This window comes from Quercus robur, chromosome 2, assembly GCF_932294415.1.
Source record: "Quercus robur chromosome 2, dhQueRobu3.1, whole genome shotgun sequence".
In the NCBI taxonomy this organism is placed as follows: domain Eukaryota; kingdom Viridiplantae; phylum Streptophyta; class Magnoliopsida; order Fagales; family Fagaceae; genus Quercus; species Quercus robur.
The window spans coordinates 14,206,665-14,314,010 of NC_065535.1; the positions used below are offsets into that span (position 1 = coordinate 14,206,665).

Sequence of the window (107,346 nt, forward strand, 5' to 3'; positions counted from 1 at the left end):
CTCCCTATTTTCCTTATTTTGCCAAACAATGGAAAACATTGTTTTCCACCCTATTTTCCTCTTTATGTTTTCCATCCTCCCTAAATTCACTCCAACCAAACACAGTGTAAGACAAATTTGCCTTAATTTATTCTTCATACTTCTTGAAAATTGGCCTTTTTTCTCCACCCTATTTTCCTCCTTATATTTTCCATCCTCCCTAAATTCACTCTAACCAAACACAGTGTAAGACAAATTTGCCTTAATTTATTCTTCATACTTCTTGAACATTGGCTTTTTTTCTTGTCAGTCCTCTTCAACTTGTCTTTTACAATTTCTCAATCACATCTCATAAGAAATGTATCTCTATTTCAACAACTAAGATTTTTTTTTAAAAATTGTTTTTAAAGACTAATATTATATAAACTTGTTCATTTTTATTATTATTGAGTTAATAAATTTTTATTAATTCTTATATAAACTTATATCTCAATTTATGTGAGAAAAGTTCTACATCTGCTTTTAACATCCAAATTCATTTATGGTCTGTTTGGATGACATGGATTTAGATTTGAATTTGGATTTGGATTTGGAATTGAGGGAGCCCAAATTCAAATTCTTATATAAACTTATATCTGTCTCTCTTGATATATAACTTTTTAGTTGTTAATAACTTTAGAATAATTTTTTAGTTTGTGATTTGAATGTTGTGAAAAAAAAAAAAAAAAAAACACTCATTCATTTGGGTGTCCTTTTTAGTTGATATAAAACATTTTAGTTGTCAATAGCTGGCCATGTATTTTTTAAGTTGGCTATGAATAAAAAATTTTAATCATCATCTTGTCAATTGGATTATTAATATTACCTAATGTATTTAAAATTAAAATATAAAATGATTAAGAAAAATAATAATTAAAAATATATTTTATTGATCTTAAATCTAAATTCAAATCTAAATCCAAATTTACCTATACAAATAATGAAATTTCAAATGATGAATTTCAAATCCTTAATTGTTTAAAAAGACCCAAACAAAGAATTTCAAAATTAAAAAATTTCAAATCAAAATATTTTAAATCAATGGATTTCAAATTCAAATTTAAATTTAAATGTTGCCATTCAAACACATCCTTAACAAAATTGGTAACATCCAAGAATTTTCCATCTCATTACCTCCAAAAAGAAAAATCCGAGAATGTTATTAACGTGCCTTGGCTATCAATAATATTCTGCCTGTACAGACCACAATGATGTGCTTTGGAATGAGAGCAGTCAGAGTATTTTTGTTCCCCCAAGACATCTTCAGATTTGCTCGTTTCCCTATCAGCTCACGTCTTTTAGCAACAGACGCTGTATATGAACAGCCCATCTAATTGTTGTCAGGTATATTTAAAATCAATAAAAGCATGCAGCAGGGCATTTGGTCTAGTGGTATGATTCTCGCTTTGGGTGCGAGAGGTCCCGAGTTCGATTCTCGGAATGCCCCAAATTATGTGATGATTTTTATTTTTGAAATTACACACTTTAGTGGTTATTAATCATTAATTAAATCCTTCTGATATAAACCTTTTTCTCAATCAAGCTCTTGAAGACTTCAATACAATGCTGGTCCAGTTTCACTTTGTTTCCTTGTAATTGAAAGAGTCACATCACAGTTCACACCATCATACTATTCAACAATATAATTAAAACGTCTTATCGTTTTCTTCATAAAAACTTTAATCCTGCACCACCAGTGAGAATTTAGCCTATCTATTATTATATTTGTTGTATGAGAAACGTTTTCTACTGATGGTCCAGGTCTATCCCATCATTTTGACGTTACCTCCAACGTAATGGTAATGCCTGTTTAAGCATGAAACACTATGGCCATCTATATGTGCCAATCAATATGTTTGCGTTGTTGGATCAACTTTGACTGATTGTAATGAACCCATTATCCATCATTTTTTTAAGAAAATCTTTGAATAATTGCTCATAAAGTTACAAACTTACAATTAGTTAATTACTTGAACCTTCTCAGTCCTTTCCTTGATTGAACAGGATACCTCAACGCTAATTATCCATTACATAATTTACATTAGACTTTTAGACACAAAATATAAATAAAAAAAGCCTCAACTACGACAGATTCCAACACGCCAAACTGCTAGAAATTACAACCACAAAAGCCCCAAGCAAAAGGCTAACAGGCAACAGCAACATCTACTATGACAACACCAAAATTACACACCACACCTAAACAACTAGCAACAAGAGCGGTAACACAAACACATCAGAACAGCCTAAACACAAAAATGAATTTAACTACAATCTATGTCTCTTTCCGTGGAAAAAGATTCTTATCCTTTTCTAGTTTCTACTAGGGAAAAAAAAAATTGATGCCTACACATCCTACGCACACATTATTTCTCTAAACTTGTTAAATTTTCCCCTCATTGACTTCCTTGCCAACAAAGCCCCCAAAATACACTTCGCTTATCAATTAAGAAAACAATCCTAACTCAACTCACTAATTAGATTAATAATTCAATGTTCAAACTCATTTTCAGTGAAATCAATGAGTTGGGATCGATTGGTTAGGTTGATGTAGAAATTAAGACTCACAGATCAAACGGTCCAGATTAATATTGAAGATTCCAAACAAAATGAAAGTAGACCCACAGGTGTCATGTAGCAACGATACCAGTAGCACTGTAGCACCGAGTTGTACAATCCAAAACGGTAGATGCTTGAGAATATGCTCTCTATATACCATCCCCATCTTTTAACCAAAAGCCCAATTGGATAAGCCACAGGCCACTGCTTTCGAACCCATTGACGGTTGTATATAAAGTATAAACTCTCACTCATTTAAAACTCCTATCAATGTCGCATTCCCTCTCAAAACCAAACAAACCGCCAACTCCTCCTTAATTAGCTTTTAATCTCTCTCTCTACCTCTAAAACCTTTCAACCATGACTTCTCCATTAAAACTCTCCCCATCTGATCAGGAACACCTTATCGATAAGCTCCAAGTTTTCAAGATCCATGGTCGAGATAAACGTGGCCGTAAGGTCCTTTGCATAATCGGAAAGCTCTTCCCAGGTAATAAGAAACCTCGTCGTCAATTGGGTTCTTTGTCTGAATTAGAATTACTTTTTTTTTTTTTTTAAAGAGTGTGTTTGTATAAGCTGAAAACTGTGTAAAAGTTAGTTATGGAGAGTTCTGATTACAAAACTCGCTCTTTTAAACTCCCCCAAACATCTAAACAAACGGACCCTAGATTAGGTTTCTTGATTGTGTTCCCTTTGTGATTTTATTTCAGCTCGGCTAGTGAGTACTGAGGTCTTGAACAAGTATTTGGAGGAGAAAATTTTCGCTAACTTAAAGGACAAGCCATTCTCAGTGGTGTATGTGAACACGGGTGTACAAAGAAACGAAAACTTTCCTGGAATCTCGACCCTACGATCAATATACGATGCTATTCCGATCACCGTTAGAGATAATCTCGAGGCGGTTTACTTTGTACACCCAGGTCTACAGTCCCGTCTCTTCCTTGCCACTTTTGGTCGTTTCATTTTCACTGGAGGGTAAGAATAAAAGATTCTCTTCTAAAGTCAATAACCCATATGGCCCATTTTTATTCTTTTCATGTCACTGACAAAAATGAAAGAAAAAAAAGCTTCTTACTGCTAAGCTTTTGATTGCTGTGCATTAATAATTATGTTTCCATATCCACGCGTTTTGGTTTTGTTTTTAGTTATTTAATTAAGGGTTGGTGCGGAAAGTACTTAGCTTTAGCTAGCGTGCTGGACGGTTCAATGAATAGTTTTGACCTTGAGTTGTGTGCAAAAACAGGATGTACAGGAAGCTTCAATACGTAAACAGGGTTGAGTTTCTGTGGGACCATGTGAGGAGGAACGAGATTGAGTTTGAGATACCAGAATTTGTGTTTGATCATGATGAAGAGCTGGAGCACCGTCCGATGATGGAGTATGGGTTAGAGGGCGATCATCGTAGAGCCTACGGTACACCCTCGGTGGACTCTGCAGTGTCTATGTATTCCATGAGGTGCATTGCATGAGCATGAATGGTGTTCGTGTTGAACAAGGGTGGGTGTGTTGTGAATAGTGTCCTCTCGTTTTTTCTTTGGGTTTGGTTTGTTTGATTTAGGAGACTTTCGGGGGTTTTTGTCATGTTGTACAAAGAATGCCGTGTAAGTAAAACGAAGGTTGAAAAATCATAGTTTTTTTTTTTTTTTAAATAACACACAAACATATAACAACACGCCAATTTCAGAACTGTCAACTCCAGAACTGCTAGCGGCAGTCAGAGGAAAAAACAAGCTTAATACTGAAAATGACTTTCTTCTTTGGGTTTTAATGAATCAAAGCACAAAAACTTCTTAGCATCTTTAATTGACTATGCAAAAGTAAAATGTTCTCTATAATAGAGAATGAATCCAAAAAACATCACTTCAATGAATTTTCTATATCCAACAATGTTTTTGGCTCATGAATAGTAGCTCATCAAGTCTAATGATCAGTTTAATGGGTTATTGTTCATTCTTCAATTTTTTTTTCTATTATAATAATCAGGTATTGAATAAAAAAATGTTGGAAGATGTGTAGTTGTTAAAAAAAGAATAAATAATGAATGAAGAAATAATATTTAAATGAAATAGAGAATGAGATAAAAAATCTGTTGAAAAGTGTATTTAAAAAAGTGGGTAGATATCGGTAAAAGTTACTGTTCATTCTCCAAACAGTACAAAAATTTGATGAATTTACTGAAGATACTCTTAGTGTGTGTTTGGATAGAACTTATTTTGCTGAAAACTGAAAACTAAAAACACTGTAGCAAAATAATTTTTAAATGTGTGAATAGTGCTGTGGGACCCATTTTTAATGAAAAAATTGATAAAAAATGAAATTTGTGGGTCCGTGAACAGTGCACATGTGCACTGTTCACTGCAGGAAGTTAACACTTAACCGCAATACTCCAAAAACGCGTGAAAATCAAAAAAAAAAAAAAGGAACAAAAACGCAGAGTAGAAAACGCAGCCGTGAATAAGTTGGATCCAAACATGCTATTAGTAAAGACCTAGCATAAGTAGTAGCACTAAATTAATTGTTATCTCAATGAGCAACCTCTCAATTCATATCCCCGGGCACTCTTTAACCACCACCTCAAAAATAAAAGAGAAAAAGAATGGTAGTCAAACAAAAAGATGTAAGAAGAAAAAATATCTAAGCAACCTCTCAACTCTCTCTCTCTCTCTCTCTCTCTCTCTCTCTCTCTCTCTCTCTCTCTCTCTCTCTCCTTTTTGAATGTTTTAAAATTAAGGAGATAAGAAAAGAATATTGATATCTTACTATTCTTTTCCTTTTTTTTAGGATTTTAAAAAAAAATTAAGGCGAGAATGAGAAGGAATGATAAATGAAAATTATATATTTTTCTTTGGTTAAATTTAAATCATTAAACATAATAATAAGAGAGATCATCATCTAATACATATCTAAGTGAAATTCACTTCAAAAATACATTAAAAAAGAAAAAGAAAAAAAAATGATAGACAAAAGTAAAAAATGATAATTATACTATTTTAATAATAATTCAGAAAGTGTTTAAACTATAAGTATATACCATCTTTTAATAATTAAAAAAATTTATGTGCTGTATCAAAAAAAATTATGTGCATACCAAAAGTCATTGGGATAACACTAATTATTATTTCACAATCTGGAATAAGAAATGTTCTACACAATGTTTTTGGTTTTACATTAGATAATTACATTTTACATACGATAGGAAAGAGTATGAATACTGTTCATTGTAAAACAATCATAACCCCAGAGAAAATGTTTAATTCTAGAATCCACAACAATTATTCTTGACTTTTAAGCATTGTTGTCATCGTAATCCCACTAAGTCATTCTTAAATAGAAAATATTATCAATTTAATTGAATAAATTCTTATAAACTGATGTAATGATATATATATATATATATATATATATATATATGCGATTTTTATCACATCAGCAAGATAACAAATAAATTTTATATCTACTTTTTATTTTGTGTATACAAGTTAACAAATTGGTTTGTTAAACTTATGTAATAAAATTTGTTGTAGACATATTGTCATTATTTTTAAACATGTAAAAACAAACAATAATTTTTTTTTTTGGTGAAAAGGATGCTTTCATTAAAAACTAAGAAACAGATACAAATCTATCAAAAGTCACCCATGCATTGTCTAAACTGAGTAATAAGGAAACCTCAATAAGGGGGTCTAAATACACTACAAAATCTTGTGGGAGAAGAGCACCCCTTCTAGCAAGGGCATCCGCGCATTTATTAGCTTCCCGGAAGCAATGTTGGACACGAACCATGGGAATTTGTCAAAGCCCAACCTTGCAGTCACTAAGGAGAGCACCGTAGCTATTGGATTGACCATCATCCTTCTTCAATAGATCCATAAGCAGCTGCGCATCAAGTTCCACAATCAAGTTCCACAATCACAACAGGGAGTTTTAGGGAGATGCAAAGCCTGATACCGTCCCTTAAAGCCCATAATTCAACTGCAACACTAGTGGTGCAGCCAACAACCCTTACATACCCTTTAACCTAAAGACCTTTGTCATCTCCAATTAAGCCTCCTCCATCAGACAGACCTGGGTTGCCGAGAGAAGAGCCATCGGAGTTAAGCTTATGCCAATTTAACGACGGTTTAATCTAGCTAACTTTAATGGAAGTTTTGGCATGGATTTGTTTCCCATTGGACCCGATGAAAGCAAATTTTGTGGCTTTCGCAATAACATCAGTTATTAAATTACATGGTTGCCTTTCATTTCGAAAAATAACACTATTACGCTGAATCCACAAGGACCAAATACCAAAGGAAAAAATAGTTCCCCAGCTAATATTAGATAATGAGGAGACCCAAAAGCAACAACAATTGAGCCGAAGCCAATCCTTCAAGCTAGACCCGTAGAAGAGAGAAGCAGACAAAGGGGGGGCTAGGGAGTTCCAAAAAACTTGGGCTTCTCGGCAATACCTAAGAGCATGAGAAATGGTTTCAATACCATCATTACATAGGGGACACATATCAGGTATATTCAATCCCCTGGTAGAGAGCACTCCACGGACCAGTATGCTTTGGAGGAAGCATTGCCATATAAAACGGTAAAACACTGAATTTTAAGGATGATACTCACCTTCCAAATCCATTCACCATTAAAAGATACAGAGGACCAGCCCTCATCTTCCAAGCAAGCCAATTTGTAAGCTTCTTTAAGGTCAAAATTCCCACTAGAAAAGGAACGCCAAATAATGTGTTTAGCACTTGAAGCCATAAATGAAATAGGAGTAGCTTTAATTTCCTGCATCAGGGAGGGAAAAGGATAAGTTTTGCCAATTCCAACCTAAATAATTAACCACATCCTTCAATAAAAGTCCATCCTCTTCATGATTAAGAGGCCCAACAATTTGGTTTCTAAGAGTGCCCTTATCCATCCTTTTGTCATGCCATAACGACAAATTACTATCCCTTCCGTCAGCCCATTTAGTCCCCTTTTTAAAAACCTTCTCACCCTTTCTGATTGCTAACCATGTGGAAGAGCACGACTTGCTCCTGGTGTTGAGATTAAGAACTCTCCTAGGGGAGCAATATTTCTGAAAAAGGACTCTTGCCCAAATGGAAGTGTTTTCGCATATGCCAATTAAGCTTGGCTAATAAGGCAATATTTTTTTTCCTTTGCTACTTGAATTCCTAAGCCACCTTCTTTCTTCGACCTTGTGATCTTTTTCCAACTAATCAAATGGATCTTTTTCTTGGATTCCGTTGATCCCCATAGGAAATTTCAGCTGGTTTTATCCACGCTGCTAAGAATCTTTGAAGGAAGGGCCACACATTGCATGGCATAGTTAGGAATGGTAGTTGTCACGGCTTAGGTAAGGACCATCCGACCCACAAAGGAGAGGAGGTTTGCTTTCCATCCAGCAAGGTAATTTGCATCTGCTTTATAATGTACCCAAAATCTTGATTTATATTCGAATGTTTGATTGGGAAGCCCAAGTATTTACCAAGAAAAAGGGTAGACCGGAATCCCAATATCTCACACAAATCAGCCCTAGTGTCCACAGCCACATTAGGAGAGAAAAATACTTTGGATTTTTCATGACTCACCTTTTGCCCCGAGAGACTGCAAAAGGTGTCAAGTGCATCCTTAAAAGCCATGTAGTTCTTGCGGCCTGCTTTCACAAATAAGACCAAATTGTCCACAAAAAAGAGATGGGAAAAAGCTAAGCTTCCTTGGGATGCCTTGACTGGATTCCACAAATTAGCACTGCATTTTTCCGATATCCCCAACTTCCATACAAAGAATAAATAGGTAAGGAGAGAGAGGGTCCCCTTGGCAAATACCCCTAGACGGATGAAAAGGTTCAAGAGCTCCTCCATTGAAAAGAATGGATATCGAGGGTGTAGACACACAGCTCATGATAAGAGAAATCAGCTGGGTCAGGAACCTGAAGAGGTTCAGGGTGTCCCTTATGAACCTCCATTCGAGGCGGTCATAAGTTTTTTCATGTTCTATCTTTATTGCCATAAGACCATGCCTTCCTTTTTTCCTAAACATAGTATGAATAATCTCTTGGATGATAATAGCATTATCAATGCCTTTCCTTCCCGAAACAAAAGCAGCTTGCAGCAGAGACACCAAATCAGTGAGCAAAGGCCTGATCCTGGCCACAATGACCTTTGAAACAATCTTATACACAGTGCTGCAAAGGCTAATAGGATGGAAATTGTTGAAGGATTCTAGGTTTTTGCACTTATGAAGGTTTGGTTGAGGTATTCTGGGACCTTGGCAGAGGAAAAGATTTTCTTAATTTATTCTCTAACTGAATCTCCAACCAATAGCCAAAACCTTTGAAAAAATCTCGCATGAAGTCCATCAGGTCCCGGAGCTTTGAAAGCTTTTAAGGCCCAAAAACCGACCTTAATTTCCTCATTAGAAACAGGGCAAGTAATCTTAACAGCATCTTCCTCCCTTATGCAAGCTTGCCAAAAATGAGGATCCTTGGGGGAAAAGGTGGAGTAGCTGTGGCTAGATGAAAATAATTCAATAAAGCCAAGCCTCAAGAAGTCGGCTATATCCCTTTCCCCATGAATCCAGTTCCCAGCTCGGTCTTTTATACATGATATGTGGTTCCTTCTCCTCCGAATAAGGGCTAAAGTGTGAAAAAAAAAAAGTGTTTCTATCCCCCTCAACTAGCCAAGTAATACGTGCTTTCATAGCCCAGAACTCCTCTTCAAGTTTAGATACCTCATTAAGTTCCGCTTTAAGGTCCTTCTTTAAACCAACCAGGAAATCATTTGCATTCCTTGATAGGGCTAGCTGCACACCCTTGAGTCTAGCAATAATTCTTTTCTTTCGGTAAAATAAATTTCTAAAAACATTTTTATTCCATTCTTTCGCTTTCGTCTCAAAATTAGAGATTGCTTATGACAGAACAGTAGGGCTCATCCAAGCATCTCTAACTAAAGCAGGAAAGGTTGAGTGAGACAACCACATTGGTTGAAGAGTAATGCCTTGATTCCTAGCCATACTCAGCAACACAAGGCAATGATCTAAATGAGACCTTTCCAAGTGTCTAACATAAGCTTCAGGGTAACGACCATTCCAGTTAGCATTAACAGAGAACCTATCAATTCTCTCCTAAATGAGTCCAATCAACAGTTTGTTATTGGACCACGTGTAGCGAGGTCCTGAATAGCCAATGTCAATCATCCTACAAGCATCCAAGCACTCTTGAAACCGAAGGGCTTTATTGATGTTAACTGGTCTTCCCCCGAATTTGTCTTCTCCCATAAGCACTTCATTAAAGTCACCAACAATTACCTAAGAAAGGGAATGGAGACCCGAAATAGCTTCCAAATTTTCCTATAGGAGGTGTCTTTCAACATACCTTGGACTAGCATAGATGGCAGACAAAAGCCAGGGATTATTGGAATAGCTTGGAGTGACCACTACATGAATTTCTTGCTCTGTTGAGGATAGTTCAGCTATATCCACTTGAGCAGAGTCTCATAGAAGCCATAACCCCCTAGTCAGACCAATGGTGTTAGCAAAAATAGCCCCATCAAGGGGTAATCTGTCAACAATTCCTTTGGCTCTCTCGCCACTAGTTTTTGTTTCAGAAATAATCATAATAGCAGGGGATTAAGAGCTGACCATACCAGTCACAATACTACGAAAATTGGGGTTAAGAGCACCCCGATAATTCCAAATTAATATATTCATTATAGAATTGATAAAAAGGAATTTAACAACACAAGAGGGAATAAGGATATCACCTCCTTTATCAGGTTGCATTACTTCCATTAAGGCATCCATGCCCCTCATTTGCTCTGCTGGACTGAGAGTATCACTCTCTATTGAGGCATCTATGCCCCCCATCTGCTCTGAGTTTGAATCATCTTCAATCGGCCCCATCTTCCTTGGTCGAAACTTAGGATCTATTTGCCTCAAAGGGTAATTAGAGGTGGCAGAAACAACTTCAAGGTTGAATGATTGAGCACCCTCCTTTACTCCGCTGTCCAAATCCATATATCCCTCCACAACTATAGCTTTGCAAGAATCTCCCATGGAAGAAGAAGAACCTCCTACCTTGAACTCCTTAAAGGTTGTGTTTGAAATTTATGTGGTTCTGAGGAAACTTTGCTTAGTTGTGGCCTCAATAGGAGGGCCGAATGGTTTGGTACCTACCACTTTCCACGTGGGTGTAGGCTTCGAGCTGCCACCCACTAAGCTCAAGGATTCTCGGCTTTACTTTTTCACATTTTGACCATGGGATGCCTTTCTCTCCTTAAACGTTGAATTCACGTAACTGGACTTTTCAATATGATGGGGCTCCACTGAGTTATCTACACAGGGGGCACAATTGTCTAAAAGGTCATTGGGCTTTCACTTTCCCTCACTGTTACTAATCTCTACTTTGTCAAGACCCAATGTGTGGCTGAGAGGGCTACTAGCATTTTGCTTTATAGGATTATGGGCCAAGGATCCCAAATGGGAAGGTCGAGCTTGGTCTTTCAACACCCTTTTAAACTGTTGCCTCTTTCATGTAACAAGGACCCAAGGTCCAAAGCCTTCAGTGTCTTGTGCAGTGCACTCTTTAGTGCCTTGACTTTTGCTCTCTTCGCCATTCCTATCTTCCGCCAGTGAAGTTCTGATCATGTAACGACAGGTCTCAACCTTATGCCCCACCCGTCCATAATCAAAACACAAGGAGCCAATCCCCTCATACTGGATTCGCTGGTCTATCCCTCCAAACTTGAGAAGTCTTACTATAGGCTTATCCAAGCTAACTTGCACACACAACTTTGCAAAACATCCTCTGGATTCCACCACCGTGTGTGTATCGATCCTCAGAATAAGTCCTATGGCCTCTCCTATTTCCCTCAACACCGAATGATCATAATACTCTATAGGTAATTTAGGGAGGCAAATCCATATTGCTACTTGATGATGCACAGAAAATCAGTAGGCTGAATGCTCCGGGCTTCAATGGGCTAATGGTTGCTTGGAAGGCCTGAAAAGAAACAAACACAAGATCAAAGGTGACCGGGGTGAACCGGCCAAGAACCCTCCGATGCTTAAGTTAGTCTTTGTGTTTTGGAAACTCAGGAATTCCCAACTTTTATGTAATAGTGAAAAAACCTCTCTCTTATCTTGCATGGATGAGTCTTTATATAGTAGGCCTTATAGCGGTTACTTGTTTAGTAACCGCCCCAATATTCATGGAGATTCCGAAGATTCAGACTCAACTCCCACAACTGCTATAGCAGTTAGAATAAGAAGTCTTATCTTCTATAACTGCCATAGCGATGAAGAAGATAAAATAGTAACGCGTGGTCTGAATTACAAGCTGGTGTAGACAAATCCATCTTCGGAATTTTTCCTAAGTGTTGGGAGATTGTCTAGGTCACTTCGTGAGCTAGACGACCCTTACGGTCTTGGATGACCTTTCCGGTCCTGGATGACCCTTCTGGTTGTGGACGACCCTTCTGGTCGTGGACGACCCTTCTGGTCTTGGACGACCTCCCTGGTCATGGACGACCTTTCTGGTCTTGGACGACTCTTTTGGTCTTGGACGACCTCTCTGGTCATGGACGACCTCTCTGGTCATGGACGACCCTTATGGTCTTGGACGACCATTCTGGTCTTGGACGACCATTCTGGTCTTGGATGACCCGAACGACCTTCCGGGTCTTGGACGACCCTTCTGGTCTTGGACGACTCTTCTGGTCGTGGACGACCCTTCTGGTCTTGGACGACCTCCCTGGTCATGGACGACCTTTCTGGTCTTGGACGACCCTTGTGGTCTTGGACGACCCTTTTGGTCTTGGACGACCTCTCTGGTCATGGACGACCTCTCTGGTCTTGGACGACCCTTATGGTCTTGGACGACCTTCCGGGTCTTGGATTACCCGAACGACCTTCCGGGTCTTGGACGACCCTTCGGGTCTTGGACGACTCTTCTGGTCGTGGACGACCCTTCTGGTCTTGGACGACCTCCCTGGTCATGGACGACCTTTCTGGTCTTGGACGACCCTTGTGGTCTTGGACGACCATTTTGGTCTTAGACGACCTCTCTGGTCATGGACGACCTCTCTGGTCTTGGACGACCCTTATGGTCTTGGACGACCTTCCGGGTCTTGGACGACCCTTCTGGTCTTGGACGACCCTTCTGGTCTTGGACGACCTCCCTGGTCATGGACGACCTTTCTGGTCTTGGACGACCTTTCTGGTCTTGGACGACCCTTGTGGTCTTGGACGACCCTTTTGGTCTTGGACGACCAGAGGGACGACCTCTTTGGTCATGGACGACCTCTCTGGTCTTGGACGATCCTTATGGTCTTGGACGACCCTTATGGTCTTGGACAACCCTTCTGGTCTTAGACAACCCTTCTGGTCTTGGACGACTCTATGGACGAATTGGAGATGGTCCGATTTTTAGTTCACCATCAGTTGCCCCCTTTGTCCATGAGTTGTCTAAGTCACTGTAGCAAAATTCTTGTTCATTGTTCATTTTTGGCATGTGTCGATGTTTCATTAGTCAATTGGCATGCCACGTGGTGTCATTGTTGTTGTCGATTTTTGACACCTTAGATTGTGCTACATGTTATGATCTCATTGGTCAACGTATTATGTCGATTCGTTTACTGAGGAGATTGCCACATGTCAGCTTCTGGTTGGTCCACATCAACCCATTGACTTGGTGCCTATAAATTGGTACAATCTCTCTCTTGCCCTCTCATTTTTCTGATATTTTCCTCTGCCATCTTGTCCTGGAGCCTTGTCTAGTCATCCTTGTCCTTAGACTTTCGTTAGGTACTTCTTCTTTTTCTTCATCCTTAGGTTTGCCTTAGAAAATTCTGTATTTTTCCTATCATGTCTTCATCTAGTGGTAGTACTGTGAGAGCGATAGACGAGTATTAGGATGAGTCCAATGGAAGTAGCGGTAGCACCAAGAGTAGTAGTAGTAGCTTTAGTTCCCAAGACGAGCATTATTCGTCCGGGGCTCTTGGAGTTCCTTTGGAGGTCTTCCAGGAAGAGATGAGGCGGAGGGTAACTTCCAGTTCTAGAGCTAGCTCGTCAAAGAGGGCTGAATCATCCAAGACTCCTTCTTAAGACGAGTAGGAGAATGTCATCTATAGTTGATTAGGGGTCGTAGTTCTTCTAATAGGTTACGGAAGACGAAATTTTTCTTCGTCTTTGGAAATTGGGCTGGGGACCCAATTGATGTAAATAGAACTCTGTTCCCTCCTTTTACCAGTGCTTTAGGTCGTCTTCATCCTAAGGGTATGTTTTCTTTGAAGTTACTTCATCTTTTCATTTGCTCTTTCCCTCATCTAAAAATTCTTCTCGTCCATGCAGTTGTTACTCGTCCACACTTAGACGACTATAGAAAAAGCTCGCAGTTATCTTGATAGGTCCTTCCATAATTTGGCAACGCTTCGTCGTCTTGAGCCCACTAAGGAGAATATCATTCACGAGGAGACCACTCATCGAAGTAAGAGTCGTCTTTCAAAATTTTTTATTTTTATTTTTTTAGTCGTCCAATTCTTCATGCTTTCTCCAGTATAGGACTAGTCACCATGAAGGAGAACAAGGGTAAGAATGTTGCCAATGGGATTGAGGAGGAAGTCCAAGTTCTCTAGGACAAACTAGTTCCTTTGGTCGTCTAGAGCCCCACCATCCAACCTCATGCTTGGAAGAGGAAGGGTATCTCCATTGATGTGGACCTTAGAAACCTTACTAGTTGTCGACATCTGAAGAAGGTCAGAACTAACAAGCCCCCTTCTATTACCCCCTCGTACAAGGCCCCCAAATCCAAAGATGCAATGGCATACCTGGACGGACTGGCTGTGAACTTGGTCTCTTCTGAAGTTCCTCCTTCAGCCATCCAGACTGAAGCTCTTCATCCTTTTGTTGGTAGACCTCCTCGCAAGACTCATCCTTCAACTCTTGTTGAGGCTCCTCCTATCTTGGTGTTGGACGAAGGCCATGCATTTTCTTTGTTGATTTTTTTTTTTAGGAGAATTTTTAACTCTTCCTCGTCCATTCCTATGTCAGGCAATGGAAAAGTTTTATGCTACGTCCTAGCAGGCTAGGGAGTTGAGTGACGATGTTAAGGTTCTGGCAAAAAAGAACGAGTTGGAGGACGAGCTTCGTCTGAAAAAGGGAGAGAGGATCAGGCTTGGCGAGGAGCTTACTTGTCTTCTGGAAGTAGAGAAGGAGCTGGGGAATCAAGTTGAGGAGCTTAAGGAGACTCATGTTGGTCACCATAAAGGAAAATGCCGAGTTATCCTCGTCCTTAGAGAAAGCAATGGACGAAGCAATCGAAGCCTTCAAAATGTCTGACGAGTTCACTAGGCGTCTGGACGAGCAATATGCTGCTGGCTACGAGGACTTTCACTTCGATGCTAAGGAAGCCTATCCTAAGATGGACTTTAATGTCTTCAAGGTTCCAATTTCTGCTGAGAGTTCTTTGCTTCAGACGAGCTCTGAGGATGTAAATATCATGGACGATGCCTCTACTGAGCCTTCCAAGGATGATCCAAAGTCTGGGGATGCTCTCAGTGGTTTATCAAAGTAATCTTCAATTTAACTTTGTTTTTATATATTGTTCATGGTGCCCTTTTTTCTTTTTTTTTTTTCTTTTTTTGGGGGGGCTTATTTTAAGTTTTATCTAATTACAGTCTTCTCGTCCAAATGTATGGATGTATGATAACAGATACAACTGCCTTTATTGGCATGTACAATTTAAGGGTTTTTGGATGATGGTCGTCTACTCTTTTTATGTTTTATGAATGAATATTTACTTCCATTTTCATTCTTCATTTGGTGTTGAATATGTTATATGCTTTATGTATGAACGAATTTTCCCTTGTTTACATCGTCCATGTTATTTCTATGGTTTTTAGTGTGGTCCATCCACTTATAAGACATTTTATCTCCTCTCAACTATATGAACGAATTTCCTTTGTTTACATCGTCCATGTCGTTTTTTATGGTTTTCAAGTGTGGTCCGTCCACTCATGAAGGCATTTAGCTCGTCCATGTTAGAATAATTTTTTATGTTCAACACTTTTACCATTCTTTAAATTTTACAAGTATAACTTGTCTATGAATGGTATTTCTTTCGCTAGCTTTATTCGTCCATAGATTTGACTTATAGCTTGCATTATCCCTCATCCATAGGCTGGACGGTCCTTTACTCGTCTTTGGGCAAGATGTTGCCAGCATTTACTCGTCCAAAGATTGGACTGTTTAGCTGGTCAAATTCATCCATGGATTTTGAATATTTTTACGTGCATATTTTTCCTCGTCCATTGGTTAGACAAATATACCTTAGGTTTTACCTCGTCCATTAATTAGACGAATATACCTTAGGTTTATTTTTCTTTGCTTTATCCTTATTTTAAGGAAAGCTTGTAGACGTTACATCCCTGCGTCCAGAGATTTTACTCGTCTTGGGCTTTTAGCCTTCTTGTGGATTAGTTTGAATGAAAACAACATGAAATTTAGGAATTCACAACATTGTATACATTGGGAATCCAAACTGTATATATACAATATAAACATCGTCCACAAGCATGGCACATGCTTAGAAGCTAGTGCCTTTAGGGAATTAAAAATACTTATGTACAAATAGACTGTACAAATAGACTAAGTCCATGACTTCGTCCATCACAATTTCGTCCATAGACAGCGTAGAAGTTGGAAACTAATGCACTTTTTAGGGAATTAAAATATTAAAAACATATAGTACTAGCAATAAACATAAATAAAAATGAGGGAAGTAACACATAACTCCAACTTCGTTCACTGATACTATCTTCTTCGATGTTCAACATTCCAAGGGTGCTCTAGCTTTTGTCCGTCTAGGGCTTCCAAGTAGTATGATCCTTGTCTTTTGCAATTGACAACCTTGTAGGGTCTGTCCCAGTTAGGCCCTAGTTTTCCATGAGCCGGGTTTTTGGTTGCCAAAGAGAAGAAAATCAGTAGGCTGAATGCTCCGGGCTTCAATGGGCTAATGGTTGCTTGGAAGGCCTGAAAAGAAACAAACACAAGATCAAAGGTGACCGGGGTGAACCGGCCAAGAACCCTCCGATGCTTAAGTTAGTCTTTGTGTTTTGGAAACTCAGGAATTCCCAACTTTTATGTAATAGTGAAAAAACCTCTCTCTTATCTTGCATGGATGAGTCTTTATATAGTAGGCCTTATAGCGGTTATTTGTTTAGTAACCGCCCCAATATTCATGGAGATTCCGAAGATTCAGACTCAACTCCCACAACTGCTATAGCAGTTAGAATAAGAAGTCTTATCTTCTATAACTGCCATAGCGATGAAGAAGATAAAATAGTAACGCGTGGTCTGAATTACAAGCTGGTGTAGACAAATCCATCTTCGGAATTTTTCCTAAGTGTTGGGAGATCGTCTAGGTCACTTCGTGAGCTAGACGACCCTTATGGTCTTGGATGACCTTTCCGGTCCTGGATGACCCTTCTGGTTGTGGACGACCCTTCTGGTCGTGGACGACCCTTCTGGTCTTGGACGACCTCCCTGGTCATGGACGACCTTTCTGGTCTTGGACGACCCTTTTGGTCTTGGACGACCTCTCTGGTCATGGACGACCTCTCTGGTCATGGACGACCCTTATGGTCTTGGACGACCATTCTGGTCTTGGACGACCATTCTGGTCTTGGATGACCTTCCGGGTCTTGGATGACCCGAACGACCTTCCGGGTCTTGGACGACCCTTCTGGTCTTGGACAACTCTTCTGGTCGTGGACGACCCTTCTGGTCTTGGACGACTCTTCTGGTCGTGGACGACCCTTCTGGTCTTGGACGACCTCCCTGGTCATGGACGACCTTTCTGGTCTTGGACGACCCTTGTGGTCTTGGACGACCCTTTTGGTCTTGGACGACCTCTCTGGTCATGGACGACCTCTCTGGTCTTGGACGACCCTTATGGTCTTGGACGACCTTCCGGGTCTTGGATGACCCGAACGACCTTCCGGGTCTTGGACGACCCTTCGGGTCTTGGACGACTCTTCTGGTCGTGGACGACCCTTCTGGTCTTGGACGACCTCCCTGGTCATGGACGACCTTTCTGGTCTTGGACGACCCTTGTGGTCTTGGACGACCCTTTTGGTCTTGGACGACCTCTCTGGTCATGGACGACCTCTCTGGTCTTGGACGACCCTTATGGTCTTGGACGACCTTCCGGGTCTTGGACGACCCTTCTGGTCTTGGACGACCCTTCTGGTCTTGGACGACCTCCCTGGTCATGGACGACCTCTCTGGTCTTGGACGACCTTTCTGGTCTTGGACGACCCTTGTGGTCTTGGACGACCCTTTTGGTCTTGGACGACCAGAGGGACGACCTCTTTGGTCATGGACGACCTCTCTGGTCTTGGACGACCCTTATGGTCTTGGACGACCCTTATGGTCTTGGACAACCCTTCTGGTCTTAGACAACCCTTCTGGTCTTGGACGACTCTATGGACGAATTGGAGATGGTCCGATTTTTAGTTCACCATCAGTTGCCCCCTTTGTCCATGAGTTGTCTAAGTCACTGTAGCAAAATTCTTGTTCATTGTTCATTTTTGGCATGTGTCGATGTTTCATTAGTCAATTGGCATGCCACGTGGTGTCATTGTTGTTGTCGATTTTTGACACCTTAGATTGTGCTACATGTTATGATCTCATTGGTTAACGTATTATGTCGATTCGTTTACTGAGGAGATTGCCACATGTCAGCTTCTGGTTGGTCCACATCAACCCATTGACTTGGTGCCTATAAATTGGTACAATCTCTCTCTTGCCCTCTCATTTCTCTGATATTTTCCTCTGCCAACTGATGATTCCTTGGTTATCAGTGGGTTGATAAGACTTGAACGTTGATCTTCGGGCTATCTCCTGTAATACCAAAGACACAGAATCAGAGGGGACCGGTGTCGACCGGCCAAAAATCCTCCGATGATCAAGTTAGTTATTTGGAACTCTCTGTAACGAAGAAGTGTTCTCTTAAAAGTAAGAAAGTGTCTGAATACCTTTTTCCTTCATCGAAGAAGCCTTATATAGTGTGTGGAACGGTTATCTATTTGGTAACCGTTCCCAGTGTCGGGGAGTCCGGAGAATTGGGAGTAACCGTTGTGGAAGTTACTTAGGTCGGATAGGCCGATGAACTCGTCCATCCATAATGAAGATGGACGAGACCTTCATGAGGAGCTCGTCCACGTTTAGTCCATCCATAATGAAGATGGACGAGACCTCCAGGATGATCTCGTCCACTTTTAGTGAAAGACGGACGAGATCATCTTGGAAGGCTTGTCGTTCATAAATGACGAGTAGATCTTGAGGTATTAAGCTCGTCCATATACGGACGAGGGTCGCTGGTACAGTTGCAATTTTCTCCGCCTATTGTTGCTTCTTTCGTTGGACGAGACATATGGACGAGTTATGGACTTGGGGATTTTGTGACACCATCAGTTGCCCCCTCGTCCATGTGAGTCGTCCAAAAGGTTGAACGTTCTTGGACACAATTGGTTAACAATTACTGTACCACGTGTCCTTTTCTTATTAGAGACTGATTCCGTCGATTTATTTTTCCGAGGTAGATGCCACGTGTTGCTCCTGTATTGGTTGGGTCGTTTCGATTACCCAGGTCAGCATCCTATAAATAGTGGAATGCCTCCCTTGACCCTCCTCATTCCAGAAATTTTCTTCCTTGACATCCATCGTCTAGAGCCTCGTCTAGGAGTTCTCTGCGTCTAGAGTCTTCTTCCGTCTAGAGCCAGGTACTCTTCTTTTTCTCGTCTTTAGGTTTAAGTTTCTTGTTAGGGATGTCTGTTGCTTCCTCGTCTACAGATAGCCTTAATAAGGTTATAGACGAGTATTGTGATGATACTAGTGATAGGTCTAGCTCTAGCAGTGCTAGTGATGAGAGTGGAGGAAGCACGGACGAGAACTACTCTTCTGGGGCCCCTGGGCTCCCTATTGAAGTCGTCCAAGAACAGCTTAGGAGAGCTTCTGGCTCTCAAGCTGGTTCTCCGTCCAATCCTACGGACGAGGTAGAGACCGTCTTCAGTTGCGCTGTAGGTGTCCATTCTAAGACGGACGAACAAAGGTTAGGTAACCTTAGGTCCTGGTATCAAATCCCAGACGAGTTTAACCCTAGGCTACCCGTCCGTGGAGAGTGGTGTTGTGAGCCCCGTTTTGGAATAGGCGTCTATGAATCTTACTTCTTAGGTGGCCTTAGGTTTCCTTTAAATGCCTTTGCTAGGGAGTTACTAGTCAAATTAGGTCTAGGTGTTTGTCAATTCAATCCCAACGCATGGAGATTAATTATCTCCATGCAAATTTTGTGGAGGGAAGTTTTTGGTAGGGACCGTCCTCTTTCAGTGGACGAGTTCCTTTATTGTTATAAACCTTCTGCCATAAGTCAGTCTGAAGGTTTTTACCAATTTACTGCTAGAGGGAATGATTGTAGGTTGATCAAGTCCCTAGCTTCGTCTGATAGGAAGTGGAAGACGAAGTTTATTTTTATTTCAGGCTTCTGGGCAGGGAACCCTGTGGACGTTGGCAGGGATCCCTTTCCTCCTTACACTGGGGACCTGGGGAACCTTCGTCCAGAAGGTACGTCCCTTCCCCTCGTCTACTTTTATTCTTCTATTTAGTACATTTACAATTTCTAACCTTTGTTTGTTCATTGTTTTGCAGCTGCCAAACGTCCGTCCTTGAGTAAATTTCACCGTGACCGCGTCCACAGGGCCCGTCTACACGCAGACAGGAGCTTCCATTCCCTTGTCACGCTTAGACGTCTGGCCAAGTGGGGTTTAGGTCCCGAGCCTTTAGACGAAGCTATAGCCCACGAAGTCACTGTGCGAAAAAGTAAGTTTTTAACTTAACCTTCCTTTCTTTTTCTTTTTTATGTCTACATTCCTCATTTGTTCATCTCGTCCTAGGAATGTCAACAATGAAAGAGAACCGAGGAAAAGAGATCGCAGGAGAGGGGAAACGTCCTGAGGGTCAAGCCCAGGATCGTCCAACGGCTGGGGACAAAAGAAAGTTCTTGCCTAAGAACATTGACCTGGAAGGGCTCCCCAGTCGAAGAGATAAAAGGGTTAAACAAGGCTCGTCCAAGGTGGTCAAGTCCAAACCACCCTCGTCTCAGCCTGCCGTCCAAATAGTTGATGTGGACTCGTCCACTCCAGTTGAGTCCACCCCGTCCAAGACTCCTCCCAGAACTCCTGTGGCCAGATCTACCATGCCTGGCTCGTCCCAGCCTTCTATGAATATTATTGCAAATGAAGACCTGGCTTGGGAACGGTTCCAGATAGCCGTCAAGGACGAGGATATAAACATGTGCTATAACATGGGCTTGAAGGAATTTGAGCATTCAGGCGTCCATGACCTTTTCAAGGTATGCCAGTATCCCTCGTCCTTGTTTAGTTATTAAATTTTCCTCATTTAATCATTCTATGTTGTTCTCTGTTCACAGGCCATGTCGAAGTTTATAGCAGCGTCTAGACAGGCAACGGAGCTGGACAAGACGAGAGTCTTGTTGGAGACGAGGATTCAGGAGGTGAACGCTGACTGTAAGAAATGGGCTGGGTTTGCTGAAAAAGCTAAGGACGAGGTCACAGAGCGTAACAAGTTGATTGAGGAGCTAAGGACGGATGCATTGGAGAAAGAGACGCGCATTGATCACTTACAACAGATGAACAATGAGTTGAATGCTCGTCTTTCCAAGGCAAGAGAGGACGCTGTGGCTGAGTTCAAGTCGTCCAAAGAGTATACAGACACTTTGGATCGTAATTATGCAGCTGGTTTTGAAGATTTCAGAATGGACGCTGTAGAAAACTTTCCTGAAGTTGACTTCAGCACAATCAAGCTTAACCTTGCTGCTGCCACAAGCTCTCTCCTCCAGACTGGCTCTGATGACGTCAACGTGGAAGACGACGCCAGTACTCAGCCTCCTCAGGACGAGCCTGCTGTTAATGCTCCCCCTTCTTAGGACGAGACTTTAGCCTTTGTAACTTTGCTTTTTCCTTTTTTTTTTTTTTTTTTTTTGTAACTTTTGTGTTTGGTCCTTTGTTTTTGGACCTTATTTATGTAACAATACATTTTACTCGTCCATGGTTTTAGGACGAGTTTGTTAAGTATACTATTTCTGCTTTTCAAACTAATCAAGGGTTTTTGGACGTAGGATGTCCACCCTTTGAATGAAGTTTTATTTTCTTTGCATGGATAAATGATTTCATTTTCTTTGCATGGACGAGTGATTTCATTTTCTTTGCATGGACGGATGTTGCTAAGCTATTTTACTCCTAGCTCGTCCATGTCGAGAATACATATTTTTCATGGTCTGACTCGTCTTAGCAGGTAGTATTTTTAATTAGCTTGATTCGTCTTACGACTTGCAAACTAATTTTTACATACCATCTACCTATTTTGCCAACTTTTTGTCTCGTCCAGAATTTGGATTGTTTTAGTTGGCTTTACCTCGTCCATGAGTTGGACGAGTATGGATGTGGTTTCTTTTATTCAAGAAAATGTAGACGTTACATCTCTGCGTCCAGAGATTTTGTTCGTCTTGGAGAATTCACACAACATTTTGTACATAACATAAATATTGCTTACAGACAAGGCACATACACACTGATGCCTTTTTATTTAATAAATACATACTTCATGACTTCGTCCATAACCACAACACAACTATAAAAAGTAAATCATAGTTTCAAATTTCACACACAAACAATACCAAACATAGTAGTATCAAACAGCATCACTTATAGTAGTACGCTAGTAGACAGATAAGACCCAGTCTCGTCCATAGGTTCATTCTTACTGGTAGTACCTCCTCAGGTGCTCCACATTCCAAGGATGTTCCAACTTTCTCCCGTCCAGGGCCTCCAGGTAGTAGGATTCTTGCCTTTTACAGTTAATTACTCTATAGGGTCCTTCCCAGTTTGGGCCCAACTTCCCATGTGCTGGGTTCTTGGTTGACAAAGAGACCTTTCTCAGGACGAGATCTCCTATATTGAAACGCCTAGGCTTCACCATCGCATCATACTGCCTAGCCATGAGGTTCTTATACTTTGCTGCCCTGTATTCTGCGTTTGCCCTTACCTCGTCTATTAGATCGAGGTTCAGACGAAGCTGGTCCTCATTATCCTTGTCTTGATACATCATCACCCTGTGATTAGCCATATGCACTTCTGCAGGTATGACTGCATCGCTTCCATAGGCTAACTTGAAAGGGGTCTCCCCTGTAGGGGTCCTCACAGTGGTCCTGTATGCCCATAAAACTCCTGGTAATTCATCTGGCCATATTCCCTTTGCCCCCTCAAGCCGAGTCTTGATAATTTTCAACAAGGATCGGTTTGCTACTTCAGCTTGGCCGTTGGCTTGGGGGTGTGCAGGTGAGGAGTAATGGTTCTGAATTCCAAAGTGTAAGCAAAAGTCCTTGTAGAGTGCATTGTCAAATTGCCGTCCGTTGTCAGACACCAATACCTTCGGCACTCCAAATCTGCAGACAATGTTCTTCCACACGAAGTTCTTAACATTCTGTTGTGTGATATTTGCCAACGGTTCTGCCTCCACCCATTTGGTGAAGTAATCGATGCCCACAACTAAAAACTTCATCTGCCTTACTCCCAAAGGGAAGGGACCCAAGATATCCAATCCCCATTGTGCGAAGGGCCACGGTGCTACCATTGGGGTGAGGTATTCCGACGGTTGCCTGGGGACATTGCTAAATCGCTGGCATTGGTCGCAGACTTTAACATATGCTTTTGCATCAGCTTGCATGTTCGGCCAGTAATATCCTGCACGGACGATCTTGTGGACAAGTGATCTGGCTCCTGAGTGATTGCCACAGGCCCCTTCGTGAACTTCTCTCAGCACGTAGTTCGCTTCGTCCGGAGCTAGGCACCTAAGGTAAGGTTGAGAGAAACCTCTCTTGTATAGCACTTCATTCATAAGGACGTATCTAGCTGATCTCACCCTCACCTTTCTGGCTTCGTCCTTTTCTTCCGGTAGTCGTCCATCTTTCAAATATGATATAATGGGAGTCATCCAATCTTCTTTGTTATCTACCTGCTGTACTTCTTGGGCATCTATACTTGGCATATACTGAACTTCATCTGACTTCTCTAATGATTCATCTGCTGAGGCCTCTTTTGCTATAGTATCAGCTTCCACGTTCTCCTCCCTGGGGATTTGAACGAAGTCAGCTTTTTCAAACCTTTTCACAAGGCACATCACCCTACCAAGGTATTTCTTCATTCGTCCTTCCTTCGCTTCATACATCCCATTCACTTGCCCCATGATCAGTTGGGAATCTCCCATGACACGTATGGACTTGGCTTCCACGGACTTCGCCAATTCTAGCCCTTTGAGGAGGGCTTCATATTCGACTTCATTGTTTGTCGCTTGGTATTGTAGACGGACTTTATGTTTCAGCTTGTCTCCCTCTGGGGACTGCAGGACCACACCAATTCCTCCTTCATGCCGTGTAGACGAACCATCCACGTGGACGATCCATCTCTTGCTGTCCTCTGCCTCATTATGACTTGGGGTAAACTCTGCAATAAAATCTGCTAGGGCTTGAGCTTTTATGGCATGCCTTGGTTGATATCTGATATCGAACTCACTTAGCTCCACAGCCCACTGGATTAATCGTCCTGCAGCATCCAGTCTATTCATTGCCTTTTTGAGAGGATGATCTGTCATAACATTAATGACATGTGCTTGGAAATAATGCCTCAGCTTCCTTGAAGCTGTGATTAGTGCGAAGGCCAACTTCTCCATTTGTGGATATCGTCCTTCCGCTCCTTTCAATGCCTTGCTTGTATAATACACAGGTCTTTGTACTTTATCTTCCTCTCTTATCAATGCTGAGCTCACTGCATGTGGGGTTACCGCTAGGTACAAATATAGTTCCTCTCCTTCCACTGATGGACTCAGCAGCGGTGCCATGGTAAGGTATACCTTCAAATCTTCGAAAGCTCTCTGACAGTCGTCGGTCCATTCGAATGCTTTTTTGAGAACCTTAAAAAATGGCAAACATTTGTCAGTAGCTTTAGAGATGGATGACATGTTGCTGTTGGTAGCCTTCCACAATGGAGTTAGTTCGAATGTATTCATCCATAAGCTTTATGATCAGGAACCACAAACCATGGCTGAACTCGTCCATTCAGCCCAAAACTTCATGAATGCAGAGGGTGCAATCATTGCCAAGAAGAGGAAGAGAGCAGAGCGAATGGAAGCTGATCTCCCATGCCATCCTGACCAAGGCTCTCGTCCAAAGAAGGCCCGGATGGGAGAGAAGAAAAACAACAAGAAGGCAGGTTTGTCTTCAAGAAGGAGTCAGCACTACACACTCTTGAATGTTCCACTTGATCAAGTGCTTATGCAAATCAAGGATTACCCATCCTTGAAGTGGCTAGAGAAGATGAAGGGAGATCCTAATAAGCACAATAAGAACAAGTATTGCCGCTTCCACAGGGACCACGGGCATGACACAGACGAGTGCTATGTCTTAAAGTAGTAGATAGAGAATCTTATCAGGCATGGAAAGTTGAGGAATTTTCTTGGACGAGATCATAAAGACGAGAAGTTGAAAGGAAAGGTAGAAGAACCATCACGGCCCTCACTTGGAGAAATAAGAGTTATTGTAGGAGGAACTTCAACAGGGCAATCTTCCAAGTCAAGAAAGACATACCTGAAGGTGGTGCAGAATGTCCAACTCTCTGGACGACCACCAAGGACGAGGGGGGCAGACGAGTAGAATGAAGAGCAACTTTGTCTTAACCTCGATCTAATAGACGAGGTAAGGATGGATGTAGAGCAGAGGACAACAAGATATAAAAATCTTATGGCTAGACAATATGATGCAATGGTGAAACCTAGGTGTTTCAACATTAAGGACCTCGTCCTTAAAAGGGGAAAATCAGTAGGCTGAATGCTCCGGGCTTCAATGGGCTAATGGTTGCTTGGAAGGCCTGAAAAGAAACAAACACAAGATCAAAGGTGACCGGGGTGAACCGGCCAAGAACCCTCCGATGCTTAAGTTAGTCTTTGTGTTTTGGAAACTCAGGAATTCCCAACTTTTATGTAATAGTGAAAAAACCTCTCTCTTATCTTGCATGGATGAGTCTTTATATAGTAGGCCTTATAGCGGTTACTTGTTTAGTAACCGCCCCAATATTCATGGAGATTCCGAAGATTCAGGCTCAACTCCCACAACTGCTATAGCAGTTAGAATAAGAAGTCTTATCTTCTATAACTGCCATAGCGATGAAGAAGATAAAATAGTAACGCGTGGTCTGAATTACAAGCTGGTGTAGACAAATCCATCTTCGGAATTTTTCCTAAGTGTTGGGAGATCGTCTAGGTCACTTCGTGAGCTAGACGACCCTTATGGTCTTGGATGACCTTTCCGGTCCTGGATGACCCTTCTGGTTGTGGACGACCCTTCTGGTCGTGGACGACCCTTCTGGTCTTGGACGACGTCCCTGGTCATGGACGACCTTTCTGGTCTTGGACGACCCTTTTGGTCTTGGACGACCTCTCTGGTCATGGACGACCTCTCTGGTCATGGACGACCCTTATGGTCTTGGACGACCATTCTGGTCTTGGACGACCATTCTGGTCTTGGATGACCTTCCGGGTCTTGGATGACCCGAACGACCTTCCGGGTCTTGGACGACCCTTCTGGTCTTGGACGACTCTTCTGGTCGTGGACGACCCTTCTGGTCTTGGACGACCTCCCTGGTCATGGACGACCTTTCTGGTCTTGGACGACCCTTGTGGTCTTGGACGACCCTTTTGGTCTTGGACGACCTCTCTGGTCATGGACGACCTCTCTGGTCTTGGACGACCCTTATGGTCTTGGACGACCATTCTGGTCTTGGACGACCTTCCGGGTCTTGGATGACCCGAACGACCTTCCGGGTCTTGGACGACCCTTCGGGTCTTGGACGACTCTTCTGGTCGTGGACGACCCTTCTGGTCTTGGACGACCTCCCTGGTCATGGACGACCTTTCTGGTCTTGGACGACCCTTGTGGTCTTGGACGACCTCTCTGGTCATGGACGACCTCTCTGGTCTTGGACGACCCTTATGGTCTTGGACGACCTTCCGGGTCTTGGACGACCCTTCTGGTCTTGGACGACCCTTCTGGTCTTGGACGACCTCCCTAGTCATGGATGACCTTTCTGGTCTTGGAAGACCTTTCTGGTCTTGGACGACCCTTGTGGTCTTGGACGACCCTTTTGGTCTTGGACGACCAGAGGGACGACCTCTTTGGTCATGGACGACCTCTCTGGTCTTGGACGACCCTTATGGTCTTGGACAACCCTTCTGGTCTTAGACAACCCTTCTGGTCTTGGACGACTCTATGGACGAATTGGAGATGGTCCGATTTTTAGTTCACCATCACTACTAATGATAGGTTGGCCGATGAAGGCCTGAAATTCGGTTCCCAACTTCTGATAGACAAATAGTGTCCTCCAACAAACCAAGGTCCTTCTCTAAGGACTTTGGTATGATCTTCTTGCATTGAGAACTTAATAAGAAAAAATTCTTGTCCTAATCCAATGCAATCCATCCTCCCCGTAGGTTTCCACAACCCCATAACACGTGAACGAAGGTAGTTATACCCTACCATTTTACCAAATACCTTTACTATCAGCACATTCACCCATTGAGATCTTATTCTAGCTTTGGTGGTTTTGGATAACTTCACCGCTAGTTCACCTGATGGGAGCTCAAAGAACTCATCATCCGACTCCACTTCAATCTCCATGTTAACTTCAAAAGCAAAAGCCTTCTCAAAAGCTCCCAGTATCTCTCCAATAAGCTTTTCTTTATACGAGCCACTCCCACCTTGGTCAGGATAGGGAGGGTTTTCATGGCTCTGCCTCAACCAATGACTTTCTTTGACTTTTTTGTTGCTCTGCTGGAGCTCCTCATCTTCCTCCCTTGACCGAATAGCGCTCTCACTCATGTCTCTAGAGTCAACCAACGTATTGTACAATCAATAATTTTAACTCTTAAAGTTTCCAATTTTTAAATTCAAAGTTAGGTGTTCATAGTGTAAGTTTCTCAAAAACCCAACCAAATTGCACCTAGGAAGGGCAATCGACAATTCACATTAGGGTTTGTTTTATTGTGCTTAGTGCAGTGCGACTTGGTCGATGCAAGTAAAAGACAACAAGAACGACGACAAACTAACTGAAAGAGAAAGAGAGAGATTGAAGGAGATAAAGTATCACAAATGACATTTTTTGCTTTGTACATTTTTCATTATTTGATTACCAAAATAACATCATTTTGCATAGGTTTGTTTTATGTCTCATAATATTTTTCAATCCCACATGTATGGGCCGGTCACACACGTTAAAAGGCTAGTCTCTTAAGATACTCTCTCCAAATCATGAGTTTGGTTTATTGTTTGGGTCAACATTTAGTGTTCGTTTGGTAAAGATTATTTTTACCAATTTATTTTACTATTTAGCTTATTTTTGCTACTATTCATAAGTCTCATTGCACTTTTTGGTACTATTTATAAGTCTCATTATACTATTTCAGTTAACTTTTACCTTAATCTGCAGTACTTTCAATAAAAAAAAAAATTTCAGTTTTAGCAAAATAAGCATATCTCAAACGGACACTTAATTGGAGAGATGAGGAGGTTAATCCAAGTGAAAGGTACAAGCTTGCTTTTTTGAGCTAATCTTTGAGCCATGAACTTTATGCCACTACCACCTCATACTAATTCTGAGAGAGGGAGAGAGAGAGAGATTTAAAAATTACGTCATTTTAAAAGGTGTTAATATACAACTTTTTAACAGGAGTGGATAGAAGAATTAGATTGGCAACAAACTTGATGAACTTTAAGGACAAAAATGACAATCAATTTAAAAAGAAGTAACTTTGGATTTTAACCATTTTTTTAATACTCACATCTATATAATGATTTATGCGGGAGAAAATGGAAATACAAAAGTTGCAATTAGCTATGATTTACCACATTGATCAACATTGATTAGGTTTGAATCTAGGAAAGGAACTTTGATGTGCTTCAAGAAGCTCATCAAGCAGTTGATATTTTTCATGCATAACTTCTAAGTGTTCCAAAAAAGACCCCTATTCATGGGTTTTGACAACCATTTTGTTCAAATAAAAAAAAGAGCATGATTATTATCTTATTATTGACTAGGTAATGAATTAGGTTTAGGTTTAGATAATCACCAGTATAAATATGCAAGACAAAGAATGCCATATCACCTACTAAGTAGAAATAGGTCACCTACTTGGTTGAACCTCCGCAATATAATGATATTAGTTCCCAAATTGATGCCAACCGATACCCATGATCTAAGCATGAGAAACTAGTAGAGAAATGAACCAATTAGGATATGAGATCAATAACAATGGTTACAACTTGCCATTAATAATCGGTTCTCCATCAGTAATTGCCTAAAACAATCTTCAAAAAGGAGAATACTCAAAAAAGAAGGTACATACTAAATCCATTCTTCTTGTCTAAAACAACGTAGACCTGATTGCTAATTTAAGCATCGAAACACTAATAATCAACATCACACTAATGTCCTCTAGTTGATTTTTTTTTTGGTAGTTGTTGAGGTCTAAAATTTTATTAGTATTGAAACTCAAAGCTAATGGGCCCTCAAAGATAAGAAAGGCCCAATCCGTGAGCTAAGGCCCATTTAAAATGGGTAAAAGGAAGCCCAAGTTCATGAATGGGTAAGTCCTAGGCCTTAGAGAAGGAAGAAAAAGCAAAGGAAGCTTGGCCCAGCCTTTGTAAGAAGAGCTCCCAGGGAACCCAGAAAAAGACTGGATGAGGATACCTTGGAGTTGCCAAAACCAGGGAAGGGATCCTTGAGAAGTGCAGGAAAGAATCAACGAGGAGTTGGACAGCTCAAGGAAGCATACTCATGAACACAAGGAACGAAAAAAGACATATCTCATCAGCCGCCTACAACTCAGAAGAAAATCTTTGGAAACAGATGATGACTTAGGAACTACCACCTGATGAAGGGAAGCCTGATACCTCAGGAAAAGCAAGAAGGTGAATCATGAAAGAAGGTGGCTAAGGATCTTTCAACTTGACAGGGAGGAATCTACCTATTTGAAGAAAAAAGATAAAGGATGAAGTAGCTAAAAGGGGGTTCTGAAAAGTCTCTCTAGAAGCCTTGGAAAAAGAAATTAAAAGTTAGCCCCATCAAGACCCCCAAAAAAGGAAGGTCGGCTGGGGACTTTTTGGAGGGAAACCTCAAAAGAAGAATATAATGAGAAAATGAGGAAAGGACCAGCCACAAATGTTGCTGACACAACATTAGTTCTGGTACCTAGGTCAGCAAATGGAGGGAATCAATAGCATATCAAAAAACCCTAGAAATGTACTATAAAAGGAGGATCAAGCCATCAACAAAATTCATTCAGCAACAATTAATTAGACCAAAAAGAGCATTAGAGGGACTCAGTAAACCTCAGAGAAATAGAGAAAGAGAAAGATATTGTTAGAGATCTTATGATAAGTGCTTAAGAATACACTTGGATTTAAGGGGATTCAAACCTAACAAGTCTTGGAAGCCTACAAAGAGCTATCCAAATCTGTGACTTTTGAACTTATTTGAACTTCATGGCATATCCCAGCGAGAAATATGGTCCAATGTACTAAAAACTCAATATAATGAAGTATCACTTTATTTTCTAAGGATCCCTGACGTCATTTACTTACATTTTTTTATAATTCTTTACTAGTCTTCAGCCATTTATTTTAAAATATGTATATGTATATGTATGAATGTATATATGTTGTAGGGCCTATGTTTTTTGTGCAAAAATTGGTTTGTAATCAGCCCAATATAGCTGCGGTGAATCAAGCCCAGTCCACCAACCAACAAATATAAAATCCTTTGGAGGCCCAGGATCCTCGTTACCAATTGGGCCTAGGTACTGTCCAAAAAAAAGGGAACCCACAGTATAATCGTGCAACCAACAATTTCATCAACCTGGTGTCCCTCGCTCTCTCGAAGTAAAACTTTGGTGACAACGTTTTTTTAATTGATTTGGCCATCTAATGCATCAAAGATTTGAGTGAAAGTTCAAAGGGTTTTAAATTCAGGATTATGGAGTATATATCAATTGTATTTTCAAAATTTTAAACCTAAAACATGTTATTAGACCAACAAGAATCTGTCATTTTTATTTGGCAATAAGCAGATGTTCTTGAATTCCTGTCGTGGAGTAAACCTATTTTGAGTAAGCTAAACTTAAGAAGTCAATCAAGGTAAACAAAAAAAAGGGTCAAGATCAAATCTTCAGCTTGTGCAACTCTTGGAACCTTTGAAGTGTGAATAAACTCTAAGATGGGAGTCTAAAAATCAGGGTTTGTTATTTCTTGCAGTATCTAGAGCCTTATTCTACAATGACAACTGCAGTACATTCTTTTCTCTTGGACTTGCACAAGAATGCTTTTGTGGGTGACCATATTTTAGGTATGTTCAGCTTGAAAAAATGGTAATACAGTATAATCCAAGTGACTGGTACTGTGGCAATGGCCAATATGGTTTATGCCTGATATTTGCTGGCTAATTGCATGTGTAGTAAATAATGTGTCTGTCACCTTTATTTTTAAAATTATTTATATAATATGAAACATTAGATATCAATTATTGAAATCCAAATACCCACCACAAGATTACTTTGTTGAAGGGGGAGGTAGCGGGTGAGGATTGAGGAATATTACCTTATAAATTTGTGCAAGTGAATGAAATATCAATACCATGATGTCTATTTTCTTCTGTTCAAAATATGCTCCGACCTCCCCTCCCTACACTTGGAAGTTGAAACTCTGGTGACTTTCTAATTGTTCAATTGACCAGACCCAATTAAGCCATCACAAACATTATGTTCATTTATACATCATTACTTATATGTATCGTTTTTAATCCAATTTTCAGAATATGCCAATTTTATATTATGAGGGTTATCAGGCAAGCCCTCCATATTTGCATCACGATGTCCAGATCTCTTTGCCTCATTCACCGAGTAAAAGAGACATATATTATCATCCTCATATATCATAGCCAAAAACCCAAGTTTCGCATCAAAGCACACTTTGACTATTATATCCCTTCTACAGTAAAATTTCCAGATATTGTCATAAGGTAACCTGTGCAAAGACCTTATGATTACTAGGATTCTCATCTGAATTAAACAACTAACCAACCCGTAGAAATCCAATTTCGCATCAAAGCACACTTTTATTATATTGTTTTACAGAAAAATTTTCAGATATAGTCATAAGTTAATCTGTAGAAAGACCTTATGATCTCTAGGATTCCCATCTGAATTAAATATCTAAACCATCATGTAGAAATCCAACAGACAAAGTCACTTCAGGTAAATGTAATTACTAAAAGCATGCTAAAATAATCAATTGAATTCAAAGCAATTTTACAAGCAACATATATGTACATATAAAAGAAAGAAAGGACTAAAGGATTAGGACCCCCAGAAGTGAATAATTTACATCAACCCAAGGCTTCAGGCTCCAATATTTAGCATGGATTGGGTGAAACCCAAAGAGGAGGCCAATGTAACTGAGAATGTGAATTTGGGTGATAACATGGTAAAGCTTCAATACTTCCATCCCATAATTTAAAGATCCCTATATCATAATCTCGAAAAGCACCATCATAATTCGATTCACAGTAATCATCCGTGTAATAGATACAATTCCCTAAACATCCCCGGAAATCCGAAGCCGACAACGACAACGATGAATTCTCTCCAACGAACAACATTCGATCACCTAAGTCCCAAACCCTCTCCCACATCGGCGGTCCTCCGCTAAAATCCATTCTAAAAACCTCAAACTGCACCGTTTTGTAGAACACAGTGGGACTGTTGTAAGGGTCACCGTCTTCGTATCCAAGATCCAAGTACCGTGTAACCAACAACAAATCGTCCCCAGATTTCACCAAGTATTGCATATCGCCCCCGAATATTCTCGGGGTTTCGAATCTTTCGATAATCGAAACGCTCGGCGAGTTCTCACGGTGTACATCGCACACAGCAACACCACCGTTCTTGTCCACCGCGTAGAATAGGTCGTTATCGTATATCACATCCTCGCAGAAAAACCTTGCGTCGTGTATGAAAGTCCAAGCTTGATCACCATTCTTACAGAAAACTAAATCGCCGGTTTGATTGAGAATCGCCAGCGCAACGAAGTTGGTACTTAGAGCGGGACTCGAGGAGAGGACGAGTTTTTTGATGAAAGAGTCGCGCATTTCTTTCAAACTACGGCGGTAGATGTTTCCAGACGAGGATCGGAGGGCGTATTCCTTGCCGATTTCGGAGTAGTTGAAGGTGACAACGTTGGGGAAAGTGAAGAGAGGAGGCAAATTGAGCTTGGCTCGAGTGAGAGGGTTAAGGAGAAGGATTGTGGGGGTTTCGTCGAGGATTAAGAGCCAGCCGTGTGAAGAACCACATCGGCGTTTAAGGTGGGAAGCAGCTTCGGGGAGGTTGAGGAGGTGGATTTTGTGGTCGGAGAGGTCGAGGAAAGGTCGGTGGGATTGAGATTGGGATTGTTGAGAGAGTGGGAGCATTAGCCATGGGAGTTGAGGAGGGAGGTGGTGAGGGATCTTTGGGACAGAGATTCGCCACGTATGACATACGGCTTGGAATCGGAGGTAGTCGGTGTAAATTGTGAGATTCTTGGATATTGTTTCCAGGATGTCTCGAGGGAGTTGGGTCCAGTCAACCGCCATTTCTATTTCCCTGGAATTCATGTTTTTCCAGGAATTCCGATTCTCAGAGAGTCAATGCCCCGTAACAATTGATACTGACCTCAAAGAGGCCCGGTATTGCATACCAACAATTAATAGGGAAAACACTAAAGTTTTCTAACCAATGATTCATCGCCACATCATCATAAAATAAGTGTCAATGACTCCATGCCCTTCACAAATGCCAATGTATGGGCCTTTCCCTCTCAATTGGGTGCCTAATCCTATCATTTTTCAATGCCCCGTGATAATTGATAATCTGATACTGACCTCGAAAAGGCCCATACTTCAGTTAGCGGTGAGTATTGCATTATTGCATACCAACAATTAATTGAGAAAATGCTAATGTTTTCTAACCAATGTTTGATCGCCACTTCATCATAAAAATAAGTGTCATTGACTCTATGCCCTTCACAAATGTTTATTTAACTTTTTCTTTTTCTTTTTTTTCTTTTTTTTTTTCTTTTTCTGAATAACCTCATTTTATTGCAAAGAAGGCCCAAACCAACCAGCTTGGGCCCCAACCCATCTCATTCCAAAGCTTGAGCTACAATAGTAGGAGGGCAAGAGAGGGGAATAGGCCCAGATTTATGCCAGAAGGCAGCCCGAAAGGCTAAGAGATGGGCTGAAGAATTGCCCCCTCTTCTAACAAAAGAGAGAGATTCACAAATGCTTATTGTTTGCTTGCATTTTTTGTTGCCTAACCTATAAACGGGTCTTTTGCCTTTCAATTCCTAAAATGAAAGTCTTTTGCCTCTTAAATTCTAAAAAAAAAGCTACGTTTACAACATTTTAATAAATCCTAGGTAGGTACATAAGCTATTTTCTTTTTTGCCTATCAGTAAAAGGCTAAACAACAAGTAACAATCTAGTACTCAAACTCTATTATAAAGGTGTTGTAAACATAGCATTTCTCATTCCCAAAAGCTTCATTTGCGATTTTATCACCCACGGAATTTTGCTTCTTCTATTTTGTGTCTAATATGAAGACATTACAAAATTAATTCTGTGTTTTTTTATTCTCCAGCTCTAACGTTTTCTTTGTTACTTGATGAATTAAAGCATGAAAGATGTAAGTCTCAATGTATCATGCCTCTGCAGTGTAATCCAAGTGCTTTACAGTAAGTTTGACCATATGTTTTCTGCCTACTACTTGATGGCTATTTGCATTTGTGAGAAATTGCCTGTCTCTTCAATATATTATTTGAATATAATATTGATGTAATGTTGAAATCCATATATCCAATCGAATATTACCTTATTACAACTCATACAGTTATACATTTCTGTGGCGCATATAAGATAGAACATGATATTTTCGATGTTGAAATCTTGATTTTGCCTCTGGTGTTTACCCAGTTCTAGTGCTCATAATACGCTTTGGCCTAAACAAAAGTACCAAGCAACATGATATCCAATAATTTTGAGCAATAGTTTTGGTGGCACATGCAAGGCATGTGTTTGTTTCTTTTTTCTCCAAAAAATTACTAATAAAGCTTTAGGAGAATGACTTAACAAAGCTAAAATGAGTAAAATTTAAATTTTGCTTCATCAATTTTCTCAAAAAACAAATTCGGCTTCATGAAAATGCCACAAATGAAGAAACTGAAAAAGATGCTGTAGAAAATTTTCCCAAGTCGAAAAAACCAATAAATTCCCAAGTATATCAAATATCCATATGCTATAAAAGAACCACCAACAGTTGCAGTAATCCTATCAAAACTTGTCAATAATCATATAAATTATGTAAATGGATTACCTCAAATGATGAACTGAAAACAGAACACATATTGGGGCCATACATCCAACACGTGATTGTTTTTCATGGAGATCAATTAGTATATGAATATTGTAAATAAGGGCACACATAAAAGAGTGCTCCAAATCATCTTTCCTGCAGTACCAATTCACTCAGCCATGTTCACTACTTCAGTACTTTTCCCATTACTGGTGTCTTCTTTGTTGTCAATGCGTAAATCTGGATAATTCCGGTGGTTCAGAGAATGCAACCAAAGGGCCACAGCTCCATCTTTATGCTCTGTTAAGGCAATATGAGAGTAGATTTGCTTCATTTTGAACTCTTCCGCCTCTTCTTCATATGCTTTCATCGACAGCTCTTCATGAGTGTCTTTCCACTTCTGGTTATATGAGCTAAAGAGGCATTCCTCCAAGAACAAACCAACCTCAGGAGCCGTAGGCACATTAATGTTCACATCCCTGCAATTTTTATTTTTTTTTAGGTAAATAATGTTATGAGAATCACATTATAAGTTTTCAAACAAAAGTGCAAGCAATAAATACAAAGAAGGGGGCACTTACTTCTGAAAAGCTTTTTCTATCAATGACTCCGGAGCACAATTCCTCATGATAGCCACCGCAAGCCCAATCATTTTACGAATCTGATGAAGCATGAAGCTCTGTCCCACAACCTCACACTTGACAAATTCAATGCCCTCAACCGTAACCACAGTGTTTGCTTCGAACGAAATGATAAAGCGCTTAGCAGCAGGGTCCTCGGCTTTTGTTCTGGTGGTGAAGTTATGGAAGTTATGAGTCCCCACGTAATGCTTCAAAATTCCACTAAACCTCTCTCTCTCCTTCTCACCATAGCAAAACCCACTTCCCTTTGCACCCTTCTCCTCTCCATTTGCTTTCTCATCAGTACCCTCATTCTGGTCAGAACTTACAGTTTCAACCACAATTTCAGAAACTTCCTTGTGATCTACAACCTTAGGTTCCTCCACAGATTCAGAATTTGACTTATCAGCATCACCATTTTCAACAGAACCCCTATTTTCATTGTTAATGTTAGATCCTACTATAGCATCCTCACTGTTCGACGAAATGCCTGACTCAGGACTCACAGGTTTAAACTCAAAACTACGCTTACCCATTATACCTACGACCTTACGGCCTCTCTCGGAGCATTCTAAACACTTAACAAGCTCATTCCCAGACCCTACACTAGCCAAAACGCTCTCTCTATCAGGATGCGAAGAGGAATCAAGTGCAAACACAGGTATCAAATACACATACCTCCTTCGATCGCAAAACTTCTTGGCATTAAACGACGCCGTCACACGCTTGAACCCAAAGATCCGAATCTGAGGGGAGAGATTCGAATTGAGCCGCTCGACGAGACCCGGCGGGTCGATATAGAACCTGCCCGAGACTACTTGACCCACGGCGCTGACACCCTTATCGGTTCTGGCCGAGCGGGCCCAGTCGTAGCGTTTCGGGTTGTTTCGGTCCTGTTCGGGCACCGCACCGGAGAGGAAGAGCGCTTCTTCGAGGTCGGATTCGATGGTTTTGGCACCTGGGTTCTTTTGCATGCCTTGGTAGCCCACGCCACAGTAGGCGAAGAAGATTGCGATTTTGCGGCGCTTGTATCTTTGTTTTTTGGGGCTTGTGGTGGTGTTGGTGTCTTCGTCGTCCGAAGTGGTGGTGGTGGACATTTTGGGCTTTTTGGGTTCGGGTTCTTGTTGTGGTGGTGGCGGTGGTGGAGGAGATCTTGTGGTTTTTGAATCTGGGCTTTCCATTTTCAGTGGTTTGTGTGAGGTTTGGACAAGGTGGTTGTAGATGTATCCATTACGGTTTTTTTTTTAGTGTCGAGGTTTGTGTTCTACACTTGCTTCTATACCCTCATAAAACCCTAGGATGAAAACAAATTTAAAAATTAAATAAGGATTTTGGAGAAGAAATGATCGAATAGTCAATATATCTCAATAGTGTGAGTGGAGGGTTCACAAAAATCTAAGGTGAAAATGGATTCATTTCAAAGCAATCCGGCATGCTTTAAAATGATTAATAAATGAGTTAATTTCATGTTAACATTCCTTTTTTTCTTTTTTCTTTTTTTATGAGACATGGTAACATTCTTAACCGCTAATCAATCCAAAACGATTCATATGATAAATATATATATATATAAATAATAATAATAATAAAGGCAATTTTATTTAACATATAAGCCTGAATAAACAAAACTTAGGTACAGTACTTTAGATGCTATACCTGAAGTTTTTTTCTTAAGATTCAATCATGTGGCTACTTAACTAAAAAATACACTTCTATCTCATGAAAAAAAATCTACATAACAGAATGTTAAAAAGAGAACCTAAAGAACAGGACTTACTTATTGTATCTAAATCTTGCTCAACCTGAATTATAAATATATTTGATTGACTAAAAGAATTTTAATGGTTATGTTGATAAAAGTTTTCATTAAGAATATAAAATCCCTAACCATCTTATCTAAAATAAAAAAGGAAAAAAAAAATCACCTTTTGCTTTATTCATAGGGATTTACTATTGTGTGTCCTTAAGGCATATATTAATAAACTATTTTAAGAAACTTTTTATGGAAGAACAAAAAAAGTAGTTCACTGTTTTGACAGTTTTTTTTTTATTTTCCATAAAAAAATTTTCCAAAATGAATGGTTAATATGTGCTCTAAGGACATACATTAACCGAGCCCTTATTTATATAGACACACATTTTGAATGATGCGAGCAAGACATAACCAAAAGTAGGCAAAACAAGACTAAAAAAAAGGAGACAAAAGGGTCATGGAGGGGTTTTTGTAGTGTTGGCAATTTGTGTCATTTTGAGGTAAGAGTACTATAATACATAGCTCAACCTTAAACTAACCCAAATGATAATTGTGTCAAAACCCCTAAAGCTTAATAGCCCCACTTCATAAATGGAATGACCCGACATGACCAATTTAACCCGTTTAATATACAACCTAAAAAAAATATTGTATTTAATATATGTTTCATGGGGATAAATGAGCTGAGTAGGAACATTGGGGCGTGGGCCTTGTCCGAGGATGTAAGATAACCTGAGAAGGGTTGAACAGTAAGATAAACTTGTACGGCAAAGGGATGAAGACAAGGACAGGTAGTGACGAACAAGGGATGTCTCCCGAGGATCCACCCCTCCTCGAGAAATGTCCTAGGGGGATCGAAATCCGGTTGTCCAGAAGATACCGTGCAAGAGGGCACCATACCTCTAAAGATAAGTTTTAGATAAAAGAGTCAACAGTGAACCAAGAAATATCTGAGAAGAAAGCTACTATCGCCACATTAAATGTTCTGCACTTAACCATATGGCTGCATTTATGTGGAAATGATGTCTAAACAGTGACGTTGAGCCTTATAGCTATATAAAAAGGTTCTAGGAGGGCTTTGATGGGACAAGAATCCAGAAGATCACTTACATAATCAACAGATGGAAGGCTGAGATTGAAAGAGAGTAAAACTATATAAAGAAAAGACCCCATAAGAACTGGGGTATGTAATCACAGAGAAAGAAAGAAAAACGGAAGAGAGAGAGAGAGAGAGAGAGAGAGAGAATATCTTGTACTTTAAAAAACTTGAGTGAATATAAGAACAATAGATTCTCGGACTTGACCGAGGAGGATTATTCCCTTTTTAAGATGTGTTTTCTTATCTTTTTGGTGTGAATCCAATCCCTTGTAGCCCATACATGATTTGCTAAGTTTTACCTGTAAAATTCACACACTCTCTCTCTCTCTCATTAGAGATAACAAAATACCTTCAATCTACCATATTTTCGCCCCTTGCAAGTTTTCCCTACCCGTTGCCATCCTAGTAGTACTACTAGCTCCATGGTGCTGAGCTTACTTGTAATTATGGGTCTTGAAATTCAAAACCCAAGTAATAAAGAAAATATGAAACAATGGCCCAACCCGTGCAGTGAAGTAATTTGTGTCAAAAGCCCAATATCTTATGAAGAGGAAATAAATGGGCTAGAGCTTATTTAAGCCCAATATTGCATGTCCAATAATTGCTGCATAAACAACTTCTAAAATGTCATGATGTACCCATTTTAAAGGCCATATTTCATCGCACTTGGCATCCTTCGGGTCTGTTTGGATATAGTTGAAAATTGAAAACTGAAAACACTGTAACAAAATAATTTTTAAATATGTGAATAGTACTGTGAGACCCATTTTTAATGAAAAAGTTGCTAAAAAGTGAGATTTGTGGATTTTGTGAACAGTACATGAGACCCATTGATGTGCTGAAAAGTGACTAAAAAGTCAAATATTACGGTTACTGTTCATGAATAATAACGGTAATAGTGAAATTGTCTCCTGAAACGTGTGCCAAAAAAAAAAAAAAGAGTAAAACGCTGGAAACACTGACATGGGTAGAAATTATTTCTACCCAAACGCACACTTCATAGGGCATCCTCCTAAACACAATATCCCTATCTTTCAAACTCCCTGACTTTGCATACATGATTGAAGAGAGCACTTCCAATTGGGACTTCATGAATTTTTTTTTTTCCTATTCTTAATGATCTACACAAAACAACATCAAGTTCTTGTAAATAATCAAATCAACTATGTCACTACATTTGTTCGTTTGATAGCAATTTTTTCGTTTAGTTTTTATCTTTTTTTGTTTATTGCATAACTTTTTAAAGCATCATTTTTTTCAATATATATATATATATATATATATATATATATATACTTGAACCCATTTTTTTTGCAATAAGCAATCAGCAAAAAAGCCAACATACATATCAAAAGGAGTTTGCTTAAGGAATACCATGCACTTGCTTTCCTTATGTAATAGCACAAACGCCACAATAAGCATTGATGTCGCAACAAAAGTGAACTCACTAGGCTTAATCCCAACAAAATGCAGTTGTGAACACAATTTCAAAGCCTAATGAGAATCCCTTTTTGTGCATAACCATCCATATTCTGTAGTCCTCGCTGACCATGTAGTAGAATCCTTTTCATTGAATCTCTCAAAAGCTTTAAATGCCTCATCTAACCTCCCATATTTTGACGAGTGCTTTCAACATAAACAAACTATAACAGCCCATTTCTAAATGCAAGACAATGGATTTTCTTACCATTATTTGCAAGTTCATGACTTGCCAATGCACTAAAAACACTTGTCAAGACAAACTCATTCTCATCCTCCTCTTCCTGACGCATGAATTCAAAAAGTATCAAAGCATTTCAGTCATTTGTCTCATTGCATACCTAGAAATCGTTGTAGCCCAAGAACTGAATTCCTCTTGCATTTTATCAAACATCTTGCGAGTTTCCAATATAAGCCCTAATAGTACAAACTAAGAAGTGGGCTCTAAACAAATTACATAATCATCATAAAAACTCGCAGTTCAAACTGCAAGTGCATGGGTAGATGTCTATCATATTCGAAATTTTAGTGAAAATGTTGGCAAAATACGGGCATTTGGCAAAGCATTCTCTACTCTCATACATTGGAAGAGTTCCATGACAAAATACACTATAGGCCCCGTTGAGAGTAATCATTGGTGAGGCATGCAGTTCCATGAGACCACGTCTTTGTCGCTTATATTATCGAATTACACTTGGCATTAAAGTTGACATGGCTTATTTGCAAGGTATACGTAGATAGAAGAATTGCTTTTTTTTAGGTATATTGGAAAAGCTTGATGAAAAAAGAATGATGCTGAGAAGAAAGTGACTGATCAATTTTTTTCATGCGTGACCATTTCCAATTATGGCGCCTAATATATACATATACATATACATATATATATATATATGTATGTATGTATATATGTATATTACAAAACACTATAATCACATTGGTATCAGAACACTATCCAGACAAAACTAGTAAACAGTATCCTACCGACACAAGAAGACAAAACTAGTAAACAATATCTCGACAAAATATTGTTCATGAACAATCTTGTTGCACTCTGGTGCAACAACAAAAGCAAATTCGCTTTTGGTGCATTTCACCCCAATAGATGTGATGATGAATGTAAACATGAATAATTAAATTATTATTTTTATCATGATTCATATTATGTATGGTAAAATTTGTAACATACGCATTATCATTTTTTTAAAGGAAAATGGACCTCACAACTAAGTAAAAGGGTGTCCACAGGTTGATTTGGGTCTGGTTTCGAGTCAAACCGCTAGGCAACTAGATTATTGAGGGTCTAGAACCATGCCACCCATTGCTAACCGTGGATCTTCACTTGCCACACCTTAACGGGTCTAACAGTCGAATCCGTCAAAACACCTTGGTTAGACAAAGCTGTTACTTTCGTTATTATTCTGATAGATCTTGTCTTTTTCCATTAAGATCTCGTTGTATTGGTCGGGATATTGTCAAACCTAGTTGAGATCTCACTAGAATTTCGATTTATGGAGGACACACATGAAGAACAGCAAAGACCGACAAAGGTAAAAGGCCAACATCGATTGTATCGAGCTCATCAAGTTTTGAAAGAGGGAACTTGCTACTTGACCCGATCTCATCAAATTTCGAAAAGGAGGCAACCCGCTGTCAACAACCACATTGAGCAAATCAGTCAAATCTCGGATCACTCAGTTCGGGTAGCGGATCGGGTTGGACAATCCTAAAAGAAGAATCTAGCTGGCACAATTGCACCATCCACGTCAACATCAACTCTACGAGTCCCATCCCGCTTGCACACTTGGCAGTTGCTTAATTCTTAAGGCTTTTGGCACACGGCGTGCGGCAAACCCACGCGCATATCCCAAGACCGTTGATCTTAACTCACTCACTTCTCAGTTCCCACCTTTGAAATATGAACATTTTTCTCCAATGGAAAGCGCAACACTGACATCCCCTTTCGAAAAGCCGATTCCCTTTTCATGCCTACAAGTTGTGAAATTCCCAACCGTTGGCTTTTCATTGCGTAGTACGATTCGTTTTCTCTTTTATCGCATAAACTTTCCAAATTCTCTGATCGCTTTTTTTGGGGCTAAATTCTCCTTCATCTTATGGACGGAACTGCATGATTCCAATTCGGTGGTCTCGACCGAATCTTCAGCTTTTCTCTCTATTTATTGGCCGAGTTCGCTACCCCATAGCCCACACTGCGTTCTCAACCTCAAGCTTTTGGTATGTGCCTTCCTAAGCTTTTCATGTTATTTTGTTTATGCTTGCAAAATGTTGACATCGATAACTGTTAAACATGAACTACTATATATATATATATATATATATATATATATATATATGTGTGTGTGTATGTATATATTTATATTTATATTTGAGCTAGTGACGTTTAAAAGATTACTTAGCTAAATATATGAGCTACCCATTACTTTGTTGTGAGATTTATGGCGTTCTATAAGGTTTGTGGAAAGTATGAGGGTGAGGAAAAGAAAGTTAGAATAACGGTTAGATTGGGATCATGTTGGGCACGTCATTGTTTCTTCTCTCTCATTCTTCATGTTAAATATTAAGTTGTTGATAGTGTCGGAAAATCCTAGTGCCAGAAAATATCAAATTTGGGTTGTATCGATAAAATTGTGTTGAGTTTGGGCCGGAAGTTGCTTAAAGACAATAAAATTTCAATATGCTCAAAGACGATGAATTGATGATCCATTGCTCTATATTTTGCACCATAATGAATCTCTAAGTGAATTTGTTTTATTGGAATGTAGATATCCGGAACTTCAAAATGGGTACAATTTGAATTTGAAATGAGTGAGAAAATGATTTTTTTGAAGGTGGCACATTATGTTGTTCTTGAGAGTTACTCTTGTCATTTGCTTGAGTGAAAGCACTGGGTTCTGAATTCCAAATTTTGCTAGAAAAATTATTATTGCTTAGTTTTAAAGCCTACTTTCTGAACCTATATGAATCTCCTTATGCATGAATTTTAGAGGGGAGGAAGACTTCTTTATACCAAAGTTAAAACTTTCATATCTTGAAACATTCTTCTTAAGCATAAACAGAGAAAAATCATCATTGTGCCCAGAGAGAAAAAAAAAAAAAAAAAAAAAAAAAATTGTGTGTTCTTGATAACACCCCGTATCCTAAACCTTTCTTTGAAACCATTTTTTTTTTTTTTTTTTTTTTTTTTTTTCAGTGAGTTTACTACAACAAATCTTCAAGGAGGTTCCTTGGAGTGCCAGACGTTTTGGTTCGTGGGGAGAGAAGTTCTTGGAGGAAATTACTATAGAAGGATTCCAAAGGTTCTGGGGCTATGGTGGAAAGTCAAGTGGGGCGTTTGCAGAGGTTACAATAGAGAGTCTAGCTGTAAAAGTGTTTTATAAGTAGAATTTTGTATCTCTTCCTTAGTAGATTTGCTCTAGAACTAGGTCCCTAGATTAGTATTTTCCATTAAAGAGGTTCTTCATTGGTTTCCACTTCGTTACCAAATATCTGTGTGCTTTTACTGCTTTTATTATTATTGTTTTAGTTTTACTATTTGATATCTGTGGTAATATCAATTTGCTTGTGATATCTGTGTGGGAATCCCAAGAAACTCGTGCAATAAATCCGTTCATTTCGCTGCATAAATTTATTGGGGTCTAAACTAGATTTTTCACTTATATATATAAGTCGAACAGTATCCATACCTTGTGAGTTTGTTGTGGATTCAGGATATCTTTGTGCTTTGTATTGGGCGATCCGGCGGCAACATTTGGACGACTACCCTGTAATTCATTATGGGTTACCTGAGCAATGTATGCATCCTGTTTCCAATCTCTCTCAATAAACAAAGAATACCCTTTAACAAATTGTTTCTTCATATCTGAACCTTTTAAACACTTTATTTTTTGGTTGATAAATGTAGGTTTTTGACCTGCATGTTGCATTTCTTTCTTTAATCTTATATTTTGTTGAAATTGCAGGGTTTTGATGAAAGAAATCAGCAGAATGATCTTGGTATGCCTTTTATAAAAAAGAAAAAAAAGGGTCAATTCTTTTACTCGTTGGACATGCATTTTATTCCTTGTTTTATTAATATGAACAGCAGTGGTAATAACATAGATGAAGTCATGTTTATAAATAAATAAAATAGATTATGTCATCTAACATTGACATTCATTGAGAATGGAATTGGTATCTGATGATATGAATGCTCTATAAATGTAGCTTTGAAATGACATAGTTTAGGCTCCATAATTGTTTTATGTGTATGTGTAGAAAATTTGGTTAGATAGAGAAGTATAATGATTTGTGGGTATAATTAAATGTTGAGATAGATTATAAGAGGTGAAGATATCTGAAACTTTTACATGTTTTGATGCACTCACACACACACACACACATCTAAAGAGGAAAATGAAATAGAGACAGGGAATAGAATCTTGACTTAAGTTGTCAATTTTTGTAAGAATGAGAACTTTAATGTTCATATCCTGAAGGAGAAATTGGAGATAGCGAAAATGAGGGGCTTTGTTTATCCTTGTTTCTCAGATTTGTGTTGCTGGTGGTGCAGTGAAACATGAGTCTGAGTTGATGGGTGTCATAATAAGTGTTATTTTAGAAATATTGGATTTGTGAAGAGAAAGATATGGATCTTTTAATTGATTTCAAACTATGATGTTGGATTCATTTGCAGGTGCAGTTGTACATAGTGGAAGAGAAATCCTTTTTCAGGTAAGATTGACAAGGATATTGTCTGTTATTTACTCCATAGAACAGAAAGCCATTTCTGGGGCCAGTATCACCTGACAGTATCCTGCACATAACATCTGTAATCTATATAAGATAAATAAAACAATTGAATTTTTCCAAATGGGATATGTCCGGTCTGATACAGAAGCTGTTACAGCTTTATTTCTGAAATATGTAAGGTTTGGTTACATTCAATCATACCAGACCTCAGATTTTGATTGCTTAGACCTGCTAAGAACATTGCCTCCCCAATAAATTGGGGGTAAGGCTACCTACTATGACCTCTCACAGACTGTGACAAAAAAAATAATGTTCTACAGGCTTTTAACTGGGAGTCTCATAAATATGATTGGTGGAGAAATTTGGAAATGAAAGTTCCTGATATTGCAAAATGTGGATTTACATCAGCATGGCTGCCACCAGCAACTCATTCCTTCGCACCTCAAGGTTGGAAAAATTAATTCATTGAACATGTAAATTGACTTTTTATATTTTTGGATCTTACTTAACTTGTTCATTGTGTTTTTTGTCATTTTCCTCTCAATTACAGGTTACGTTCCACAGAACCTTTATTCCCTCAATTCTTCATATGGTTCTGAGCACCAGTTAAGAGCTTTACTTCAAAAAATGAAGCAATACAAAGTTAGAGCGATGGCGGACATAGTAATCAATCATCGTTGTGGAACTACTCAAGGGCATGGGGGGATGTATAACCGTTATGATGGAATTCCTTTACCATGGGACGAACATGCTGTCACATCTTGTACTGGTGGATTGGTAATGATACTTGCATAGCTAATATATTTTCAATTTGGCATGATGCCTCATATATTATTATTATTATTATTAGGGTAATCAAAGCACTGGGGACAACTTCCATGGGTTTCCAAATATTGATCATAGCCAACAATTTGTTCGAAAAGATATTACTGCATGGCTCCAGTGGCTACGAAATAGTGTTGGGTTTCAGGATTTTCGTTTTGATTTTGCAAGAGGGTAACTATTATCCTACGCTTTGAAATCAGTTGTCTTTTATTGGATTTACTTGCTGCTCATTGTTCATGTCTCTTCTATGTTTTAATTTAGTTATTCAGCAAAATATGTGAAAGAATATATTGAAGGAGCTAAGCCATTATTTTCTGTTGGGGAGTACTGGGATTCTTGCAACTACAATGGTCATGGCTTGGACTACAACCAAGGTATGATGATTCATTTATGCTTGTCATGGACCAGTCCAAAACATTTGATTGCTTGATTTATCATAAAGAAAGTTAGCTGAACCGTAAATTGATAGATATATGTTTTGTCTAGAACTTAGAATCTGTGGAAAAAGAAATCAGAAAAATAGAAAATTAGAAAGCAACTCTTGAGGTTGATCAAATACCCTAGTTTTAATAATTAATCTATGACTTGTGGCTGACATGTAATATTTAGTTTCAGCTTTGGAGGGTGACGAGTTTTGGTTTACACTATTTCAACATATTAGTTTTTTTTTTTTAAAAGTAATGCAATTTTTATTGCTATCAAAAAAGAGAATTTCCCAATTATAAAGGGTGTAAACAACTGAGGACCATACAATCAATCACACAAATTACATGAATCTATCAAAACACTAACAAACCATGAATCTATCAACATATTAGATATCATGGTGTCTTAGGTTGATGTTCTTTGTTCAACATGTATTTTCTTATGTATATATGAAGAAGGACTTGAGGCATTGTTGATTTTTCTTCTTCCTTTTTCCCCCTTTAATCTGAATGTCAAAAGGCATGCCTGTTGGGCTACTTTGGTTATTTCCATTCCTTTAAGTTTTGTTAATGGAGTTTGACCTTTGGAAGAGGAGGTTATTTGCTAGAGAAGTAATTTAGATTATTTACCTTTGGGTGTATAACCAGTATTCTTTGTTGGTTCTCCAGGTGTGATTCATTTTTTGGCTGAGTGAAATAATTAATGCCTAAAAAAAAAGTAATTTAGCTTTAAGAGATATACAAAGTACTGGATCATATTCCGTAAGAGTAGCATAGGTCTGAAACATAAATGTCAATTTATAAAGTCTAGCTTCTCCCTGTTGAAAGCATGCACTTGGCTTACTTTATTTTCCAGCCACAGAGATTTGGTGTTGTTGTTGTTGACTTTATCTATACTGCCTCATTTTGAGCATCATTTTTTCAAATTTCTAATGGTTCCACCCTCACCCCCCCCCCCCCCCCCCAAAAAAAAAAAATTCCTACCCTTTTTTATTAATAAATTTTTTAATTTTGTGATGAGCGTACTATTTCCGCCATCATGATTCTATTGCTGCTTCTCTGATGCTTCCCTTCATTTGCAATCTATACCTGCAGATGGCCATAGACAGCGGATAATCAATTGGATTGATGGCACAGGACAGCTTTCAACTGCATTTGACTTCACAACAAAGGGAATTCTTCAGGTATTTAGAGATTGTTATGTAGTTAGTGATGGTACTTTCAAAGAAATATGGTAAGGGCATGGGGGTTGTTGATTGTAATTATCCATTCAAAAGGTTAGTTTTCAGGAATTATTAAGGCATATGCTCTCTGCTATGTTCAGTATGTTTGGGCTATCCTATACATGTAATATTAATAAATAACAGCAAGAACTACATTTTCCATTGAGGTCTTATACATTTACCTTAGAAAATATATTTATTTGTGCATTTCTTTGTAGGAAGCTGTTAAGGGACAACTTTGGCGTCTACGTGATCCTCAAGGGAAACCACCAGGTCTAATGGGATGGTGGCCTTCAAGAGCTGTCACATTCTTAGATAACCATGATACAGGTTCAACCCAGGTACTTAATTTCCTTTGCTATTAATGCAAGAGGGCTGTGATTATTCTTAGATGATTGTATGAATTTATTGCAATTGCTTGTGCACAGTCCATGCATGGTGCATAATTTTTTTGTGATGTATGAAACTGCATATGAATTGCATCTTTCTGGAAGGGTTCAGGTTAGGCTCTAGGATAGCTTACCACAGATGGTGGTGATTAAGATTTTGCTTGGCTGACATTTGAGCATTTATAATATCAGTTAGTTTGTTTGTAAAAGTAGAATAAAGTTGGTTACTGAGTTGGGTTCATTACTTACCCTATGTTGGATGAGGGCCCCTCTCCTCTCCTCTCCCCCCCACTCCAAGTGAGGTCAGATTTGTAGATAATAGGTCCTATTTGGACTTCAACATTTGTGGGATCATTCCAACTCCAAATTATAACCCAACATAATCTACAATTATGTTTTTTTTTTCATATATAATTGTGATGTTTATGTTACCAGTCTTAATGTTTTAGATATTTATCCTATGTTCACTAATAGAAAGTATGGAATCAACTCAAGCTAGTCTTTTACTCTTGCAGGCTCATTGGCCCTTCCCCTCAAATCACATTTTGGAGGTATGTAAACTTGTTGTCTTCATGTAACTTTTTTTTTTTAGTAAACAGTAATACTTATTAGAACACACACGAAAATAGTAATTTTAGTGTTTTAAACCGGGTTTATAATACTTTACATAACCAAAGTACAACTTTTGTAGTTGTAGATTGGGATTATAAACAGTGGACACTAGACACACACAACTAATGTGGGATAAACATCCCTATATTTTTTTTTTTTTGAGTAAACATTAATGCTTATTTGAACACAGTTTGTTTCTATTAACTTTAGTCTTAAAAAGCAAAGAACTTTACTTATTAATTTAACCATCCAAATTTGTACTTTTGTCTAATAGGCAAGGTATAATTATTAATTACATCTAAGGCTTAGATGAGTTGAGAGAAAGTATGTGGTTGTCCATGTCACATGAACGTGGGTTTTATTTTTCTCTGTTGATTTGTGCCAAATATTTGGATGGTGCATAGGTTTTAATATTTGGATGGTGCATAGGTTTTCTAGATAAATTGTTTAATCTTTCTGGAGAGTCAACAATTAGGGAACTTGTGGATTTGATTTGAAGTAGTAACAATTTACAACTGTGCCTCAGTCCTCAACTTCATTATTTTATGCAAAGAAAATTTCTTAACTTTGCTATTTTACCTCTGCCACCATCATGTGGTAAAAGGGTGGGATGTGGTTGGTGTATATCTTAGCTTGAAATCTTACCATTATAGGCTGATATTGGTGCCTTTTCTATTGACAGCATTGTGAAACTAGTTTTGCATAATGAATCTTTTCTTTGTGGGTTTTCCCTCTAAATACATTTGAAATCTTGAATTTGAAAAGCCTCTCCTTTATCTGTGCAACATAAGAGAAGAAAATAACGGTGACACAAAAATCCTGTTCGACTCGGTTCAGAGTTATGTCATGGGTAATATCCTGCAAGTAGGAATTTAGATTGCCTATGGTTAATTTCATGAGGTCTATCTGTCATTGTCCTAAACAGTTGGCCACCAGGTGGCAGGTATTACAACTTAAAACAGGAAGGTCACTACATAGTCTTTAGGATACCCCACAGTTTCTTTTTTATGAATGGCTTCTGAATTTGAGTATGACAACTAGTAGAGTATCCTACTACATTTTCTTGAAAATAAGCTTCTTATTAGTAGGAAATACATATCAGAAAATATTGTTTTTTCCTTCCAGTTCAAACTTCAAGCTTCAAATTAATATTATCACTCACTCGCCATCAATTTCACCAAGTCAAAAGAAAGTTTTGTTTATTTCTCATGATTTTTTATCTAATTCTTGAATGTTGGCAATGACATATGACTCCGTTATTTTCTGCAGGGCTATGCATATATTCTCACACATCCAGGGATACCATCAGTGTTTTATGACCATTTTTATGATTGGGGCGACTCCATTCATGACAAAATTGTGAAATTGGTATGCTGCATAACTATTTTTAACTTATGGTTCATTTGGGTAGAGATATTTATAGAGAAGGATTTGGGCTTCAAATTTTAGTATAAATGACTTGAATATAGTATGAAATAGCAAAATTTTTTCCATTGATGAATAGATTGAGCAAACTCTCCAAAACACAAATCATCATGTGCTGTGAAATTTATTGTCAAGCAATATATACTAGCAATTGTTCTTCAATTCTATTGATTCTAAATCCTCAGATGCAACCACTACCCCTTATTAAATTTTCCTCTTTGAGAAAATTTCTCCTTAGCTTCTCAAATATGTCTGCAGATGGACATTCGAAAGCGTCAAGACATTCACAGCCGATCATCAATTAGAATTATGGAGGCACAGCCAAATCTATACTCTGCAATCATTGGGGAGAATGTGTGCATGAAGATTGGGGATGGATCATGGTGCCCAACTGGCAGAGAGTGGTCACTTGCAACTTGTGGCCACGGATATGCAGTATGGCAGAAGTAATAATGCTTCCAAATGCTATCTCCATTTGCATATCTATTTTTGGGGCCAGGAGGCTTGGCTGGGGGTTGGTTTCTCCCTACAGCTATTTTATATATATTGTATTAATAATAAGGCCTCCAATCTCCAATTTTGCATTGGTAACCAGTGACTAATTTATATCTTCCGCCTGATTCCGGGAAACATTTTATTATGAATAAGGCCTCCAAGCTTTACTTTTGCATTGTTAACATATGCATAGAGCGTGGTATCTTCAAGTTTTTTGATAAATTTAGTGACACGACAAATTTCAGTTACTAAGATGGTAAGTGATGATGGGTGTATGATAAAAGCAATGTACATTATAAAATTGATGTTACACTAATTACAATTTATCTTAATCGGTTGTCTTCCTACCAACTTGGATCTGACATTCTCCTCAAAATACGTTTATCAACAAATGCCAATGGGGTTTGAGAAAGAGCATATTTCCTTAGCGTTGCTTAGGCTTGTACAATAAAAAATGCAGCTGCCCGGCCCATGGCAGGCTAAACTCAAGAGCCTAATAAGCAGGTTTTTGAAAAACCACTACAATCTCACTATGAGACGCAGCGTAAGGTTTGGTTCTAGTGAAACGTTTCGAACAAGCGGCAAAAATCAAACGCATCTGTATCGTGTCCAATGTACTAGAGCATTAAAGATAAGCCGAGTCCGAGATGCAGCAAGGATACGGTCAAGGTTATAGCTGGGAAGAGAGCGATAAGCCTATAATTAACGATATGTTGTACTATTAAGTCATAAGAATGTGACCATTCAGTTCTGCTCGTTTGTGTTATCGCTTCGGGTGAAAAGACTTATGAGTGAAAATGACCGAACGTGTTTCCACACAATACAAATGTTTGGCAACTGTATTGCACAAATATGATTTTATGAATTGCTCAATAGCAAGAGACAGTGAGACTTCAATGGTAATAATCAATAGAATTCTAGTAAAGAAAGATTTAAAAAACAGCTAGCTCGGTAGGTGCAATAACTTAGAATTTATCGTGCCCGGACATATGGAGTTAATGAGTTATGAACCCCCTACTGCATTAGTCAAATCACACTACAGTACGTACAGAGCATCTACGTGTTATGAATGTATATTATTTTCACCAAATGTATAAGATCTCCACGTATATATTATATCCAGGAAATACAGCTTTACATTTGAGGGACAAAATTTAGATGGTATAAGATCTGCAATTGAGCTGATATATATATGTGGATCTTGTGTGAATGGGTCCCAATGTATTGGAAGCCTATATTGGTAATAATGGATATCACTTGCATGGCACATATTTACAGAGAGGTTTTGATCCACCTACTTGTACCCTATGTGAGAGAGAGAGAGAGAGTCACATGGTAATAGAGCTGGAAAGAGCCTCCCACATCAACATCATAACAATCGTCATCGACCTCATCATTCATGTTTTGAATTGAAACTCATTAAGACAACACCTTGGCCACATGTCTGCTCTAACATTTCAATCAAACGGAACAACAAGACAATATTTCTAATTAATATCATGTCCTCAAAACCAAACCACTAAAACTATTCTCTCACGTGACGTACATACAGTGTCAGGATCTATCATCCATTGATAAAACAAACAAATACAGCCCATTATCCATCCTAAAGAGCTCGAAGCGCCCCAAAGGCTTTGTCCTTTTTAATTTCTATGAACTTTGTCATCTTTCTATAGTTTAATCAAAATCAAACGTGTACCCGAATTCCAAGTATCTTTCTCTCTCAAAAGGTCAAAAGTTACTGTGAAGGCTCGAAGGTCTATAGTTTCTCATCACTCGTAATTACAAACAATGATTCTACCAAAAAATAAAAAAAAAAAAAAGAAATTACAAACAACAATCAACATGCATCATGTAGTTTCTCAAAAAAAAAAAAAAAAAACACGCATCATGTAGTGCTTAGTGCCTTTGACGAGTCCATCAAATCACATTGTGAAAATTACCATCATTTGAACTACTAATATTAGGTTTTGACCAATATTATGGACATTTTTTTTTTTTTTTTTTTACAGTTGCTGATATAATCTTTTATGATTAAAGTAACATCATGTTTAATTATTTGGATTTATCATTAACAAAACTTTTATTATATAACAATCACAAGAAGTTATAAAAAATATTGTATCGCTAGAGAAATTTGAAATGCAGCGGAACCATAATCAAAATGAAAATTAGTCTTCGACTGCTTGGAAAGGTCATATACGCGTAGACATGCGCATAAATATTGAAAAGGCAGTTCTCAGTTTGCGCACATTAACATTCAAGGGACTAGAGGCTAGAGCCATAATCATGAATGCATGGCAGCATTTGTGGGACACGTGAAATAATTAGCATTTCTATCTGAGTTTGACGTTGTCCACTGGCCTTTGGAGTTAGGATATTAATTGTTACAACTTACAACTAGTTCCACTTATTAATTATCAGCAAAGCATGACTTTAATTGATTATGCTGCATATTAAATAGTTTTCTCATGTCAACACCTGTCTGCCACTCTTCCATAAACGTAGTATAATATTTTTTTTTTTTTTTTTTTTTTCACCTCAAAGGACAGTCCAATTTCCACTAACTTGACGAAGAGTTTTATAACTCACTGACATCTTATGATATTTTTAATCAAAATATCTCGAATTCAAATATTTTAATTTCAACCATCTATTGTTATATTCAAAAAAATGAAGTTATACCAACTTATAGGACTAAATGTTTTTAAGTCAAAGCATCTAGGTAAATGCTTTTAACCTCAAATGATTAGTCTAGTGATTTTCAAGGCCTTATAAAATTAATGACGTTTTGAATTCAAAACTTCTAATCAACATCTTAAGGCCACAACCACCCCTAAAAAATATCTAATTAATCATGAAATTGATTTATTTCAAATGAAGATGGTCATTTTTCTTACGAGAGGGACATTGCACTCCATAAAAGGAGTGTAACTGTGTAAGACCCTCATTTGCGAATACAATGGTTCTTTTCTGCATACCTAACTCTCTGTATGTGATTTTTTACCTTCACCCGATTAATTTAATTTCTTTGGCCTTTGGGACCAACAATGGCTTCCTTTTCATTAGCACCAACTAGCAGACAACACTCATATTGCACTTTCTTTGTATAAAGAAGAAAATGCATGCGATGATACATTATACTCAAATCTTAAGCATTACAGATCGAGAGCAACTACACCTGAACCCCAATAGCTTATAATCATGAAAAAGGGTGGATTTCCGTGCATCGAGCTCTGCAATAAGAAAAAAGCGAAAATTCTTCTTGCAGCCTTGCATGTTCCTGCCTTAGTGCTTTTGTTTTTCAATATTTTAACAACTAGTCAACTTAAAAATGCGCATTTCATTAGCGTTCCTGACTTATAGGTTCTAAATGTGCTTGAGTTGAGGTTAGCTAAAAAGTTTGTTATTTTTATTTTTTAATCTGAAATCTCAGAAATGCAGCTAATTATGATGGAAAAATTTGGAAATATATCAAATGGGTTTTTATGTCTTTTGTTGAATCTCCCGGTGACCCACTCAGAGTTTGCAAAATCAAAACTTTATTTGGTCCCCACCATAGACCTAACCCTAAGAACTTTTTCCAAAAAGGGAACAAAAGAAGAGAAGAATAAAAGTTGACACTAAAGACTTGCACAGAGCACAGGGAACAAAGCCCATGAACTTTATTCAAAGCTTTCAGATATAAAAGAAGCAAAAAGTTACTCCTTGTGATTACACCAACTTTTTAGGTTTTATACTTTGCTCGGTTAGATGTTGTTAGAGTGATAGTTCGATACATAATTACATAATACCAAGCTGCCCTTGATTAACTGTTTCAGTGTTATAGGAGCGGGAGAGAGTGCCTTACCTAGACTAATACTGCACTGTCTAAGCCTTGAGACTAGAAGGAAGACAGTCAAGCTAATAAGTGTGGTCAAAGACACAGCTTAAAGTTGAGCAATAAATCATTACAGATCAAAAAATAGATCACATATTTTTTTCTTTTATTATATAATACTTCTTATATAATTTCAATTTAAGGTCTCAAGACTTTTATTCCAACTAAAATTTGAATTTGAACTTGATTATAAATTAAAGTTCCAAGTTTTTTATTCAAAATAAATTTTAAAAGTTTCAATTGAAAAAAATGACCATCTTTTATTTTCAAAATAATATTAAATCCGGCTCATTCTGGAGTTTTTATAACTAAAAAGTAGCAAGAAGAACCCATATAAACTCCGTTTGAGAAAGAGACAAAACTATGTTAGGAGTTAGGACCTTAGGACCACCGGATCATGACCCCCACCCCGCGCGGCGCACAAAAAATATGAATAAAAATAAAATGAAATTGTGTAATATAATGCCCTAACATTCCCAAATTGATTATTTTTAATGATATATGTTTATATAAATATTTAAAAATTTGCCCCAAAAAATGAAAACAATACTTAACCCCAAGAATTCAATAGGTCCAAAGAGTTTATAAAGGAAAAAAGGAAAAAGGAAAAAGGAAATGGTTGGTAGGTACATAACGTGTAACCCTGCTCCCAAAATTAAAGACTTTTTAACATAAATGTATGCCTTTGTATTAGAATCTCTTTCCTTCTTCTTTATGTGTGTGTTTGTTTCTCAAAAAAAAAAAAAAAGTAATTGTCCCACATTGCTTAAGAGAGTGTGTTGTATGTAATATAACTTGCCTTACTCCCCCTTAAAAGTTACCATGACTTTTAAATGGAGTTGTAGTGTGCCTTTGTATTAGAATCTATTTTCCTCTCTCATGTGTGTGTTTGTTTGTTTCTAAAAAAAAAAAAAGGTAATTGTCCCACGTTATTTAAGAGAGTGTGTTGTGTATAGTATAACTTGCTCCACCCTCTTTTAAAAGTTATCATGGCTTTTGAGTGAAGTTATGGTGTGTCTTTGTGTTAGAACCTCTTTCTCTCTCTCTTGTGTGTGTGTGTGTTTGTTTCTCAAAAAAAAAAATTATATATATATATATATATATATATATGTAGACATCTAATGTTTCAACCACATTATGACACGGGTGTTTTCAACTATGAATATTGATAAAATTAGGTTTCACAACAAAAATGAAGATGGTTTTCTAGAATGCTCTCTAATTTTGTACATAGAAATAGAAATTGCTAAAAAAATTTAAGTATAAAATCAATTGTATGTGATTTTTTGGATTTAAAATAGGGGCGGCGCTATACTTTGTTCAGGGGGTTCAAATGAACCCCCTGACTTCAATTTATATATATATATATATATATATATATATATATATAATATTATTTCTTTTGTTAGTTTAATACTTAAATTTATTCTTAAAAATATGATTTTTGCTCACCCTGACTTAAATTTTATATACCCTTATTACAAATATTTCCAACTATAAGAGTAAGAATAACTAAGTATTTAAGGATTGTAAGTGTCACTCTCTATCATAAATTTATATTAGAATAATACTACAACCACAAACTATTTTACAACATTTTTACAAAATGTTAATATAGCAAACCTCTTATTAGTTTTCATCTAAACTCACCATTAATATCACTTTTTCATTTATCAATAATCACTCACCACACCAGCTGTTTGTAAAATAATTTGTATCTTTAGCATTATTCTTTATATTATACGTGTGTGAATGTATTTAATATTGATTTTATGCATTACTTTTTGTTATAATGTTATTTGTGTAAATAATAATGTATGTGGAAGTTTGTCTGTACCTTATAAATATAAGAAAAATGTTTTGATACCACTTTCATGGGAAATATAACAATTACCCTAAAGGTATCTGTGGGGCCCGGCCCAAAAATGATGGGCTATTCCAAGCTCAGGCCCGTCCGAGGAGCGTCCTGTCCAACGAAAAGCCTCATATGAAGTGCTATTCAACCCCAATAGCGTCAAGGAAACCTGTCCGAGGAGTAACTCCTCCTCGGACATCACGAAGCCCAGACGAGAAACTCTGCTCAGCCATTTCAGCTCACCTTCCCCAACATAAAAAACGAATTAAATTCAAAATATCTCACGGAAGGCTACCACCACATTAATTGCGCCCCAACCACCCTCTTGGCCGCATTAATGAGGAAAAGACCCCTGAACAGTACCGCCTTGGCTTCTGCAACTCACAAAGGGTCTGATGAGGGCGTCTGATGGGACAGGTGCTCGAGTGGATGCTTGGATGACTAACAGGTGTAAGGCTAGGATGAAAAGGAGAGAAATATATAATGTAATGAAGTCCCTAAAAGAAGGGACGGCAGAATTGTAAGAGGAACAAAAGAAATAAAATCAGACTTGAAGAATCCTTCTTTACGTTCTTATTTCTCTCTGCAAACAGTACACTACATGCATCAGATTTGCTAGTTTCACTAAGGCCAAGCTCTTTAACCCATTCTCTACAAGTATTTATTGTGGGTTGTGCTTTGGGCCGAGGCCTAATCAACAGAAGTTGGGCCAGGAAAATCGTGCAACCACAGTATCCATTAACATGATCCTAAATATAATATAACTTTATCTAATTTAGTAATTAGGAAATAGAAAAAGTTTGTTGCATGTGTGTATTGTTATTATGTTATAATAATTTTTTGTTATAAAGTTAGAAAAATTCAAGAATTTTTTTTTAAAGTTAGTGATTGTTCATGTATTTTATTGGTTAAGTAGACACGTAGTGTATTATTTATGTATGAATGAGTGTAGTTATGTGCGTCAATAATTAATACAAAGACAAATAGATAATAACAACTGCATAAAAATAAAAATATTAGACAAACTTAACAAAATAAAATGGTCATAACTACCCACGATGACAATAAATACTCATAATGAACTATCATATAACAATTCAAATTTTGAAAACTTGTAAAAAGAAATTGTAAAACTTCAAAAAAAAAAATTGGTATCAAAAACTCGATATATTCAAGTTCTTTATCTTTTTATTAATTTTTTTTTCATTTAAGTTTTTTAATGAACCCCCTAAACAAAATTCCTAGAGCCGCCATTGATTTAAAAGAATGTCAAGTTCCATTTTGATATTTGATTAATTATTAATGTATTGAGAAACAATTATTTTGTGATTTTCTTTTGTTTTCTATTTTGTTAATATTCATTGGATGCTAATATAATTTTTTATGTATTAATTTATTTTGAAATCTAATTTATAATTAAATTGAAGAAAATAAATGTTTAAAGCCGCATCTATAAAACGTGGCTTTAGGCAGGCTAGAGCCGCATTTTATAAACGCGGCCACAATTAAGGAAAACATAAAATAAAAAAATAAAAAATGAGTTTGCCAAAAAAATTAAATATGGAGGTCCTTAGGCCGCGAGTTTTAAACGCTGCCATAGCCCCAGCCCCAAAAATGCGGCTACAACTCAAAAAAACACAGCTTTAGAACCCTTCTATGGCCCCGCGTTTAAAACGCGACTTTAAGTTTTCCTTTAGGCCGCGTTTTTAGAAAACGCAGCTTTAGTCTATCTTGAGCCGTGTTTTTTATAGCTGCAACCTAAAAAAATGCGGCCCAAGGCCCCCGCGTTTTGTAGTGATAATTAATAAATAAACAACATAATAGTGCAAAAAATTCTATTCAATAGCATACATGGGTTTCCGTTTATATTTGGAAAAAATATCCACAACCCTATGTGGTTTTTCCGTAAAAACATGAAACCTACCTATTGAGTTTTACTTCCATATTATATTGTTTTATATTTAAACGGTTAATTGTGTAATACTTAATTGTGCTATCCCACGGATCAGCTAGCTCAGGTCTCAAAGGATCGTCATGACGAATTCAAAAGCAATTCACCCCACCCCCCACCTAGACTGCGACAACAACAACCCGTGTCACCTGGTCTCCTCCACCATTGGATTGCTTCAAAATCAATTATGCTGGGACTGTTTTCATACAAGTGAATAAATCGAGTATATGTGTTATCATCCGCAACAATCAAGTGTTGGTGATCGCTGCTTTAGCCCAACAACTATCACAAGCATACCAGGCCATGGAGATTGAAGCTATGGATGTAGTTAGAGCTCTTGAGTTTGGCTTGGAAGTTGGTGTAGATCGAGTACTTATGGAAGGGGACCGCGAGATTGTGGTGAAAGCACTAGTAGAAGATAATCCAAGTTTGGCTTCTCATGAACGGCTGACTAAGCATGTTGGTCTTTTTTCTAATTATTTTTCAAAATTGCTCTACTCTTATATTAAGAGAGAAGACAATAAAGCCGCTTATAGTTTGGCTAGATTGACAATTAATTATCCAAATTGTGCTATTTGGATGGAAGATATTCCACAATTTATTTATCATGTACTTCAAGATGATATGGCTATTTTGGCTTAAATAAATTGAATGTCTTTTCTCTCCAAAAAAAAAATTCTTTGAGTTTTTAAGGGTAATACAAAATTTACTTTATGATACTATTTTATGTAAAAATGTAGCTTTAAATATGAACATGGGTCATTACATGATCCATGAGATTACACATATAAAACAACGCCATATGAGATTAAGTATTAGTGTATTACATTCAAAATTTTAGAGGGTTTTTTATTTTACAGAGAAATCCTTTTGGGGTACTTCTTCCTTTAGGTATTAACTAACAAAAACTACTAGTGAAGGTACACTGATATATATTTAGATTTTCAAGATTTAATTTCTACCCTAGCTCGATCAGACTCTAAATTTATGAGGTAGTTACCTTCTTCTTCTTTTTCTTTTGTCCTTTTTCCTTGAAAAAGGAAAGGAGACTACTACCTCCCAAGCCAGCTTGGTTCCCCACGAACATTTAAGGTTACAAAATTCGACAGGTCACTGAAAAACTCGTCTTTTAGGGTTACATATATATACCAAATCACAATGCCTTTTTTCAATTGACCAGTTGTCACTTGTAAGGCCACCCCATAATAATGCTGGTAGTTCCATAATCAATCCTACAGAATTTAATGCAAACTTAGATTATTTGGGTCTATCTTTTTCAGTTTGATTGCGGAGCATAATAAGAAAGTTAAACTTGCTTGCTGTGTAGTAAAGGTGTAGCAGCAAAAGAACCCCAAGTTAAACTTTCTTGCTGTAGGTAAAAACGTTTTTGTTTTATTCAATTATTATTCCATTATCTATACAATGTCTCTTTTGTACCGATGATTCAATCATGGCTCCGAGCCTCCCAGAGTGAGATAGCAACTCAACTGAGCAGGACAACTGGTCTGTAGCTCACAGACCAATGGGACGTAAACACGGAACTGTTTATATGGGAACGAAGTCCACATCAGTCTATAAATTCTACATGGGATCCTGCTCATTTCTTCAGTGTTGTTGTTTTGAAAACTTTGAATTGAATAGGTAGTAAAATTAATTAATTGGGTATGGTTGGGGAGGTAGATTTGAAGCAATAAATAGTGCGAATATGTGGATTGGTCTATTAAATACTGAAATACAAAAACGTATAAACAATTAATATTTGTGGAAGTTTGTTTCATATAAATATTTGGCAGGATGGAGCTGGTGACTGGTGAGTGTTTTTAAGGAGAGTGGGTTGTGTAAATATGTTGTGACCTTATGGGCGTGATGAGTGCGACGTATCGATCGACAAAAGGGAAGATTTCATATCTCTTTCTCTTTGTCCGTGGTATTTGAAACTGTGCATTTCTTACTTCTTCCATTTATTTATTTATTTTGGGGTAACAAAGTATGACTATGAAGTAACTGTATAACTGTATCAGTCAATAAAATATGGCTATATATGGCAGACATATTAGGTGTTAATTAATGTTATAATTGTGGAGGATTGACCTACGTTTTACCTTTTGATCGCATTTTCAACATGTCCTATAGGCTTATAGGTCAAAAGGATTATTATTTTAATTTGGCCAGAAAGAAAGGAACAAAAGGAATTCATTTGGTTTGAACTTTGATACTTTGAATTCTGTAGTTTCTTCAGTTCTTCTGTGGGTGTGGTGCGAGCGAAGGGCACCTAGGATTCCACACTTAGTGGTGTAGTAGGACCCATGATTGATAACCTTGCCTCCCCCACCAATAAGCCGTTCCATTACCAATAAAAAAGCTTGGTTGAGCGCTCATTTTCACCAGCAATTAGCACTAAGGTATTTTCTGATTAAGGACCCGTTTCTTCTAGTCCTCCATTCAAAATTTTTTCCCAGTCAAAGTTGAATCATTTCTAGGTGATGCAACATCTTTGAGAATCGAAGAAACAATAAGGATATTAGATTATCAAGAACACTCGATTACTTGGATTGGACTGAGCAGAAGGAGCCTAACAAAGCTCAATTAGTCGTCCTTATTTTGGTAAGCAATCTTATCACTTCTCTCGTTCTTAGACTTTGCTTTGTTATAAACTTCAAATGTAATTATTAAATGAGCAACGTCAAAGATATAACAAAAATTTATATCCTTTTCACAATCTCTTCAGATGGTTAATTATGATTCAAGAAATAATTCATTCATTAGGACGAACCGCTAACCATGTAATATTATTTTTTTCAATAGTTAAGATATAATTAAACTTATAGAATCCGTTTAATAAGACTAAGACTGACTTTTACCATTATACCAAAAACACCAATTGATTTTTTATATAAGCAAGATTTGAATGTAAATTTATTATTTAATAATCATACACTTTACCTATTGAACTAATGTGAACTCATAGACCATAATGCAACGCAACTTTTATTATATAACAATCATAACATGTCACATTAATAGATGTGAAAATTTTATGTAATTAGATTAATTGCCACTGTATCTCTCTTTTTCACTTGGGAGAGCCAATAAAGATACACTTGATTGAGCATATTTTTGAAAAATTAATTTATAAAAAAACAGAAGGGTTTTGTAAAAGTAGATTGGGACTGAAAATTTAGCAAGTTTACAAAGCGATATTAGCGGGAAGAAAAATCTAGGGCCATTTTCATTATTTTCATGATGTGTAGACTTAAAGTCATATCACACAATTCAAGGGTTTTTTTAGGTAGGTGGTGGGGGAGGGGAAGAGGGTTAGAGTCACAAATGCCATTACAACTATCACTTAAACCTCATAATTCTAGTTAATTTTTAATTTGGGAATAGATAACATCATAATTCAAATATTAGTATATATATTTGGAAGAGAACACATTGGTATTATTGTCAGTTTATGATGTAGAACAAAAAGTACTAACTTTAAACTATCAAAAGTCAACACGCAAGAAATTCATAAAATAGCAAGTACTAGTAGTAATTATTAGAGCTATAGAAAGAATTTTGCGTAAAATTTGTTAACATGAAGAGAATCACCATGAGAATAAAAAATTCACCGCCTTCTTGCCAAGACCTACAATGCTTTTTGGCAAAATACTTTGTTTAGGCCTTGAATTAGTTGTTTTTGCTGTTAACTGTAATTTTTTAAAACTATAACTTTTAATGTAAAAAACCTGAATAAGGCCATGTCTATTTTGGGATTTCTCCTAAAGTTGAAGAATTTGGATTTGTGATTTTCTCAATTTTTTATTTTTTGGTAATTTTTCATTTTTTTTCTAGTTAAATTTCATGATTAACACGAATTATTGTGTTTAAGAATCTCCTAACCTTAGGTGTACTTTAGGTTTCCTAAGGGTCTCCTTGTCTTGAGTTTCTTTTTCTATTTAAATGAATTGTAACTGCCAAGAGAATTAAGTTTTTTCATTAATAAAATTTTAGAAAGGGTTTTATTCTTTATTTTATGGTGGATTTTAGAATCATCCTTGTGAATTCAAGGGTTATTATCTTGGAATAAATATATTTTGTTTATTTTGACTTTTCTGCATACGTTTTACCAAATATTATTCAAAAAATATTATTTATTATCTGAATGTATAAAAAAATTGAAAGTCCACCAAACTATGAAGTAAATTGATGGCCAATCTATAGTCTTGCATCATAGGCCTTAACAACAGAGGACAAGCATTTATTTATAAGACCCCAAAAACGTAAGGATGGCCTAAGGATGTGTTTGTTTGGAGGTGAAATAGGGTGGATGAAAAATTTTGAAAAGAAAATGGGAAGAAAAATTTTTTAGAGTATGTTTTGGTTAAATGGAAAAAATAAATAAATAAATAGTGGGGCCCAGATATTTTCTCTCCTGACCTACCAAAAAGTTTTATCCCAAAATTAAAGAGAAAAATGAAAGAAGAAAATAAAACTATTTAGTAGACAAAAATGTCCATGTGCAAAAACACATGAGGATTCGTTAAATTTCTTCTTTTTCTTTTTTCTTTTCTTTTATTTTTTTTTTTTTTTGGTGCTGTGGCCTGTGGGATGTTGCCTCCCTTTTTTTTCTTTTCTTTTTCCTTTTTTTTTTTTCTTTTCCTTTCCTGGGCTGGAAGTTGGCTTCTTCTTCTTCCTCCTTTTTTTTTTTCCTTTGTTTTAACTAGACAATTTTTTTTTTGGACATAATTTTTATTTTTTTAATAATTTGGGTGATTTTTTTTTTGTCACTTTTTTGTTTTAATTGGCTATCATTTTTTAATAAGGGTATATGAGTAAATTTATACAAACTCACTTTTTCCACTCTCAACTAAACAAAAATGAGAGAAATTAAAATCTTCTCTACCCTCTCACTTTTTCACCTCTCAAGAAGGAAAGATAGTAAGGACTCCATACAACAAATTTTTTTTTTTTTGAGAAATAATTACAACATGCTGCTAACCCTGCAGTTCGAACCCTTTCCTCCTTAGACTCCAAGCACTTTATACATGGAGAGGTGTCAATTCAGGTACAAGATTTTTGGCAACTATGCAACAAAATTAAATAAGTAAAATAAAGTTCTTAATATCTTTCCCTCTTAGGCCATCCTTATCAAATGTACATTTGATTAACATTTTACAACACCACCATAGTAATAACTCCACCGTCGATGACATCAACCATAAAGTGGAATATAATGAAATGCTTGATAATAACCCTTTTTTAATGTGATGCATAATATTAACTTTTATTTTATCTAGCGTGCCACCCAACCTCTACTCTTACTATTCCCGTCTTAAATATGAGAAAGATAGTACATATATGAGATGTCTAAGATAATTTACATACGATATCTACAATTTTTTACTACAAAAATATCTCAATATTTTTTAAGTGGATTTGTCAATCTAGGTCAAAATAAAATGTAAAATATATATAAATATATATATATATATATATATATATATATATATATATATTAAGACTCATCATAACTTAAAACAAGAATATTGTAAAAATGTTATAAAATTTTATTGTAACCCTGTAATTTCTCTATTTATTATTACCATGCCTAGGATTTGATTTGGTTTATGGTTGAAACTAGAGAGATCTATCCTATAGGTAGATAACTCTTATCCTCTTGGAGATAAACATTACAGATAATCTCAAAATCTTATCACAATTAAACTAGTTTTTCTCATAAAACTTAGACTTGGGTCCAGTGTGCACGGGACCTATCAAGATTATAATAATTAACCATAGGTGAACACATGTCATAAGTTTGACATATGTCTTCAATCAAGTGAAAGATTTTTCGACTCTAATAGACTTTGTATGATATGGAATTCTTTTTTACTATAAAAAAATGAAATTTTTAGTGTAAAGTTATTAATCTCACATCACGTTTCATGCCACGATAAAAATAATATCACGTATACCATAAGTTTGTTAGGACTATCATTTTGGGGCAGCACCTTAATTGAAGCACTACTCCTACTAAGCAATAAAAGAACTCGTATATTTGTTCAAAAAAAAAAAAACTCGTATATTTCAGTTTCTTCTCAAGAAAAAAAAAAAAAAAAAAAAAAAAAAACTCGTATAAAAAGGGCTCAACGGTCATGATGAATGATAGATAGCTCCTAGTCACCTATTTGTCAAATAACGTGAGGCTGGAGCGGAAACACATAATAGAAGTAACTCAGATTCTCCTTAATCTTCTTAGAAAAGAAAAAAAGATTCCCTTAATCTGAAACCGATTTTCTCTTAAGCCTCGTCATTTTTTGGTCAGTTAGCGAAGACTCATCAGTTCCCTTAGTTGGCCAACCCCTTTTCTTCGCTTCCAGAGAGAGAGAGAATCGGGTGTGCCTTTCGGCATCAGAAACGAGGGATGAAAAGGGGTTAGGACTTATGAGAGAGATGTGGAGAAGAGAAAAGGCAAGAAAAGAAAAGACTGTTGAAAGGAGTGGAGGCATATACATATAGCATAGAGGGGGGTTTCATCAGAAACGAGGTGAATGGGGAAGAATAACTATGATGATCCTTTGATCCTTCTAAATATACTACTACCCATGTCAATGAACCATCCAATCTCTGATTATTTATCCGTATTTTTTGAGTCTCTCTCAGTCTGAAACCACCTCTCTTTCACTTTCCTTATCAATTATTATTATTAATTACACCCCCATCCCTCTCTCTCTCTCTCTCTCTCTTATTTACTGTACTTGATCCATCACATCTTAAATAGAACCCATCTGCCCCCTCTCCTTTCTCCCATACACATTATTACCCACTCTCTCCCCTTCTGCGTGTGTATATATGAGTTTGAATGTGTGTGTGTGTGTGTGTGTGTGTGTGGATCTTCAAATGGTGAATACAAGGACTGTGCTTTGCTTTCATGTGGGTTTAGCAAAGGGTTTCTAACAAAGTTTATTGGCATTCTGTCCACCTCCATCAATATAAGAAAAACATTGTCCATGTATCTCTCCCTCTCTCTCTCTCTCTCTCTCATGGAGGTGGGCAGACTGCCAAGTGAGCTATGTTGGCTTCTCTTTGTAAGACCCTCGTGATATATGATGTTTCGCCTCCAGCTTTAGCTGTTCTCAACTGTTGTGTGATAGAGACCAAGGTATAGAGCAACATGATAATGTTTTGTTGGCTTCTACATCTTCTTTTTCTCTTTTCCTTTTTTAATTTACTTTATGTGATTTTACTGATGATGAATTATCATGCAGTGGCAGTTTCCGGACTTTGATGCTTATCCACTTGAGAGCACCCGAACTTTACTCTTGTTTTGTTCCATGTTGTGTACTACAATTTCTCCTTGTGTAATCTATGTTGCAGGTTGAGATGTCTTGTCTTTTTATATGGACTTGATTACAAACATCATGCACGGACTCTTCGGTTTCTGTTTGATCATATATATGTAGATCTTGTTTGGCTGCAATTTGGGAACCCCTAGTTTTCTGACCTTTTTTGGTTTCTCTCACCAAACGTTTTCAAGAGGGTCTTGTTTTTCACTCTAATTTCTTGTTTGTATTCTGGCCTAGGGTTTTTTTTTTTTTAGTCTCTTTTTTTCTGTGCATCTAATTCAGGGAAGCTTCAAGAGAGGGGGAAAAAAAGCTTTTGAAGGATGAAATCAAGAAGGTCTACCTGTTCATTTTACACAGGAAAAAAAAAAAAAAAAAAATAGAATTTGAAAAAGTGGAGGCTAAAGTGGAAATCAGAAGACACGCATTGCTTACCAAAAAAAGAGAACAAAGACATTATTTTGTCAGGTCTCATGAGACCGAAATGATGACTCCATTGAAGGGCTTCAAGCCGGACCTTGCCTTTATAATGGTCTTCATTGTTTATTGCCTTTATGTATAATCATGTTAATTATAAGATCATAGTCAAAGGATATTGAGATTTCAATCTTCATAGCTTCATGCATGCCTGTCTGTTAATTTTACCTTTGGAGTGAAACCTCTTAATTGTTTGTTTTTTAGTCCAAATTCGATAGAAGCCTGTTTAATTGTTACCTGTCAATTATCTATTTACTAGATTCTCAAAAAAAATAATAAGTTATCTATTTACTGGTATAGTTATTTAGATCATAAGTTGCTATTGTATTTATCTTTATGTGGTTACGTATAAATATAATTTATACAAGTTGGATAAAACTAATATGCTTAGTTTGATAAATCAATTAATTAGTGATCCAATGTTTCACTAATTTTTGTTGCTTATTATAAAAAATCTTTTCTTTTCTTTTTTGTTTCCTCATATCCTCTTCTTAAACTCTGCATTCAACAATCAGACGCACTCATCCAATTTCACACTTAACATGTCAAGAAATTGATGGATGCATAATAAAAATAATATTAATAATAGACCTATTGGAAAATGTTGTTTGCATTGTAAAAGATGGAAACTCTATAAGTAAATGTTGTTTATAAATTAATGAATTTTGTTAAAAGTATGATGTTAAAGACGTTTGAAATACTTTAAAAAAAATTATAAAACAAGTAATTGATATTTTTGATAATTTTTTTATATTTTCTACAAAAGCAGTATTAAAATATTTTAAAAATAATTTATTAAAAATGCTCTTTCAAATTAACAACTTTTTATATTTTTTGAAAGCTTCAAATTAACAACTTGACTGGATATAGATTAACTATAGATTCATGAAAATATATCACTTTTATTCAAAAATTAAATGAAAGTTAATATATCATTTGAAACTGTCAGAATAATAATGGAGCAATAAATTGTAATTCATCCTAAATTATTTGCTGGGTTTCTTCAATTTAAATTAGGGCAGGCTATGTACCTTAAAACAAAATTAGGGTTGCCCAGATATTTACTGATACAGGATACGTTTCTCTGCACCTTCCAAACCGTATCTGTAGGCTCATGATTGAGGACTGACAGTGCTCTTAAATTATGTTAAAAACGTTACCCATTCACATATTACAGCGCGTAGTATGGACATCCAATTATTATAAGAAAGAGAAACCCCCTTTTTTTAAGAAAAATAAGAAAGAGAAAATCTATTGACCTATTCTGTACTAAAGTACAAACCCTATTAACCTAATCATCATAAATGGGTTGGTAAAACTGGCAAAAGACACACCCCACCTACTCTGTTTTTCATTTTTTGCAGTACTACTACAGTATTTTTTTTTTTTTTCTTTTTTTCCAAAACGTTTACTATCATTTCCAATTTCACAATTTACCATTTGATTGGTTTCATTTTGTAATTAGATTTCAACAATTATACCGCCACACACGAATTTAATTGAAAAAATATTTGAGTGCACTACTAACAAATTTAAAACATGCTGTAAATTTGAGTGCAGAATTAGGTATGCCTCTAGACTTTTTTTTTTTTTTCCATGTTTGAATTCTTAGAAGAAGACTATATATTTTTTTTCTTTTTTATTTTTTCGTTCTTTTAATAATCTAGAAGAAGACTATCTGAAATCTACTCTTTTTTCATTTTTTTTGCAGTACCACCAGTGTTTTTTTTTTTTTTTTTCCAAAAAGTTTACTATCATTCCCAATTTCACAATTTACAATTTGATTGGTGTCATTTTGTAATTAGATTTCAACAATTATACACCCACACACGAATTTAATTGAAAAAATATTTGAGTGCACTAATAACAAATTTAAACATATTGTAAATTTGAGTGCAGAATTAGGTATGCCTAGACATTTTTTTTTTTCTTCTTGTTTGAATTCTTAGAAGAAGACTATATTTTTCTTTTCGTTCTTTTAATAATCTAGAAGAAGACTATCTGAGATCTACTCTTTTTTTCATTTTTTGCAGTACCACCACAGTGTTTTTTTTCATTCCCAAAACGTTTACTATCATTCCCAATTTCACAATTTACAATTTGATCGGTCATTTCGTAATTAGATTTCAACAATTATACACCCACACACGAATTTAATTGAAAAAATATTTGAGTGCAGAATTAGGTATGCCTCTAGACTTTTTTTTTTCTTGTTTGAATTCTTAGAAGAAGACTATCTGAAATCTTTTTTCTTTTTTTTTTCATTTTTTGCAGTACCACCACAATGTTTTTTTTTTTTTTTTTCCCAAAACTTTTACTATCATTCCCAATTTCACAATTTACAATTTGTTTGGTGTCATTTTGTAATTAGATTTCAACAATTATACACCCACACACGAATTTAATTGAAAAAATATTTGAGTGCATTAATAACAAATTTAAACATATTGTAAATTTGAGTGCAGAATTAGGTATGCCTCTAGACTTCTTTTTTTTTTTTTTTTTTTTGAATTCTTAGAAGAAGACTATATTTTTCTTTTCTTTTTTTTCTTTTCGTTCTTTTAATAATCTAGTAGAAGACTATCTGAAATCTACTCTTTTTTCATTTTTTGCAGTACCACCACAGTGTTTTTATTTTTATTTTTTCCAAAACGTTTACTATCATTCCCAATTTCACAATTTACAATTTGATTGGTGTCATTTTGTAATTAGATTTCAACAATTATACACCCACACACGAATTTAATTAAAAAATTATTTAAGTACACTAATAACAAATTTAAACATATTGTAAATTTAAGTGCAGAATTAGGTATCCCTCTAGACTTTTTTTTTTTTTTTTTTCTTGTTTGAATTCTTAGAAGAAGACGATATTTTTCTTTTCGTTCTTTTAATAATCTAGAAGAAGACTATCTGAAATCATGCAGATGTTACCAAATAAAAGGACTTTTCAGTGTGGTCAAACTTTCGAGTAGCTTTGATGGCCTTTCAGCTTTCTTAAGCGTGAGGCTTTGTGCCTAATATCCGTAGTATTTTGCAGTTTCCTATTTCTCTTTATTCCACCTTTTCAGTCAATGAGTTTTTGAATTTAGTCAAATGTATGACTCAGTGAGAGCGAAATAATAGAAAAGTTGATAGTTGGGGACGATTTTCTTGGTCTGGAACAGCTCTCTTTGTTTAGTTTAGAGCTCTCCTTCGATGAACATAGTCACATACACCATATTATTCAGTGGCGGCGCCACCAAATGGCCAGGGTGGCCTTATCTAGAAAAAAAAAAATTTATATATAATAATTTAAAATTTTATATTTATTTATCTTTAAAAAAAAATTTGGGACCATTCTGAACTTTTTTTTGTACCCGTTTGGATTCAAATGATTGTGACGTTTGCTTTTTCTTTTTTTTCTTTTTTTTTTTTTTTTTTTGTTCAGCCCTAATGGTTGACAAGTCAATTGTGAACAGTGCACCCGTGCACTGTTCACGGATCTCACAAATTACACTTTTCAGCAACTTCTTTCATTAAAAATGGGTCCCATCGCACTATTTATACATTTAAAAATTATTTCACTACAGTGTTTTCAGTTTCAGTTTTCAGTTTTAGCAAAAATAAGCTCAATCCAAACGGACCCTTTATGCCAATAAAATTAAATTTTAATCCATAATTTGGGCAACTTAATAATATATTGGGATCTTTCAAGCAAAAAGAAAAACTCAAAAAAAAAAGGAACTAAAATCTGAAAAAATAAATAAATAAAAAATTATAATAAAACTACTACAGGCTGGACAGTAACTTGATTCTTTCAACTAACATACTACCCAATACAACACAATTTTCAACATTTTATTATTTTTTAGAGATAATTACAGTAAACCCACATGTGGCTAGGCTCGTTTTTACTTTGCTTACTCGTAGTTCAATCAATTACACTTTGCCCATTTGAGATTTGCTCTGTTAAGGATCCATTACCTACCTCTCCATTTGTCGTTAGACAAAGACATTTTTAGACGAAAACAAACATAAAACAAATCAAAAAACTAAGGTTTCCAATTTTTACCAAAAAAAAGGTTTGAACATCACTAGTGTTTTGTTTGCTTTACAATAGGAAATGATCTAATCTAACACAAGTTGAAGAGAATTAAATCTAATTTAATTAAAATTTTATAGTTAAAAAACATTTCTTAATGTTCTTCAACTTGTTCTTCATTTTACAACTGGTTCTTCGAATTCTTCATGTTCTTCTCCAAATTCTAACACAATCAACACCAAATTCTCATTCTCAGCAAATCAAACCCATAAACCTAGTAAACAAACCAATCCAGATCAAACCAATCACAACAAACCCAGAAAAACACAAACAAACCCAAAATCAAACCTAGATCCCACCACCACTGACCAACACAATCAAACCACCACCACCCCACCACCTCGCCAACCAAACCAAAGACCCACCCCACCGAACCAGTGGTGGTGCCACCTTATGGCCAAGGTGGTCCTAGGACCACCCTAACCTGGAAAAAAAAATTTATATATAATAATTTAAAATTTTATATTTAATTATCTTTAAAAAAAAATTTGGGACCACCTTGAATTTTTTTTTATGCCAATAAAATTAAATTTTGATCCATAATTTGGGCAACTTAACAATATATTGGAGTCTTTCTAGCAAAAAGGAAAAACTCAAAAAAAAAAATTATAATAAAACTACTACAGGCTGGGTAGTGGTTTGATTCCTTCGACTAACACACTACCCAATACAACACAATTGTCAACCTTTTATTATTTTTTAGGGATAATTACAATAAATCCACCTGTGATTAGACCCGTTTTCACTTTGCCTACCCATAGTTCAATCATTTACACTTTACCCACTTGAGATTTGCTTTGTTAAGAATCCGTTACCTGCCTCTCCATTTGCCGTTAAACAAACACATTTTTAAACGAAAACAAACATAAAACAAATCAAAAAACTAAGGTTTCCAATTTTTACAAAAAAAAGGTATGAACTTTAGAAAGGTATGAACATCACTGGTGTTTTGCGTTCTTTACAATAGGAAATGATCTAATCTAACACAAGTTGAAGAGCATTAAATCTAATTTAATTAAAACTTTATAATTAAAAAACATTTCTTAATGTTCTTCAACTTGTTCTTCATTTTACAACTGGTTCTTCGAATTCTTCATGTTCTTCTCCAAATTCTAACACAATCAACACCAAATTCTCAGCAAATCAAACTCATAAACCTAGTAAACAAACCAACCGAGATCAAGAAACCAGTCACAACAAACCCAGAAAAACACAATCAAACCCAAATCCCACCACCACTGACCAACACAATCAAACCACCACCACCCCGCCAACCAAACCAAAGATCCACCCCACCGATCAGTCAACAAACCCATGCCAACAAAGTAACCAAACCCACTACCACCATCATTGATCAAAAATGAGAGAGGAAGAGGGATTTCGCAATCATCAACGGACCGGGCGGAGGTCGAGATCGAGCTCCATTCTCTCTAAACCATCACCGGCCCTCTTCCTAGACCTACTCCAAACCACTGAGACGGAGGCTGAGACCGAGACGGATGCGAGAACGAAGGAAATTAGATGAACCCACAACCAAAACCACAAAAAAATGAAACCCATGAAGTAAGAACGAAGGAAAATGAAACCCATCGCTGTGAGGGGGTGAGCTTGAGAGGGGTGGCCATGGAGTTCGTTTGAGAAAGTTTTGGAGATGAGAGAATAGGGGTTTAGAGAGAGCACAAGCTGAGAGCTTAGAGAGACTAAGCTCGGGTTTAGAGTGAGAGAAAGGGCTCGGTGAGATTTATTGTGAGAACTTGAAGGGTTGGCCATGGAGGTCCAATGGAGGCTCGGCCTAGGAAAGCTTCAGAGATTGGAGTGAGAGGTCGGGATTGGTGAGGGCTTGGTAAGGTTTTTTGGTGAGGAGGAGCTCGCCGCTGAGGTGGCGTCAATGATTAAGGGAAACGAGCTTGAAGGGTCGACCATGGAGTTTCATTTAAGGCAGCTCAAATGAAACCCAACCACAGTAGCAAACCCACCCCAATTCCAACTTCAAACCCAATTCGAATCCCAGCCACAGTAGCAAAACACCTAAATAAGAAATCAAACCCACTTTGAATTCCTCCACTTTGTTCTTATAGATGTTCTTAAGCAATCAAAACCCTAACTTTTTTATTTTGGTTATGTTTGTTTTTTCCTAAAAAGGTGTTTTTCTAACGGCAAAAGGAGAGGTGGGTAACAAATTCCTAACGGAAGTTACCTCAGGTGGGCAAAATGTAAATGATTGAACCATGGGTAGGCAAAGTGAAAATAGGTCATACCACAGGTGGGTTTACTGTAATTATCCCTATCTTTTATTACAGTATTTTTTTTCCTCACCAAACATATATTACTTCTCATTTTTAATTATTTTTTCTTGTTTATTTTTAACCACACACGTCTTTTGTCTCATATATTTTTACACTTTATACTTTTAAATTTTATCATATCTTCATCTACATTTTTACATTTACGTTTTTCCTTCTTCCTTATTCATAACTTCTGTGTCTTCTACCAGTACCAGTGCGGCAGTGCCTCTTCTCAAGTTTTGAGTCTCAAATTTCTCAATACGATTTATTTTTAACTGTACGGTACCTTTGTTCATTTCTTTTCTTTTCATTTTTTTTCCCTTTTGAGGTTTTTTGGTTTACAAAATGCAAATTTGTTTTGATTTTAAGAACAATTTTTTATTTTATTTTATTTTAAGCACAAACTTCATGCCGGCCGAATCTTGAATTTCGGCCGATATTTACCGAAACACCCAAAATAGACCGAAATGACCTGAAATTTTTTCCGAAGTGGAATAGGGTGGGTTACTGTTCCGATTTGTTTACCGGCACGGTATTTTTCGACCGTTACGGCTAGAACAAAATGGAATTTTTTTTTGAGAAATAATTACAACATGCTACTAATCCTGCAGCTCGAACCCTTTCCCCCTTAGACCCCCAAGTACTTTGTACATGGGGAGGTGCCAATTCAGCTATAAAGCCTTTGACAACAAAATGGAATTAATAACATTGAATCAAACCTAATTACCTAAAGGCTAAAAAGAAATAAGATTGTGTAATTTATGCTTCCTAAGGAACACTCTGAACAAAATTTCTGGAGCCACCACTAATAATATTTTTCTTTCTTTTTGTTCAAATGGTATTGTATAATTTAATTCAAACCCTACATGATTATATTAGATAAGCGTGATAACATGCATTAATTATTGCCTAAAAAGTATAACTACTTTAAAAGCCCAGCTTAGTGTAACGCCTAACCTTTTTTTTTTTTTTTTCCCTCTCTTTATTTAGCTTAACAATATATAAAATTAAAGTTAAACTTTTCTATAATTTTTTTTTTTAAAGCTAACCCAAACTCAATGATACTATTACTACATGTGTAACACACCATATACATATATCATTATAAATTATGGATCAGCTCCATTGGTTTGACCATTAGAATTTTGATTTATGTCTTAGATTTTGCTTATGCAAAAAGTTTTATCCTCCTTCGATATAAAGTTGATAAAAAAGATCTCGTTTTTGTAAAAAAAACTACTATAAGTTAAAAATAAATAAATAAATAAAATAAAAACTCCAGGAACTCTCCAATTCTAACGGTCAAAATCCATGTTGGGAGACCTCATTAAAAAAATAACTGTGTGCTGACTGACTATATATTCCTGCACGTGAAATCAGATCCATATTTTAAGAACGCAGGAGAATAAAAAAGATAAAGAATCACGGTAAAAGGAAGAGAGACCTTGAACTTATATTATGATGATTGTCCCCATATAGTTATTACGACAACCCTCAGAGACAAATGATGTTTGTTGCTTTTAATTCTATCTTTCACCAAAACGAAACTATATCAGCATAAACCTTTCTTCTTCTTTTTTTCCTTTTTGATGCGATATATCAGCAGACTTTAAAGTCACTACTAACGCATGCTATGCCTACCAATCAATTATGGATGCAAACTATGATACTCTATGCTCTTAGGTAGTGGTCACCTTATCTTTTTCTATGAAATAAAGGGCGCTATTTGTCACCGTGAAAGGAAAGGTGTTATCCTTTTTCAATTTTCATCTTTCCCCTCTATTTTACAAATAAATTTATGAAATTATGCATAGATTTTACTTAACAACCCTTTTCATATTCATAAAATTTTATACAAACATTGATTTAAAATATTAATGTTTCATTTTTTTTTGGGTCATATATAATTCATTAATTTTTGGAGTATTTAAAGCACAAGTTCCAAAAAATATATAAGTAAATCTTTACATGGCCAAAAGCCTTTTTGTTTAGCAATTCGGTGTTTTCAATGGAGAAATTCAGGATTCAAATTCTTTATTCTCATTGTAACTATCGAATTATATAATAATAAAAAAATATCTATGTGAAAAAAAAAAAAAAAAAAAAAAAAAAACCTTCCAAAACACACTTTCATTTTGCATTTATAGTTCTTTTGAGCAATGCATTTAGATAGTTAGGGATATAGGAATGCATGAATTATTTTTTTATGAGAAAATATATGATTTTTGTGGTTAAAATTTTGGAACATTTTCTATTTGTGATCCATAAACAAAAGAAATTTTTTTCATTTTTCATTTCTTATATTGCATTATATATGTTAAGGCATAGAAAAATGACATTTATTATTTAATTTATTTGAAATTAATTAATTTTTATAATTTTTATGTTTTCCAAAATTGTTATTATACTGTATTGTATAATCTTTAATTTATTTAACCAAAAAACTTAATTTTAAAATGTTAAAAAATGTTAATTATGATAAATACAATTTCAAGGATACTCTTACAGTCTTACACATGACTTAATGAAAGAATTTTTTTTTTAATCATATAAAACCGACTTCATGAATTATATTGTATCATGTTACAAATATGGTTAGGCGTGTAAAAATTATTCATATATTTAGTTTGACCCCTGAAAAAATCTCCCTCTTAGACACTTGCTTTTAAATGAATCAATTCTTTCTATTCGACCATCTAGAAGAGTTCTTTTCAAACCAAAAAAAAAAAAAAAAGGAGAGGATAATTTAGAAGAGTTAGAAAAATAATAATACTCCAATCACATAATTTTGAAAATTTTAATTTGAGCCTAGACTCATCTCACGTTCCGCGAGCATGCTCGGAATTTTTCTTTAAATAGTTTCATTTCTATAATGCATTTTCTATTCAGAATAAGTAACTGTGACGTGGAAAAGTTAAAAAATTCAGCACTTTCATATAAATTTAAGTGATTAGATGTTATAAACTTATAATTATGGATAAAATTGGTATAAAATTAGTTTCTTATTCGCCAAATTGTTTTACCTCTTGCCATTTTAAATTTTGTTCCAATTTGTCTTTTAACCGTTTTCCATTTTTTTTTTTTGAAAAATTAATATAAATCAAGATAATTTTGATATAGTGAAAAGTAAGTGTAAGGACACAAAAACCTGGCGGCCCAAACTCACTTAGAATAGTGAAATTTGTTCTATCCAATTAGGCCCAAACCAATAAATATTTGTAAAGAGAGTGGGATAAAGCAAGTTGGGCTTAACCTGAGGATTCAGACAGAGAAGGAAGGAATGAAAGCCAAAGATTAAGTATATAAATGGTTCTTTACAATCTCGCCCGAGGACGATGTTCTTGCACAAGGATGTACACTTCTCTCTCTCTCTCTCTCTCTCTCTCTCTCTTCTTGTTCTAATCTCTTTTCCTTGATTATTCTGGGAGGTCCTTTCATCTGGAAGTCCTCTTTCTTTATATACTCCTCAACCATCAATGTAGCTGATAAAGTTGTTGCCAGTCATTTAATGCGGAGGCAGTGGGTGAGCTTTCACTGGAAACTTCCTGCACCTACCTTGACTCTCACTAAACATCATCATCTCCATTCGGCCTTCTAGGAAGTATTTTGTCCCCTCTCCTCGTATCCTCGGGCGGATCTCCTCCTTGACTTTAGAATACTTTTATAATGATAGTCACAGCTTGTTGTATCTGATGTGAACCCCGTCAAGAATAACGAGACCCAACAACGAAAGGGAACCCAAGATCGTTCTATGGACAGATTCAAATGGGAGACCTCGACCCGTTGTTTATGACAAACAAGAACCCCGGTATAAGGAAGATGCCAAAAATGGTGGTGGAAACTCCGTTTGATAAGTCGAGATGAACGCCACGGGAATTCCCGATAAGTTCGAGTAGTTCTTCAAAGAACCAAAGAGAATAAACCTCACAAGTTTTATCAATAATGTCTGAAAAACGTTTACAGACTTAGATGACTATTTAAGGGCTCCTTAAAACTTGATAGACAAGAAAATATATTCTAAAATAACTCCTAATTGATACCTAACCATATTAGGAATAAAGTTTGACCTAAAAAGCATTAAATGCACCTAAAAACAAGGAAATAAATCACCTAAACCTAGAATAACGTTTTTTACATAGACCCAAAATATTTCATGCCAATTCTTAGCCTTGACCGGATCCTTCTAGAACTTGAATCAAGGTGATGTTTTTTTGTTGCCCACGTGGATCATGCTCAATGGGCCTCCACGAATTTGCTTGAGCCCATAACTCTTGGATGAGTCCGTTGAGTACATCCTTGAACTTCTTTGCTCGTGCTCTTGTAACCGGCCCAATTAGTACTTGAACGAGATCCTTCGAAGCGGTGCCTTGATCTCCATCAGTATCCTCCCTCGGTCCTCGGGTCCCCACAATAATAACCCCCTAAAACCTTGCTATTAGCCCTGAGATAAAAAGTAAGGTTTTAGTTATGCAATCCTAATTGGTACATGCCAGAAGCATTCCCACATGGTAACGTCTCTTCATCTATCTTCAACACGTTCTTGACGCTTTAAAATCTACAATCTCACATTTATTGTGTTAGGTGGCTGCTTATCCCCCCACGTTCTACGGCGCAATGACGATCCTACAGTCCTCATTTACCCATATTTACAAGTGGAAATTTTACCGCTCATTTTTCACCCTTATATAAGGAGAGGTTAAGGCTGATTTTGCTCCATTTATTCACTTTGCAACTTTTTCGTTGAAGCAGCAGTTTGAGAGATTCTTCTATTGCTTGTAGGTGCATTTGGATTCATTTACTTTTATATGTAGATTCTTCGTTACCTACACCATAAATTTCCATGGGCAAATTTGCTAGGTTAGTGGATACTCTCGAAAGCATGGCCGCCTTTAGGGTTCAATATAGGATTCCTAACAGTGTTGAACTCCAACACTGTGAGTTAGGCAAATGGCTGGTCATGAACAGACCTCCTGGCTCAGTAGTGATTCCAATGATCACTTTCATAGAAGGTGGGATGGAAATTCTCATGGGTAGGGTTACTAGAGACTTCCTTATGAATTAAAGGTTGACCCCCACACAATGCTCCCCTAACATCTTTAGGGTCCTTGGTAGCGTAGATATGATAAATCGTACCAACCTCACATGGCATAATGTGAACCAGGTATACAACTGTCAAAAAGAAAAGGAAACCAACTACTGTATCAAATGTAGGGTCCTAGCCGTTAGGTTAATTTCTTATATGCCTGAGTCAACAAGGGCATGGACAAAGACTTTTTTATCGTCTCAGGAGACTGGCATGATGGGTTGCACTGTCCCATCCAAGATGAGGAACCAGGTAGGGTTCCCACAGACATTAGATGTGCATAGGATTTTCACATTCAGATAAAGAAAACATTTATAAGGATTTTTCTAATCTATGACTTATGTTGCATGCTTATTGGCAGAAGAACATCACACTACCTCGAACAAAAGCTTAGTGAATTTTCCCGAGCTAAACCGCATCCTTAGGTCAGAAATTTTTCTTCAAAGAGACGGTTAGCTTCAGGTGGTGCACATGATCCTAGGTTTCAACCCTATCTCCAAACGTTTCAAAAGCCCTAAACATGTAATCAGAGCTAAGGATCCAAGGCTAGCTCTAATTAACGTAGCAGTTTCGGGCTTCCTAACAAGAACTCCTCCTCCATTCGGAACACATGATGCCCAACTTCCAACCCTGCTCATAACCAAACTCCTTTACTCTCAAGAGTCGACCATACCTTCAGACTACGAAGCCGAGGAGCGCACTCCCGAAGCCACCTAGAAGGTGACAGATAAAGACTTTGAAGTCTTCCACAGGTAAAAAGACCTCGAAGACCTCCCTGGCCCTTCCCAACGCCATTTACTTCCTGCCTAAATCAACACCAGCCAAGAAGAAGCCAACATCCCTAAAGAAATGGCGCTCAAGGAAAAGACCCCAGACCTGTTGGCATTGCTTACAGCCCATGCTGGGGGTGCCTCCCAAGCAGTTCCCGTGGTGCCCCGACCACCAACTTCTACCCCCACGGTTGCGTCCTCTGGTGATGCCGTTGATAAAAAAAGAAAAAGAGGCTAAGGGGGCAAGGGATCAGAGGATGTTGAAGAAGGAGAGGTCACATGCCCTTTGTAGCAGCCCCCAACCAAGGAGGCCCGAATGACTAGGGCTCAGCAGAAGAAGAATGCTCACTTTAGAGCTTCTAAAGGCACTGAAGGGGGACAACATTCGAAGGCTTCCATATGGAAGCCCTCGTTTGTTTTGAGTTCCGTGGACTCGGTCATGGATGACGCCACCTTAAGGGATCCTCAAAAGGGTAGGTCAGGCATCCTTTCATAAGGCCTTTAAAAGGCTCTTCTCCTTCTCGAGGACATACACGAGTTGCAATCCTTGAGAAAGCGCAAGGTCTTTCTCTCACTTAAGAGAGACCTTGCTAAGGTATATACATATCCTTTACTCTTAGAAATTTATGCAAAATTTGTTCAGATACTTATACTTAACATTTTTTTGTAGTCGGTGCAAGCAGCCTTCGTGGCTTAGGAATGGATGGATCATGCCGGTCAAGCCCGCGAAGCTAAGGGCAAGCTGGAAAAGGCTAAGAAGGCCCATGCTGATTCCGAGAAAATGCTTAAAGACGTCGTCTTCCACCTGGCCGAGGTAGAGAAATTTTGAAAGAATGCTGAATCTCTCTTAGCCAGTTATGAGAAACAGGTTGAGGAGGCCAGGGCTACCCAAAAAAAGGCCGAGAATCAGCTAGCCTTGACCATGGTAAAGGTCAAACAGCAACAAAAACAGTTGGAGGCCAAGGATGTTGAGAAGGCTAAGGCCGAGCAAGTGGCCTATGACGCGAGCATGACCAAGACTGCCCAGATTCTGACAACCCAGCTCTGGGATGTTGCTCGGGCCTTTTGCCTCGAGGTGTAGGGTTAGGCCCTCACCACAGCTGGAGTTAGTATTGAATCATAGCTTAGGTCTTCTGATAAAGTATACTATCCTTTAGCTTTACACCTTGCCCCTAGCCCCACTCAACCTGCAACTGACCCCAGCTCTAGCTCTGCCTCTACCTCGGCCCAGCCCACCACTGCTTCAGCTACTACACCCGTGGTGGAAAAAAAGCATGATTAGCCTCCTCCATTATCTGTTGTAGATGTGGACTCAGAGGAGGCTACTAAAGTCGGGCAACTGAAGAGGAATTAGAAAGAGAAGGAGAAAGAGAAAGAGGCCTCGACGTAGCTTAGTCTTAGGTTAAGATCTATCATGAAATTTGTACCTGGGCCAAATTTTGTTGATGACCTTATCTTTCTCTTATTGTAAACCCATTCCTGAGCATCAATGAATATCCAATTTTTACTTCGCACTTTTTACTCATCCAAGTATAATTTCTATTATTTCCTTTTTTTAATATTATCTGAAACGTGCTAACCTATGTTTTAACTTAATTTATTCCCAACACTATTCCATCCAATCTTGAATGACTCTTAATAAAGTTGTTGGATTGACACTTAATGTAACTTGCAATGATATTCTAGCACTTAGTAAAAATTTCAAGTGAGACTTACCTTATCTCAGACTTAGGATGCTAAAAGACCAATCTACTCAGAACTTGTGACCCGAGGAGGTGAGCAAGACTTATGATTTCATCCAACACTTAGGAAATTTCACGTAAAGGTTAATTTATCCAAGGTCTATGACTCGAGGGGTCAAATAAGACCGAGGTTCTGTTTAACACTCAGAAACTTTTTGTATAAAGGTTAATTTACCCAAGGTTTGTGACCCAAGGAGTCGAACAAGACCGATGTTCTATTTAACACTTAGAAACTTTTTGTATAAAGGTTAATTTACCCAAGGTTTATGACCCGAGGAGTTAAACAAGACCGATGTTCTGTTTAACACTTAGAAACTTTTTGCATAAAGGTTAATTTACCTAAGGTTTATGACTCGAGAGTCGAACAAGACCGAAATTCTGTTTAACACTTAGAAACTTTTTGCATAAAGGTTAATTTACCCAAGGTTTGTGACCTAAGGAGTCGAACAGGACCAAGGTTCTGTTTAACACTTAGAAACTTTTACATAAAGTGCTTATAATACAACTTGCAGCAATAGTGAGACATAAATGAGCTAGACATGAATAAAAAGAACTTTATATTATTAATAGTAATAGCGTTGTAGATTTTTTACATTCCAAGGTCATGGTATCACATTTTCATCTAGGTTTTCCAAATAATAAGCCCCAATGCCCGCCACTGATGTTATTCTGTATGAACCTTCCCAGTTGGGGCCCAATTTCCCCCAGGTCGGGTTCCTGGCTGTTCCAACCACCTTTCTCAGAACTAAATCTCCCGGGGCTAGTGGTCTTAACTTCACTCCTTTGTCATACCCTTGATTAAGTCTCTGCTGGTAATTTGCCATTTTCATTGTAGCCACTTCTCTTCTCTCTTTACCAATTCCAAGCTGGTTGAAAGCAAGCAATTATTCTCCTTGGCGCTGAACTGGTCAATTCTTAAGGTTGGGAACCCTGACTCAAGGGGAATTACTACTTCAACCCCATAAGTAATTGAAAAAAGAGTTTCCCCAGTTGATCTTCGGGGGGTAGTGCAATAAGTCCATAGCACATGGGACAATTCATCCACCTACCTTCCCTTGGCATCATCCAACATTTTCTTCAATCCAGACACTATAGCCTTATTAGTAGCATTAGCCTACCAATTCCCCTATGGATAAGCAAAAGTAGAATATCTATTCCTAATCCCCAACTCCCCACAATATCTTCGGAAGGCCTTACTATCAAATTGAAGCCCATTATTTGAGATCAACGTGTGTGGGACTCCAAACCTAGTGATGACATTTCTCCATATAAACCTCTTAGCATCCACATCCCTGATATTGGATAAAGGTTTAGCCTCTACCCACTTAGTAAAATAGTCTGTCCCAACGAGGAGCCATCTTCGATTGCCTATAGCTCAAGGAAATGGGCCCCACTATGTCCAAGCCCCATTAAGCGAAAGGCCAAGGACTGGAAAATGGGTTCAGAACCCCCCCCCCCCCAGGTTGATGAATATTTAGGGCATATCTCTAACATTGATCGCACTTTTTAACATAATCCTTAGAAGTTTTTTGCATGCTCGGCCACCAATATTCTTGGGTAAAGGGCTTGTAGGCCAAAGACCTCCTACCTGTATGGCTCCCATAAATCCCCTTGTGCAATTCCTCTAATAACGGCTCCATTGCCTCGGGATGTGCACATAGTAGATACGGCCCCGAATGAAAGCGTTTATACAACTTCTGCCCTTTGGACAACCAGTAACGTGGGGCCTTCCTACGTATCTTTTCTGCCTCACTCTTATCCTCGGTTAATAGTCCTTGCTTTAAGAAAATTACCAAGGGGTCCATCCAACTTGGTCCAACCTAGATACTGTGCACTCCGACCAAGGGCTTCTCTAGAAAGCTAGGGTGGACCATGTCTTCAACAATGACGACTCGTGGTAGATTTGATCTTAAAGAGGTTGCCAGCATAGCCAAAGAATCTGCATGAGAATTATGTCCCCTCGGGATTTGCCTTAAATTGAAGCTCTTGAACCGAGACTGAGCCTGTCTAACCTTAACAAGATACCCTTACATGCGTTCATCCCCAGCTTCAAACTTACCACTGACTTGCCCAACAACCAACCAAGAATCTGAATACACCTCCATAACTTCTCCTCCTAAATTTCTAACCATTGTCACCCCAGCCAATAAAGCTTCATACTCAGCTTCATTGTTCGTGGCCAGAAAACCCAAACGAAGCTAGCTTCTCAGGGGTTATCAACACGATTCCTACTTCTGATCCTTTTCGGTTAGCTGCTCCATCCATGTACACTTCCCAGGTGGCAATAGCAGAAACTGAGACCATCATAGCCTCTACTATCCCTTTCCTATCATCAGGCATGCTTTCTGTAAACTCCGCCACAAAATCTGTCAAGACTTGTCCCTTTATGGCAGTATAAGGCATGTACCTAATATCATAGGCACCCAGCATGGTCCCCTATTTAGCAATCCTACCCATGTAATCTGATCTTCATAAGAGAACTTGTAAGGGAGCTAGGTAAGCACCACCACAGTATGTGCTTGAAAATAATGTGGAAGCTTCCTCGTGGCATGTACAATGGCCAACACCGCCATTTCCAGGGGTAAATAACGTGTCTCAGTTTCATGCAAGGATTTACTAACATAGTAAACGGGTCTTTGTACTCCACTCTCATTTCTAACCAAAACCAAACTAACTGCGTAATTCGTGATTGCTAAGTATGCATATAATATTTCTTCCTTCTCAGGCCTGGAGAGGACAGAAGGGCATGACAAATACTGTTTTAGCTCCTCAAAAGCCAATACACACTCCTTGGTCCATTGAAAGTCCTTCCACTTGTGGAGGAGCTGGAAAAATGGACGACACCTATCTGCTGACCGAGAGATAAATCTATTCAGAGCTGCTACCATCCCCATTAACTTCTGTACCTCCTTAGGATTTCGAGGAGGATGCAAGTTGTTAATGGCTTTAATCTGATCGGGATTGACTTCAATTCTTCGATGTGTAATCATGTAGAATCATGTAGCTTAGAAACTTTCCCAAGCTGACCTCGAAAGAACATTTAGATGCATTCAAGCAGAACCTATGTTCCCTCAATATAGAAAACACTTCCCCTAAGTCTGCTAAGTGCTCCTCAACTTGTTTGCTCTTTATCACCATATCATCGATGTATGCCTCCACATTCCTCCTAATCTATGACTCAAACATCCATGTCACCATTCTTTGATATGTGAACCCAGCATTTTTAAGGCCAAAAGGCATCACCCAATAATGATAATTAACAGTGGGAGTTCGGAAAGCGGTTTTCTCCTGATCAGGTAATGCTAAAGGTATCTGATGATACCCTTGGAAAGCATCCAAGAAACTCATCCGAGAATGTCCAACTATTGCATTCACCAACTGGTCAATTCGAGGAACGGGGAAAGGATCCTTCGGGTAGACTTTATTCAAATCCGTGAAATCCACGCATACACGTCATTTCCCGTTTTTCTTCTTCACTACCACGGAATTGGCTAGTCACTCAGGGTAAAAGATTTCCTTGATTGCCCTTGCTTGCCCCTACTTGCTTAAGTTTATTCACTTCAACCTTTACTGCCTCAGCATGCTCTTTTAACGAGCGCTGAGGTGGTTGCTTTCGTGGAAACGTATCTGAATTCACATTCAGCCAGTGACATATAAACTCTAGATCAATCCCGGGCAAGTTATAAGTGCTCCAGGCAAACACATCAATATTATCTTCCAGCAACTTCATCAACGCTACTTTCTCCAAGGAAGGCGGCTAAGACCTCACTTGAAAATATTTCTCCTCATTTTGACCAATCAAAACCTTTTCCAATTCCTCGGACAACACCCCCTGCGACTCAGTCTCAAGTCCTACTTCGAGACCCTTTGATTGCTATGGGATTCGCTCCTCTTCCGCCACGACTTGATTTGCTAGTTACCGTGTAATGGCTGCTATTAGACACTGCCTAGCCATTGCTTGACCTCCTACTAATTCCCCTACTCTTCCTTGTGTGGGGTACTTAACTTTTAAGTGTAAGGTTGACGAAACTGCTCCTATTGCATGAAGCCATGGTCTGGCCAGGATAATTGTGTAAGGGGAATAAGCTTCAACTACAATGAAGTCAACTTGCACCTTCTCGTCTCCAGCCTGTACAGGTAACCTTATCATCCCGCGGGGGAATACCAATCTCCCACTAAAAACCACCAGTGGTGAATTGTACTTCTCCAGGTCCTCGGGCCTGAGATTTAACCATTTATACAAATCCGAGTACATAATCTCCACTCCACTTCCCTAGTCTACTAGGACCCTTCTTACATCATACCCCCTAATTCGAATGGTTACCACCAAGGCATCATCATGTGGCTAGAGCGTCCCCTCCTTATCTTCTCCTAAAAGACCTAAAGTGGGCATGGCCACCATTTTGGCCTTTTTGCAAGCCTAGTTCTTGTCTTCCAAGTTGGGACCCGAAACCACAAACATAACCCCTAAACAGGTTCCAACATCACCCCTAGGCTAAGCAAAAATGACATTAATTGTGCCTAGGGCTAGCCGAGGAGCTCCATCCCTTTGATACCTAACTTCGAGCAGTCCAAACTGACCAGCAGGTTGGTGCAAGAACTGCCACAACTTCCCTACCTTCACCAGTTGGCCCAGATGATCGCTTAAAGTCTTGCAATCTTCAGTTATGTGTCCTTTTTCCTAATTATAATGGCAGTAAAGGCTCTGGTTTCTCTTGGATAGGTCCCCACCCATTTTATTGGGCCATTTAGAATACAGTTCATTTTTTTATCTTTTCCAGTATTTGATAGATAGGCTCTTTAAACAACGAACTAACCACCTGAGCACCCGCAGACGATGTCTAGTTGGGGAAATCTCTCCTCGGCCGATTACTGTGATATCCTCCTCCCCGAGAATCCCTCTTCTCAGGAAAAGCCTTCACCTTGCCCTTTCCCTGGGTTTGATCTTCCTCTACTCATTTGTACTTATCAATGCGATCCATAAGTTAGCGCATATTAAGGGCAGGCTTCATTGTTAATTACTTTCTCAACTCATGCTCTGTCGGAAGCCCTACCTTAAAAGTTCTCACTGCCACGTCCTCGAAATCCCCATCTATTTCATTGTACATTTCCCAATATCTGTCTGAATAGGTCTTAAGGGTCTCCCCTTCCCTCATCGCCATAGACAACAAAGAGTCTAAAGGCTTAAGGACCATACTACACGTCATAAATCTAGCACTAAATGCCTTTGTCAACTTCTTAAAGGACCTTAATGACCCCTCTTCTAAAGCATCAAACCACAGCATAGCCACAGGCCTAAGGCTAGAAGGGAATACCTTGCACATAAGAGCTTCATTGCCAGAATGAACTATCATCTTCTGATTAAAGTGGCTCACATGCTCCACAAGATCAGACCTTCCATTATAGATGGTGAAAGTTGGCTGTGAAAACTGGTGGGGGAGCCTGTCCTTGTTGATTCTCCTAACAAATGGTGACTTTGAGATTTGACTAAGTGCTTTGCTCATCACGTCATTTCCCATGCTACGGTGAGATGACCCTTACCCACGCTTGAACATGCCTTTTTCCAATTTATCCTAGCATGAAGATGCTGAGAAGGACTCACTAGATGGGGTTCTAGACCTATGGCGATACGAGCGATCCCTACTTTCCTCTGATCCATCACTTGATGCGGGTGATGGACTCCTTTTGTCACACTCCCTTCGCTGCAGCTTCCTACGCAAGTGATCTATCTCGAGTTGCAATTCCCGCATCTCCTAATTGTGCAAAACATGACTCCCTATCCTTAAATGACTCCTCTCAATACACTCCGTATGGTAGGACTCTACCATGACACTTGGCATATGATGTCTGTCTCTCCTTTGCTCTAGATTAACAAACTGATTTTCCCTCTATGAATCAACAGATTCTTCCCTATTCTGTTCCAGGTTGGCCGTGGCTAACCAAAAACAAACCCACAACAAAACCTTACTTCCCACAGACGGCGCCAATTGTAAGGACACAAAAACTTGGCGACCCAAACTCACTTAGAATAGTGAAATTTGTGCTATCCAGGTAGGCCTAAACCAATAGATATTTGTAAAGAGAGTGGGGTAAAGCAAGTTGGGCTTAGCCCAAGGATTCAGACAGAGAAGGAAGGAACGAAAGCCAAAGATTAAATATATAAATGGTTCTTTACAATCTCACCCGAGGACGATCTTTTTGCACAAGGATGTACACTTCTCTCTCTCTCTCTCTCTCTCTCTCTCTCTCTCTCTCTCTCTCTTCTTGTTCTAATATCTTTTCCTTGATTTTTCTGGGAGGTCCTTTCATCTGGAAGTCCTCTTTCTTTGCATACTCCTCAGCTAATTGCATCCTAGTTCTCCATCTATAATCCCCCAGACTCTCCTTAGGACACTTGTCCCTTTAAACTTCTGTTGAAGGTGGTAGAAAAAGATGCGTAGTTGTAAATTCTACTGTTTAGGTCACTTCCCCATCAATGCAGCTGATAAAGCTGTTGCTAGTCATTTAGTGTGGAGGCAGTAGGTGAGCTTTCACTAGAAATCTCCTTCACCTACCTTGACTCTCACTAAACACCATCCTCTCCATTCGGCCTTCCAAGAAGTATTTTGTCCCCTTTCCTCCTATCCTCGGGGGGATCCCCTCCGCGGGTTTAGAATGCTTTTATAATGATAATCACAACTTGTTGTATCCTTCCTCGGTTCTTTGGTCCCCATGGTAGATATCAAAAAAAAAATTCCACTGTTTTACAACATTTTTACAAACTATTGATGTGGCAAATTCTTATTAGAATATAGGTCCACCACTAACATCACATTTATGTTTATCAATGATTATTTGAAAATTATTAAAACCACATCAGCAGTTTATAAAAATGTTGTAAAATAGTTTGTATCTGTAGAATTACTCTTATAAATAGTTAAATACAGATACATATATAACAAATTTAAGGCTAAACTAACTCCATCAAATATGGACTAAAAAGAAACTAATTGTTATCTTGATTTGATGATATAAAGCAATCATAACGAGGTTTACGCTATAAATTCAAATCTTATAATATCTATAAAAATAAAATAAAATAAAGTGACAGATATTTTAGTGAGAATTAAAAGTCGGTAGAGTTGAGTTGTAACAATACTTTACGGTAAACATCACTGAATGGATTGGGCTCAGATTGGAAGGATGGAGATTAGAGAGCAGCACCCAAGTGAAAACCCCTGATGAAATGAGGTTGGATTTGTTTGGGCCAACTCATTCGATTATTGAGCAGATTGGCCTGTAATGGTGGACCATGTTAACCAGTATAATTGGGCTGATTTTAACTTGCTTTAGATTTGGTTTGCTTTACGACCAAGAACGTGCGTTTATTGGGGGGGACAAGAACTTGTCAACTTTGGTCCTTGAAAGATTTGTACCATTCCAAAATTTATTCAGTATTCCTGAAACAATATTCCCTCTTCAGTTCCACTATAAATTGTCTGTAAATTTGTGAGAAAAGATTGCTCTTGATTTCAGAGTACTTGGTTAGTGGGTTAAGACTTAAGACGGTCTGCCTCTTTGAGAATTGAACAGTGATAGAAAGAGAAAAAAAAATCAAAAGCAATCTAGTAAAAAAAATAACAACAAAACAAAACAAAAGGGATATGTCATCTTGAGGTATAAAACCGATTAGGCAATGATACTCTTTCATTTGTTTTTTTTACATCCGCTATCATGTGTTAAAATGTGGATATTTCCACATCAATTGTGAATATTAATGTAAAATAATAGACAAAAACAAATGTAAAAGGATATTCTTCCAAACTGATATGCATTATGGAGTTTTTTTTTTTATTTTAGTGGGGAAGGATGAAATTGATCAAACTAAGGTATTTTTTGTTGGATTTTGTTAACGAATGTCCTATAAAGGCAGGGTTAAGATGCATGTAATGCTTTATTAAATAATATTGTTATACATTTTTCAAAAAATATATTCATTGTACACATTAAAAAAAAAAAAAAAAACACATAACTACAATGAATTTCTGCGTGTAAACCAATGAATCATTAACAAGTGTATTTTATTTTTTTTAAAAGTATATATTACAGCTCAGAATTAAATATTTATTAATCTTTAACTTGTACTGTTAGGGCACTCGTTAACATAACCTCCTCCTCTTCTTTTAATTTTTTATTTTTTGTAAAAACGGCTGAGCTAAAAGAGTAACAAGACTTGCAATTAATTTTTAATTTATTCTTACCTTTTTTGTTTCTAACTTCTCCAACCTGATTGCTTAAATAAATCGGTCTGCTATTGGGCCAAGATGCTAACCACCACTCAACTAAAATGGAATCGTTGTTTCTCTCTGTAACCACCTCAAATTCCGAGGACGGAGCAATCATATCTCTAAAACTGACCCAGATGATGAAGGTACTTAGTCCATTGTCCAAAATTATGCAACATGCTATCTTCCACTGTTTAATTACTTGCTAATTGCACTACTTCCTCATGGCTGCTAATATATGCTTCTGATTTTTTTTTTTTTTTACATAAAACGGAAACAACAATAATAATGACAAAAAGTTATTATATTTGAGGAAAAGAATTTAAAGCTCAAATTCAGGAGCTTGAAATGCCGCTTTGACTAAATATCTCATCGTGCAACTATCTTGAAATTGTTGAGTAGCTTAAGCCCTATCCAAGTTCTGAGTGCATTGTTTTCACCTTCATAATTGCTTTCCGGTTTCAAAGCTGCTTTTGCTCCAAAAATACATCTGCTTCAACAGCCCCATCATGCAATCTGATTAGCCAAACTCAAGTGCAATGCATATGCTGTGGTCTTCCGCCCAGGTTCATGACTGCTTTTAAGGACTCGAAGCACTCGATGACATATTTCCTCTGAAAGTAGTTTTTGAATTCATATCATTCATTTACTACTATGACTCCATCAGCCAAAACAGTTGAGATTTATATTAGATAAGATTTGCACCATCTCCCCTTCAAACTTAATAAAAAAAAGCAGGTCCTAGCTACCTCCATTCTTTCGGAACCACTTAACCATCAAGGCAACTCAGCAAGTGTTAGCAATCTCTCAGAGGTTGCTTTCAAACACACCTACTTCGTAGTTTGAAAATGGGCACTAAGCAATATAAAGGATAAAAATTAAAAATTAAAAAATAAAATAAAAAAAGATTCCTGCAACATAGATGAATGACTACTGCTTGCTGAGAGTTGCAGATGGGAAGTGGTTTATGGTGATGCATCTGACAACTGATAACCATCACTCCACATGAACCATCCACCCACAAACACACACAAAGAAAAAAAAACTATGTACCAGATGCAAGCTACATAACGAATCTCTGACTATGTTATTATAAAAGAATAAACACGATCGTGTTTCTAATCTTAGGTACCAATCAAGCTACAAATGTGTCTGTCAGCTGTATTTGACAGACAAGTTATCTCAAACTGATTCAGAAGCATGTCAGATTCCATGAAGGCACTGAGATTCCCATACTGTATGGTGTATACTCTTAATTCTACATCATTAAAAAGTTACTTTTCTAACTTCTCATCTAGAGCGTACCTCAAACTCTTTACAGCATGATGCGTCCTTCTACTGGGGCTTCCAGCTGTTTGACTGGAATGGAATGCTGGTATTGCGAATGGAGAAGCACACGGTGAGTGTTGAGTTGAGAAGGGGCTCTGTGACATCCACTTCTGTTTGGGAAGAGAACAACCAAACCTTTCCCGGTCATACAGAGAAGTTGACTCTGCTGCTGCACGTTGCTTAGTGGCATCATCTACATATAGGAGATCATCAATCCTTGCCATTATGTTGAAGGCTAAGCTCTCCATCACTCTGGAATAGCTCTCAAGGATTGACTGCCCAACATCCTGCAGCAGAGACAAAAATTAGTCTTCCCATTTAGCATATATGTTCATTCACAGTGTGTGATTTTGGAAGAGAAGGGAGTGTGAGGAGTTGTAAAGGCACTTCATAAAAAAAAGTTTCAAGGTCCTTAATTGGTCCATGAGGACCTGTATCATGCCTGCATACAATCTTGAAATGCATTACCTCCTAATTTCCTGCAACATTAGTTTCCATTTTGTCAATGTTCATGTCTGAAAATGCCATAAAAGATGCTACAATGGCATGAGTTGAGGGATAATATTTGCAAAAGAGATTCTCTTTGTTGGGATGACATCACATGGTATATTTTACATTGTGCATATTGATATGCTGACCAGAGATGCTATTGATGCCTAAACAAAACAACAATAACAAAACACAGAAAGAGGATAACAAAAACTATAAGTTTCAAATGAAGATAAATGCTTAAGGGCTACACCTTATTATACTGAATCTTGCTCATGTCCAAAGCAGTCTGTGGGAGGCCGGGGAACCGTAGCCTTAAATTCTGTAAGAGGGTCTCAGCCCGATATGCTAGAAGCTTACTCTTTTCTATATCACCTACAAAGCCCTTAACCTTGCCACCCCATGATGACTTTCCAGCCTTTGCATGAATTGAATGACCTTTTGGATACTTCTGCCTCCAAATGTGCACAGCAGCCTCAATCCTGTTTGCTATATCCAGAGTGGTGTACTCTGATGAAAGGTCTAAATAATCAAGAAGGCACTCGGGGGAGAATTGCTCGGCAGTAATGTAACGATATATGATTTCTCCTAAACAAGCTTTTCCACTCTGAAAAATTAGTAGAAATCATGATGTGGTAAAGAATGAGAGAAATGAAGAAAATATACAAAACAAGTTAATTTCTTGAGCTGTAACATGCTCTTTGGAAGATAAAAATCTAATTGCTCATAAAATCAATAGACAATAGAAATCCTATACTAGTCCATGATGCATGAATCATTAACAGAGAATATAATTAAGATCCTCAAATAATTGCATGATAAAGAATCTGACAAAACTAGGCAGATCGCAACTTGAGATTAGCTAGTGCATCCAACTACAGACCTCCTTCAGTGGGAGAGATAAATTGGAAATATAGAACAGTGCTTACATAAATTAACATCATCCAAAGAAGTTTAAGGAGAAAAATAAATTAAAATTAACATTTCTTCTATACATAATTTGAATGAATGAAATCATCTTGCCATGAAATATGGGTATGTAGACATGCAGAGACAGTTTGAATAGAAAGACAATGCCTCCTGATTTATTTCAAAATCATAAATATATGTTTCTAACTAGAAACAAAAAGACTATCATACAAACATGGAGAATTGGCACTGCATTATTTTCTCATCCAAAACATATCAAAGATCTTATCGTGGCAAGGGCAAGCACACAAGCAAAGGCAATTCAGAAGACCAACATATGCATGAATTAGATTTTTTATGTAATGACAGAGTATAAGAAATATTTACAAGCATAGGTTGCACTTGATTTCAGAATGTAGGCCCTAGATTCAGGAAAAGGAGACAGATTCTCAACATTAAGAACCTCATGTAGGGAGAAAATCCCCATAATCCAGACAAAAGAGACTTGTCATCAAAATTATAATGCCATTATTACCAATATGGAGATAAATTTAAAAGGTCATGACATACTCAAGCATCACTCACTATTAAACAACAATAAAGCAAGGACACATTTTAACAGGAAGACCGTAAACTGACCTGATCCCATATTAATCTGATTATAACTCAAGATTATCAAACAAATGAAGCCTCCTAGCTAACTAGATTTGATCCGAATGATTTGAATGAGCCACATATTTACTAAAATGGGAACAAACTAAAATCTACTTGATAATGGTAGGACCTTAGGAACTTCGTTGCTTGCTTACTAGTGTTTTTCAAGAACCACATTACCAATACCTATGCCTCTGCATATGTGTATGATAGTACTTGCACTTCTGTCCAATGTGACTAATAGTTTGTGAAGGATTTTGTTCACTGGAAGTCTGGAACCACAAAAAAATTTAGAGAATGTTAACCTAATAAGAGTAACAGTTAACCATCCCACCATTCCTGTCATAAGGGAAAAATAACCTCTATTTGAAGAAATTTCTGCAACCCAACAGTAATTTTAACTGATACAGCCTTCAACAAGGAAAATGTAATTAACCATGGGCATGTCTTTGCTCGCATGTTGCAAGCAAATCTAACTGTGTAGAGTTTTATGTCCCTAAAACTGTAATCTGTTTAGCTCCAAATTACTTTACTACATATAAGTGAATCAGAAAATCTCAGTAAAAATTCTCTACCATACTAACTACCAAGAATAAAATGCAACAATCTCTTCAATTTATCAAAATTAATGATGGTAGAAGGTCTAGCATTTGTTACATCTGCAAGTCGTTGAAGAGTTGTTCACTTAATATCCATATCTGGCTCACAATCCATGTATTTTAATAGGAGAATACAATTTTAAAACATAACAGCCCTGTACCTTGGGCAAGCTGTCCAAGTAAGCAACTGGGATATCCATCTCAGCCAGAACACTGCTATTAATTGCCAAGGCAGCCTTAAGGATCTGATTTGTGCATTCCCTGGAGTGCTGCAATTTTTTCCTTACATCTTCAGATAAGCCATTTGGTGGGACCTTAGGGAAGGGGAGCCACCATTTCTCTTGATGCCTAATTGAAGTTCTAACAGGGGATGTAGATAAATGATATGTATCTATGTCATTAGTTCCAGCAACAATTATCCCACGATCAACATAATAAAACTCAGAATCGTGAAACCCATCAAGAATGCCAAGCAGCATTGCATCTAGTTTTTTGAGTGCCGGAAGGTTCACATATAGGTCTGAACGAGGCCGAGTTACCATAACCTCAAAGGTCCCACCACCTGGGAATTCTTGCACAGATGGAATGAGCTCTACAATGGAGTCACTCACACATAAAAGCCATTCCATTTCTCGACACCACATTGATTTCTTCTGTGGAGCCAATGGCTCCAGCTTCCACAGCTCTCCAAACACAGTAGCTGCCACATATAATTCATGCTAAGAACATAAGCATACACAAAATAGAATAAAATCAACTAAGTCCACTGTCGAGAAAACTATTTAAAACACACACAAAAAGGTTGTACCCAGCACACAAAGTAAGCAGCCCTACCCATTTGCACAAAAATTGAAGTTTCTAAAGCTAATGTTTTCTATCGCATTCTATTTCATCCCCCATCTAACACAAACACACAACAAATTACAGATGCATAATCTTAGCCCAAAAAAAAAAAAAAAAGACCAAATTAAGATCAATTATCATATTAAAATATGAAGGAAGAAACAGACCAGAGAGATTTGTGATGGCATTAGAGATAGCAAGAGCAGTACAAACTCCCTTCCCTCCACCTGACATATCTTCTCCGAGCAGAAGCTTGGCAAACCGCTCTTTCATCAACTCTAATTCTGCAACCACATAAAACATAACCATGGATTAAGCCCAACAAGTTGAAAGAAATTTAGTAACTCAACCTTTTTGTTTTGGATTTTTTTTTTTTTTTTGGTTCACAACAAAACCAAAGTAATCAGCTGAACTAAGGTCCCGATGCTTATTTAATCGAGAGTTAATTCCAGTTTTCCATTTCTTTTAAGAGCTAAACATGTTAAACTTGATCATATTAGGACTTAATACACACCGTTGATCCTAGAGTTTGGCTCATGAGTGATTTAAGTTCGTCAAGTTTAAATGATCATTTTTAGTCCCTTGGAATTTGGATGACAAGGCTAAAGTTTAAGCCTTTAAGGAGGGCCTAATATTAATTTTCCTAACTCTTTTCCTCAACAACTAAACTGAATCCTCCTATCAAAAAAAAAAAAACTAAACTGAATCAAATTACAAAACATAGTACAGATCCAATATGTCACAATGTCTGTTGAAGTAGTCAAATCTTTATAAGGGGAAAAAAAAATTGAACCGTTAGATCTTCCAAAAATAAAAACTGAATCCAAATATGACCGTTAAATTTTCCAAAAATAGATAAGTCCAAGAAAGAGAAAAGAATTGGAAACAACTAACCAGTTAACTCTCTCTCCGGTTTCTCAGTCTCGTCCTCCGCCGGAATCACGACGTGTCTGCCGCCAATCACCGGCAAAGTCACCGGAACCTGCGCCGGAAAAGCTGAATTATCGGAGAAGTCTGGTCCGGCGAGCGAAGAAGGCTCTGTATCGCAATCGTGATCGTAGTAGGGCCGACACAAAAAGCCACCACCGGAACTCTCGGACTCGCTGACGTCCGCACTGATACTGTAGCTCTCGAAGCGCTCGCTCAATCGTTCGAGCTCATCTTCTGACGAAACACTCCCCATTTGATCAAGAAGATCAAACACAAAGCGAATCAAGGATCATAATAACCGTACATTTTTCCCTATGATTATGATGATCGAATTATAGATTGAACTGTACACAAAATTTATGGTCTCTCAGAGTAAAGGGGCTGAGCAGAGTGATAACAGAAAAGCAAATAAAGTTGATGGTACTGCTTCTACTGTACTGGCACTGAGAGTGAGTGATACGTGCTTCTCTGTCTTTTTCTCTCTCCTTTGTCTCAAACTTGCGTTTGTTTCGCAATCAATCATGTGGTTTGATGAAATTGCCGTTGGGTTGCGTTAACAGCACTGCAGGGACCGCTACGGAGACAGGGGAAGCTACTTTCTTTGATAAAATTGATGATATGTCCACGTGGGGTTGTGGAGCGTGGAAGGCACAGCCTGCGGTTTTTTTTTTTTTTTTTAAATTTATTGTTAGGTTAGGTTTGGCAGCTTATTAGAGCATCCATAGCAGATGTTACAAAAAAAATATATCATTTTGACACATCAAAAGTCTACTTTATTATTTTACCATATCATTTTACAATATCTTATTTATCATATATTTTATTCTTCAATTCTATATATTAAAATAATATTTACAACACATTAAAATAATATATTAAATTCCTCCCCCATCATCATCATCATCATCAACCACCACAACAACAACCAGAAAAATTGTTGTGGCCACAATCACCAGAAAAACCAGAAAAATTGTTGCGGCCACAATCACCAAGAAAAAAAAAAAACCACCAAAATTAACCCACAACCGCCACCGAATCCACCACCAAAACAGAAAAACAAAGATAAAAAACATATCAGAACAGAGATCGGCACCACCACTGATTCTCCATCACCGATTTGCCCACCACCGATTCGCCCATCACCAGTTGATCCACCCACCACCACTGATCTACCCATCACCATCTCAACCCACCCACCGCCATAACCCACCACCATAACCCACAACCCGAACCCACCCACCACCGATCTACCCATCTCAACCCACCCACCACAACCCACCCATCAAACCACAACCAAAAAACGTGAACGAAAAAAAGAAAAAAGGAAAAAAAAAAAAAAGAACCCGAAGCGGAATAGAGAAGACAAATGGTCTGTGGCGTCAAGTGGTGGTCTTTGGTGAGATCGGCATTGTCGAGTGGTGGCCATTGGTGATCAGCGTGCTGTGGAAGACGAATGGAGAAGATAGAGATGAGAAGACGGAAAGAGGGAGGTGATGAGGAGAGAAAAAACGGGAATAAAATAATAATATATATTATGCAATTGTTGTCCATACCGTCTCAAATTTGAGACAATACTGTAGCATGTTGCAAATTTTTGGAACATTTAACACATCTGATAATGCATTGTTTTTTGTGTTTGGTATGCTAAATGTGCCAAATATTTGACATTTAACACATATACCACAGCTGATGTGGATGCTCTAAGTGTCCGTCCATTTGGGACAAGCTAAATATTTCAATATATTTTTGTTATTATTTATAGATCTTATTATACTCTTTAGTACTATTTATGAGTTTTACTGTACTATTCAGCTAAATTTTACAATTATCTACAATAATTTTAGCAAAAAAATTTCAGCTAAATAAGTTATTTTTAAACGGACACTAAAAAGTCAGTTTTTTTTATTTTTAGCTTATTTTTACTACTATTTATGAGTATTATTACAATTTTTATACTATTTATAAGTCCTATTATATTATTTTAATTACATTTTAACTTTATTTATAATACTTATAACAAAATATTTTTAATTACAATTAAATAAGTTATTTCCAAACAAACTCTACCATAGTTTGCTATTTATAATCTTGCTTGGTTAAATATATTTTTTTAGTAATAGTGGGATGACAGTAACACACGCGCCGAGGTACCTTATGTAGCTTGCTATTTAAGGTCGTGCTTGGTTTAGGTCAATGTACGGAGGGAAAGTAATTTTATGGATGGATTCTGCTAACTAGCGTTTAATGAGTAACGACAAGTGTTATTTACTATAAATGATAGATCACCGGTTCGAGTTCGGAAATTAATTAATATAAAGCTTGACTTTCATATTCAATAAGTCATCGTAGGATACACGTGCAGCAAAAATAAAATAAAATCATTGTAGGTTATAGAGGGGTGTCACCAAACCACAAAAACTGCATTAAAATTGCCCGTAAAATGGCATAATTGTATTGCACCATAAGTAATAATGCACCGTACTTTTTTTATATATTAATATATTTTTTTTTTTAATATTAAATATATTATTAATAGTTTAATAACCCTAGTTTAAAAAAAAAAAAAGGTTTAATAATCCTAACAAGTATTGATTAAGAAAGCCAGCCTAAAATAAAATAAAAATAAAACTAGCTCAATAGTTTAAAATTTGGCCCAAAACAAAGGGAAAAATCAGTTTTGAGTTGGGCAGGAAAAACCAAAAATTTGAAAAATATATCGGCTTTAAACCAATCTTATACACCGCACCATACATGTGACTGCAAAAATAAGATACAATGCAGTTATGATTTTGGCTAAACTCTAAACCGCACCGCACTACACCGCACACATCGCACATGTGACCGCAAAAATGAAGTACAATGCAGTTATGATTTTGGATAAACCGTACCGCACCGCACTGTGAACACCCCTAATTACACACAAAGGTTTTTAATACTACTATCCATGTAGTGGCAGTTCTAAAAATATTTTTTTTGAGTGGTCAAAAAGAAAATTCGAATATATTGACATAATAAAAAACACGCAAATAGAAAAAGTTTTATAATCCCCTTCTACTAACAAGATTAAAAGGCAAAAAGCAACTTATGAGAATTAAAATGAAAATTGAGGATGTTAATATGAGAGTAACAAAGTAAGAGAGAATCTAAATTGATAATCTATATAATAACTAATAGCCGAAACGTTTGACCTTTTGTTGACCTTACTTCATTGCGCCACGTGGCTACATATATTTATGCCACACAACTACATTTAAAAACCAAACAATTGTGTCTTTTCGTTTTGCAAAATAAGACACTGAACAATTGTATCTTTTGGAATTTTAAATAGCTAACCACAACCAAAAGAAACAAATCATCACACTGCATCATACTGTTGTTTTCTCTCGGTACATATAAATATAACTGGACTGCAAAAAAACTGCAATTTGCAAGCACTTATTCTTTTCCAACTGCACACCTCTGTCTTTGAAAAAAATCGTTGACAATCTCAACGCCAATATAGCAAGTGATTAACATGTTCATGAAAATCACTGGCACTTCCGAGTCATTACCACTAAGTAAATTGGAGGTGCATTTTTGTGGTCTGCCATTTTCGTCCTTATTTATCACTTCATTCTGATCTACCTTTGTTTTTCTACTATTTCTTTTATATTTTGGCAACTGATTATGTTGTTTTTCAAGGAATACTCTTGAATCATTGTTGAAGAAAATGGAACAATTACCGTTGGCAACGATGATGGTACACCACATTATTTATATTTATTAACCTCAAAATTGTCTAACACTAACAGAAGTTGACTTCTCTTTAAAAAACTATATTGTTTCACTGGATACAAGCACCATACAATCAATGGCGGAGCCAGGATTTTGGTTTAGAGGGGGCAAAATTAAAAGACATCATTTAAAGTGAAATTAATCTAAAAAATATTAATCAATAATAATAACAAAACAAAGAAACAATTATAAGAAAATAAATATATTTCATATCATTAAAATAAACAAACAAAAATAACCAATTCATAGTTACTACAAAATTTACAACAAAAAGTTTACAAATTGATGTGGTAAAAATGTGATTAGTGTTATATAAACAATATAATGATAGATGTTTGTCATTATTTTTTGTGATTGGTGACATGCCAATTTGTAAGATATAAATAGTAAAATTGCAATATTTTTAACATCACTTAACAATAAAATATTGCAAAAAGTATCATTAACAATGAAAATAATGATAGAAATTAAAGAAGAAAAAAATTGTGAAATAATTATCAAATGTGGGACAAGACAAAAGCTTACAAGAGCAATAAATTAGGTGAATAGGATTTAATGTTTGAGAAATTTTTTTTTTTTTTTTACTTTCCTTTTCTTGTGTCAGAACCACTTTCAAGTTACAATCAATTGGGAGTCATTTTTTTCTTTGTGTCAGAGTCCCTTACATATACAAAGAAATTTTAGGTGGAGTGCGCGGGGGGGGGGGGGAGGTGCCCCCCTCTGGCTCCGCCACTACATACAATTGTAAAACAAAGACACAAAAAACATAGAAGAAAAAAAATAGAAATGCCAAAATAATAAAATCTTAATTTCATGATCTGATGCATCTGTCTACTTCTCAACTTTACAGGTCCAAACTCCACCAAACCCAACAGTTTCCCATTTTTCAACTTTTACAACAATTGACAGAAGAAGAAGATGATGAGAATGAAAGCAGTGGATGATCTTATTGTGGGGGAAAAGAAACATAAATAAAATGAAAAATTGAAAACATAGGAGAGAGTTACAGAAGCACTATGAGAGAAAAAGGAGGTTTATAAAAATAAGGAGACGAGGGAATGTCACGGAAAAGATAAGAATGAAGAGAATTAAGAAAGGGAAAGAATTAAAAAGATAAAGAAAAAGTGGCGTTGTAGAAGAGGAGATGATAGTCACGTGAGGGAGTTCAGTTTTGCTTTTTCAGCAACTTTTAAGCAGAAAGGCAACTTCTTGGAAGGTACACATAAAATACCATTCCATCCTTACTTTTATTATTTTATACCAAAAAAAAAAAAATACTAAATTTGTTTCATTTATTTATTTCATCTTTCACTTGGGCTTTGGTTTCCAACTATCTCCCAATAGTGTTATTAGAATATTTGTGTTATGTGACTCTATCAGTTAGATCTACACAGTTTCCTTTTAAATTGGTATGGGCATATAATATACTACAAAGACTAAAGTAATACTTAGACGTGTATATTGTATAGATTTTTGTACATTGATGATTCAGTATTAATCACAAATTTTTTTTTTTAAATGATAATTTAAAATTTTATTTATGCAGTTAGTTTTTTAGGCCTAAATTTATTATGTTCTTGATATCAATTAATTACTTTCTAAAAAAAAAATTCCAATTAACTATGAATATATGTATATTTAAAATATTAAGTCATTTTCTTATGTCATTTTATTATTATTTTTTTAGTTATACAATGTTATTTATTACCTATTTATGATTACATTTTTTTTTAAATGATTCCAATGCCTGATGTGGATAGATATAGCCATCGACCCATCTCCTCACAAGCATTCCATGCATCTATGCTACGTTGCTAACTATTTTTCTTTTTAAAGTCTTAATAGTAACTATTTAAACTCAAATATAATGCTTTTTTTTCCTTCCAAACTCGATGCACGGGTTAAACGACTAGTAGAGAGAGAAAAATGGAGAGAATGTAAGAGAGATAGAGAGTAACAGATGATGGTCGTTGCAATTGTGAACCAATCCGACTAGGAAAGTGGAGCTGCCAACATCATTGAGGTGAACTCATGACCACAGTATCTCTGTAAGTATCAATTTTTAGGAAAAATTAAATTATGAATTATTTTTATGTAATGGTTGAATGAGTTATGAATTTGAATAATTAGAGGTTTTTATTTTTTATTTTTTTAATGAGTTTTTTGTTGAATCTTTTGTTCATTTGTTGTTATTTGGCCTAATCATGTTGTTGTTTGAACTATTTTTACTGTTAATTAGGTTAATTTTTATTATTGTTATTTGGGTTCTTTTTTGTTGAATCTTTTGTTCATTTGTTGTTGTTTAACCTAATCTTGTTATTTTTTGAGTTATTTATGCGCTATTATTTAGCTAATTTTTATTATTGTTATTTGGGTTATATATATATATATATATATTTGTTTAAAGGGTTATAGGATTATGTTTAGGGGACCAAGATAATTTTAGTGAGAAATGTTATGTTCACAACAATTTTACAACAAATCCTAGGTGACAAGCTTTTATTGATGGATAAAATAAGTGATGTCAGTGGTGGGTTCAATTAAAAACTAATAAAAATTTGTTATTTAAGATATGTTATGAAAATACTGTAAATATAGCATCATTCTATTTTTGTTAAACCCAAATTCTTGGAATTCTCAAGTTAGGATGTTTAATATTTAGACAAATCATGTTAGTTTGAAAATAATTATACATATAATTTTTTTTTAGGAAGTTAGGGTGTTGATTTGAACACCCCTGAAATGCATATGGAGCTGCCCTGCATCCATGAGTTTGAAATCTATATTTTTTAATAAATTTGAATTTAGAATAGGTACTCTCAATCTCAACTCAAACCTATTTTTTTCTATTCTTAAATAAGTGCACCGAAATAAATCAACTGAACCAAAATGTTATGTTGATGTGACTCAACAGAATTGTAGCAATAATAAATACTGCATTTCAGCTTTTAAATATTATTATATAAATTACAAACTTCAATAGGGTTAACAAGTGCCTTACAAGCACAAGTTATAATAGCATAGGTCATGTATCTTGTATCTTAGTTTTGTAATTGTATAAGAATATTAAAAAATTTCAATATTCTTATACAATCACAAATTTTAATATTAAAGCTTATACAATCACAAATATGAATATTCTTGTACAATCACTAATTTTAATATTAGAGCTTATGAAAAAATTGGGTCATGTTAACAAGAGCCTTATAAGCACAGGTTATAAGAAATATTAAATATTCAATTATAAACTACAATGCAAGTTTTTAGCTTCGTTTGGATAGCGTCTCTCACGTCCACGTTTTGCCTTTTTTTTTTTCTTTTTTTACTAGCGCTTAATGCACTATTTATGGGACATGAACAGTGTATTTAGGCCCATGAACAATGCTGAACGGTAGTGAACAGTAATAAACAGTAACCAGAAATTATTTTTTTATTATTTTCAATTTTCAACAAAATAAGCGATATTCAAACGTACACTTTGTGTAATGAAAAATTTTAAAGTTCTTCAATTCTACGTATCACTCTTTCTCTAAAGTGAAGATGCGAAAAAGGGGAAAAAAATTACATAGCTCTTATTTGTTGTTATAATGCTACAATATCATGTTGGCTCAGTTTTCTTTATGTCGATCATTACAGATCTATTTTTATTTTCTTTTAGTTATTATTTTTATTTGTGTATAATGTCAGTTTTGTTTTCTTTATTATTGATAGGAATTCTCTCATTAAGTCACTATGAATTAAATAAAACCTAATTTTCATACTATAACTCTGATAATTCAAGAAAACCTTCAAATTAGCCAAAAATGTCTCTTAAGAAAAAAATGATTGGATTGTCATTTGCGTAAAGTTTGACTTTATTTTTTAAAATAGTAAAAAAAATATTTAATGGAATAATAAATACACTTTAACTTGTATCGTTGTGGCACCCATTAACAAAAGTCTCACTCTAATAAAAAAAATGAAGTCAAACATAACACAAAAATTAAGAAAAATATATTCGAATTTGTGCGTGCATGTCCATGAATCACTATCAGTAGATATTTTATTTCGAAAAACATGCACTATAGCTCATAGTTAAATATTTAATATTTCTTAACTTGTGCTATTGACTATTGAGTAGGGTATCCATTCAACCCAACCCAATACCTCAGGTTGAATTTTCAAGGGTTGATAGGTTTTGGTTATGTACTTCTATTTTAAATATCATATTAGGTTGGGTTTAGATTAACAAATTTTCCAACTCGAGTAATTCGATCGAACCTCTTTTATTAATAGTTTTGAACTATATGTATTTTAATTTATTAATTTGTTGTATGTTGGATTTTAAGACTAATTTTAAATTCATTAATTTGATTTATTTTAATATTTTGAGACTTAGTTTTGAAAAAGTTGGAATATTGGAATTAATATGTAAATTGCAATCATTTATTGAATAATGGACTTAAAGAAGCATGAAAAAATAAACCCAACCCAACATCATTCTCATCAATTTTGAGATACAATAACCCAAGAAAAATGTTAGTCACATATGTAATTATACCTTATGCAATCACTTATATACCTTAGAGTTTCGGTTCTTATAACTCGAAGCTACTACTACAAAGGTTAGACTCTTTTGTAGTAATACTCTGTTTTTGTAATATATTATAAACCTGTTTAAAAAACTCTATATAGGTAATGTTTGGATAGCGTTGCGTTTTTGCTGAGTTGCGTTTCTGCGTTTTCCTTTTTTTTTATTTTTCCTTTTTCACACGTTTTTCCCACAAGTGGCTACTGTTCATGCAACAGTAGCCGCAACTTTTGACCAGTCTTCATGAACAGTGCATAGATGCACTGTTTACGGACTCACAAATTTCATTTTTTATCAATTTTTTCATTAAAAATGAGTCTCACGGTACTATTCACACATTTAAAAATTATTTTGCTACAGTGTTTTCAGTTTTCAGTTTCAGCAAAATAAGTTCTATCCAAACAGACCCATAGTATATACTACTTTCTTGTTTGTATTTTCTAATAAATATTACTATTTCCTAAAAATCAAAATCAAAATAACATAGATTTTAATGCTAATGATATGATAAGCATATATGATATGCAAATGATAATAATGCATATGTTATTTTGATAAAATCACAAGAATGGGAATAATAAAATCACAAGAATGGGAATAATAACCTTCTCCGGTCTCATGCCGTCGGTAGTCCTATATCAACCTTTTTTCTTGCATATCTTATAATTGGTTATTAACCTCCAAGAATATCATAAAGGGAAAAAAGGGGGTGATCCATGTTTCATAAAGCTATTGGAGTAATACTTATCTTAAGTATGGAGCATATGCCTTTCCCCTCTTCTAGTATAAAGATTTTGCAACTATGTGGAGTTCATATATCTTAAATATATTAAGATGATTCAGAAAGTTAGTTATTACTTTTTTTTTCCTGTCAAAAATACCCCTAAATTAATTAACCAATAACTTAAAAATGGGGTTAAAATAGTAAATTGGCAAAAGAAATTTAGTTATTACTTTTTTTACTGTAAAAAATACCCCTACCTAAAATTTAAAAAAGGGGTTAAAATAGTAAATTGACAAAAATAATAAATTCCTACTTCTACGTTGAAACGCCTTCCTGCTTCTAATAAACTCCTACTTTTACATTAATTTAAATTCTCACTTCTACTCTCTAACTCTCTACAAAATAGAATCACTCTTTTGTTAGTTTTAAAACTCCTCCAATCTACAAAACTCATCTCACGTATTCCTTTTTTTTTTTTTTTTGTGATTAGAAAAAGCAGAAATCTCAAATTATAATAAATGCAAATTATTAATCTTTACCCAAAAAATAGAAGAACCTCTCAGCACGCTCGTGAGCGCGTGCTCAGAGGCTAGTATATCTTAAAGGAGAGGATGTATGCGTCTAATGCATGGGAAATTATTGTATACTCCCGGAGTACCATAAATGCGTACTCCCTCCTCTTACATGAATGGTGGGTCCCACTAATTAAATTCATGGTGGGACCCATCATTTATGTGAAAGAAGGAAGTACGCATTTATGGTACTCCAAGACTACCTAATAATTTTTCCTAATTGCATAAGATACTTTCTTATTTTTCCATCTTTATAAATAAATAAAAAAATTAAAAAAAAGGTAGCAAAAAACATGGCAACATTAAATGCTTCAAAACGGAAAACCATTAAGGAATAAATTTTTGTAATAATACTATTTTGGATCATTTCATTTCATTTAATAGTGATTGTGTGATTTTTCTTTTTGGTCCTTGATATCATTCTTATTTAAATAAGAGTCTAGTTAATAATTGTGTGACTCTTTTTTTCGTTATGTTTATCATTACAAACCTTTTTTTTTTTTAGTTATTATTTTTATTTGTGTGTAGTGTTGTTCTACTTATGTTTTCTTATTATTGATAGGAATTCTCTTGTTAAGTAGCTATAAATAGAATAAAACCTCATTTTCATGTTGTAAGCCTGTAACTACGATAATTCAAGAAAACCTTTAAACTAGCCAAAAAAATTATCTAAGAAAGAATGGTTGGATCATCATTTAGGTAAAGTTTGACTTTATTCTTTAAAACAATAAAAAAAAAAAGTTAACAGAATAATAAATACACCTTAACTTGTTATCATTGTTGTAGTCATTAACAAAAATCTTACTCTATCAAAAAAAGACAAAACTTAGTTATAAAATCAATTGTAACTTAAGGTTTCGACCTTTATTAATATCTTTTTATTATAGATGAATGTAGGGACACGATTCTCAAGCGGCCCAACGATGACGTTGGGCTCGCGCGTGATGGATCCCTCACAATAAATTTTGTAGAGAGTGGGCTTGAAAGGCTGGAGTTGGGTCACGGGGAGTTAGTACAGGCCGGACTTTAGATGAGCCAAGACAGGAAAAGACTGTAGTCTGGATATTCAGGCCTTACACCTTCGTAACTTGAGGGATTTGGCTCTTCGGATCATGTCCGAGGAGCGCTAAAGTTTTCTCCGGTTACCCGTCGATGGGTTCTCCATGGTGGAGCGCATATGCTATCCGGGCATTCTCATTCCTGGAGTTTTTTCCCGGAAGTCAAATGGGGATCTCTCTTTGTTACCTTGCGTTTTCTTTTATACTAGCCTACGTTCATTATCCCCCGTCCACGTGTAGGGTCGACTTTTCCAGGACAGAGATTTGTCCCATCAGTCTAATCCCGAAATTGTGGAGATGGTCCATAAAGCCTAAGAATCCGGCTCTGTTAGGTGCGGTGTCATGTCAATGAAGGGTATTAAGGACTATTTCCCTGAGATATTTTTTGATCTTTCAAGTTTGCTTGTATTCCACTTTCGTCAATGGGATTCTGGGTCTTCCGAGGACTGAGCGGTCCTCGGACGTATCTTTGAGCCACATCGGGCTCACTATTTTTGGGCTTGGGCCCTGGCCTCCTTTAGTTTGGGGCCTGTGGACTCCCTATAAGCGAGCGAGCCGGGCCCATAAACTATTGGGCCCCACAATGAATTTTGAAAAATCCACTATTAGATTATATATTCTTTTTACATCCTCCATACTTGTAAAATTTCTAGAAAAATGAAAATCAATAATCATGTTATCAATAAACTGGTTAAATTGCAAGTTTTCGTAGTTTAAAATTATGTATAAAATATAAACTTATAAATCATATAGTAAATAATATCCGATTGACACAAAATTTGATATATGTATTTAGAATATAAAAAACATACAATTCAACAATTAGATTTTCAAAATATGTAGTAATGTTTATTTTATTAAGTAAGGTTGTAACCTAATACTACAACTAATTTTGTAGCTAAACTTTGTCCTTCAAAAAATGAAGTCAAAACAAAACACAAATTTTTTTTTAAAAATACACATGGGTTTGTGCACGTGTCACATGCCCATGAATCATTGTCATAAGTAAATCTTTGATTTCGAAAAACATGCACTATAGCTCATAGTTAAATATTTAATATTTTTTTGATTTGTATTATTAAGTATTAAGTAGGGTCCTCAAAAAATAAAGTATCAAGTAGGGTATGTCCTTCCCAAAAAAAAAAAAAAAGGGATTAAGTATGGTATGCATTTGATCCATTAAGATCGGCCCAACCTAACCCAATGCCTCAGGTTGAATTTTCACGAGTTGATGGGTTTTGGTTATGTACTTTTGTTTAATGCTCAAATTAGGTTGGTTTAGATTGGCAAATTTTCCAACTTGAGTAATCTGATTGAGTCATTCTAGTAAATTAGTAATAGTTAAGTACTTGATCAGTTGATTGAGTCATTCTAGTAATAGTTTAGAAACATGTGTGTTTTGATTTATTAATTTGTTTTATGTTGTATTTTAAGAATTTTTTTGTTTGAGACACAAACATGTGCAAGAGAAAGGGAATGGGGTTCTAACACAAAGACATACCACAAACTCCACTCAAAAGCCATGTTAACTTTTAAAAGAGAGTGGAGCAAGTTATATACATATAACACACTCAAAAATAGGAATTATAAGACTTAATTTAGATTTGTTAATTCGATTTATTAAATAGTGGACTTAAAAGATTTGTTAGGTGTGAAAAAATAAATCCAACCTAATATCATTCTTAGTTTGGGGTTAAATGACTCAAGAAAAAACATAAGTCACATCTATATTTATACCTCAAAGGGACAAGTCAAGTTACTATTAGAAATTCTTGTAATCATTTATGTACCAAGTCAAGTCCTATGTCAACCCTTTTTTTTTTAAACAAAATTAAAAAAAAAAAAAAATTATAGTTGGTTATCAACCTCCAAGAATAGCATAGAGCAGAAAAAATAAAAAGAAACGGAAGGGACATATGTATTTCCCCTTGGTATATTGATTCTACAATTATGTGAAACTAGTGTGTAACCTCGTACATATACACGGTACATTTAAAAACAATCACAATTATATATATATATATTGTTTGCTTATTGATTTTGAATTAAAAAACAAATTGAAATTAACATTTAGAATAATAAATGTAAAAAATAGAATTAGTCATGCCAAGACAACATTTCCTAAAGGATCAATCCCTTCACCAAAATAACTTGGAAAAGAGTTTGACAAAGACCATCTTGCTAAGATGTGTAGCTTTGTTAGCATTCCTATACACCCAATTAAACTCCAGCCAGTCAAATCTAACATATAGCAATCTGACTTCAACAACAAAATTAACAGTTCTTTAGTGCACTAATTTGGATCTATTGGTCACTACCTCAACTCAAATTTGGGAATTACCCTTAATTACCACATTCTAAAGCTACTTTTGACCTGCTAATTCCACTGCCCACAAAAAAGCTTTGGCTTCCACTTGAATAGGGACATTAGTATTCACTTTTTTTGAGAAGGCGAATAAGCTACACTATAAGCCACATTCGATGGATGCATGTAGGAGCTATGCTTCATACATGATTCTAATATCAAGTTCAACATGAAATAAAATGACCATGAATGACAACATTCAGGAGAAAAAGTTTTGTCTTAAAAAATTTAAAACTCAAATCTTGCCTTGAACTATGGACAATGACAATGCCTCAAGAATCAAGATTAAGTTATGTACATTTGATTTGCAAAGCTTAAGGTCAAAAATACAATTATCAAATTACATGCACCCACTCTTATCCTCTGGCTCACAAATCAAACTTTAAAGTATCTTCTCTTTCAACCATGGCATTCACCCACTATTATATTATACTATATGATTCTCATATGAAATATTTCCAGATTCGTTCATATGTGAATCTTCTAAACCAAAATTCACTCACGAATTAAGACAAATAAATAGTTTTCGTTGAGAGCTTTCATTTGTTCCACTATATTTTCTGCTATATGATACCATTGTTTCTAGCAATGTTTACCTT

The 107,346-nt window shown here is 36.7% G+C and overlaps 7 protein-coding genes, 1 long non-coding RNA gene, 1 other non-coding gene and 1 pseudogene across 12 annotated transcripts; 5 read left to right on the top strand and 5 right to left on the bottom strand.

Annotated features, from left to right (window-relative positions):
• Nucleotides 1–1,393: 1,393 nt before the first annotated feature.
• Nucleotides 1,394–1,465, top strand: TRNAP-UGG (transfer RNA proline (anticodon UGG)). The gene has a single exon. It is a non-coding gene; the product is annotated as a tRNA-Pro (tRNA).
• Nucleotides 1,466–2,783: 1,318 nt separating this feature from the next.
• On the top strand, nt 2,784–4,202 carry LOC126712508 (uncharacterized). Its single transcript, XM_050411850.1, has 3 exons — nt 2,784–3,067; nt 3,288–3,552; nt 3,821–4,202. Exons 1-3 carry the CDS (start codon nt 2,938–2,940, stop codon nt 4,044–4,046), a joined length of 621 nt encoding a protein of 206 aa, XP_050267807.1. The 5' UTR covers nt 2,784–2,937; the 3' UTR covers nt 4,047–4,202.
• Nucleotides 4,203–19,391: 15,189 nt separating this feature from the next.
• On the top strand, nt 19,392–21,572 carry LOC126695217 (uncharacterized). The gene is made up of 4 exons (XM_050391888.1): nt 19,392–20,184; nt 20,269–20,439; nt 20,514–20,971; nt 21,050–21,572. Exons 1-4 carry the CDS (start codon nt 19,392–19,394, stop codon nt 21,563–21,565), a joined length of 1,938 nt encoding a protein of 645 aa, XP_050247845.1. The 3' UTR covers nt 21,566–21,572.
• Nucleotides 21,573–23,053: 1,481 nt separating this feature from the next.
• LOC126695225 (uncharacterized) lies at nt 23,054–24,534 on the bottom strand. The gene is made up of 2 exons (XM_050391900.1): nt 23,158–24,534; nt 23,054–23,083 (listed from the first exon to the last, which is right to left on the bottom strand). The coding sequence occupies exons 1-2, from the start codon at nt 24,532–24,534 to the stop codon at nt 23,054–23,056; spliced, it is 1,407 nt and encodes a 468-aa protein (XP_050247857.1).
• Nucleotides 24,535–31,987: 7,453 nt separating this feature from the next.
• On the bottom strand, nt 31,988–33,459 carry LOC126712509 (F-box protein SKIP23-like). The gene has a single exon (XM_050411851.1). It carries the CDS (start codon nt 33,384–33,386, stop codon nt 32,151–32,153), a length of 1,236 nt encoding a protein of 411 aa, XP_050267808.1. The 5' UTR covers nt 33,387–33,459; the 3' UTR covers nt 31,988–32,150.
• Nucleotides 33,460–35,045: 1,586 nt separating this feature from the next.
• LOC126712510 (uncharacterized) lies at nt 35,046–37,131 on the bottom strand. The gene is made up of 2 exons (XM_050411853.1): nt 35,703–37,131; nt 35,046–35,600 (listed from the first exon to the last, which is right to left on the bottom strand). The coding sequence occupies exons 1-2, from the start codon at nt 36,920–36,922 to the stop codon at nt 35,291–35,293; spliced, it is 1,530 nt and encodes a 509-aa protein (XP_050267810.1). The 5' UTR covers nt 36,923–37,131; the 3' UTR covers nt 35,046–35,290.
• A 4,802-nt stretch (nt 37,132–41,933) lies between these two features.
• On the top strand, nt 41,934–50,396 carry LOC126712511 (probable alpha-amylase 2). 4 transcript variants are annotated; one of them, XM_050411856.1, is made up of 14 exons: nt 41,934–42,304; nt 43,281–43,467; nt 43,798–43,881; nt 44,050–44,083; nt 44,763–44,800; nt 45,139–45,265; nt 45,369–45,595; nt 45,669–45,814; nt 45,905–46,017; nt 47,164–47,252; nt 47,510–47,632; nt 48,196–48,231; nt 49,562–49,660; nt 49,976–50,396. In XM_050411856.1, exons 3-14 carry the CDS (start codon nt 43,864–43,866, stop codon nt 50,165–50,167), a joined length of 1,242 nt encoding a protein of 413 aa, XP_050267813.1. In that variant the 5' UTR covers nt 41,934–42,304; nt 43,281–43,467; nt 43,798–43,863; the 3' UTR covers nt 50,168–50,396. The 4 variants fall into 4 exon arrangements, with proteins under 4 accessions (XP_050267813.1, XP_050267812.1, XP_050267814.1 ...); XM_050411855.1 differs by having other exon boundaries at nt 43,281–43,429; XM_050411857.1 differs by lacking the exon at nt 43,281–43,467 and having other exon boundaries at nt 43,757–43,881.
• A 13,064-nt stretch (nt 50,397–63,460) lies between these two features.
• LOC126712512 (uncharacterized) lies at nt 63,461–65,847 on the top strand. The gene is made up of 2 exons (XR_007651121.1): nt 63,461–65,045; nt 65,152–65,847. It is a non-coding gene; the product is annotated as an uncharacterized LOC126712512 (long non-coding RNA).
• A 17,736-nt stretch (nt 65,848–83,583) lies between these two features.
• On the bottom strand, nt 83,584–85,171 carry LOC126695236 (uncharacterized; annotated as a pseudogene).
• A 3,046-nt stretch (nt 85,172–88,217) lies between these two features.
• LOC126712513 (rop guanine nucleotide exchange factor 1-like) lies at nt 88,218–94,208 on the bottom strand. The gene is made up of 6 exons (XM_050411858.1): nt 93,649–94,208; nt 92,922–93,038; nt 92,073–92,611; nt 90,003–90,356; nt 89,237–89,547; nt 88,218–88,545 (listed from the first exon to the last, which is right to left on the bottom strand). Exons 1-6 carry the CDS (start codon nt 93,935–93,937, stop codon nt 88,512–88,514), a joined length of 1,644 nt encoding a protein of 547 aa, XP_050267815.1. The 5' UTR covers nt 93,938–94,208; the 3' UTR covers nt 88,218–88,511.
• Nucleotides 94,209–107,346: the final 13,138 nt, after the last annotated feature.

Excerpts from the sequence above, each read along its gene's own strand:
- LOC126695217 (XM_050391888.1), top strand. The coding sequence starts at position 19,392 with ATGTCTGTTGCTTCCTCGTCTACAGATAGCCTTAATAAGGTTATAGAC. Across the intron at positions 20,440-20,513 it reads CGAAGTCACTGTGCGAAAAA|GAATGTCAACAATGAAAGAG; the intron begins GTAAGTTTTTAA and ends ATCTCGTCCTAG. Across the intron at positions 20,972-21,049 it reads GCGTCCATGACCTTTTCAAG|GCCATGTCGAAGTTTATAGC; the intron begins GTATGCCAGTAT and ends CTCTGTTCACAG.
- LOC126712513 (XM_050411858.1), bottom strand. The coding sequence starts at position 93,937 with ATGGGGAGTGTTTCGTCAGAAGATGAGCTCGAACGATTGAGCGAGCGC. Across the intron at positions 93,039-93,648 it reads ACCGGAGAGAGAGTTAACTG|AATTAGAGTTGATGAAAGAG; the intron begins GTTAGTTGTTTC and ends ATGTGGTTGCAG. Across the intron at positions 88,546-89,236 it reads CATGCTGTAAAGAGTTTGAG|AGGAAATATGTCATCGAGTG; the intron begins GTACGCTCTAGA and ends AACTACTTTCAG.
- LOC126695225 (XM_050391900.1), bottom strand. The coding sequence starts at position 24,534 with ATGGCACCGCTGCTGAGTCCATCAGTGGAAGGAGAGGAACTATATTTG. Across the intron at positions 23,084-23,157 it reads TCGATTACTTCACCAAATGG|ATTTGGAGTGCCGAAGGTAT; the intron begins GTGGAGGCAGAA and ends CATTGTCTGCAG.
- LOC126712510 (XM_050411853.1), bottom strand. The coding sequence starts at position 36,922 with ATGGAAAGCCCAGATTCAAAAACCACAAGATCTCCTCCACCACCGCCA. Across the intron at positions 35,601-35,702 it reads ATAGAAAAAGCTTTTCAGAA|GGATGTGAACATTAATGTGC; the intron begins GTAAGTGCCCCC and ends TAAAAATTGCAG.
- LOC126712511 (XM_050411856.1), top strand. Across the intron at positions 45,266-45,368 it reads TCATTCCTTCGCACCTCAAG|GTTACGTTCCACAGAACCTT; the intron begins GTTGGAAAAATT and ends TCTCAATTACAG. Across the intron at positions 48,232-49,561 it reads CCTCAAATCACATTTTGGAG|GGCTATGCATATATTCTCAC; the intron begins GTATGTAAACTT and ends TATTTTCTGCAG.
- LOC126712509 (XM_050411851.1), bottom strand. The coding sequence starts at position 33,386 with ATGAATTCCAGGGAAATAGAAATGGCGGTTGACTGGACCCAACTCCCT.
- LOC126712508 (XM_050411850.1), top strand. The coding sequence starts at position 2,938 with ATGACTTCTCCATTAAAACTCTCCCCATCTGATCAGGAACACCTTATC. Across the intron at positions 3,068-3,287 it reads AATCGGAAAGCTCTTCCCAG|CTCGGCTAGTGAGTACTGAG; the intron begins GTAATAAGAAAC and ends ATTTTATTTCAG. Across the intron at positions 3,553-3,820 it reads CGTTTCATTTTCACTGGAGG|GATGTACAGGAAGCTTCAAT; the intron begins GTAAGAATAAAA and ends GTGCAAAAACAG.